Source organism: Tauraco erythrolophus, chromosome 28 (genome assembly GCF_009769465.1).
Source record: "Tauraco erythrolophus isolate bTauEry1 chromosome 28, bTauEry1.pri, whole genome shotgun sequence".
Taxonomy (NCBI): Eukaryota; Metazoa; Chordata; class Aves; order Musophagiformes; family Musophagidae; genus Tauraco; species Tauraco erythrolophus.
In genome coordinates this window covers 57,934-163,540 of record NC_141492.1, presented here as the reverse complement: position 1 = coordinate 163,540, position 105,607 = coordinate 57,934, and the positions used below count along the sequence as shown (strand labels likewise).

General features: G+C 46.1%; 5 protein-coding genes across 7 annotated transcripts; 2 read left to right on the top strand and 3 right to left on the bottom strand.

Annotated features, from left to right (window-relative positions):
* Positions 1 to 879: 879 nt before the first annotated feature.
* Positions 880 to 16,843, bottom strand: TMPRSS9 (transmembrane serine protease 9). Of its 3 annotated transcripts, none has more exons than XM_086627548.1 (19): positions 16,720 to 16,843; positions 15,691 to 15,818; positions 15,178 to 15,245; positions 14,595 to 14,773; positions 13,488 to 13,529; positions 12,770 to 12,883; positions 12,064 to 12,235; positions 11,578 to 11,852; positions 11,273 to 11,409; positions 9,479 to 9,800; positions 8,473 to 8,644; positions 5,546 to 5,817; positions 4,704 to 4,840; positions 3,798 to 4,158; positions 3,587 to 3,703; positions 2,797 to 2,968; positions 2,212 to 2,477; positions 1,542 to 1,678; positions 880 to 1,041 (listed from the first exon to the last, which is right to left on the bottom strand). In XM_086627548.1, exons 1-19 carry the CDS (start codon positions 16,841 to 16,843, stop codon positions 880 to 882), a joined length of 3,357 nt encoding a protein of 1,118 aa, XP_086483674.1. The 3 variants fall into 3 exon arrangements, with proteins under 3 accessions (XP_086483674.1, XP_086483675.1, XP_086483676.1); XM_086627549.1 differs by having other exon boundaries at positions 14,595 to 14,770; XM_086627550.1 differs by lacking the exon at positions 12,770 to 12,883.
* A 16,119-nt stretch (positions 16,844 to 32,962) lies between these two features.
* On the bottom strand, positions 32,963 to 72,995 carry SPPL2B (signal peptide peptidase like 2B). The gene is given in 18 exon segments (XM_086627486.1): positions 32,963 to 38,668; positions 42,420 to 42,707; positions 43,700 to 43,860; positions 46,146 to 46,223; positions 52,568 to 52,667; positions 54,129 to 54,191; positions 54,319 to 54,393; positions 55,199 to 55,280; positions 56,795 to 56,911; positions 57,068 to 57,164; positions 58,002 to 58,127; positions 58,130 to 58,143; positions 58,977 to 59,116; positions 59,482 to 59,572; positions 60,277 to 60,319; positions 60,322 to 60,454; positions 62,765 to 62,884; positions 72,939 to 72,995. Coding segments are annotated over 18 exon segments (1,836 nt in total). The 3' UTR covers positions 32,963 to 38,617.
* Positions 72,996 to 73,128: 133 nt separating this feature from the next.
* Positions 73,129 to 77,291, top strand: LSM7 (LSM7 homolog, U6 small nuclear RNA and mRNA degradation associated). The gene is made up of 4 exons (XM_086627797.1): positions 73,129 to 73,196; positions 73,451 to 73,541; positions 74,972 to 75,043; positions 76,193 to 77,291. The coding sequence occupies exons 1-4, from the start codon at positions 73,161 to 73,163 to the stop codon at positions 76,333 to 76,335; spliced, it is 342 nt and encodes a 113-aa protein (XP_086483923.1). The 5' UTR covers positions 73,129 to 73,160; the 3' UTR covers positions 76,336 to 77,291.
* Positions 77,292 to 79,284: 1,993 nt separating this feature from the next.
* On the top strand, positions 79,285 to 82,007 carry LOC104370446 (kelch-like protein 23). Its single transcript, XM_009983558.2, has 3 exons — positions 79,285 to 80,282; positions 80,995 to 81,406; positions 81,620 to 82,007. The coding sequence occupies exons 1-3, from the start codon at positions 79,361 to 79,363 to the stop codon at positions 81,930 to 81,932; spliced, it is 1,647 nt and encodes a 548-aa protein (XP_009981860.2). The 5' UTR covers positions 79,285 to 79,360; the 3' UTR covers positions 81,933 to 82,007.
* A 2,830-nt stretch (positions 82,008 to 84,837) lies between these two features.
* Positions 84,838 to 99,267, bottom strand: LOC104370385 (ceramide synthase 4). Its single transcript, XM_086627859.1, has 10 exons — positions 99,107 to 99,267; positions 96,925 to 97,048; positions 93,635 to 93,753; positions 92,498 to 92,555; positions 91,899 to 91,949; positions 91,052 to 91,144; positions 89,608 to 89,736; positions 89,215 to 89,311; positions 87,048 to 87,214; positions 84,838 to 84,978 (listed from the first exon to the last, which is right to left on the bottom strand). The coding sequence occupies exons 1-10, from the start codon at positions 99,265 to 99,267 to the stop codon at positions 84,838 to 84,840; spliced, it is 1,140 nt and encodes a 379-aa protein (XP_086483985.1).
* Between the last annotated feature and the right edge of the window lie 6,340 nt (positions 99,268 to 105,607).

The window sequence follows — 105,607 nt, the reverse complement described above, 5'->3', positions numbered from 1 at the left end:
CTAAGTCTGTCTTAAGACTTGATGTGTGAGCTCTGCAGCAGTTTTTTCTTGCGAGCAAAGGTGTCTGTGTGTCTTATGCTGGCTAGTGGGACCTGACTGACCGTGAAGGAGTTGTATCCTTCGGCTGCTATCTCAGCATTTTTAATTTTTCCCACCTGGCTTAACCAGAACAGTGGTCTGTGTGGCTGTGCCTTGATCTTTGTCAATTTAATGCCCTGTTCCCTTATGCAAAGGGAGTGGGCTGTGGAGGGGTGTGAGAAGCCTGTCCTGATTGTCTAATACATGAGGGCCTGTGCAGTCTTAAGTCCCAGTGTTTTAGTGCTGCCTTCTCTGTGATCAAATGATGAGCCAGGGGGTCATCACTGAGCTTACTAGTACCAAGCATTGATAGGAACAGTAGTGACCCTTTCCAAAAGTCAGTGCACAACATAAAAGCTCCATCAAGGCCATGATGTCTGAGGCTGCTGCAAGGATGTAACTCTGGGCTGGGGCAAAGTTCATTTGTTTCTTGGCTTGGCTTTGGGATGACAGCTCATAGACAGAGGTCAGCCAAACTACATGAATCTCTGGCAGATGTTTCTCCAACCCCTCCAACTTTTAATGCGTAGGATGTTTGTCCAAGTCTTAAGATGGGACAGGCTTCATTTATTTATAGAAAATGTCTAGAATTGTAGCTTTCTATGCAAAGCAGTTATCAAATGCCCTGGTGTCACAACTGCAGTGGGGCACACAACACTGGCATTTGCTGGATACCTGGCAGGCCATCTTCACCCCTTTGCAGCATCAAAAAAAAAAAAAGTACAATAGCCGAGGGGTTCGTGCATCCTCTGGCAGTTACTGCTCTTGTTCATTGCCTTCCCTGAGTGGCAAAATACAGCTTCAGAGCTTGAGGTTCTGTGCAATCCAGCCCTGGACAGCTGTGACTTTGGTGTAGACACCAGGGAAGAATGGCCTGCCACAGCCATAGCCCCAGCTTGTGATTCCTGCCAGAAACCACTTCCCTGAGGGTTCTTGACATGCCAGTGGCCCACCTGCGTCACCCTGCGGAGAGAGGAAAAGGATCCTGTATCAAGGGAAAAAGGCAGCCCAGCCCTGTCCCTCCGCTGCCAGCTGTGAGAAGTTCTTTCTCTCTGGGACATAGGAGCATTTGCTGTCCTGTTCCCCACCTCCCCAAGAGCCTGCTTCCAAGCTGGAGGACTGCTCAGTGATGTACTTGCATGCACAATCTGAGGTTGGGGTTCTGGAACATGGGAGAGTGTGTTTGGAGGCACAACAGGGTTGTGGAATGGGCTCCATGGTATCCCTGTGGTCTCTTCGCATTACCTCTCTGCATGTTTCCCTGACCTGTCACAGGCTGGTGGGGCAAGCGGAACGAGGCGTATGCAGAATGGACTTGGGTGATGGCAACAGCCAGTGGAGATGGCTGGACAGGCAGCTGAGCTAGGGGAGACAAGGCAAGGCCTTCCTGAGAGAACGTAGCCCGAGGACTTGGCACAGGTTTGCTCCGTCCCAGCTGCAGCATTTGCTGCTCTTGCACTCACTGAACAGCTGTCGACGGTGCCCTGTGGGAAACCGGCACACACCATCCTGCTGCTGATCTGGACAGGGTAGAACTTTTTGCAGGCCTGGTCTCCGATCATGTTCACTGCTGCTTTTTGCAGATGCTTTGACATGAGACCTGGGGAGACAAAAGTGTTGGTTAGCTTGCTGAGGCATGTGCGGAGCAGCAGCATGTGCAGGAACAGGGTCTCTGCGGCCTTTCTTGCTTGCCAAAGGGAGAGACCTGCTCTGGGAAAGTGAATCAAGTTCCTCCCCAGCAGAGCAAGCACAGGAAGGTCCTTTTTGGTGCGTAGTTTGTGAGGCAGTTTGGCTGACCAGGTAGAAATGGTGTCACGGTGGTCCTTGTACGGCAGCAGCACAGCTGGAGCAGCTGCTCCAGGGATGGGAGCACAGTGGCTGGATGGAGAAAGGAGAGGCTGCGGGAGGGCAGGAGTGTAACCAAACGGAGGAGTACAGTGCGTGGCGGCTGGGGAGGAGATTGCGGTGACACCAGGCCTTGCCCAGGGTGATACCCCTGCAGGGTCTGGCCTGGCATGGGAAGTGCTTGGGGCAGTGGAGTGGGAATCACAGATGTTTGGGCTTGCAGGGTAGGTGGCACTTAGCTTGGCCGTCAGGGATGTGAGGGAGCCCTCTCAGCCACTCAGCCAGTACCTCCTTCCTTCGTGGAGCCCCAGCCTGTGATGAAGCATCTGGATCCTTCATGGAAGATGTGTGAATTGTCTGGGAGACATATAGGTTTGATGGTGTTGCTGAACTTGACGGGCGTGTTCAGCTCCAACAGTGCCACGTCGTAGTCCAGGCTGTAGACGTTGTAAAAAGGATGCTTATAGATACGGAATATTTTCTCCATTTTGCCATCGATGCCACTCAGGAAGGGTGTTCCTAGAAAGGCCACCCACATTTTGGGGTCACTGTAACTGCAGAAAGACAACAAACCTGGCTGTTAGGAGCCTCACAAGGAGAGCTGTTCCTCCACTTGGGCTGGGATGCACTGTGGCCACACCTTGTGAGGCCGAGACTCGTGTCCCCACCACACTGTGGACATCCCCAGGCTTTGCTCTACTCATCCCTCTTCATGCTTACCTGTAGGGGCACACCTGTAATAGGGAGTATGTGCTTCCCGTGGGGCACAGCATCCCAGCTGTGCTGCTGGACTGCGAGGAAGGGGAGGGGCAGGTGGGCTGGCGGGAGTGAGGCCAGGAGCCAACTGGCTTCACTAGCCCATCTCAGACTTACATATCAAAGCAGTGAGCTGCAGAGAGAAGCCACCGGTCGGCAATGAGGACAGCCCCACACTTGTGCTCCTTCCGCTGAAGCCAGAGGCTGACTTGCCAGGGCCATTCTCCTCGAGCTGCAGTGCTGCCACCCACAATCTTGCTGAAGGCCAGGGCAGTTGTTAAGCCACAGTCTGGGACAGAAGAAGAGGCACCATGGCTTTGAAAGAGATCTGCCCTCCTTCCATAGCCTTTTCCATGGGGACACACACGTAGGGCAGCAGGGTGTGATGAATTTCATTCACCCATCTAAGGCAAGGTTTGGCAGACGGCAAGGTTTGGGAACTTTTTGTCACAAATCACACCTTCCAGGGATGTGGTATGTGAGGGGGGGACGTTTGGATGGACTGGCTGAGCTGTCACACAGAAAGGAACGTGCAGTCCAAGGAGTGGTCCCAGGAATGACAAGACATGTTCTAGGCTGCCGTGTTGTGCAGAGCTGTCTCGCCAGCGTGTACTGGCAAACTGAGTGGCCAGAGGGCCTGTGTGCTGGGACATGGGTTCTAATGGTTATCACGTAGGAGATAAGGCCACGTTCCCTGACAGAAAATCTGGACTCTGCTCATCCAGCTTTATGTTGTTATAGGCTCTGGCAGACCAAGTAGGTGCTGGACCGCCGGCGGCTGGCCCAGGCCCCCAGTTCACAATGTGGGTCTAGGACAGCCCATGTGAAGGCGGTGGGGTGCACTGGAGAGCCCGGGTGATGCAGAATGGGGCTGGGCACCAGTCGCGGGCTGCACAGCAGTACTCACCACAGTTGCGCTCATCAAAACCGTTGCTGCAGTCAACGATGCCATCACATTCAGGATTTTGTTTTCCAATGCAGACCTTGCTGGAACACTTGAAAGTCTGGCTGGTACAAGGCACCACTGGAAGGCAATAACCCGTGACCTGCTCAGTACCCCCTGTGCTGGGGCTGGAGGTCTGCTACCAACATGTCAATAAATCTGTCATCAGTTTTACCTGGGGTCCTGGTGGGCTTGGCAGGCTCAGTGGTTTTCAGAGCTGTGGAGGTTTCTTTCATGGCTGTGGTCATCTTCATCTCCAGGGTGGTTCTGTTGATTAGACTTGGAGCTGTTGTGCTGAGCTGGCGGGTGAGGATGGCTGCAGTAGAAGTTCTAGTGATGGCTGAACTGGAAGGGGTGCCTGAGCCAGGACTGGTCAACTGTGAGATGGTGTCCAGGATCCAGTCTTTGAGTTTGGTAATTCTGGAGTACACACCAGGTTTCATAGCCTGGGCACAACCAATTCCCCAACTGACGATGCCAGCCAGATAAAACACTCCTGGGGTCACCTCACAAGCCAAAGGTCCACCCGAATCTCCCTGAGGAAGAAGCAAGGCAATGGCTCAGCCCAGTCTCCCCAAGACAGGTCTTTATGGAGCTGCCCCTCAGCTACCCTGGGAGGACTTGGGTAGCCCCAAACTCTTGGTTCTCCAGCCCCGCAAGGCTGGCTGCTGCCATGCAGTGTGTGTGTGCGCGACACCTCAGTACGCAGAGGCTGCAGCTGGGGTCAGCGGCTCAACCTGGCTGCAGAGATAAAAGTGGCATTTGTTAGTAGCTCCTGACAGCACCTTCAGCCACCACCAGCTACCACCGTCTCACTGCAGCAGGAGGAGACTTGCTTCATCCAGGACTCCAGTCTGGGCGGACAGAGCGGTGAGTTAAGTCACGCTCAGCTCGATGGAGCTTTATTTACTTTTCTAAAGCTCCAAGGCAGTAGGCTGTTTTTTTTGAGCTAAGGTACGTGTGGATTACAGCCTGGCCATGGCAGCTCAGCAAGTATTTCCCAAGGATGTGCTGAGGCTGCTGAATTAGCCCAGTTTTCTGGAAAAATCCGCAGAGGAGCAGAGAAATCCCAGACTCTTACCTGGCATGAGTCTATCTTCCCCTCCAGGAAGCCAGCACAGATCATTTGGTCAGTGAGGGAGAAGTTGTAGAGGAAGTTGCAGGTCTTCTGGTCTATGATGTTCACGGAGGCTTTCTGCAGGATCTCAGGCTCGGTGACTGCATGAAAACCACAGGATTAGTAGTGCAGCAGAGGGAAGTGGGAACTAATGGCTTTTAGACTGACCCAACACGTATTTCAGGAAAACAGACTCTAATCCCACAGAGTTGGGTCCTATACGAGCTGCTCTCTCAGCAGCCCGAAAGCTCCTGGCTCACCCCCAGGTGTGGTTTCACACCTGCACAAAGGACACTGCACACAGGCAGCAAGTTTCTCTTTTCTCGACAACTTGTGGGCTCCTGGGCAACTGTTCGAGGGACAGTAAGGGCTCCCTTGGTAGTATGTGCTACCCTCAGGCTTTCTCCCCACAGAGATCTTTGCTTTTTCCAATTGCTTGGAACATCTTTGTGACTGAGTGTGGTTGCTGAGGCTGACACACTGTCCTGCCAGAGCTACCATGGGCCACCGAGGCAGTGCCCCGCTCTTGCTTAGTGTGGGAGAACTGCTGAGGAGGGCCCAGCAGGTTTCTCCTGGTTCCTGCCAAGCTGCTCTCTCAATTTTCTTGTTTGCTGGTGGCTCCTAAATAACTGCAGTTTAAGGGAGTGCTGTGTGCCCTTATGCTCGCTTATTCCTGTGTTTCTGTCAGTTCCTCACTGTCCCTGTTACTGTCTCCTGTCCTGTATGCTCCCAGGACTGTCTGGGTGGCAGTGGCACAGTCGGTCACTGCTCCAGAGCAAAGCAGCTGGTAGTGGATCACTGCTTACCATTCCCTTCTTGGAGGTTACCCCACCCAGAAATTATGCATTTCTTGCCAACAGGAAACTTCTGCACAGCAAGTGGGAGACAGATGGGCTGGATGTAGTTGTTGAAGACAAGAGGTCTTGCCAGCTCGAGTACAGCCACATCAAAGTCCAGAAGAACGGGGCTGAAGAGGGGATGCTGGATCACTCTTGTGACATTGACTTTCACTGCGTTCTCGTCTGTTCCATTTAGTGATGTTGTTCCCAGGTAGGCTTCGATCTCTTCTGGATTTGTCCTGCAAACACATCATCTTAAACACGTGCTCACACACATGCACCTAGCGTGATTTCTGACATTTAAATTGCAGACTGCTTTAAACGAGCAGTGTTTAAAACGAGCTTACTTTAAACCAAAGCAGAGCCCAGCACACAGAAGAGCAGCCCTGCTAAACGAGGCCCAAAGAACTTTTTCCAGCAGTGGCACTTGTTGGAAGTCTCCTGAAGAGCAGGTAAACATGTAGGAATCCTCTCCTCACCTCCAGAAATTTGTGCTTTTGGGAATGTTCTAACACACAGATGGTGTATATTCAGTAGGTCTTGATGGATTTTCTGGATTTTATTTGGATTTTTCTAGAATTGTGTTTTATTCCTTTTTTTTAATCCTATGTGAATTTTAAACATTCAGTTTAATGACATTTATGAAGAACTACTTCCTTTTGATTGTTTTCCACCTGCTTTTGGTGGTTGTTTCATATCTTAGAAAGATATCTGTACCCTTCGTGGTTGTATAGTCCCTATCACGCACTCCCTTCCTGCCCAGTTGCCTCATTTTTCCCAACTCTAGTCTGATCTATTTTGTGGTGCTATTCCACACTCAGCTCATCCTCGTGCCTTGAGTTAGCCTTTTTACAATGTTATTCTAGCTCTGCATGCGATGTCTGAGAAGCCAGTGTGCTGGGGATTACCAGCAACATACTGGTAATCTCAGTTGTTCTCTAATAATTACTGGCATTCACTTGCTCTTTGGTTGCCACTGCTTGTAGAACTACTGGTGTCATGGCAATATCCACAGTGTTTCTGAGCACTTTTTCTGGAAGGTGAAAGGTGATGGAGACCCATCATCATCAGACAGACAGCACTGCTTTTTTTGCTGTGCCTCACTTCACGCTTGCCTACCCTGCACTTCACTTGCTGCTTTATTGCCTAGGTATTTAATACATAAGGTTGTCTTGAAACTCTTCATAGTTAGTGCCCCACCTTTTCGGCCTTTAGGAATTTTTATTCTTGACAAACATTATCCTCTTGCTACTCATTTCTTTATCTGGATTTGTCCTGGTTTTGGCTGGGATGGGGTCAATTTTCTTAGTAGCTGGTATAGTGCTATGTTTTGGGATTTACTATGATACCAACACTGATGCTACACTGATGTTTTTAGTTGTTGCTTCCTGTGCTCTGCCAGGTTGTACGGGGTTTGTGTGGCGGGGTTTGGGCAGTGGGGAGACTCCTGTGAGAAGCTGCTAGAAGCCTCCCTGGCTCCCAGTCAGACCCGCCTCTGGCCCAGGCTGAGCCAGTTGGGGATGGTGGTAGCGCCTCTGTGATGACGTATTTAAGAAGGGGAAAAAAATACCTGCTGCAGAACCTGCACTGGAGAGAGATGGATCTGCAGACCTCGCCCCCAGCCTCCCACACGGGCGGCTGACTGTGCCCGGGGACACCAGGGATCATCGGGCTGGTCAGACTCGGCACAGCGGTGGGGAGAGAGGAGCAGATGTGAGAGAAACAGCTCTGCAGGCACCGAGGTCAGTGCAGATGGAGCGGGACGAGGCGTGCCGGAGCTGAGACTCCCCTGCAGCCCGTGGGACAAATGATGGAGCAGAGACCCACCCGCAGCCGCGGGAGAACCCCACGCTGGAGTGGGTGCCTGCACCTGAAGGTGGCTGTGACTCTATGGGACGCCTATGCTGGAGCAGTCTGTTCCTGAAAACCTGCACCCCACGGGAGGGACTCACACTGCAGCAGTTCCTGAAGGACTACAGCCCTTAGGAAAGGACTCACATTGGAGAAGTTTGTGAGGACTGTCTCCCATGGGAAGGGACCTGATGCTGGTGCAGGGAAGGGAAGAGCATGAGGAGTCCTCCCCCCGAGGAGGAAGGAGCAGCAGAAACATCATGAGACGAACTGACCACAACCCCCCATTCCCCATCCCCCTGCGCCGCTGTTGGGGAGGAGGTAGAGAAATTGGGAGCAAAGTTGAGTCCTGGGAAGAAAGGAGGGGGTGGGGGAAGGTGTTCTTAAGATTTGGTTTTATTTCTCATTATACTACTCTGATTTGATTGGTAACAAATTAAATTGATGTTTCCCCAAGTCGAGTCTGTTTTGCCTGTGACCATAATTGGTGAGTGATCCCTCCCTGTCCTTGTCTTGACCCATCAGCCTTTCGTTGTGTTTTCTCATCATCATCCCATGGGGATGAGCGAGCGAGTGGCTGCATGGTGCTTAGTTTTGGTTGGGGTTAAACTACGACAAGGTTATTCATAAACCTGGGCTTGGGCTCTGGCTGTTTAACAGAACTATGCAGGATTGAACTGACCATCTTCCCTTTAACAACTAACTACATGTCTCTATTTCCTATCTTACCGCCAATTTTTAATGTTAAATTTCTTGAAGAAACTCTCCTGTGGCTCCTGTCCTTTTCCACCCGTTAGACATGTCCTTGCTCCCTTCCCAGACTACCTTAACCTTTCCCTGCCTCATCCCAGCCTCCTCACAAAGCCCCTTTTACTGTGAATCTAGCTGTAACAAAAATTAATGTCCAGCGTGTGTTCTTGTTTCTCCCCAGTGACTCCAGTGCCACAGGTGTGGGTTTGCCTACAGGGCCATGTAGAGCTGCACGCTCTGTGCCGGTGGGCAGGTGAGCTGGAACCGCAGTGCTAGCAGGGATGGACTCTTACTCATTGAAGCAGTGAGCTGCTGACAGCAGCCAGCGGTCCCCAATTATGGTGGCTCCACAGAAATGCCTTGAGTCTTCTTTCAGGCTGACTTGCCAGGGGATCTCTCCTCTGGAAGCATCTGCTCCTCCCACGATCTTGCTGGATTTAGAGAACCCAGGTCGTCCTCCACACTCTGAACAAAAGCCAAAGCATGACTTATGAGTAGTCCTAGCAGAAGGCAAGTGAGAAGAGACTTCTGCTCTCTCTAACCAGTAAGTCTGAGCAGGGGCAGGTCAGGGCTGGTATGAGGCATCTGCCCAAGCTCTGCCTGCTGATCGTGGCTGATGGTGGCCGTGCACGGCCACACATGGGCTTTCATCTTAACGGCTATTCTGCATCTTGCTCTTGGCAAGTCCTGAATTCTGTGCCTTTCTGAAAGGCAGAGTAACCAGCAGCTCTGTGCCTCTTAGCCTTGTCTTTCCAGATAAAAAGTTAACCATAAATTTAGAAAAATACCCTACATCTATATCTCCATGCAGAGCTGCTGGGAGGGCTCCTTGGAGCTGACAGGTCATCCTATAGACACCTGCCCTCCATCCCTTCAGGGAGAAGACGTATGGCTGCTGTGAACTGCTGGGAGATCCTTAGGTGGTAAACAAAAGTTGAGTGGTGAACAGGTTAAACAGTGTTGGACACTGCTGTGTCTTAGTACCCTGTCCTGAGCCTGCTGGAGCAGTCAGTTACACAGACAGCAGACAAAATCACACATTCAGTTGCACAAGCAAAGAAGCCCATGAAACTCATCTGTGCAGGTACATAGTGACTTTGCCAAACTGCTCTGCGCTGAGCCAGGGCAAACAGATAGTGTCACTTGTGCCTGGCCCTTAGCACTTAGGCAAGGGTTGTGTGGTTCACCCTACTGAAGGTCATTTCAGCTCAGCGGAAGAATGAACCTGACGTTTGGACCTGTAACAGCCACTCTTCCTGCCAAGGTCCACCTACCCTGTGGGTAGGTGGGTGCTCATACCTTGTGGTCTTGATGCAGTCACTGGCTTGCTGGTGGCTGGGGCTGGTGGAGTGGTGGGGGTTGCTCCAGTGGTGGTGGTGGTGTTGAGTTCTTCAGAGCTGATCACATTACTATTAGTACTGGAGTGTATTAGCGGGATGGGACGGGCTATGGAGGTGGGGAAGGCAGAAATAGCATCCAAGATCCAGTCTCTGAGTTTGGTAACACGTGTGTAAACCCCAGGCCTCCTGGCTTCACCACATCCAATTCCCCAACTCACGATTCCCGCCAGGAAGAACTTGCCAGATGGTTCTTGGCAAACCAGAGGCCCACCAGAGTCACCCTGCAAGAGAAGCCAGATGGTGAGCTCTCCCTGGGGATGCTCCGAGCTCACCCAGGACTGTTTCTGTACCTGTCCCAGGTACAGCTCTATCCCAGCTCACCTCTACTTATTTGCTCCAGCCTAGTGATGAGTGAAGCATCTCTTGTTGTGGCCTTTGGGTGCTCCTCCGTGTGAGCACACTGTCCTGCTGTTAAGCAGTAGCCTTACGTCCCTGATATACCAGAAGAGCACAAGGACATCCTCCATAAAATCTATGATAAGCATATCTGCTAGTTTGGTCATTTGTTAAGCTGCTGCTTTTAAAGGTTAAGCCCAGCAGCCCCTGAACAGCCAGATGATGGGCGTTCATTGCACGATACGCAACCCAGGGAGATCATGCTAATCTTGGTGTGATGTTTTCTTAATTTGGCCTATGGTTCCCTGGTCAATTCTTTGGTATTGTGGGGCCACATGAGTGTCACCGATGTGGTGTCTGTGAAGCTGGCAGTGCCTTCTGGGGGCTGGGTTGCTCTAAGTGAGTAATGAATAACTGGATGGGTCACATTCATCATCCGACCTCGAATCTTCCATTCTTAGCCCCTTCTCTGGTGTTTGTGCTGCATTTGGTGCATAAACATGGAGCACTACCACTAGAGAAGTGCAGTTTTGCTCAGCTGGTGGCTGCAGGTATGAAGGGCCCTGCCAAACCTCAGGGACAGCCATGGAAATCACCATCCTCCTCTTACAACACACTCCTCCTCTCCACATGCATTGTGAAAGGCAGGATTTTCTCCAGCTGACCACTTGCAATTCCAGGCTGGATAAAGGCTAACTAAAAAAATCACCAAATTGTTCACCAAAAATTGTGTGTTTTAGTTTCCACTGCTGCCCTTTGCCATCTGGATTGTGTGTAGTGATAGGACATGGAGCAATGGCTTTAAACTGAAAGGGTAAGTTTCCATTAGATCCAAGAAATTTTTCCTCTGAGGGTGATGAGGCACTGGACCAGGTTGCCCAGAGAAGCTGTGGCTGCTCCATCCCTGGCAGTGTTCCAGGCCAGGTTGGATGAGGCTTTGGGCAACCTGGTGTAGTGGAAGGTGTCCCTGCCCATGGCAGGGGGTTGGAACTAGATGATCTTGAAGGTCTCTTCCAACCCAAACCATTCTGTGATTCAATGATTTTGATCTCAGGACCTGCCAGTACCTTGGTAACACCAGCCCTGATTACAGTTGAGGAAGTAGAGAGAAGTAGTTAAATAGCCAAAAGAGCCCCTTAAGCAGCAGTGCCCCTGCTCTAAGCACTAGAGAACATATCCTCATTTTTGTCTTCTGCAGTTCCTGATCCATGCTTGGGTTCAAGGCATGACCTCAAACCTTGGGCAGTAAACCTGACCATGGTGTCAGATCTTGCTTTTTGAAGTGCTGCTTGGTGCATACTGGGAGGGAAAAGACTCGTGGGGGGGCAGTGTGATGGCTTCCCGGGGCAAAGCTTACCTGGCAGGAGTCGATTTTCCCCTCCAAGTAGCCTGCACACAGCATCCTGTCTGTGAGGGCATGGCTGTAGAGGCTGGAGCACAGCTTCTGGTCCAGCAGCTCCACTGTGGCTTTCTGCAGGAACTCTGGTTTCACCACTAAATGAGAAAGAAGCAACCCTGAGCTCACTGCAAGGAGCCCCGCGTGGGACCAGCTGCCCATGTCACAGCCCACCCCGGCTGCCAGGGCATGGCCTGAGTTCCCTTCTCTGGTGCCTCCTTCCCCGCTCACACCCCGCCGTGCCTCCTCTGCCACGTTTTGCTTACTGAAATCCTCCCTGAGGTAGCCCCAGCCAGAGATAAGGCACTTCTTGCTGGTGGGGAAGTGGTGCCCAGCGTCTGGCAGGCACACGGGCTGGATGTACTTAGTGAAGGTCACCGGGCTCTTCAGCTCCAGCACAGCCACATCATAGTCTGCCGTGTCGGTGTTGTAGGAGGGGTGCAGAATGATCCGCGCGATGCCCATTTTCACGGCGCCGCGCTCCGAGCCTCTGAGGGAGGTGGTCCCTGTGTAAGCTGCCCACATGGCCGGGTCCTGAAACCTGCAAGAGAGCCGGGGCCAGGTGAGCCTGCAGCCACGGCATTGCCTGCAGAGCAGCTCATGGTGCTGCCTCCTGCCCACCCTGCCACCCGCGCCGGGACAGGAGCTCCCCGTAGCTTAGTCTGGAAAGGGAAGGAAACCAGGTGTAATGGGGCAGTGTGGGACAGTGGGAGCTTTTGGAAACGGGGCCAGCTAGCGTGGCGGGAGCTTACTCAGTGAAGCAGTGAGCGGCGGACACCAGCCACTTCTCCGTGAGGATTGCAGCACCACAGAAGTGCTCATTGCTCTCGCGCAGGCTGACTTGCCACGGGAACTCCCCTCTGGATGCCTCTGAGCCTCCAACTATCCTGGTGGCAGTCTGCATGGCAGGGCGGCTCCCGCAGTCTGCAAGGGAGGAGAGAGCCGGTGCATCAGGATCCTGCCGGCCGCATCCCAGCAAAGTCCTCCTGGGGCAAGTGGGAAAAGCTGCTTCGGCTTTGTGCGTGCTCCCGGCACATGCTCAAGCAGCAGGACATTGCCAGGGGTGTCGCAGGACAGACGTTAACCTGCAGGCTTGGAAAAAGGCACTGCAAAGCACCTGAAACTCTTCGAAAGCAAGAAATTCTGGAGAGAAAGCTCTTGGCTAGTTTCACAAGCTCAGCCACTGCCGCGTGATCTGCTCCCAGCAACTCATGGGCACATGGTGCTTGCCCAACAAGCCCGCTGAGCGGGAAGGTGCGCCCTGTCGTAACCCTTTGCAGCTGGTGGGGGGACCGAGGTGTTTCTGGGGTACAATGCGGACATCTGTTGGCCTGACGCGTTGCGCCGTGCCCTTGGCATGCTTCAGAGCCCAGCAGCCCAGTGGTGGTACAGCCCAGGGTCTGCAGCAGTGGGCTGTGGCCTGTCCCCACGTCCAGCAGACCACTGGAAGAGACTCACCACAGCCCCTTTCATCAGAGGCATCGGCGCAGTCTTTTTGTCCGTCGCATTCAGGGTTTTCCTTCCACACACATTGGGCATTGCGGCACGTGAACTCGTGTCCGGGGCAGCTCCCTGGGGACAGCGAGGCTCGAGTCACTCCTGCCTTCTGCAGCCCTCCCAGAACCGTCCCCAGCTTTCCCAGGGACAGCCACTGCAGCACCCTTGTCACGCTGTGCCCTGGCAGTGCCCAAGTCCCACGGGACGGGGCTGGGCGCGGAGCTGCAGTGCTTGTTGAGTGCGCAGGGGGCAGGGACGGGTGGCCCTGGACCACCGGATCATGAACAAGATGAGGCACAAATGCCTGTGGTATCTGCAGCCAGAGGTGGGGAGGGGCTGCGGTCAGGCTGCAGAGCGCAGTCGGGGGCGCTGACAGAGGGGAGATTTAGATTAGATCTAAGGAAGAAATTCTTCCCCGTGAGGGTGGTGAGGCACTGGCACAGGTTGCCCGGAGAAGCTGTGGCTGCCCCATCCCTGGCAGTGTTCAAGGCCAGGTCGGATGAGGCTTTGGGCAACCTGGTGTAGTGGAAGGTGTCCCTGCTCATGGCAGGGGGGTTGGAACTAGATGATCTTGAAGGTCCCTTCCAACCAACCCAACCCAACCCAACCCAATCCAACCCAACCCAACCCATTCCATGATTCTATGAGTCTACGGCTCTTCCCGTTGCCTGGCTCTTACCTGATTTCAGTCCAGGTCTGAGAGGAGAAACCTCACTGGGACCTGTGACAAAGTGGAAGAAATGGAGATCAGTGAGGGCATCCCAGTTGGGGCACAGAGCTGCGTGCTGGGCCGGGGCCAGTGCTGGCACAGGTTTTGCTTCGACTTTTCCTCCCACCTGGCAGTCACTTTCCCTGCTCCACGGCCAGCAGCGAGCTCCTGGCTCGGTTCCCTCCCAACGCCCATCCTGCGTGCTCCACCACAGGCACAGCGTGCAGTGGAGGAGCCGCCGTCTCTGGCCCCATGGGCTGTTGGGGCGATGCTGGGGGCTGCGGCACTGAGCTGCCACCCGGGAGCGGGCACCATGGCTGGAGCCACGTGGAGCTCGTGCCTAAAGCCAGGGGGTTCCTGGGCACCCTCTGGGCTGTACAGTGCTCCAAAGGTGCAGGGATGCTGCCCTGCACTGCAGGGAGTGCAGAGGAGCCCACACCCTCATGTTTTCCAGGGACATGGTTTTTTTAAATCCATGGAGAATTTCTAGTCAGGTGGTTTTAGAGAATAATTCAAATATGAGAAATATCTGCCTAAGCAGGAATTATTGCTAAACCTCCGAGGACTGCCTAAGGACTGCCGCACATTTGTAGGTACAGACAACCCAGTGATTGACCTCCTGAGGCTTGAGCTCTTGTCCCTCAGGCTGGTTCCAGGTGCTGCAGAAAAAGCCAAAGAAGCTGCAATTTATGCTTTAGGCTCTGTTGTTGCTGCAGGCGCCCAAAACTGCTCTTCAGAGCAGAGAGCAGCAGGAGAGCATTAGCGTTAGAGGGGGACCTGGAGACTCCCCACAAATGTGGAGCAACCACCAGGATCTAGGCATGGTTTTGCTGCTGTCTTGTGAAGCTGGTAGCACCAGTGAGCCAGGCTGAGCATCTTTCATTGGCACCTGGCAGCACTTCCATTTCTAACATTGCTGCTGGGCATGACACCTTGACTGGACATCCAGAGCTAAAGCCCAGCGGTAGTTTGGCCATCTGAGACAGTTTGTGGTTTTGCTAGTGTCACCTTTGGTGCCAGCAGCACCAGCACAGGGCACCTTGCTTTGGCTCCCTGGCAGTGGCAGGAGGAGCATACCTGCAAGAGCAGCTGCAGATATGGTCCCGTAGGCAGCCAGGGAGAGCCCCTGCTCATGCAGGGCAGCCGCCAGCCCGTGCCTGAGAGCCTCCTCCTCCACGGTCGAGCTCAGGGGCTGGGAATCCTGGAGGGCGAAGCGGAGGCGGAAACGGACGATGACGCTCGAGTTTCCATTCCTGCTGGAAGACAGAAAATTAATGGGTGCAGTGGCTCCACGGTCAGTAAAAGGGACAGGCTTTTCTTTTAGCTGCCTACAGGGAACTAGAGGGAAGCAAAACTAATTTTTAGTCATTTAAGGTGCAAGTTTCTCTGGAGATGTGCTCTGGGTTGAAATGGTCATTTGCATTTTTTTCTTTGGCCCAAAGTTCCACTTCAGTTGAACAAAGCCATTTTTCCTCTGCCTTTCTGACTGTATTTCCAAATAAAAGAACCCAGAGCAGTGGTGCGATCCCAGAAGAAAATCCAGCCCTGACCAAAAAGCAGTTTCTCTTTGTACTGATTTTGAACACTTTCTTGGTGGAGCTTCTCAGAATGCCCTAAAACATGAGCTGCACAGTCTGCAGAGAGAGCTGCCTACACTCACCTGTAGCCCAGGATGGTGCAACCGGTGCAGCTCCAGTCCAGCTGGGAGTCCTGGAAACTGGACAGAAACTGCAAAGCAAAGAATGATGGTCACACACTTACTGGTCAGGAGACCCCAGGTAGATGGGACTAGCTGTTGCCTGGGATTTTGCAAGGAGCTGGAGCTAGCTGAAGCATCCTATCTTGTCTCTGCAGGCAGCGGGAGCACCTGTGTCCAGCTCACATTTAACCCTTTTCCCACCCTGGCTCAGGGCACGAGGCAGCACCTCTCTTCTTTACGCCTTCCTACCACCTCTCTTTTGCAAGGAACAGAGCTGAGCGCACATTTCCCACTCCACAAATGTCTCTTAGGGCCCTGATGGGGCAGCTCAGCCTCACGGTGTGCCCTGTTGATGTTTAACAAATCTCTATTTTCCTCCTGCCCTTGACATCCAGATTCTGCTGAACGAGGACAGTTGAGCTGGGCCCTGGGGAACGGCCACCTTCTTTCCCTGGCAAACCCAGCTCAACTCACCAGCCTCTCGAGAGCAGGTGTCAGCACCCTGTAGTAGTCCGAGTTCTCCATCTGTAAGCTGCTGTTGAATGTGATTCCTTGCAGCTCCACGGTGTGCTCAAAGCTGGTCTCTCCTGCAGGATGACAGGCTGCCAGAGAGGGAAGGTGTCTATCAGAAGCATGAAGGACAGACGGAGGTTTGGGGCCATGGCTGGACCCAGCTTTCCTCGCTGTCCACTTTGGAACATGAGTCCCATCAAGTCCTTCACATCTCCCTGGTTTGAGCAGCTTGACTGTCCCTGACTCCCCCTGGCTACCTTGGGGATGCCCCATGGCCATGCTGGGCTACCAGCACACATGCAATAGGAGAATTTTGCACTGAACTACTTTTAACTTGAAAATGGTGGATTTTTGTCAAGCCTGACAAAAGTTCATGAACAGGTGGGTACAACCTGACAGTGCAATCCCAGATTGGCCCTGTCCTTGCAGGACCAGGCTGGAGAAAGTCATGCTGGGCACTGAAGCCAGCTTGGAAAGTGGTACTGTACTGTACCACAGTAGAGCTGTGCTGGTGGGATCTGTCAGTCGTGCCAGGCTGGGGTCCACATCAGGTGCTGGCCTGAGGTGGCATCGGGCCGTGGGGCACCAGAGGCAGCAGGGGGAAGGTGGGAGAGGCAAGGAGACAGTAGTCATGCTCTGGAGTGTGGGACAATAAAACAGGCAAGGGTCAGTGTGGCTGCAAGAGGCTGGGACAGGAGATGGCTGGGGCACCAAGGTAGAGCGACAGGAAATTTGGGAGTCACAGGGAGACATTTGAGGAGAGGAACAGAGCATACATGTCATGTGACACTGAAGATAAAGTGCTTTAAAGTCAGATATTCAGAACATTTGTTTCCCACCCTTGCAGTTTGTGTGTGTGTGTAGAGTTGATCGCATTTTGTCCTCAGCAGAAGACTTTTGAGAATTTTTGCTATGAGGACTGTGAGCTGTGCAGACCATTTCTTTTTTTGAGCAGATAAACTGAAAGAACATACCCAGCTACACACTCACCCAGCAGGATCCCCAGGTAGAGGGCTGTGACGCTGCCCACGACGGCAGCAGCAACGGCTACCTTCCAGCAGCTGGCCCTCAGTCCCCTTCTCTGTGTGCCTGGCACTGGCTTTATCTGGTCCATGCTTTCTGAGCAGCTCTACAGATGGTCTCTGTGATTAAAAGAAGAGGAGGAAAAGGACAAGACTGGGATGAAATGTGACATGCCAGCTATCAGTACCCCAGGAGCTCCAACCAGTGCATTATCACAAGGAGTAAAGGGATGGATACGCACTGCATCCCCTGAATGCGCCTCAGGCTGCAGTCAGGAGATTTTACTAATACATCCAGGTTGTAGGACCTGAACACATCAACCACGGTGGCCTCTCCCTGCCTAGTTCCCCTTCACTTTCTTCCCAGGAGGCCACCACTGAGCATGGTCATGTCCATTGTGAGTATGAACCAGCCTGACGCTCCATCTCTGTGCTCTGCATAGGCAGTTTTGGTGACGCAAGCTCTGGGTGAGCCCTGAACCAGTGTCCCAGCATCACAGGTCCTGCCTTGGGGTGTAACTAGGATAGCACATGGTATCTGCTCTTCAGCAGGCAGTCCCCAGGCTTGATTTAGCAGCAGGGTTTCAAGGTCCTGTGATGCCCAGGTGAACTGGTATGCCAGCTCATAGCAAGGGGTGAGTGTGGACCAGACTTGGCATCTTGGCTTGCTCCTTCTGCCTCAGAAATCACCCCTAGTAAAGATCCTAAAACCAGCCACTGTCACTAGCAACTGCTCTGGTGCCGCTCAGGAGTCATGGAGCTGCAGCAGCAGGTTAAGTTGGAAAGTACAACATTTAGCTCAAAGTAATCTTATAGCCTGCAAATACAAGACTAGACTGCAGTCACAGCCTTAAATATGAAACTCTGCAGTCTGAATAGAGAGCTATGGAGAGAGACCTGCCTGGGACTCTGGCGAGTAAATGTACCAAAGCCAACCGGTATTGAAAAACCTCAAGAATCTTTGGCTGCTTCTACTGGACCATCCTGACCTGGCTACTGAAATCCTGGCACTAGGCTACTTATGTCCCCAGCCTGGTATATGTTATGTGGATTAAAACTGGCCAAGTGATAAACCTCACCCTGTAGTTGTCTATGAGACAGGTTCCAGGGTGAGGTTTCATATATATCACAATGCTGTTCCATATTGTTGCAAGAATTGTGAAGGAAATATAAAATCACAGTTGGTAAATACAGTGGATGACAAAACTCACTTCAGAGAGCACCCAGTGCCTAGTAATGCAGGGCAATTAATAATGTGCTTTAATTACAGCTATGCTACTATCCTGATGAGCAGTTTCTCCTTCCCTGTGGTCAGCACTGGCACTGATGTTTCCAGTATTTTGCTTCAAGTGGTACAAACATCCTGCACAGGAACCAAAGCCCCTTCATGTGATCTTTCCTGCCTCCTGAGATCAACTCAGTGGCCTCTGCTGGACTTGTTCCATGATGTTAATGCTTTTCATGCACTGAAGCGGCTCAGATGGGATACAGTACTCCAAATGTGATGTCAAAAGTGCCAAAAATATGGCACTTATCTTGTTTTTTGTCTGCGCTCTTGCTAGTACAAGCCAGCCTGCGGTTGGCCTTCTTTTGCACATCATCAGCAACTGGATATTGGCAGGAATGAAACAGCCTGGGATATCCCGCTTTATCCACAGTCATGCCATCAGTCATACTTCAGCCATGTTAGTGTTTGCAAGTCCAACAAGACAAGAAGGGGCACTGATTTCCTCTCGCCCTAAAATATATTAAATTACTGGATTAATATTCCTCCCTCACAGGTAGGAAGAAGAAACACAACCCTTCCCTTCAGAATGGCACAAAAAAGTCTAAAGACAACGTGGTTGGTCAGAGTTGAAATACACAGAAGTCCATCCAGCCTTCTTGGCCAAAGGTCCAAAGCTCCTGAGCTTCAGCATGAATTTTTTGGGGACTCAATCTCTAGCTGCTGGAAAACTTCAGATTCACAGGTCACACCAGAAGAGTCTTGGCAAGGCAAAGTCATCTCTCAAACTTACTCTGCCTAGATATCAACATCTTCAAGAACATAAAACCCACTCAGCTTTTCCTTCCTCGGTCCCAAATTCTGCCCTGCTGAGGAACATCTCATCTGGTCACTTCTGCTCTGGCCACTTCCTGCCAGTTCAGAAGATGCTGTGAGTGGTGGGGCTGCCACAGCAGCTACTTACCGATGCCACAAATCAGGCTGTGGCTTCAGCCAAAAGGGAAGCTGCGGGGGAACAGCCTTTTCTAATGCAAATGCATCTGGCAGTGGAAGAGGGAGGGAAGAAAGGGACCCCGGACACAGGGAGCAGCCGCGCTCTTTCAGAAGAGCTTTTCAGTGTTTTCCAAGAAGCGTCAGCAGCTCTTTAAACTGAAGCTTCTAGATAAGAGATTTTAGAAGGTCACTTCTTTGTGAGGCAACAGACAGAGAGAAAGGAGAGAGGAAGGGAGAGTCTGTCCAAGATGCCTCTTTTTTTCTAACAGACCTCCAAATAATCTTTTCCAGCGTAACCAAGCCTGGCAGAGATAGGCCCCTGTGCTTTGCTAACGATATCTCCATTTGACAACTCTGCTCTGGCTAAGAGGAGACAGGTAGGAACCATTTTTTCCAGTGGTCCTTGTGACCTGAATACATACAGATGAGCCATCCCTCCTCCGCTCCTTAATAGGCTTTGGAGTCACCCGCTCCCTTGCACTATGCTCAACGTGCAAGCTCAAAAATCTAGTCCAGATATGCTGACCAGTGCAAACTGGTCTTACTACCAATGGACTTTAAAGGTAGGACAAACACATCTGAGAAAAAAAAAAAATGTCACAGACAAAACTGGCTATGGCCGGGTGCTACTTTAACAGTACAAGTTAGATTGAACTAATCTTGGCTGCATATAAAAAAAATCATACTACAATAAAAGGTACCCCAGACTCTAGAAAGAAGTTCATATTATGATTTCATTGGCATTTAAACCGGAAAAAAATAGACTGTTTAGAGACAGAGAAGCCTTCTACTTCCCAAAACAATCAAAACTTGTCTTCTTTACTCTCCCTTTTAGCATAAGGAAAGCTGATTTTCTTTTGCTGTGAGTAGTGTGAGTTAGGAAAAAAATAAAAAGACATGTAAACAGAAAGCTTATCTTGCAAGAGCAAAATAGAGATTGGAATTTTTTTTAGTGAAAGAAGATAAGGACCATCTATAAATACATAACGGAGAAGAGTAGCAAGGAGCTATATATGTTGAAAAACATCATTGCATAAAATCAGATGAGCAAAAAGTAAATTTTGTTGGTGGGGCAAAAATTAGAAGAGTATTAACAGTCAAAGGAGATTGAATTTCTTGTAGGAAAGTTGAGAAGAACAAGCACATTTATGGGTTTTTTTTGTCAGATTATATATAAATTGTGTGTGGTTATAAAATATGATGCCCCTGATAGCAGAGCTGGGGCAAACTCAGTGATCTAAGAGAGTCCTTCCAGTCCTGTGGAAGTGGGGCTTCTTCTCACTGCTCCATTTTAGCAGAGGAGGCATGCAAGGTGAGCTACAGAGGAGGTTAACAATAACTGCCCTGTGAAAATAACCATCTCTGGCTGTCCCTAAGGATCTGCTGAGATTCCTGGGAGATGGTCGCTACCTCTGCTTTTCTGCTTCTGGGCAGCTCAGGGTTTGTTTTCTCCACGGGAGTCTGGATTTTGCTCCAGGGCAGCCTTGAGTCATTCCATAGGATTTCCTTGGAAGATGTATTTTATTTCTCAACTGATTCAGACAGGGAAATTTCAAAATATAAACTGCTATGCTACAAATATCCATTTATACGTAATATTTCTTCTAGTTAGCCAGACTATCACTAGTACCTGCTCTTCTGGTCAAGGAGGACAGGGAAGTAGCACATCTGTGTGTGAGCACGTGTGTGTGTGAGCATGTGTGTGCACTTGTGCAGCGGGTTGGGGCACGTGGTGTGCAGGAGCAGTGAGGGGACACAGCCACAGCAGGGAGACCCCGGGTGTGCCCTGCGCTGGGCACAGATCGCAGCCTCCCTGTGCCGGCGTCTCGCTGTCATTCTGGTGAGCCCCGTGGCTCACTGCGAGTCTGGCCAGAGCACGCAACTTTCAGCACAAATTGTGGTGGCTCCTGGTTTTAGGTAGAAACTGGCTACTTGCTCCTGAGGTCCAAGTGAGACAGTGACCTCCAAGCACCGCGCCAACGGCTGCCCCCGAAGGGTTTGGGTTTTGTTCATTCACCTCCATGTTCCCCGGCCTCTTGTATTCCACTACTTGGTACTTCTCTTCCTTTGCCTCTGCTGTGTCTTTCTCTTCATGTTTTTACCTCCTGAGGCCTTTCCTTCTGCCTTCCCAGCCCTCTCCAGCTCTTCAGGCTTAGTCTCTCTCCCTGCAGAACAGGAGTGCTCACACCCCTGTCTCTGCACTGCTTTGCCTCCGGCTCCCTCCTGCTCTTCACCAGCTGCTTCCATTGAGGTCTCCAGCCCCGGGCAGCAGCCCTCCACCGTGAGGACAGGAGCCAAGCCTCTCCTCTATCTGCTGACCAGAGGAAAGAAACACAGGAAAGAAACAGCGGTACCCGTGTCTACAAAAGTCAACTTCATTTATAGATAACAAATGTGAGAAAACCCTGATGTCCCCAGATGGCAGAGTCCAGGCTGGTATGGAGCCTTTGTGCTGCATTTCTGTGTTCTAGCATGTTTGGATTGTTTTCTCCAACACTATGACTGTAAAGGGCAGCTGAAATGCTGCAACCATTTGAACAACAGTGTTAATAAAACATTTGCTTTGTCCCACAGTAAGTTGCTACCACTACAGGGTAGTCTGACTCAGCACAGCAATACTGTGTCTGCTGAGCCTTCAGCCATGAGGGTTGTAAAACTGTCTCGGGGTCTAAGGTCATGCCTGTAAGTCCTAACCCAGACAGAGCCTTTGCAAAATAACGGCACTGGTATGAAAAATACGCGACTTGCTGGAGGCAGACGACAAGATCAGCAGCAAATCCACCTGTGACCTCAGGCAGTAACGAGCATTTGGTAAGAGGTGAGTGAAAAACTAATGATTTTGTCATCGAGATAAGAGTTGTGGCATTTCAGAGGAGGAATACAGCAGAAGCAGAATCATCTTTCTCCAGAAGGAGAAAGCCCAAAATGAAACAGTAGACTCCAACGTGCCTCACTTGATGGGTTCACCATTCAAAATCAGAGGCGCCAGAACAACAAACCACATCTGTGCCACCAAACCACGAGCTTGAGAAGAAGAGAGAAGATGGTCACTTGTGGTAAGTGAAAGCAAGAGAGCGACCAGCGATGAAGAGCTGTGGGTGTGCAAACAGGTCTGCTGGCAGAGCCTGGTGGCGACAACAGCAAAACCCAAATATCGCAGTTAAAATGGGGTCAAGCCTTCTGATTTTTTCCTTACAGCTGGGAACTTAATTGTATGCAAATGACGCTCAGCAACTTGTGGCAGCAGCTATTGATAGAAGGTAGAATATTTTCCTGAGGGATTTATAACCAGAAGTACCTGTTGGATGGTGATACAGCGCCAGGACAAGCCAGTCTGGAGAGGCCAAGGACTGTCTGCCAGTTCCCCCGTATGGCTCGAGGGTGTCCAGGGCTGCACTGTGACTGGGGCTCCAGAGCAGGAAGAGAGTGTCGGAAGCTGTTGCTTCCTGATGAGCCTATATATCTTCCCTTAAATCTTCTGGCGAGATGATAATATGCCATGAAAAAAAGCCCATGCTGAAACAGCAGCCAGCTGGTAGAACACATAAAGAAAGGACAGAGCGGCTCGGCATCGTGCCAGCTGGAGCAGACAGTACCTTCATAAGCAAAGACAAACCGTCCACATGATCAGCAGTTGAGCCAGGTTTGGCTAACATGGCCTTTTTGTTTCACGTGGCATGAACATCTGCCACCAGACTGGTTCCTTGAACCTGTGTTTCTTTAATCCTTTTGCTTTACCCATCTCCAATTTCTATAACTGGACGTGTAGACCTGTGCATGTCTCCTGCCTCTCTGTAGGTTCATGTTTAGTGGGGTTGTGCTGTACCCTACTTCCAAACAGAGGGAAACACTGTCACGTAAGAGGCTGCAGACCCTGGGCTGAGACCTCTTCTCCATTGAGGTAAGCGAGCGAAGAGCCCCCAGCACTGGCAGCCTCCAGGCCGCAAGCAGCCTGCGAGTGAGCAGATCTGCTCGGGGTGTCACCAGTCCCCACCAGTCCCCACCGTTTGGTTTGGTAGCTGATCTGAAGGCCCCCTCGCTGGCAGCTCCCCTCCTGGAGGTGCACCTGGGTCAGCTGTAGCCCTGCTCTCAGCAAAGCCAACCACACTGTGCGGGCCTTGTTTATTGTCCCTCTTGGACCTCAAATGTCTCTCAATTTACAAGTAAGAAGATCCTCTCCCAGCCTGCCAGCTCTGCAGTCTCAGCTGGGACATGACAGACAGGCTGAGCTCCCCAGTGCTCGTATTATCACCGGTAACAAAGGCTCTGACATCATTTCCACCTTGGAGACACTCAGCCCTGAGCTCTCCCTTTGATAACAGAGTACCGGGCAAATTTGTACCTGCAATTACTTTTTAAACTTTTAGCCGTGGATTACGCAGTAAAATAAAGGCTGCCTTCCTCCCCCTGGCTGTGCTGACTTGACAGCTCAGTACAGATAGTAAATACTGAACACGCACGGGGAGCAGCCAGCAGGCAAGTGTCATTTTTGTCTAGTTACTTTTCACAATGGGAGCACTATATAATTTGACACTTTTCAGCTCATGAATGGCCAAGAAAAACTCAAATGCTTAACTCATGGAATTTCTTTTAGTGACAACCACCTTCCTCCCTTGGACTGTGTCTGGCCCAGTGCGAAGGCTGTGGGAGAAATCTTGATCCCAGTGAAGTTGGTGGACGTACTGGGACCAGAGGTTCTTGGAGGAACAGAGGCTAAAACAGATCTAGAATCATAGAATCATAGAATCATAGAATTTCTAGGTTGGAAAAGACCTTAGAGATCATCCAGTCCAACCGTCCCTAATCCCCCATTAAACCATGTCCCTAAGCAGTTCATATCTTCATTTTGAAGATCTTCACATTTAATTCTTTCTTGCCAGCTTACCTACATTAGAAGCAATGTGTATAATAATTTTTTTGTAGCTAGCTTCAGCCCTTATTACAGTTTGACAAGTAGGCATTAATGTCCATGGGCACAAAACCCCCATGCTAGCCTGAAACCATTCATCTGCAATGCAGGCTCCCTCAAAGGAAGAATTCACACAGAGAAACCAGCCAGTGATGAAAGGTTTCAGTCAGCAGGGAACTCACAGAGTCCGAGTCAATGGGATTTTTGTCATTGACTTCAGAGGCTGCAGAATGAAACTCCACACGTATTGATACAGGATAGTGTCATCGGCTAAACTCAAGCACTGAGGCTGTGTGACCACGTACAGCTTCGGTCGGCCCCTCCTGCCGTAGGAGACCGACCCCAAGTCCAGGCCACAGGACGCTGGTGCACATGGACTGCTCAAATCCTACACTGGCCTGTGCTGCCTTGCTGGGCACTTTCACCCACAGGGACCTCTGTAGAGCAGGATATTGGGAATATGCCTGAGCCCTGTGCAGGGCAGCCTCACAGCTGGAAGACAAGTGCGTGCAAAGCAGTGTGACCACACTCGCAAGCTCTTTCCTTCAACTATGGGAACAAAGCACCATCCAGCTGCACAATCATTTACTTGAGTACAAATGATGGTGATATTCCAAGCCCATGGAGGTTGCTACAAGATTTGTCCCATGCTGAGGTCAAAACTGCTCACAGCCCTGACTGTGTCACTAGCATATTTCATACAGCGATAACGTTGCTTATTTTAGTGTTTAGGTCTGCATTATTGCTAAAGCTGCACTTTTTATTTCCTGTGAAGTACCCTGAACTTTCTTTCTAGAATATGTGTAAGTCTTTACAGCTTTTAAATAATGCAGACCATTCTCTGTGTTTGGTTTCTAGAGTGTTAAAGAAACTAAGACGTTCCTCCTTAAACAGTACTTTCAGAGAAGAAGGTCTGGAGATCACTTTCCACCAAGGGTCATCCATTAGATCACACATTTGGTACACCTGAAGACATGCTGGTTAATAGCCAAAAGATGAAACGTCCTACAGAAATGTAACCTGTAGGACACAACTGCCAGAAGTGTCAAACTTCCACAGACGTTCAATGGGGAGTCCAATTCTGTGGCCAGTGTTGGTTCTTTTGGTCTGACCAGCAGAACAAATCCCCTCCAGCATCACTTGTGCAAAGTGCTCTCCACCTCCCCCGAATCATTTTAGAGTCACATGGAATCGAAAAACACTAAAAAGCACTCCGTGACTGCATAAAGAAAATAATTTAGACATCAGCGCCTAAAAGAGAAGCACTGAAATTATTTGCATCTACTACTTTAAACAAACGTTTCCCCTAACGGGCAACAAACTCGGAAAGGAGCAGATTCCCCAGAGCCGGCAGAGCGAGAGGGATTTCCCCGAGCACGGGGAGGAAATTCAGCGCGGAGGAGCAGGTTCCAACTCCCACTTGCCTGGAAACGCCCGAACGCAGCAAACCCGGCCGGCCGCTGCGGGAAGGCGAGGGGCAGCGATGGCCGGAGCCGCGATGGCCGGAGCAGCGGTGGCCGGAGCCGCGATGGCCGGAGCAGCGGTGGCCGGAGCAGCGGTGGCGGGAGCAGCGGTGGCCGGAGCCGCGGTGGCCGGAGCCGCGATGGCCGGAGCCGCGGTGGCCGGAGCAGCGGTGGCCGGAGCCGCGGTGGCCGGAGCAGCGGTGGCCGGAGCAGCGGTGGCCGGAGCAGCGGTGGCCGGAGGAGCGATGGCCGGAGCCGCGATGGCCGGAGGAGCGATGGCCGGAGCAGCGGTGGCCGGAGCCGCGATGGCCGGAGCCGACCCGGCCCCGGTGCGCGCGGCACGAAGCCCCCGCGGGCGGACTCGGCTCCCGTGGCGCGGCGGGCGCGTCTCTCCCCGCCCGAGCCGCAGAGCCCGGCACCCGGAGGGGCACGGAAGGGGCCGTGAAGCAGGAGCAGGAACTCACCGACTTTGCTTCTCGCGGTGCCACCAGGTGCTTTTCCCCAGAAACCTTCTGGCCCCGCAGCGGTGTCTGCTGCGCGCTCAGCTCCCCCCGCGCCTGCCCCCCGGCCGCGGGAGAGGCTGGAGAGGAGGGTGGGAGGCACACGGGGACTTTGCATACGGAGCTTAAAGGCACAGCCTGAGGAGCACGAACGATTCACCCTGAAAAGCTGTTTTTTTCTGCACTGGACTTTGGGTTTAAGCACTTTTTTTTTCTTTTCTTTTCTTTTTTTTTTTTTTTTTTTCCCCAGCTGCCTGCTTTGCAAGCTCGAGCAGAGATGCCCCAGCTTTGCTTCTCCCCAGCCCACAGCACAGTTTCGATCCCTTGAGCAGCGGTTCCCCAGCAGGACAGAACGCCGGACTGGTGCCTGAAGCGCTGGGGACTCATGCCAGCAGCGCTGAATTCGCCCCCTCACCAGAACTTGTCAGCCTCGCACCGAAAACCGCGTGGGTGATTGGTTAACAGGCACCGTCCCCCTCACACAGAAAACAGGACAGGGCAGCACTTCTACAGAAAACCACTCATCGCCTCGCTCGGACATCCGCAGCCCGTACGGGCCGTGCTCTGGTTTTCATCGTAGCGGTCACTGTGCAAGGAAAACGGCCCAGGACTGCCGCACGGGACGGGCAGGGATCTACCATCACACGCACCTACAGCAGAGGCCAAAACTGGACAGGCCTCCTTGTGCTGAAGTTGACGTCTGAGCCTACAAATGGCCTTTCTGCCATCTTGAAAAGACAAATACCACATGAAAAACGGAGAACTAGTTTTCCTTTAATCTGAATTTTTGCCTGCTGATTGACAGTCAGCTCTCACCTGATTGCCACTTCTGATCCTAAGTAGCTTCAAAATTAATAGCAAACATTAGCAGTTAGTGTGTTTAAAGAGCAAAGCAAGGAAAGAACATAAGATTTTTAAATTATAAAATGATCACAGAGACTTCCCTGAAGTTGGGTTTGATAGGAGCATATTCTTTCATTCCTGACACCTATTGTCTCATAGATCTCTCCAGACCAAGCTGCAACCACGGAAACCTGTTCTAGGTTTCCTCCTGAGCACCAATAATGACGACTTGGCTGGTGAAAATTCCTCCTGCAGGTTCATTGAACCAGGAAAATGCAGCAATCTCTGAATATAAACCCAATTGGCTGTAAGTGAGCCAGTGAATGCCACAAGCAGCCCCTGTCCTTACTGACAGACTGCATGTACTGTGCATGCATGCCCGTGAAAGAGCTGACCAGGAAACTGGCGTCCTCCTAAAAGTTCAGCAGGTAAAGATGAGCCCACATATATCTTTGTGGGACTGGAGAAGACAAAACTGCTTGATCAAACTCCAAAAGCCATAAGGAGAGGAGGGGTGATGTGACTGCAATAAGAGAAGAAACCAGCCAAATCTAGTAGGTTGATTTGTGGCAGAACAGGTTAGAAATGAGGAGTAGCAGTAGCAGGCTCTGTACTCACGCTGAAGGGGCTGGGAGCAAATGCAAGAACAACAGAAGAAATAATGCTTATACGTAACTGTATGAGCAAATTTGAGAAGAAAAACATTTTTTTCTATAAAAGCCAATTCTGCACTGAAGATTTTTATAAACATAGAAAAATGATGGCTATGTGGCTCTTTCCTGCTTGGAGTTTCTGCCTCTTTTTTTTTTTTTTCACAGAAATACTGAGTGAGTTGTTAACTTCTTATTTATGAAAGTAATTTGAACTTTGATGGAATTGTTTTCAGTGTATGGCAGCCACTGAACAGCTCTGCAAAGGCCACAGCATCGTGTCCCTTTGCTAACATCCAGCCTAGGTAAGGTATAAAATACATATACTCTTGATAAGGACTTCTGGAGCTCTCTAAACCAACTTCTCTCCTGAAATAGGACTATTGCCCTAATCACTGTGGGATACTGTGGATCTTTTTGTCACCTTTAAAGAGCTACTGCCTGTGGCTACCATGACAGTGATAAGGTAACAGAGTGCAGTGGGCAGGACAAAAGAAGCCTCTTGAAGATCAACAAGACTGAAAAATTCTGCCCCTGGGATGGATAAACCCCATGCCAGACAGTCCATGCAACGTCTTACTGCTCTCTGCTTATACTGGTCCATCCCCATGCTGGGAAGCACACAGATCTAGGAAGAGGCACCAGGCCAAGGATTCCTGCTCACATGGTGTTTCCTTGTATCCTTCAGGGAAAAGAGGATTTCCCCTGCCCCATTCAGAGGAAAACACGAAACATTTGAATGGCTGGACTATATGGCTATACACTAGCAGAGGATGCATACTTACTTGACCATGATGAGGCTACACACCATAAGAACATTTTGATAGATACCTGGGAAAGAACCATGGGAGGTCATTTGCCCTCCTAACTTTTTTTGCCTAAAGCATCTAGCTTTCTTTATGGAAACATTTTATGCAAGAACTTATTGGCATCACGGAGACATGGTGGGATCAATCCTATGACTGGAGTGTTGGAATGGAAGGACGCATGCTCTTTAGGAAGGACAGGCAGGGGAGATGAGGAGGAGGTGTCACCCTCTATGTCCATGACCAGCTGGAGTGCATGGAGCTGCACCCAGGGATGGATGAGGAGCTGACTGAGAGCTTATGGGTCAGGATTAGAGAGGGCAGGGACAGGGGACATAGTAGTAGGGGTCTGCTACAGACCACCTGACCAGGAGGACCGGGTGGTTGAGGCCCTCTACAGACAGATAGGAGCTGCCTCACGTTCACGAGCCCTGGTCCTCATGGGGGACTTCAGCCACCCCGATATCTGTTGGAGGGACAACACAGCAGGCCAGAAGCAATCCAGGAGGTTCCTGAAATGCATGGATGATAACTTCCTATTCCAAGTGACAGAGGAACCAACAAGGAGAGGCGCTTTGCTGGGCCTTGTTCTCACCAACAAGGAGGAGCGGGTGGGGACCACGACACTCAAGGACAGCTTTGGCTGCAGTGACCATGAAATGGTGGAGTTCAAGATTCTTAGGGAGGCCAGGAGGGTGCTCAGCAAGCTCACTACCCTGGATTTCAGGAGAGCAGACTTCTGCCTCTTCAGGGATCTTCTTGGTAGAGTACAATGGGATGATGCCCTGGAGGGAAGAGAGGCCCAAGAAAGCTGATTAATATTCAAGGATCACCTCCTCCAAGCTCAGGAGCGGTGTAAAGAACCTGAAGGTGGACAAGTCCATGGGACCTGATGAGATGCATCCGCGGGTCCTGAAGGAACTGGCAGATGAAGTTGCTAAGCCACTATCCATCATATTTCAGAAGTCGTGGCAATCTGGTGAAGTTCCCACTAACTGGAAAAGGGGAAACATAGCCCCCATCTTTAAAAAGGGAAAAAAAGAAGACCCAGGGAACTACAGGCCAGTCAGTCTCACCTCTGTGCCCGGCAAGATCATGGAGCAGATCCTCCTGGAAACTGTGCTAAGGCGTATGGAAAATCAGGAGGTGATTGGTGACCGCCAACATGGCTTCACTAAGGGCAAATCCTGCCTGAAAAATTTGGTGGCCTTCTATGATGAGGTTACAGCATTGATGGATAGGGGAAGAGCGACTGACATCGTCTACCTGGACTTGCCCAAAGCATTTGACACTGTCCCACATGGCATCCTTGTCTCTAAACTGGAGAGAAATGGTTTTGATGGATGGACCACTCGGTGGATAAGGAACTGGCTGGATGGTTGCACTCAAAGAGTTGTGGTCAACGGTTCAATGTCCAGGTGGAGACCAGTGACGAGTGGTGTTTCTCAAAGATCAGTACTGGGGCCAGTGCTGTTTAACATCTTTGTCGGCGACATGGACAGTGGGATCGAGTGCACCCTCAGCAAGTTTGCAGATGACACCAAGTTGTGTGGTGTGGTCCACAGGCTGGAGGGAAGGGATGCCATCCAGAGGGACCTTGACAGGCTGGAGAGGGGGGCCTGTGAGAACCTCATGAAGTTCAACAAGGCCAAGTGCAAGGTCCTGCACAGGGGTCAGGGCAATCCCAAGCACAAGTACAGGCTGAGCGGAGAATGGACTGAGAGCAGCCCTGAGGAGAAGGACTTGGGAGTGCTGCTTGATGAGAAGCTCAACATGAGCCGGCACCGTGCGCTGGCAGCCCAGAAAGCCACCCGTGTCCTGGGCTGCATCCAGAGCAGCGTGGGCAGCAGGGCGAGGGAGGGGATTCTGCCCCTCTACTTTGCTCTCATGAGACCCCACCTGGAACACTGCGTTCAGCTCTGGGGTCCCCAACATCAGAAGGACATGGAGCTGCTGGAGTGGGTCCAGAGGAGGAGCACGAAGATGGTCTGAGGACTGGAGCAGCTCTCCTATGGAGACAGGCTGAGAGAGTTGGGGCTGTTCAGCCTGGAGAAGAGAAGGCTCCGGGGTGATCTTATAGCAGCCTTCCAGTACCTAAAGGGGCTACAGGAAAGCTGGAGAGGGGCTTTTTACAAGGGCGTGTGGTGACAGGACACGGGGCAATGGCTTTAAACTGAAAGAGGGGAGATTTCGATTAGATCTAAGGAAGAAATTCTTCCCTCTGAGTGTGGTGAGTCACTGGACCAGGTTGCCCAGAAAGGTTGTGGCTGCCTCATCCCTGGAAGTGTTCAAGGCCAGGTTGGATGGGGCTTTGAGCAACCTGGTGTAGTGGAGGCGTCCTTGCCCTTGGCAGGGGGATTGGAACTGGATGATCTTTGAGGTCCCTTCCAACCCAAACCATTCTGATTCTAAGAACTAGCCACAGCTGTCACGGTCTGATGCATCAACCCAAAAACAAGATATAACAGTAGATTACTGCTTCTGCTCCACTGCAGTTAAGCAGTGAGACAAGTGAAAAAAGTAGTCCTTTAAAAATACCTGAGAAGATTGGAAGATTGCCCTGGGCTAAAGCCAGAGCTTGTTTTAGACTTGCTCAGGAGCACCTGCTGGGAACAGGACGATTCCTAGAAGCACTGGAGACCCATAGCACACCTCTTCCCCAAGCTGCATCTCTTTCCAAGGAACGCTTCTACTGAGAGCAGTCTGCAGAGGTGAGCTAGAGAGTCAAGTCTACCTTGGAGGTGATACTGAAGAGAAAGGATGTGGAGACTGACAAACCATGAATACGAGAATTGTATTTAAACAGAAAAACCTGAGATCAAAATTCAAAATACTGTATTTGCCTGAATACAGTTCCCACCAAAAAAAACCCAACCCACAGCAGATTCATACCTAATGTTATGCTTAAAGGCTAAAGAAGCTCAGAGCTTTTTATTTTCACTCATCATCACTATTTTTCTGTTCTGCCTCATAATACATAACAGCACTGGGCCTGCAAATGCTGGAGATCTGGGCTGCTGCAGTTCATCATAGTGAGGGAAAAGCTCTCTCTTATTTGCTGTGTATGATACACAATCTCCCTTCTAGAATAGAAAAAAAAAATATTTGGAGTATGTGGCAAGAGCCATGGAACTGCTTACAAGCAAGCTGTGAGTATGAAATCAAACATGTCTTTTAGCTGTGGTATAGCTGGGAATCAAGGTTGTCCCTGTGTGCACAGCCAGTGCAGCTAAGTCATCACGTCCCTCCCCACTTAATCATCTGCACAGGCAAGGTAATGAACTGATTTGAGACAGTGAATTGACCTGAAACTAGGCAATTCACTGAAGATCTTCACAAGAAAGTAGTTAAGCAATTGGTGCAGGAGCTCTCCAGGTGGGAATTTCAGTATGCCCTGAAGACAACCTTCAGGCAGCACCTGTGCATAGACCAATTTCCATGCTTAAACCAGCCATCATCCCAAGCAGAGAATCCAGCTTTTCCTTCCAGAGACTCCCCAAGGGGGTTCTTGCTGAAAAACTGAGCAAGTGGTACATAGATAAGATGCTTGTAGTCAACACTAACTGTTTCTGCAGATGCAGAAATGGTCACGTAGGAGAGATCTTCAGTAAATATGTAAGATAGTTGGGAAATACTTTGAATGTAATGAAGATAATCAATAGAGACGGATCATGCATGTGTGGTGCTGGTGCTAGAACTCTGGGCCAGCTCTTCTGTAAGAATTCAGCAGAACAACAGTTTAGTGTCTCACCTAACCCAGATGAAGACATCCTCCTGTTTGAATGACTTAATTCTTCTTTAGAGCATTACTGTGTGCCAAGACCAATAATTTAGGTTTGGTTTCGTTGTTTGGATTGTTTTTTGTTGTTGTGGTGGTGTGGGTTTTTTTTTTTTTTTAAAAAAAACCCAAATGTTCTGTCTCTATCTATGCAACAGATACAGTAATATAAAAGTCATACAACTTATTCCTTATGCTAGTAAACAGGTGTATGTTTAAATCTAGAATACTAGTTACTGTTTCAACTAATATAGGATGAGGTTTAAAATACCTTAGGGTGACCTTCGTGGCCAGACTGTATCTTAATATTTACTACCCTTTATTTAACACAAAACCAGTCTTTCTGGTTTTGAACCCTCTTTGTCTGAATGGAAGTAGCTGTCTCTTGATTCCCCAGCAACAGCCTGAAGAGAAAGGCTGTTTTGCTGCAATTTTTTTTTAAATTTATTTTTTAAGCCAGGTAACAGAAGAAATGTCTCAATTTTTTGTCTTCCTGGCTGTATTGCACATCTAAAAGTGAAATGCAGGGTATATTGAAAACCATGGGCACAAAAACTCAGAGTGGAAACGTATCTGTTTTCAGTTTTTACCATTCTCAGACACAGCCATGACTTGCCTTGTAATTCAGCAGACATTTACTATTCTTCAAAAAGAGTGACTTAGTAACCACCTTCTTTCCCAAGCAATAGCACTACAGCATGCAACAGACTAGTCAAAACTGATTGCATCAGTACAACGATCACACCAGGGTTATAAAAGTGGGGAAAAAAGATGACTTGCATGGACTGCTTGGGGATGTGAAACACTGTTTCGGGTATCCAGTCTGGCACATTAACAGAAAACTAGAAAAAGCCATGGGCCAGTTTCAAGAATTTTCCATGGAATCCAGCTCAAGACGGGCGCTGTGAGCGGCAGCCTTTTAAACCACAAAAGACACTCTATCACATCCTGGTACAAACAATAAAAAGTAGTAAATATCTGGATTTCAAATGTAAAGGTGATACAAAAATAGCAAAATTCGGTTCAAAAATTAAGTATCTTTATTTTACAGCTTTAGAAAACATTTACAGTTTTAAACTAGAACAGCCTAAAGGAAAGTAATTCCAGTGTTTTTTAAAAGCAAAACAGAAGAACACACACTGCAGTTTCAGTTGACCAGTCATTTTCAATTTTCTTTCACCATATCTACGTGTGCCTGAAATAGGCTTAATTACTCCATGGAAAGATCAATCTGCAGAAACCCCTGGGATATTTCTCATCTCTTGTCCTAAAATTCTGTTCCCCCCTACTGTTAATTTTGAAATAGGGTTTTTCCCATGTTACATCATAAAAGAAAGAAGCAAATCTACATTTGGTCACTGGAAATGCTATGTATTACAAGGTATTTACATATATAAAAATATATATATTATGATATGCTGTGCAATTGGATACAAGGCTGTAATTCAGTCAGAGGGAGGGCTGGTATCAAAACCATGAAGAGCTATACAGACACAGGGTGGAAAGAACCCACCCAGACTGAATTGAAAATCTGATGCACGTATTACACAGTAAGACCTACAGTTCTGGGAAAACAGAAACGTTTAACAAAAACATCTTTTGCTACTTAGAAATGACATTGCTTCTTCTCTTGGTCTTCACAATGGCTCTATCCCATTGTCAGCACAGTCAGATATTAGTAAGGTGACATGTTCAGTTCTTTGTTATTACTCGCAAACAGTAACAACAACAAAAAAATCTTAGTTGTACTGTAGATATAAGATACTTATATTGTAGAAAAAAAGTTACAAAATTTATCTATCCTTGTAGATACCATGCACCAATTTTGCAAGTCATCACCTAGCAAAGACTACTCCTTCTAGTGTGTGTGAAAGGAGACAGTTGCCCTCTTCACACAAGGGAGTCCACAACTGAGCAATCCAGTGAACTAAAACTATGAAACTAATATGCATAACGTATGTGATTATCTGACTGACAACTAAATGAGATGCAAGATAAAAATCAGGGAAGGATATTCATTTTATCAGCATCCCTGGCACAGCTGTTGATGACCGACTACATCCTTACAGAGAATTAAATCCCTCATTCTTTAAGTCCCATCTGCACTTCATTTCCACAGCTTCAGTTTGTTTCACAATAGTAGCCCCTATAGTAGTGCAGGAAAAATACCTGAACTGAGTTTTCACACCAGTCTTCCTACACTGGCCAACTCTCTCAGCTGGCTTTTTTTTTTTTCTTTTTTTTTTTTTTTAAATTAGGGGGGCAAACTGCACAGAAGATCTTAAAATAGCAAAAATGTATCATAGGTTTTGGATTGCAAGAAAATCCTTCCTTCAGCACTGTAAGAAACGAGCTTAAAAAGTTTGTTCCTCATGCATATATATGCAGTTACACATATGCATTCGCAAGCACGAAAAATAACAACCTTTAGAGTTTGCACTCTTCATAACACTAGCCTAGATACTATTATTTGAGCATTATTACAAAGTCCTTCCACAAAGACAAGGGATGTTTAAAACTGTTCTACTTACAATGTTACCTCCCAAGAGTAAACTTCCTCACTAAAAGCAGCTACTATCAACCATATAAGGGAGAAATTCTTCCCTCTGAGGGTGCTGAGGCACTGGCACAGGTTGCCCAGAGAAGCTGTGGCTGCCCCATCCCTGGCAGTGTTCAAGGCCAGGCTGGATGAGGCTTTGGGCAGCCTGGTGTAGTGGAGTCCATGCCCTTGGCAGGGGGTTGGAACTGGATGATCTTGAAGGTCCCTTCCAACCCAAACCATTCCGTGATTCTACGATCCAAGAAACTAGAATTAAGCAAACAGGTATCTTTCTCTCACCTCATAAATTCTCTTTATACTGCTCTAAATTTTCACCTCCAGCCTCCCACGTGATCCACGTACAAAGCACCACTAATTCAGTTCTAGTAAAGTAACACTAGCATCGTTCAAACCGCACTTGCACATTGCTAGGATATTACTAGGGCCTCAGCTCCTCCAGCACTGGGCTGGATGGAGAAACTGAAGGAACAGGGCCAAAACTGAGCAGACCATTGATGGTCAGGGCTGTAAATCTGCATTTTTTCTTTAAACAGTTGGGTTTTGCTTTCACATGTTGCCATGCTGAAAGTACTGGAGCTCATACTTTCTGTCAGTGACTTCCAGGATCAAAGACATTAATTTCTAGTGTTAAAATATGACACACTCCCCAGGATAAATGCAACACGTGCTCCAGGCATCAGGCCGGGCTATGGTCACCGATCCCCAGCTCTACGCTTTTCAGACAGTGCTAGGAGTGCACCAAGAAACCAAGATTTCTTTTTGCTCTCCCCCAGCCTGTGCTGGCTCTATAAAAGTTTGAGAATCAAAAGGTTGTTGGAGAGGACAAGTGACAAAGCGTAAGCTGAAGACAAACAGGCAATAGATGTTCACACCAGCACACACAGACCATTGCCATTAACTGGCAGAGGCAGATAAGGTTATGTCCCCACACAGGCCTACTGGCATGTTAGAGCCTGTGGTAACATCTGTGACACTTATTTTTTTGAGGTCTCCACTGTCAGCTAGGAAAAGAACAGATTCTGACCCAAACCGGATTGAACTACACTACTACAGGGTTTTTTTTTGTCAAACTAAACCTGAACCACTGTTTTGAAGTTTTTGTTCAACATGAACAGGAATATTCAGTCAGAGCAGAATGAAAAAAAACCTCAACCAACCAACTACTGGTTTCTTGCTGTGGAAAATGCATGTCAAGGATTGTGCTCCTCCCAGACATCACCAGCATCCTACCATTCCAGCCTTTTAAAGCTTGGATCCACAACGGCAAAGTGGCAGGTTTATGGCATTTTTCTGACTACAGCTACACCTTTAAGATGAAAAGAACTGTTTCTAGCCTTTACAAACTTTTGGTTTAAGGAAAAGGTTATTGTATTGGAAACTATCAGCTATGACTCTTGTGTACAATCCGATGCTGAAGGGCTGGTCTCCCGAAAGCACCACTGAACTAACTGCACAGACTGAACAGGATATTGCTGTTCATAAAGAGCATCACGCTCTCAGTACTGGAACTCTTGCCAGTGGTGTTTATCTGGTACTGCGGGGCACCCTGCTGCTCAACTCACTGTTTTTAGGAGCTATGATGAGCTTGTTTACTTTGAGACCATGTCTCTGCATAAATTCAGCTAATGTACGTTTACATTAAACACCAAAAGAAAGTTCCCGACATACAGTGCATGTGTGTCAGCCGTAAGCTGTTCTCAATCAAAAATTTCTAGCCTACAGATCATCTCAAATTTCTCAGAGATAAACACCTGGATGAAGTTTGCCATCTGGAGCTAAACTTGCAAGCGACCATGCAGGGAAGTATTGCAAGAAACTTGATAAACTGTAATGCTGCCTTCGGCTAAGGAAGGTGGCTCCAAATTATCCCAGAAGCATGTGCACTTGTAACCCTTGGCTACCAGCAGATCAACAACAGGACCAAGAGTTGCAATATTCCCAACAGCTGCTGGGAAAACAACCAAAACTGAATGACTACATCACACGAAGTCGAGTCCTCTACTAGTTCCTGAAATTACAGATGACTCTGTGCACAATATACTAGTTCCCAATTCAAGAAAATCCAATTAAAGCATGTTATTTATCATCTATCACTAACCTAGAGATGGCAAAACCTCATCTTTACTCCACATGATTTGAATATTTACCTGCAAAACTGGAAGAGGGAAAGGCAAAGGTGAAACACTCACAGAAAAGCCCATAATTGGTAAATGCAGAAGATACAGAGGATCAGTGAAGAGACAATTCTCTTGTGCCAGTGCTAAAGGAAGCATCCAGTAGCAGGCAAGGCTGTCCTGTTGTGAAAACATTCCAGAGTGCCAGAAACACTCAATGCATTCAACAAATTAAACACACTTAAAAAAAAATCTTATCTCAGTAGGAAGAGCACTGCATCTATTTAACATGTGCTTTGATGTGGTTTCTTTTCAGAGGATTTATCATCTTTAAATTAGCAAAACAAAACCACAAGTCTTTGTAATACACGATCTGAATTGTCAGTCAAAATGTTTGCAAAACTCCACTGCAGCACCCATAAGATACAAACTGACCCCTGTGTGAAAGTTCCTGATACGATGGCACTGAATTACAGAAAGCCCAACCTTCAGACTACTCCCGGACTAAAGTGGGCTTGTTCACTGCTCTCTACTGCAAGTGGCACGACACGGCTCTTGTCTACGTGGTTAAATTATTTACCCTCCAGATAAGATGAGCTCAGCAACAGTATGCATTGGAAACAGCCCTTCCCCACAGAGGTTTCAGATGCTTTCCATGGCTTACCACTCCAGATGTTGGCCATTCTTAGGGATTCTTCTACCACCAGCCCCAAAATTGCCTTACCGTAATTTAAGTCCATTAATTCTAATTTTGAAAAAGAAAAAATAATTTGTTTGCTTTTCCTACTTGCAATTGCATTTTGGATTTCTGGGTATTTATCATATATGTCCTTAGGTTTTCTATTTGGATTAGTAGTTTTGGACCTCACTGGAGTAAACTCTTCCACTGCCAGTCTTTTTCAGTGTCTCCTCATGCTTTCTGAGCCACCTTCACTTTGTTCTTATCTTTTCCCTCTCCTATCACCATTAGCAGAGAACCTAAATTGAAAACCACAGAAAAAAAGCACTTGTTAGTGTGATGCTGTGCTTCATGTCCTGCTGGCCAGCTGGGAAACCACACTCTAGATAAAATACCTAAAGATTAATCTTTCCTTGTTGCTGATGTTTTCTGGACCTCTGATCATAATTCCTCTTCTCTTCTGGACTCTCTAATAATAATGTCCTCATTTTCCTGAAGAGGCAGCCCCTACACAGACTTTATTTTAAAACATCAGAGATTGTACTCGTCATGGAAAAAGCCTTTGGACAAGTATTTGGATCCGGTACATCTATATTTCAAACACTTACTTGTGTCAATGTGGTGTGTGTCAAGCGTCAATATACACTAGTTGCACATTACTGCTCAGCCAGCTTATTTATCCATAATATACTACAAATAACGTGCCAAATGATGAAAGCATATGCAAAATACTCTGTTTTGTTAACTGATAAACAACAAAGCTGCCATTAAAAATTATTATTACAGGGCTTGACATCCTAAACAGCCAGTGTAGTGCAAGAAAACAGAAATATATGCACTACCCAACAATGAGGCTAAAGAGAAGGAAAGAAACAAAACTGCAGGATCTTGCACTAAAATAGCTGCATGTAAACATTTACTTCAAGGCAAGACTGTTACCAAACACCCAATATATGCCCTTTTTTTTTTTTTTTTTTTTTTTACCCAGTTCTACAAACTGTGGGGTGAGATGTCCAGGAGACACTGAGCATGTATGTGGACTCAAGTTCTGTGTTTTGAAAGAACTCACAAAGCAAGAACCTATAGGAGAACACGGTTTGTGGTTAAGTAGAAAACTTCCTTTAAATTCTCCAAGCATTCTGTTGCTCATCAGATACCAGAGCACAAAGTAAGAGCTGCAGGTAATGTAGCATCTCCCAAACGGTGTATTAATTCATTAAATTAATTAATTCTTAAAGCTCAAAATCATGTTATTTCAGTACTGTTTACTGACCAGTTTCTTTCTGGCTCCACAGTCAGTGCTCTTTCCCAGCACACTTAGAAGTCTACAGGCACTACCTTTGTAGTCATGGTAAGTTCTCAGTCTGAGCAATGCATCGTGGATGCAAACTCCAAATCTGAAAAACAGAAACGTGCAGGTCTTAAAAATGCTGTCAAGACTTGCAAAGCTTTTTAAAAAGACATACTGAGGGCTACTGTAAGGATAGGGTAGCTTCTGAAGGAAAAGCTTGACTGATATCTGAGATCAAAACATCACATAAAAAGTTCAAGAAATTTGGTTTGTTCAATATAAAAGAAGGAGGAAGAAATGAAACCAACACTTTTTTAAATGAAGCTTTCTATGTGACATGTTAATAAACACATTGGAAAATAGGCTGTGCTGCAGATATTCTGTCTTCTGGCATTTGTCCAAGTTTAGAGAAAACATTAAATATTTTCACAGGTATCACTCTTACATATATGGATGTACTTTTTTTAACTGACACTGGTAAAAATAGAATATTTTTTGATATATTTTTCTATTTTTTGTGTTGTTTTTTTTTTTTTTTAATATATTTAATTTAAACTGCTCTTCATTTGTGACAACAAAACAAAAAAAAATTCCCAAAATTAGAAGAGGGTTTGGGATACTTCTCCCTTACTTGTCACCCTTAGTAAATAAAGTCTTTCAGATTGCATTCTACCTCAGCTGCATTTGAGCAACCCTTCAGGAGGACACAGTCAAAACCAAACACTTGGTCCAACACACTGATATTTAGTAATTTCAGAGCTAGGAAAGAATCTGATCCTCACTATTGTGATGCAAAGTTTTTTGGGTTGTACCTTTAACTTTTTTTTTTTTTTTTAGTGGGGTTGGTTGTTGTTTTGGGGTTTTTGTTTGTTTTTTGACTAAAACAAATCCTGAACACATACAAGTTTTGAGAAATAAAATCCTTATTATTAAATTTTTTAGATAGTTAGCTAAAGGCTTAATAGCGAAAGATGTAAACAAGAAGCGCATCAACACTACTTTTAACGTTAACAGTACTTTCACTACTTTGAGCATCTTAACTCAAGTTTGGTGTGGGATGCATATCTGCAATCACAAAATAAAATCAGTCAGCCACACTGAACATTTTCCTATACAACATGAACTAAGCTGGTCAGAGAGGTTTTTGAAAGACAAAGCAGCACAGCCTTGGTTTTTGATGGAAATGATTGATCTGCCCAGGATCACGGTATGAACAGTCACAGCCAAACCAGGGTCACCTGATTCGTACAGTACTGGAATAGTCAAAGTATGTAACTTATTGCCAGTTTACATACTTTAGCTGGAGATATTGCATTGAGTAGCTATCGGTGTTTTTTTTTCCCCTCTCGCACTGATCTTTGTAGTTCGAAAAAACAAACAAACAAACAAAAAATACTAAAAGTCGCATTTAGAAATAGATGGAAAACTACAAACTTCAGATGAAGCACATGCTCCAAGCAGACCTATGCAGAATGCAATGTAAACAAAGCAACTGTTAAATGCCTACAAGTGAAATGTTATGAATTCTTCCATCTTAATTGAATTATAGACAATTTGAGAAATAAACTGTTTCTTCACCCACAACATATGAGAACAAATGTTAAAATACACTTTGAATGATGATAAAACTTAATGCTTCATCATCAGAAAGCTACTGGCTTTTAAGTATATAAAAAGCTATTCCAAATAACATCATGACTGAAAGATGATCAAGGCAAAAAAACATAGAACTTTAGTCAGTCTCCAAACTAATTTTCTTGCTATTTGCCAAGTTTGTTATTTAAACACAAGATTATATTCTTAATTTAAGATACATACTTATACAATGGCTTAAATTAAGGCATAATCCAGCTGGCTGAAGTTTTCAGTAAAATGTCTCTGTTGCTTTTTATGAGTAATAACTGGTTCAGATTCCTGCTGGCAAAAGTAACAGCCCATTAAAGGTGAGACTGAAAACCAGATCTCTAGTACTACTACCTTCCATTAGGGTGATTGGTAAATCAAATGCAGTACAGGCCTTTGGACTGAGGAAGCCTTTCAAAAAACTCACCATTGAATCAACTTGTCAGACAGGGCTTGAGGCTTTAAGCAGAACCTGGTAAAACTCTGAAGCCACAGTGTGGATTTACAGAAAGCCTTTCACATTCTAGAGAAAGGAAACTATCCACCCAACGTGAAACAGATAAAACCAGAAGTCATAATCCAAAAAGCACAGGGTAAACTTTTGGAAGACCTAGCCAGAAAGATAATGGCTGAAATTTAACAGACAGACACTAAAGAGAGCTCTTCAGAACCCAACTCAACACGCCAACTGGAGACTCTTAAATTAAAAGCAACGTGTCCCTACAACGATACTTTTGTAAACAACATTTCGGGCTCTCAAATACTCTGGAAAAAAATATTTCTTTCATGCAATCTGGAACAATATTCTAGGATCCTAGAACACTTCAATTTTCTATTTCAGTTTTAATATGGAGTGTTTGAGGCTCTCTGGGATTGCAATTTAAGTGTAGAACAGACACCGAATGTTCTTTGATGGAATAAGTAATATGCAAATCACATCATCCCTCTACGTGTACCAAAGTTGATATATAAAAGACTCTATGTTATACAGTAAACCATACAATTTCAGGAATATAAAGTAAGACCAGCTGCACCCCAAAAAGTATTAAATTCACAAATTTAGTCCTTCACAATGTCACATAGCAAGAGGTACAAAATAATAGGGTAGATCGCAGCCTCATTCCAGAGCCTGACAGGCCATGCTTTGGCTACTCTCGGGATGAAGACAAAACATGACTGAGGCAGTTGATCAGTCACTGAGCAGCAGGTAGCTTTAAATCACAACTGACTACAGCACCATATGTGCTCCCTCGGGAATGAAAACTCCTGATTATTTTCTTCGGAATTAGAAATCGCAATTATATTCTTCAAACAAATAACAAGTAGAAGCTGAAAACCCCAAACATATGAACTTTTACTGCTTTAACATTTTCCGATGAAAAATACTGCCTATTAAGCTTAGTATAGTGCTACTATCTATTTTCTTACCTATTTGGCTTGTATTTTATTTCTAAAACATTAAACATTATTAATATGCTTTTGCTTCCAGTGTTCTGAGACAAAAACTATTTATTTTCAGAGACAGCCCCTAGAGTTCATCTGAGTGCTTAGAAAGCTTACTGTAGCTCCATTCATCCTGCCTTTTAAACTACGCTCATAGCCAACCCAGGTACCAAGAAGTAAAAACAAAGACAAAAAAGTTAAGAGATGCATTTAATGCACCACGGTAGTATTAATCTTTTCAGAGGCTGGTAATTTAACCATTCTCTGCATTTCTTGAATGTCAGTTTATACTAAAGCATTGCCTTGAATCCATGGCTATGACAAATAGGGAAAAGTCAAGTAAAAGGTGACAATAGGGGAACTGCTAGAACAACTACCATGTTTCTCTCAGCTAAGCATTGTAGCAGACTTGTTCAATGCTTTTCCTCCATGGGAACCTACACTATGCTAAAGCAGCAAAACAGCCACATGAGCATAGAGTACTGAGTAAATAAAAACTCTTAATACTACCCTGGCACAATGAAAATGGAACAGTCAAAGGCATTCACTAACAAAATGTTCATTGTAATCCATACATCAGAACCTTTGTAGAGCACCATATTTCAAGAAAGATGTTTGAAGTGTATAGCTGTACCAAAGCTGGAGGCAGAACATTCGCCATTGGATTTGATGATCAGACTCCCAGTGAGGTTCATCAACGAATGCAAACACTACTAAACCAGTCCTAAGTACATACTGGTTTTTATATGGATATGTTTGTGAGGGAAAATAAGGAGTTCTTATCACATCACTTTTTCCAGCTGTTTTTGCTCTGCATTTAGCCATTTGCTTTCAAGGTCATCCTTATTCTGACCAGCTGGTTCCTCATTCTGTGCAAAAGAGACTCCTGACTGGTCTGTCTTTGTGTCGGTATCAGCCAGCTCCTCTGCAGCTGAGGTGGGGCCATGCAGCTCCTTCACATGGAGGGTAGTATTGGTCATTTGCTCTGTGTCTTGTTGAGAGGCTGGTATGTTGCTATCTTTGGGAAGCTCAGGGCAGTTGACAGGAGCTATCACCAAGGGAGGCTGAGGTAGGTCTTTCTGTAAATGGAAGATCACAGTCAGAACGCTGGGAAGCAAGAATTACTGTGTCCAGTTATCAGGAGTGATGGTCATACAAGATGAAGATTAAAGGTCCATCATCTCCATTATCATTCTCAAGTAGTGGACACATGCACATAGTTATCCTGTCTGTGTTTTATAGTACACACAAGAGGATTTTTCTTCCATAAATGTGTTTAATTACTTTCTGCTGATTTCATATGAGCTCTGCTGATTATGCACGAACAGGCAAACAGCACTTTGGCACTTTGTCATTCTCTGGTTTTGCCCACCTTTACTATCAGTGTACAACAAATGGCAGCTTTTCCATCGCGTTTCAGACGATCTCAAATATTTTTCCAACAATAAATTCAGTTTTGTAGAGGAAAGTTGTGAAGGTTATCGCAAATAGTTGAACAACAAAATAAAACTCACTGAGAGGAACCTCTCACTTGACAGATTTCCCCTTTGACTAATTATTCAAAAATCTATAACCATGCATCACCACAGAAATTATTCCTTTTGGAATCAAATTAATTTCACTTGTACCACAGTGAAACAAAGTGATAATTTACTCTATCGAACTAGATTTCTACCTTCATAAGCAGCAGGGTATGAAAAAATATGAAGAAAGATATTTCAAGGTATATTTTATGTAGTATTATAAAATATTGCATTTTTATATAACGTTTTAATATTTTACTACTAATAATACTAATAATTTCAATACAGATCAAACAGTAAAATCACGGCAGAATCAAGACAGATAGACAAGGTCTACTTTACCTTTCACTAGCCAGTCTAAAGTAGCCACAGTTATTAAAAAAGAAAACCTTAATGAGGCAAAAAATCACCTAAAAGCAAACAATCATGCAAAACAAAAATCTTTGTTTGTTTGATAATACTGCAATATTTTTACTCAACTTTAATTCTAGTTAGGTTTTTATAATATTAGTATTTCTTGAAGACACTCATATCAAACTGGTATTCACCGCAAAGCCGCTGCCTGTCCAGAACACTGCAAGCTCCCTTCTCCAAAGAGCCACAGCAAAGCTTGTGAGAAGAGTGCAGGGCACCAAGTAGAGGAGAGCGGGCTGGCCCATCTGCATCAATGCCAAGGCAACGAAGGTCACAAGAAGGCCTATGCCATAGGCTGGAAGGAAACAAAACCAGCAAAAAACAGTTATTCAGATACAGCTCTGCAAGAACAACTAAATAAATAGCTAGATGAGCATTCTAACAGGAACTTTTTTCAATACGTAAAACATCTCCAGAATTTTTTCAGGCCTCTTTAGACACAAGTATTATATACACAATGTAAACTTGGAATAGTGCTTTACTTCACAGAGATACTACAGTCTTTCTATTGACAGTAACATCTTGTCAAAGTAGTGTGATCAGCCTGGTCCATACTATGCAATTAAATAATTACCTTAAGCAGAGTGAGAAAGGGAAAATAAAGAAATGAAATATTATGCCTCATATTGTATTCATGAATTCAACAGATATAGACAATTATTTTGATCTTTTGACCATTATAACATGTGCTGCTTGTTTGGCTTGGCTTTAGCAGTTTCTTACTGTCCTGCAACACCACTTTAAAAAAAAAACACCAAACAAAAAAGTCATCTGTATGTTATAATTTGTTATTACTTTCTATTTAATTCAGCATATATTCTGCAAAAATAAAGTAGAACAGAAGCAGCTAGGATCTCACATTGTAATCCTTTTCAATTACATTTTCAGACCAATGAAGCAAAATTAAACTGGTTTTTCTTCAGGAATCAGATGATAAAAGACACTGAGGTGCTGGAGCACATCTAAAGAGCAATGAAGCTGGTGAACAAGTCATATGAGGAGCAGCTGAGGGAACTGGAGTTGTTCAGCCTGGAGAAAAGGAGGCTCAAGGGAGACCTTATCGCTCTCTACAACTACTGGAAAGGAGGTTGTAGTGAGGTGGCTGTCAGACTCTTTTCCCAAATGACAAGATGAGAGGAAACTGCATGTTACAGGCTGCCCAGGGAAGTGGTTGAGTCACTATCCCTGGAGGTATTTAATAAACAAGTAAATGTCATGTCATGCTTAGGGGCATGGTTTAGTGGTGGACTTGGTAGTACTAGGTTTACAGCTGGACTCCACGATCTTAAGGGTCTTTTCCAACCTAAATGATTCTATGATTAGAATACTCAATAACTTTTTACAGTTCTTCAGAAATGTGGTTTTTCAGTTGTTGGGGCTTTTGTTTGTTTGTTTGTTTTCGGCCACATTATGTTATTAGTGAGAGTTCCATGTATCTATTTGAAATATTTCTTCTTGTAACTTAAGTCCATTGCCTCACATCTTATCTCTGCACATATGTAGAAAAAGTCTGTCTTCTCTGCATCCTCACATTAGCTGTGGACAGCAGCAGAATCTCCTCTTTGCCTTCTCTTCTTTTAAAATCATGTATTCCAGCCCTCAGCTATACTGATGGCCTCCACTGGACTTACTCCAGTATGTCAACGCCTGTCTTGCACCAGGTTAAGAGTCTTAACTGCCATATTGTGGGAATAACACCTTCTTTCATACTGCAGACTCAATCTTGCTAGAACAGCCCTGTATATGGTTAGTTTTCATTGCTGCAATAGTACATTGCATCTATCGATACAACATTTTCCTACCAGTTTCTGTAAATTTATTTTGAAAGTACCAGGTAAGACAATATTTTCATTTAAGTATATACAGGAGGAAATTATTTAAGATTTAACATTGAAATAAAAGCATCTCTCTAACCCTGCTGTAAGTCTCCAAGAACCTTGCTATTTTTACAAAAGGATTTCTAAACCAGTTTTTTATGAAAATTTTTCATGACATTAACTGCAAGCATCTTAAGCCTTTGCTAGCAAGAAATACTTTCCACAAATCCAACAGAAATCTGTAAGATCCTATTCATCAGTTGTCTCTAAGTCCACAGCATGTAACTCTGTGGATTCCACAAACTGAAGAAGAAAACTAATTTAGAGGTGTTACAGCCATCACTATACGATTCGTTGCATCATAGGTCACGGACTTTTAGAATACACAAAAAGTTAGGAACAAAGTCAAGGATGATATCCCTGAACCTGAATTCTCATACGGAATGAGCTCAAAGATTCATGAATCGCAAAATCAGAATGAGTAGCTCAGCATATATAAAAATAGTGTAGATGTAAGGGTTATAGTGAGACAAACAAGAAGCTCCTCTTGCGCAGGGCAGAAAAAACAGCTCGGGAAAATGATATCAGATAACTTGGTGATGGAAGGTCTATCCTAGAAAGTACTTTGTTAAAATATTTCTATTTAATAATAAAAGGAGGAAAATAACAAAACGCCCAAACTATGTAAGATGAGATCAATGGTATGCTTTCGAAGGGAGCAGCCCCTGCAGGTATTGTTCCCAGGTGTCACTGCTGTACGTACCTATTGTGCAGGCTACAAAATACACCCTGGACGACTGCACCTGAATATCAAACCTATGGCAATAGGCTACCAGTAAGCCTAGGGAAGGAAAGAACAATTATAACGTGCTTTCGACCCATTCACACATTAAGATACACAAAAACACCAAATTATCTAGGAAGTTCTAAGATTCCCACCCCTCACCCCCAACAGTTGGGCACCCTGGTATTTAAGTACTATGACAGCATGTCCTGGTTTTGACTGGGATGGAGTTAGTTTTTCTTTTTAGCAGCTAGAAGAGCTCTGTGTTTTGGTGTTAGTCTGGGATTCATTGTAAGAATGTTGATAGCACACTGATGTTTGTAGTTGGTACCGAGACATCCGGGACCTTTCAGCTTGCCGTGGTTTTGCCGGGGGGCAGGAGCATCAGAGGCTGGGGGGGCATCGCCGGGACAAAGGGTCCACAACTCCCTCTACAATTTGAACTTAGACTTGGGATTGAGGGCCAAATGGGCCAAGGGAGTATTCCATGTCATGCAACGTCATGCCCAGTATATAAAGCAGGGTTGACTGGGAAGAGGAGCTTTTGCTCTCCCGGGAACTCTTCCGAGGGCTCTCTCAGACTCTCGGAGTGCTCTCTCTCTCTCTCTCACGTTCTTTTTTCAGGCCTCTGGCTCATCTGGGACTGTGGTGTTGGGACATATCCGTTTCAGGATCACTTGCTGCGATGGGACAGGCGTCGGTCACTTGTTTGTATATATTATCATCATTATACATATATATTAATATTTCATTATTACTTTTTATTTTATATTATTATGAAATTGGTCTTATCTCAACCCATGAGTCTCCTTTCCTTAACCCTTTTAATTCTTTTCCCCATTTCCTGGGCCGGGGGAGGGTGAGCGAGGGGCTGTGTGGCCTTGAGTTGCCAGATGGGCTAAACCACAACACAGCATCATTCAGGAAGCTGCACAACTTACAAAACAGTGAAATGACAACACAGGCCCAGTATAACAGGTGCACTCCAATAACAAAGTTAACACCTACAAATACGCAGATCCTACATACAAAACATCATGCCATCCCTATTAAACAGTTGCAAAAATACAGTGTTCACAACAAGAATACGGGTAAATTCATCCCTCTCAGCTCCTAGTAAAGGCAATAGAAATTCAAGGCTAATGACTACACCTATTATGGCTTGGGGGGGGGACGGGGGACAACAGACAGGGATGACAGCTCATGTTTCTCAAAATACAAGAAAATAAACAAATGATTTCTCAGAAGAAACCTGAAAGCCAGAAGATACATACTTGTTTTCACCTGCAGCGGTGTCAGGCATACTTCTACATAGAATGATAGAATGGTTTGATTTGGAAGTGACCTTAAAGTTCACCTAGTTCCAATTCTGCTGCCACAGGCAGGGACACCTTCCACTAGACCAGGTTGCTCAAAGTCCCATCCAACCTGGCCTTGAACACTGCCAGGGATGGGGCAGCCACAGGTTCTCTGGGCAACCTGGTCCAGTGCCTCACCACCCTCAGTGTAAAAAATTTCTTCCTTAGCTCTGATCAAAATCTCCCCTCTTTCAGTTTAAAGTCATTGCCCCGTGTCCTGTCACTACACGTCTGTGTCCGAAGCCCCTCTCCAGCTTTCTTGTAGCCCCTTCAGGCTCCTTGCACACCTGCTCCTTGCCCACCTGCCTTCCCAGGTACCTCTGCACGACAGGTATCAGGCTCTGGATGTGGAAGGCCCGTTGATGGATGGTGTGGATGACGGTCCATCTACACCAGAGGTGTTGCCAGGATCGGAAAGGCCCACCCCCTATATCATGACCACCTCCATGAGGTTCTAGTTGTACGCGACTCCATTCTGAGGGGAACAGAGGGTCCAATCTGCCAGACAGATCCTTCTCTTAGGAAGTCTGCTGCCTTCCTGATGCCCGGGTTAAGGACATCACTAGGAAACTCCTCAGCCTGGTACGGCCCTTAGACTATTACGTGCTACTGCTCTTCCCTGTGGGTAGTGATGAAGCTTCAACACATAGTCCAAGGGCGATCAAAAGAGACTCCAGGGCCCTGGAATGGCTGGTAAGTGATCTGGAGCACAGGTTATCTTTTCCTCTCTCCTTCCAGTCCCGGGCAGCGACATTGGAAGAAAGAGACATGCCCAGTCTATTCATACATGGCTCCGCAGCTGGTGTCATCACCACAGTTTGGGGTTTTTGGATAATGGGATGGCCTACATGGCACCAGATGGGATTCACTTTTCTCAAAGGCGAATGAGGGTCTGTGCACATCAGCTAACGGGGCTGGTTGACAGGGCTTTCAACTAGATTTGAAGGGAGAGGGGATAATATTAAGCTTGATCAAGACAAGCTGAGAGCACCTGAAGAGTAGCAGAAAGGAATTCCAGACATTCCAGCCAGAAAGTCAGATCCAACTGGGAGCCCAACATAAATGCCTCTATGCAAACACACATAGCATAGGGAATAAGCAAGAGGAGTTAGAGGTGTGTGCACGCCTGCGGGGCTGTGATCTTATTGGCATCACGGAGACATGGTGGGATCAATCCTATGACTGGAGTGTTGGAATGGAAGGACGCATGCTCTTTAGGAAGGACAGGCAGGGGAGATGAGGAGGAGGTGTCACCCTCTATGTCCATGACCAGCTGGAGTGCATGGAGCTACACCCAGGGATGGATGAGGAGCTGACTGAGAGCTTATGGGTCAGGATTAGAGAGGGCAGGGACAGGGGACATAGTAGTGAAGGTCTGCTACAAGCCACCTGACCAGGAAGACCAAGTGGATGAGGCCCTCTAGAGACAGATAGGAGCAGCCTCATGTTCACGAGCCCTGGTCCTCATGGGGGACTTCAGCCACCCCGATATCTGTTGGAGGAACAACACAGCAGGCCAGAAGCAATCCAGGAGGTTCCTGAAATGCATGGATGATAACTTCCTATTCCAAGTGACAGAGGAACCAACAAGAAGAGGTGCTATGCTGGACCTTGTTCTCACCAACAAAGAAGGGCTGGTGGGGAATCTGAAGTTCAAGGACAGCCTTGGCTGTGGAGTTCAAGATCCTTAGGGTGGCAAGGAGAGTGCTCACCAAGCTCACTACCATGGATTCCAGGAGAGCAGACTTCAACCTCTTCAGAGATCTGCTTGGTAGAGTACCATGGGAGAAAGCCTTGGAGGGAAGAGGGGCCCAAGAAAGCTGTTGAATCATTAAGGATCCTCCAAGCTCCGGAGTGGTGCCTCCCAGCAATGAGGAAGTTGAGCAAAAACACCAGGAGGCCTGCATGGATGAACATGGAGCTCCTAGATGAAATCAAACACAAAAAGGAAGCCTAAAGAGAGTGGAAGCAAGGACAGGTAGCCTGGGAAGAACAAAGAGAAATTGTCCAAACAGCCAGAGATCAGGTTAAGAAAGCTAAAGCCCTGATAAAGTTAAATCTAGCCAGGGACATCAAGGGCAACAAGAAAAACTTCTCTAGGTACATCAGTGATAAAAGGAGAACTAGGAAAATGCGGGCCCTCTCCAGAAGTAAACGGGAGACCAGGTTACCCAGAATATGGAAAAAGCTGAGGTTCTCAATGACTTCTTTGCCTCAGTCTTCACTGGCAAGAGCTCCAGCTGCACAGCCCAAGTCACAGAAGACAAAGGCAGGGACTGGGAGAACGAAGAACTGCTCACTGAAGGAGAAGATCAGGTTCAAGACCATATAAGGAGCATGAAGATGCACAAGCCCACGGGATCTAATGAGATGCATCCGAGGGACCTGACAGAACTGGCAGATGAAGTTGCTAAGCCACTGTGCATTGTATTTGAGAATTTGTGGCAGTCCGGTGAAGTTCCCATCGACTGGAAAAGGGGAAACATAGCCCCCATCTTTAAAAAGGGAAAAAAAGAAGACCCAGGGAACTACAGGCCAGTCAGTCTCACCACTGTGCCCGGCAAGATCATGGAGCAGATCCTCCTGGAAACTATGCTAAGGCGTATGGAAAATCAGGAGGTGATTGGTGACAGCCAACATGGCTTAACTAAGGGCAAATCCTGCCTGAAAAATTTGGTGGCCTTCTATGATGAGGTTACAGCATGGATGGATAGAGGAAGAGCAACTGACATCGTCTACCTGGACTTGCCCAAAGCATTTGACACTGTCCCACATGACATCCTTGTCTCTAAACTGGAGAGAAATGGTTTTGATGGATGGACCACTCGGTGGATAAGGAACTGGCTGGATGGTCACACTCAAAGAGTTGTGGTCAACGGTTCAATGTCCAGGTGGAGACCAGTGACGAGTGGTGTTTCTCAAAGATCAGTACTGGGGCCAGTGCTGTTGAACATCTTTGTCAGCGACATGGACAGTGGGATCGAGTGCACCCTCAGCAAGTTTGCAGATGACACCAAGTTGTGTGGTGTGGTCCACAGGCTGGAGGGAAGGGATGCCATCCAGAGGGACCTTGACAGGCTGGAGAGGGGGGCCTGTGAGAACCTCATGAAGTTCAACAAGGCCAAGTGCAAGGTCCTGCAGGTGGGTCGGGGCAATCCCAAGCACAAGTACAGGCTGAGCGGAGAATGGACTGAGAGCAGCCCTGAGGAGGACTTGGGAGTGCTGCTTGATGAGAAGCTCAACATGAGCCGGCACCGTGCGCTGGCAGCCCAGAAAGCCACCCGTGTCCTGGGCTGCATCCAGAGCAGCGTGGGCAGCAGGGCAAGGAGGGGGATTCTGCCCCTCTACTTTGCTCTCATGAGACTCCACCTGGAACACTGCGTTCAGCTCTGGGGTCCCCAACATCAGAAGGACATGGAGCTGCTGGAGCGGGTCCAGAGGAGGCCACGAAGATGATCTGAGGACTGGAGCAGCTCTCCTATGGAGACAGGCTGAGAGAGTTGGGGCTGTTCAGCCTGGAGACGAGAAGGCTCCAGGAAGACCTTCCAGCAGCCTTCCAGTAACTAAAGGGGCTACAGGAAAGCTGGGGAGCGGCTTTTTACAAGGGCGTGTAGTGACAGGACACGGGGCGATGGCTTTAAACTGAAAGAGGGGAGATTTCGATTATACATCTGTCCTGGTTTTAGGTGGGACAGAGTCAGCTCTTCTTCTTAGCAGCTAGAAGAGCTCCGTGTTTTGGTTTTACTCAGAGGCTCGCTCTGAGAAGAACGCTGATAGTGCACTGATGTTTATAGTTGGCACTCAGGTCTCGAGGACTTTTTCAGCTTGCTGGGTTCTTGCCCGTGTGCAGGAGCACAACAGGATAGGGGGGAGCATGGCCGGGACAAGGGGCCCACGACTCCCCTTATGATTTGTACTTGGACTTAAGATTGAGGCCAAACTGGCCAATTAGTATTCCATATCATGGAGCGTCATGCCCAGTATAAAAGTGAGGGTCAGCTGGAAAGAAGGGCTTTTGCCCTTCCGGGACTCTCACTTTCGGGCTCTCAGAGTGTTTTCTCTCTCTCGCTCTCGCTCTCTGTCTCGGAGCCTCCCATTCATCCGGGATCGCGGTATCGGGTTTTATCTATTTTGGGATTGCAGCTTCGTAACAAGACGGGCCTCGGTCAAGGGGTGCTGAGCAATTACACCGTACATCACTCGTTTGCATATGTTTATCCTTGTACATATCTGTATATATATAGATTGGTAGCAGTAGTAGTAAATTGTTCTTATCTCAACCCATGGGTCTCTTTTCTTTTTCCTCTTTGATTCTCTCCCTCATCCCTGGGGTGGGGGAGGGTGAGAGGGGACTGTGTAGGGTATAGTTGCTGGAGCAGCCTAACCCACCACAACATAGGGAAGAATTTTTTTACAATGACGGTGGTGAGGCACTGGAATAGGTTTCCCACAGAAGCTGTGGCTGCCCCATCCCTGGAAGTGTTCAAGGCCAGGTTGGATGAGGCTTTGAGCAACCTGGTGTAGTGGAAGGTGTCCCTGCTCATGGCAGGGGGGTTGGAACTAAATGATCTTTAAGGTCACTTCCAATACAAACCATGCTATGATTTTATGATTCTAAAGTCAAATTTGAGAGAAAGTGGAGTAGAAACACTGGATGTTGCGTGACTCGACAAAATTAGGAAGTTTTGAGTGGTCAGCTAAGCATGTACTCAAATCATGTGCAAATGGACAAATATTTTCCTCTATCAGCACACTATTAAAGATGTTTTATACTATAAAATTAGTTGCTAAATCAGCTCTTGAGATATCTCTACATTTCTTGACATCACTGCATGTGAAACTAAACCATAAGATTAATGTGTATTTAATTTCTTATGGAAAAAGTGAATAATGCAGAAAAAAAGAACATAAAAGACATACTTAAAAATATATCAAATCTATAGAAGTCAAAGCAAACTTCCCACTTGAAGCAGAAGTACTATAGGAATAAACTAATAGGACAGTGCAACAATTAAAATTCTTAACACGCTAAACAAGAAATACCTGGAACTAAAATGTCTCCAAATCCTAGGAGTGAAAAAGGCCTGTCACACAGAGCCAAGGGTGAGGAGTTCAGTCGTGGAACCTTCAGGACCATTGGGAGCTTGGGATGAGAGAGACATATGCCTTATGAAAAGCTGTTTTCTCTACATACTGACACCATCTCCCAGAACTTGTTCCTGTTGTACTGAAACTGCAGACTTCAAATAGAGCAAATGTTCAGGTTGGTTTTCTTTCACATTATAGATCCTTATGTTTAAATGTTTTATTAATATTACTGACAACTAACAAAATGTATTTAAGATAGGAATGATGAAACACTTGCTAAAAACCAACAGCCAAGACAATTCCACAGGACAGACATCTGAAAACATTATTCATTTCAAAGTCCTCATGTGCAATAGGGTATCAACTCTGCTTTAACTGCAGGAATGTAAAAAATCTAGGTAAGTTGCCACACGCATATGAAAACCATTTCATTCCACTGCTTGCAATAAAAGTCTTGAAAGAGTAAAGACTTGAATAATTTTAAAAAGTCATTTTTCAAATCACTTTAAAGACTTTTTTTTCTTCAAGTGTTTCTATTCATTATGTAATTTGCAATGTTGAGGCACAGTATGGCAAGGTTCACTGCAAAAATGTATTCTCTTCAATACAGTACATTAAAGAAACTTTATTTTCTTTTCTCATGTTAGTGCCAGAATAATTTTATCTACTTATACCATCATTATTGTTTTATACAATTCATTCTGGGCATAAAACAGACTACAGGGTACTAAGAGAGTAAAAGAGACAAGAAAGTAAGAAGTTAAAGAAATTAGTATAGATTGATCCACTCATAGTTCACCCTGCAAAAACTGTTTTCTTTGCTATTTTCACATGTGACTATTACATTCATTGCTGAAAAGAGAACCAACATCCTTAAATTAACAAAATTGGTTTTCCTACAGATTCATTTCTTATTTGTTTTGCACACTGTATTTTACTATCTCCTACATGTCACATACTTTCCTCCCCAAGTCAGCCACATGTTGCACAGCTCCATGCACACAGCTTGCTGCTGGCAAACAGTACAGAACGACCAAATACTGACTTCTGTTTTCTTTCTGCCTCCAATTCTGTTTCTCTCCTTTGCCTATAGCCTCAGCTTTTAAAGAATAAATTGCATCAAGCAATTATGAAAACAAGGGAAGAGGGGGAAGAGACAGACTGATCATGTAAGTTTTATCTCTCTAGGTAAAAATGGATATGCTTCTTTAGTGGTAACTTGTATTTATAAATGTGACCCAGTGATTTTGTGAAGCTGAGCTAACCAGCTTCCTTATACTGAAACCCTTTTAAAGCAAGATAAAGGAAGAGCAAAGCTGTTGTGACAAACCACTAAAAGTCTGCTTTGCCCCCTATGTTTGGTGTAGATTTCCAGAGAGCTCAGGAGTGCTCATTTCCACATTAAATTATTTTCAGACTGGCATCTCCATTTCAGCTTTGCAGTCTTTGAATTTTAGAGAAGTTGAAAGTGCAATAGCTGGAAGTCAGTGCCCTATTTTCAGGCTACATACAGTACCTTTTCATGAGTGGCAGAATCAGATGGGCCTGCAGCCACCTCCACCATTATACTCTCCCCAGTCTAAAGAAAAACCAAGAAAATTGCAAATCAGGACGTTACTCAGCAGGTCTGGGATCATTTAGGAACACACAGAGAAACATGTCATTTTTGCTTTGTGAGCAGCAGGCACTAGAAATACTTTACTTACCTTTGTTAGAAAAGGTGTGATAAATACGAAGAACACATCATACACAAAGAGAACCAGGAGGAGCAAGGTACAACCCTGAAGGAAGAGACAAGATACTTGGTATTTACATACTGTGCATTAGGAAATACTGAAGAATTAATAATTACCAACTTAAGACTATTCAAGGCAAAAGCTAGCAAGGACTAAAACAAATCATCCATATATTTTTCTTCCTTCCTAAATATTTCAGATGGAGGAATTAGGTCTTGCATGCACCATATAGAAGAAAGTAATTCTTAGATACAAAATTACATGTTACTCCCTTAAATTCTTTAACATGTAAAATCTGGAAATGGAGACATTTCAATTTGTTAGGAAATATTAAGAAGTTTTTAATTTCCTCTGGAAGATGCTAGGCATAGCTTGAAACAGTATCCACATTACTTTGGCCAACCTGTACAGGGAAACAAATTTATAGGTGACGGTAACTTGAAGCAGAGTTTGAATAGCTGCCTAAGGGGCAATTAAATGACTAATACTGATTTTTATCTTAGGACACTAAGTAAATTCCGGAAGATTTGAAAAAACACCAGAATGATGCATCAATTCTGTGTCAAATTTGGGGATAAAACACACCCCACAAAAACACAAACCCAAAAAACCCCACAAGTGAGTGTATGGTGTGTGATTTACTAGTCAACACTCTACAGAACTTTAAGTTACCAAACACCAGACATAACAATCACAGGCCACTTGCTGGTCGACATTATACTCATTACATCACACTTTTCCAAGCTACATATGAACGGAAGTGCATTTCCAAGCCCATGTACTCTATAAAGTGGCTCCTCTGTTCAACTATACACAGGCAAACATCTTTTTACATCTGTAACTTTCATACCTTAAACGTAGGCAGGCGAATTGTTTTCAACATGTAAAGACAGAAAGCGATTCCTAAAGCATCTTGCAGAACCCAGGCCCACCTAAAGAAAGAGGAAAGTAATATTTTTGCAGGAAACACTAGAAAAGCCAGACCAAGCCCTGTCCTCACTAAGGACCTGCTTGGGACAAAAACTTTAATAAAAGTACTTGCTTGAAATAAACATTGTTGTCAGCAGGAATTTGCAAATGGGAAGTTGTGGTTGATCAACCTGATAACGTTCTACAACAAAATGACTGGTTTGGTAGATGAGAGAAGAGCAGTGGGGATTACTGTCTACCTAGACTTCAGTAAGGCTTTCCACTGAGAATCTCCAATAAGATCCTCATAGAGAAACTGATGAAGTATAGGCTGGATGATGAGACAGTGAGGTGGATTGAAAACCGGCTGAAGGAGGTCAGTGGGTACCAAATAGGAAGTGCTGGGATGCTTTGGCCTATGTATATATGTACACCCGTGTGTGCTAACGTAAGCTTATAGTTGAGGCTGTTTCTTGATTGTGTTTTGCAAGTTATGTATAGAACTACCAAGGCTCTTTGCTTTCTTTATTCTCGATTGCTAGGATCAAAGAGGAGTAGGATATGAGAGTAGGAAACACCAAGGTTTCCCTAAAATGGCTAAAGTCTAGATGCAGATGAGAGACTACGCTGCTGTGATCAATACCTGAGCACTTACTGATGGAGCTTTGTGCAGGAGACACTCAGGGACCTTCAGCTTTGAGGCAGAAAATAGATTTTCTAGTCCTAAACATCCCAAGCTGGAATAGCTTTATAGTACTTGTGTACTCAGCCTGACACTTATTTCTCTAAAAGGTGTTTCACAGTTGATGCTTCCTGGATTTATGAGTTCTGTCAGAGAATGATCCACAGCCTTAACACAGAAAATAGAGTGTCCCCCCAAAGGCAGTAACAGGCATTCAAGGCACAAGCAAGACATCTTTGGTACCATCAGTAGATATACACGATAGCATTTCAGTTCCAACACAGAATCCCTGATGGAGAGACTAAGATGATGAACAAATCATGTACATATGGGAACTTGAAGCACCCGGGAGTTAGGTAAGGGGTTAAAAAAACCCCAACAAATCACTCTAACAAAAGTGGTAAGAACACGTTATAATTAGGTACTGCAGCAATACTGGACATAGAGAATTATTACTCATACCAGACAGTTGAAAGAAACTAAAGATCTGACAATCTTCACAGCTCTTATTCTCTCTGAGCAAATGCACATGCAGACCATCACTTGAAGAAAAAACTCAGACAACTTGTGTCCAACTTTTCATACCACTTCTCAAAAGCCGTCTTAAGTCAAAGAGATCAGAACACGGACTGGAACTCAGAGAAACTCAAGCTTAACAAAAGACAGTTTCCTGTAACTTAACCAACAAGATAAATACGAAGTACATCAGGAAAAACTAATAATTCTGCCCAAGTCTCTGGCTTCTTTCTTGTCACTCCTAAACTCTGGGTAAGTTTAGGCTTTCTATGGATGTCAGTTACTCATACTCTAAAGCATACTATAATTTCTAGTACAGAAACTAAAATACACACTTACTGATCTTCGTTTCTGAAGATTCCCCAGACTACGCTGACAGAGATGCAAAACACTGCCAACAGCAACATCCGGACCTGTGGACGCTTGTGAAAATAAGGCAAGTTGTTGTCTGGGATTCTGAAATGAAACACACCATAGCTACAGTTGTTTACATAGTTAACCCTCCTCCTTTATCAACATTCTGAAGCACAAAACGACCTTGTAAATCCCACACTCACCCAACATTACAAAAAACTAATTTTGCCTATTAAAAGTTCGGAAGTTGTCACATACCTACACTTTCCCAAGGGGAATCTTCTTACAAAGGGAGACAGGCAACTGTAAAGACCAATTGAGGCAGCCAGGCAGAATATTCCTATGATAACATAGACTGAGAAAGAAAAAGTAGTAAGTCCAAGTGCTGAATAAAGAACAGACACTCAAAAAGCCTGAATGAGAAATAAAGCTTACATTTCACCAGTGAAAGTTAAATTCAGAGACTTCAAATGATTGTTAATTAGATTTATGCTCTTAAGTATCTAATTCTAGCTCATTTTACTCAGGTGTACTTTATGCAATAGCTACATCAATAAACCAAACCTCTGTGTTAATATTCTTAAAGTCATTAAATCATAAGCCTACAAGGTAATTTACGGTGAAGTATTTATCTTCTCATTACGAGTATACGTGAGCATTATAAGAGAACTCTAAAAACCACTCAGCAGCAAAATGAATTAACACAGATGGGATGCATTTTCATAACTTCCTCAGAAGTATGAGGATGGAGGTTCCGGTGCATTAGGTTCTCATGTCTTTTTGTCAATCAGTTTGATTAGTGATCAGTAGAAAACTTACCACCTTTACAAAGGTAAAAAAATTGATCCTGGATCTCATAACTTAGCTTAAAATTGAACAATAACAAAAAGACAAGTATGGTTTGAGAACACCTTTGACAAAAATAAAAGGAGGAAGATGTTAAGCCTGTATCTACCTAATAGCTTTAACGTTGGAAAAAAGCTCCTATGATCATCTAATCCAACCTGACTAAAAGTAGGTATAGAAATCTACTCAGTGGGTTTTTTTAATAGGGTTTTAAACCATATTGGGATGAAGAAACATGCAGACAGACAGCTGTTTCATAATTATTTTCACAGTAAAAATGTCCTTTAAAAGATGGCAGCCTTGTGGCATTGAAGATGCATCAATATAAATACAACTTTAAGAGTACCTAAGTGGTCATAGAAGAAATAAAGGAGGACCAGCATTGAGCAGCACATCACTACAAACACACAGATCATTATTGGAGTCACATCAACTGTTTCATCATCATGTTTCTCTGCCCCATCATCGCGTTGTGCTTCATGTACCGCCTGAAAGAGTAACATGGCTACAATCAGTCCCATTCCTTCTGCAACAAAATATAAAAGGGCACTGTATCTTCAGCAAGAACTACGTCAGGTTGGAAAACATGACACGACACCAATGCTTGCGCTGACTTCCACTCAAGTCAGGGGAATTCCACATTTTACATGGATGTATGAACACCAAATATAACACAATGCATAAAACAGTAATTGCAGCATTAGTTTATCAAAAGTACTATTTTTCATTCACTAAGAACTCAACAGAATCCTGAAAATTACCATAGAATAATTTGCTGAATTCAGTCAGGTTGCACATATAAGTAAATGTTAGAATAAATGAGCAGAAATTAGAAATAAACAGATGACCTCCTCACCCAACTCCTCTTATTGGAAAAAAGTAACCATAAAATTTCAATTAAAGATTCACAATAACACAGTATAGGTTAGGCATCTAACTCAGTTGTTTTGCACTATACTAGTGAAAACATATTTTTTTTTTTTACAAAGATTTTTATGGTGAGCTTTTGCAAAAGCCCAAATAGGAAGCCTATTACTATCCGATTTTCCTTCTGAGCTTTTCAAATGTTTGGCTTTTTGACAAGGCAGAATACTAGGACACTTATATGTGAATTATACTCTAATAATTTCATACCGTGACAAGCCAATACAAGGCTCAGGGCCTTTCAAATATCACATCAGCATTTTCCCATTCTGGTTATACACACAGTCTCCAAACCTCATTAGCAGAGCTCCCCGGGGATGTTTAGATAAACATCATATTTTTTTTTTTTTCTGTGAGAAATATAAGAACACTGACATACTACATTCCAGTTACTCACTTTTTCACATCTCTGCTTCCTGCCCAGTAGCCTCCAATCGCAACAGTCCCCACAGCCATGACAAATATAATCACCATGTTATAGTCCAGCACAGGCTCATTTGGTGCATACATTGCCCCTTTCACTGAGCTGCCGAAACTCTGCGGAGGTAAGTACAAGTTATGAAGAACTTCCAAAAAGCTGCCTTAGCAAAGGGTCAGTTATTCAGTTTTCACTGATCAACCTCAGAATCAAGCTTTATTGTAAATACTTAAGAGCAATCTGTTTTCTCTACTGTGATATTTATTTCCAGCACTAGGTTCCATTTTGATTTTGTTCTGAAGATTAAAAATAACCTCCCAAGAGATTTACGGGTTTTTTTTTTAAAAAAAAACAAAACATAATAATGCAATCTGCATGAGTATAGCTATCTATAGATTCAAAGCTCTTAAGACTTCAAATACTGTTGAGTAATGACTCATTTAAATGAGATAACATAAATCAGAGCATTTAGTATTGAGTTTACCTTGCCAATATCTAACATATCAGTATAGCTGAGCAGAGCCACAGGAATATCAATCTCTTCATATTGGCTCCTGTTACCCCCAGGAGGAACCTGAAAGACAGTTCAGACCAGGCAAGAATATACACATTTCTGCAAATACTTCTACTACTTCAAAAGGGTTAAAGTTGCAAGTTCTGTTTCTGTTAATTCAGAAAATATTCTACAAAGGAACAGCAAAACGACAGTAAAAACTCAAAGTCAAAATGTATGCCTGTTTCCAGTAAAACCAAGTCATTAAAGACTGTAACAGCAAAATGCAGCAACCAGACTTCAAGCAGTACCTTTTGCACATAAGGGTCATGGTTTTATGATGGAGGTGTGACTCTAGCATTGACTACAGTATTCAAAACTACTAATTTCACAAAATTTCCACTAGTGATGCTCCAGCTGAATCTAAAGCACTACCTTCACTGTGCTTTAGATCTCATTGAAGGTAGAAGTATGAGTGCAGAAACCAACCTCCTCCTCCAACTCCACTATTTCATGACGTAAGAATAATTCTGAGCCCTTGACCCCAATGTTACACGGGATCTATGCAGCACACTTCCTACTTAAATGAGCACCTCCTCTTGTTTCATTAATTCTTCCTTCAGATGTATTATTTCCACACATAGCTAAGCCATGTACGTACAGACATTAACACACACACATATTATTTATCTTAAAGAGAAGCATCAAATACCAGCAATGAGCAGTGAAAACAAGACATCTAACATCAGAGGAGTATCGGCAATATAGAAAGACAAAGACTTACCAGTCCTCTCTCTACTAACAATCAGCAGCCCACGAGCTCCATTATCTGAGCAAGCCTCACTTTCTCATAGAAGTGCAATTCCCTCGCATCACATGGGGATTGATTATTAATCCCCATCAGGTACATCAGAAGGAGAACCACCAAAACCGATGCTGTCTGATCCTGCAGTTGCAAGAGTGACTGAAAAGAAATAAACTAGTTAAATACATAAATATAAAATAAAATTATAAAAGAAGTCCAGAGCAGAAATGACAGAGTTTCTAAAGGGTAATTTAGAACTTTCAAGTAATGCAGTGATAGAGTATTCTCAGACGAACTTGAAAGCTGAAACAGTGCTGCCCTCTCTATTTTGTAGTGTCCTGTCTTGCTTCACCTTATTGTACAGAATTCTGCTGGTAATTTCAGTTATGATCTGCACTTGCATTTGTTTTCTTCAGCACTGTTGCTGTCCTGATGCACACATCCAGGATGTAGGAGGAGTATAGCCAAGTGTTATAATTGCTAGGGTGGCACAGCGTGGCAGGCAGCGATGATGTAGGGTATGAACAGAGAGAAACAAAGCTAGGGTAAAGTACAAAAGCACAGGCAACAAAAAACCAACCATTTTTAAATCAACCATATCCAGTTAGCTGAGATTTTGGATGCTAAGCACCTGGTTCTGGATTCTAAGCTGGTTCTCTCACTGCTTGTGATTCAGAGATGTTGCAGGCCTGCCCCAATTCCTTAGTTTTGGCCCTCCTCAGACCAAAGACATCTACTCTGCTATGTTTACACACCAACGGCACAAAGACACTCCAGGTTTTAGAAACAACACCAACACAAATTGTTCCTTGCAAAACCTTACCAACAACAAGCACCTTTGCCTAGTTCTATCTGTGTGTCATCTGACAAATGCAATTATCTACCAAATAATTGATTCCTGGTGTGAGCTGTGCTAACAGAAGGGGGATACAGCCCCACTCTTGCTAGGAGTTGAGCTGTTAGGTTTGAGAAGTGTCAGGGTAAAGTTTTAACCTGAAAAGCTGACACATGTAACACTTTGGATTAGAAATCCACAGGTACATGGTACAACACCAAATATCTGTGTAACTGACTCTACCACTTCAAGAGGGAAGGGTAGGGGTCAAGCTGTCAGTAGCTCCAAGCTTATTCAGAAAACTGCTTTCTCCAGCCTGGCTCCTACTTCAGAGACAGTAAAATGTCTCTACGCACACCTCCTGGTTGCCCAGGTTTCAGGAAAGCTTCTCAGCTATCACAACACAAATGCAGAGTGAGCTCAGGCTGGTGCCCTGCATCACCTCTGTACTGCTGGAGTACTGGAGGGAAGGAGAAGGAGGGAGAATCTGAAAGAAGGCAAAGGCAGAGTGAAAGCTGAGGAAGGAAACAGGGCCGGGAGGGATATAGCATAGACAAACCAAGTGCTCTGTGAAGGCAGATCATAACCTGCTGAGTGCTTCTGTCAGTGCAAGCTATTCTGGACTACACCAGCTTCTGCAGAGCTACTGAAACGTATCTCCAGGGAATTTTTGAGACTAGTTGAAACAAGATGTCTACAGTACAGTCCCCAGCACTCACAAATTCTAGAGTCTAGAATGCTGGAGACTGTGGAAAGTCTGTCTGGATCCAGCCTGGATCTAAGCCTCTCAGACCAGCTCCATGCACTTCTGTGTTCCTACTGCTGAAGCTGAAGGAAAGGGCTACAGCACCTACATGTGCTGGTTGCATCACACAGAGTCAGATCCAGTGCAAGAGTTTGTTAGCTGGGTCTACAGCAGACAAAGGGCCGCTGCAGCATCTGAGCTATCTGTGTATCTAGGGAGTAACCTGCAGTTGCAATAAACCCATCATGGGAAGGAAGACTTCATTATACATTGATAAGGAACATTATAATTCTGTGTAGATTAAGGAATATAATGAATAAAATGAACAGAGTATCAGTCAACTACTCCACATCTTCCCCAATCAGTAGGATCATCCGAAGTGTATTTGTCAATTCCATCATACAGTGACAGTAACTTTTTCTCACAGAACAGAGCTTGTGTCAGCTCATACGGCTTTAGACAGCAAAAGCTTGACAAAGTTTATGACTACTTATTCTTACACTTGACAGAACTATGAACCACTGAGAAAGCACTAAAGGTCTCAGTTGTGTATATTAGCAAGGCCACGTGGTCTCTTTTTGTATCATACGACATTACAAAAACTCTTTTCCACCACAAGTAAGTACCATTTTCATTTTACTGATCATGTTGTGCAAAATGAATATTTTTGTTTTGAATCAGAAATAGTCATTACCTCTGCATGCTGCTGGAAGAAAATATTGCTATCATAGCACTGCCCACAGTTGATCTTAGAGATAAAATATTTTCTAAGCAGAGCAACAAAGTAGCTGCTTTAAATTCTATGAATCCAAGTTAAAAATTCGAAGTTTCCCTGTAACAAAGGCATTTTTTAATACATTCTTCTATCATTGCTTAGCTAGGTACTTACAGCTTTACTCAGATCATGTGGCAAATGGGCCCACTGAGAGTTGAAAAGGATACAGTAGTCTTTTCCTTTGCTGCTCCCCTTCTCTGAAAGGACATGTACCATCCCATACTCGCAGTACACCTGAAAATGTAACAAAACTTCACTACGTGAATTTTAGGTCACATGAAATAGCAGAAGTGATGGGCGTAACTTGTTGTTGACTAGCCTGTTTTGCATTTAAAAAAACCCAAAAGATTCTACAAAGTTTCAGTGTCTGTACAGAGAGTACAGTGAATCGGTCATATTTCCATCATGCCTCAAAGACTTCAGATACATTAAGCAGATTCTTCCCTCCAAAGCAACCGGTCAAAGAATGAAATAGAACCTCACTGAGTGTTACTAGATGTGGCTGGTGCATGTAAGCATATAACAGAGCAACAGAAAGAGGCTGGACTACTGCAGAACAGATGAGAGAGCTACAATAAGAGGCCTGGCCCCAACCAATTCCCAAAGTACAGCCTGAAGTAATGATCAATTCCACATTCACACTGCTCCAATACTTAGCCTTGGACTCCTTTGCTGTAGGTCTGGCAAGACCCCATAGCATCATCAGGTGTCCTTTTAAGTCCTAGGTGGCACACGTAGATCTTCAGACTACATACTGCACGTACTTTTCACTGCTTCAATGACCAGCAGTCACCCCTGTCATAACTCCAATAATATTTGCTATGAGTCGTGAAGATTATGCACTGAGGAGTTGTAATTACAGACCCTGTACTGCGTCTGGCTAGGATGGAGTTAATTTTCTTCATCACAGCTGGTATGGTGCTGTGGTTTAGATTTTGACCAAAACAACATTGGCTTTTGGTTTCTTTCTTTCTTTCTTCTTCTCCTCCTTTGCTTATTAAACAATTTTTATCTCAACCACAATTTTTCTGGCTTTTACTCTTCTTTTCTTCTTCCCTGTCTCACAGGGGTGGGAGAGGAAGCAATGTGGGCAGCTGTATAATGCTTAGCTGCCTGCCAGCATTAACTCACCAGGTCACCGGCAGAACGTGACAGCTTCACTCCTGTTGTTTACAGCTAAAATCCCTTACACTCAAATAATGAATCATGAGCTTCGGGCCACCTTTAACTTGACATTCAGCCTCTGGAACAGAGCAGAGTTGCAGTGGAAGGACCATCTGAACTCTGCACCTAAGCAAAGCCCAGGCTGCAGCCCTGAGCTGAAGAACTAGGAACACTAAACCCAAGCTGTGTGAGCACCTCACACACAGCTCATCACAGACTGGGTTTCAAACACAACCTTGTCTGACCCACTCTTCACTCAAAGCTCTCTCAAAAACTATTACAAACTCCTCAAAAAGGCACAAAAACCATTCGAATGACTCCACACAAAGCCTGAGTCTTCCCCTAACCAAGGTATGCTTGTGGTGTAAGTTATATCCAGCTGATATGCAGCCTGGCTTCAGGCTGGAGCTACATCAGCCTTCGCAGCAGCGGCTCCACACTGGGAGCAGCCATGCTAGCAAGAGCAATCCTAGTCGGCTTAATCATGGAAATATCACAGCTCTCCTGAAGAACTCCAGGAAATTAAAGCAACAGAATCCAGATCCTGTAGGAATTTGGAGACAGAGAACAAGGACTGCAGACAAAAAAAAAAGATTAGTAAATGCAGCAAATACATCAGTTAAGGCATCTCCTCAAAAAGGGCGCGAAGGAGGATCCGGGGAACTACAGGCCTGTCAGTCTGACCTCGGTGACGGGGCAAAGTCATGGAACAGGTTATATTGAGTGCTATTAATGAGCACATACAGGTAACCGGGTGATCAGGCCCAGTCAACATGGGTTTATGAAAGGCAGGTCTTGCCAATCAAACCTGATCACCTTCTATGACAGGGTGACCCGCCTGGTTGACGAGGGAAGGGCTGTGGATGTAGTTTTTCCTGGACCTCAGTAAAGCCTTTGATACAGTTTCTCATAGTGTTCTGGTGGAGAAACTGGTAACTGCTGGCCTGGATAGGCACACCCTCCTTTGGGTTTAAAAACTGGCTGGATGGCCGGGCCCAAAGAGTGGTGGTAAATGGGGCTAAATCCGGCTGGAGGCCGGTCACCAGTGGGGTTCCCCAGTGCTCAGTGCTGGGTCCGGTTCTGTTTAACATCTTTATCAATGACCTGGATGAGGGGATTGAATGTACCCTCAGTAAGTTTGCGGACGACACCAAGCTGGGAGGCTGTGTCGATCTGCTCGAGGGTAGGGAGGCCCTTCAGAGGATTTGAACAGACTGGATCGTTGGGCTGAGGCCAATGGCATGAGCTTTATAAGGCCAAGTGCAGAGTCCTTCACTTGGGGTATAAAAACCCCAAGCATCGCTATAGGCTCGGGGAGGAGTGGCTGGAGAGCTGCCTGGCGGAGAAGGACCTGGGGGTGTTGGTTGACTACCGGCTTGATATGAGCCAGCAGTGTGCCCAGGTGGCCAAAAAGGCCAATGGGATACTGGCGTGTATCAAGAATAGTGTGACCAGCAGGAGCAGGGAAGTGATCCTGCCCCTGTACTCGGCACTGGTGAGGCCGCACCTGGAATATTGTGTCCAGTTTTGGGCCCCTCGCTTTCAGAGAGATATTGAGCTCCTGGAGCGGGTCCAAAGAAGGGCAACTAAACTGGTCAAGGGGCTGGAAAATAAAACTTATGAGGAGCAGCTGAGGGAGTTGGGGCTGTTTAGCCTGGAGAAGAGGAGGCTGAGGGGAGACCTGATTACGGCCTATAAATACTTGAGAAGGGATGGTGGGGAGGTGGGGGAAGGGCTCTTTACATTAGTGACGGGTGATAGAACAAGAGGAAATGGGCATAAGCTTAGTCAGGGGAGATTCAGGTTGGATGTTAGGAAGTATTTCTTCTCTGAAAGGGTTGTCATTGTCAGCCACTGGAATAGGCTGCCCAGGGAGGTGGTTGAGTCCCCATCCCTGTGGATGGGTTTAAGAATAGGGTGGATGAGCTACTTGAGAATATGGTTTAATGGGGATTAGGGACGGTTGGACTCGATGATCTCTAAGGTCTTTTCCAACCTAGAAATCTATGAATCTATGAATCTACTTGGACTGTTTATTCAGCTAAGCTCCTAACTAGCAAGAAATGTTCCTTTTAACACAAATATTTTCAGCTTCCCATCCTTGCAAAATAATACATAGCAAACATTGTAATTTCTTTGTTATTTTGGTTATGTCAGATTGTATCAGGCCATTTTCCAGCAAAATTGAAAGACCATGGGGCTAGCATAGGGTACCTGGTCATCACAAGCAGGTACCAGCAAACACTTCCTCATGACAGAGTTATTCACCCATTCTTATTCTTCATAATAAATTCTGTTCTTTGAAATGTTTCCTCCCTCCTTCCCTTCCCTGCAAATAGTGACACAATTTTGTGAGAACCAGATACGTTCTGCATCTTCCACCCAAAAAGCTAAACCAAAAACACAAGACCATACATAGAACCCGCAAAGTAAATATTTTTGTGGAGGTGATGCAGTTGTCTGCTTGTACACGAAGTCCTAGTAGGTATTTACCCAGGCAACCAGAAATCAGGAAGACAAAGCAACCGTGGATGTTCCACCCTACCACTAGTAGATCGCTTTATTCTCATATTTATTCTCATTCTTTAGTTAGTGGTCGCTTCATTCTCATATTAACGGAGCCAAAATAATTGCAAACCCTCCCCACCCTCAGAAATTGTTGAAGAAACCCAAAACTATACCATGAGGTCTACTGTAACTGTTCTTGCAGTCTAAGGGCTCTGATACAAACCCTCCCTGGCATTTCTAACTGGCAATGGGTACCTCACGCTGCTCACGCTCTGACAACAGGGTCTCTTCCTGCTGGAATGAGAAGGCATGAAGAATTAATTTTAACATCATTCAAGTCACCATTAAGTTCTACGGGACACTTCTGTGCTCTTTAGGGCAGCAACAATGGGCTTGCAGGCACGTCTGGGAGTAGTGCCGGCACCATCTCCACTAATTGTAAAAGAATAACTTTAAGAACTGTTTTCCTTCATGCAAAACACTGAACACCCAGCTCCTTGGTACCAAGACTGCTCATGTGCATTCTGCAACCTGTCTGGGCAGGTTTGAAATGCCACCACATTAAGAATTCAATAAGATTAAGATCTGGACCATTGCACAGTTCCTGTAGAAAGCTTTAAATTCTCAAGATTAAAAAAAAAAATAAGTGTTCAGACATGCAAGAAACACTCAGAAGCAGGACAAAACCTAACTTTTTTTTTTTTTTAATTCAATTATACAAATCCAGACCAGTCTTGCTGATCTTTAATTACTGCTTCAGAGTCTCACAGTCATCTTGCAGAGCAACTTCAATGTTTCAGTAGTGCTGTTTGGTAACAGAGTATAAAAAGGCAATGCTCAGAGCAAATGCAAATTCTAACTGTACTTTTATGAGCTATCACATAGTCAGGAAAAACTGACCACATATTCAATGTAGCATTCTCAAAACACTATTTTAGCCCAGTGATTTGGGAATCCAGTGCTTAGGAACACCAAACATTGTTAATGTAACTGGATTCTTCCTATTATCATTTCTGTGTTCCAAGAGCATTTGCTTCCTACTGTAAGGGGAAGTTTCTCCATTTTATTGGCATTTTCAACTGAGAACTCTCAATAATCCTTACTAGAACTTAGCACTTTGAGATTTGTTTTTAAAAAAATAATACCTGAAACACATACAATAACTGACCTGGCTCTCACCTTAACTAGTCACACGTTTTGTTTCTGGTGGAACGCTGTCTATTCCTGAGTAACCCCAGGACACAGGATGAGTAGAGAACATCAGTTCACCACTACAACCAGCAGCAGGTCCAGAAAAAAAACAAACCCCAACTCCAAAAAATCCCAAACCAACCAAACAAGAAAGCCCCTATCTAATCATCTTATCTTTCTGCTATCCCCATCCATGTCCTACTGTGCTCTACGCATGCACAGACCCAACTCCTCTCTTCCCTTTCTTCCTTGTCTTTCTCCTGTCCAGCACTCTTAACCAAAACTGAGGTCATTGACTGAAGACAGAATTAATTGCTCTATTGCTCAGATTTAGTCTTCCCCAAGCAAACCACTTTGTGCCTACCAGAACTGATGAAACCTTGTTCTGGAGAGAAACACAAGATAATATCCCTAACCATCGCTGCTACTGAATTAGAAGGCTGTGACAGACTACTCTGTCAACATCTAGTTGAACATTCATAAGCTAAACACACTAATGATTTGATAATTATACAGTTACACTTACAAATACATCTTACACATTTGTTTTCAGGTAGCAGTTGAGAAAAAGATGCTAAAGATGACTCGAGGCAGTAGCAAAGTTGTGTCTTAACATGCTCATTCAAAAATCCACTAAAGAATCAATCGTTCTCATTTCTCTCTCTTTATTTCAAACTCCACTGCACAGAAGTTACTCTGCACCCATAGGAGATGCTCAGGCTAAAAAGATGCTTTTTGGAACACTTCAAAGAATCACCCTTTAAATATAAAAAATCTCCACACTGCCTGGAGGATAAACTATGCTATTCTACTGCAAGATGTCAGTAAAGCAGTAAAGAAACATCATCCTAAAACTATACAGGAGGTAAAGATTTTTATATTTAGCTCTTTATATGTAATGGTCTTCAACAACTCATGCAGCAACTTTTTCCTTTTCTAACATTAGTGTTGATTAAGTGCTCTAAAATCTATTATATTTGTCCTGAAGGGTGCTGGGCATGGCAGGTTACACTTTATTTCAGTGCAGATCAAAGCCACTTGAGCAAAAAGGCAAGCTTACAAGACACAGCTACTTGTGAGGAAGAGAGACGCTATTGTGCATACGTGGTGTTTAGCAAAAAACTCCCAATTATTTGTCATGGTGAACTTTTTAACTCATATCTCAGCTATTCAACCATAGCACCTAAAACCCTTTCACAAAAGGAAGAAGTATTGAAAAATGGTCCATTATATTATCTTAGATTTTACTTTCAAGAGTAACAAGCCAGAGACCCAAATACAGACCAGAAAAAAGTGTTTCCTGCTTATGTTACAGGATCTGACTGGGCTTAAAAAAAAAACATCAAGTAGCTCAGTTCTGAATATAATGTGTACAACTGCCTCCCAAATCCTCAGGCAGCACTGCAGGAACAAGCTACCTGTAACTGAAGAGCTTGATGTATCTGAGAAACAATCAATCTGTACAGTTAAAAGTTTTACAACTGAAGATATAAGCTACACATCCAAGAAACTAAGTGTAGGATGTGTTGCTACATTTCCATTTAGCTAACATTACGGAACTCAGTAGTAATCCCCAGAAGGGCGCACTGAAAACAGTAATTCACAATTATGCTTTCTGAGTGACTTAATGGATGTACTTTACAGAAATATTGAGGGAGAGAAAGGTTCCTCATGTGAAGTGCTCAAAACATTTTTGAAGCTATGTGTTATTGTGTGCCAAAAGCCAAGTAAAAATCAAGGATGAGAAGAATTAAAGGGAACATGGGCAGGGCTAAGAGCAGAAGAGGGTGTATGGAGTTTCAGACGTCCATGGAGAACAGAGCCCATGGAGAACATGGATTAACAGACATTATTACAAAGCAATTATCACTTAGCATCAAAGCATAGTTCTGAAGCCTGTTAACAGCACTACAAGTTTGTTCTCATCTTGCCACAGGCATCAGTGTTTCTTGTTTCAGTACTACAGAGCTTTGATGCTTCCAGTTTTGTTTTTATTTATGTCAACTGGGTATCAGACAACAAAAGCGAGTTCGAAGCAGTGCAGCTGATATGCTGGGATGGTGGCAACATTTATGACAGTTCTTAGTTCCCAGAGATCACTCCACAGCCTAGATTAACTCAGGAGAAAATGTGATCTCCCATGCAGATCTTACACAATGTTCCCACTGCCCCCAAGGGCTCTTTTCCAAGTGTTTAGATATCAAGTCCAGCCTTTTTCAAACACTGACAGAAAAACAACAGCTGTTGTGACAATAAGGTGTTTTCTGATACTTGCTTCTTGCAGTACACACAATTTACAACAAGCTCCAACAGGAATGGACTTCCTAGTCTCAAAGAGCAGAACTACCTTCTCCCAGTTAAGCAGGAAATCACCTGTTTTCCCTATATGAATAAGGAGAGGGTATTTGTGTTTAAACCTCGTTACCCATCAGGCATCCACATTCACCAACAGTGCCATACCACAATCAAGACCTCTGCAAAGCTGGGGATCTAGAATCAGAGCTTTATGAAGATTGTTGTGTAATTAACACCAAGCTAAGTGTTTTATATAAAGCTGCAAAACAAGAAGGTCTCATGCAAAGAAGTATAAGGTCCGAGGGCACAACTTCACAGGCAGCTGAGCCAGTCTAACAGTGGCATCAGAAGAGCACACCTTTGTGTTTGCTCTGAACCTCATCAGAGCCTTCCATGGTTTACTTTATACATTAAAAGCACAGAACGCCCACAGGTTTTGCTAAGTGAGTGGTTTTTGTCATGTGGTGAATTAATGCAGCTCAGAGACAAGCACTGTGGCTTGCGAGTTAAATGATGGAAGGTAGAGAGGAGGAATTCAGTTCACTCGTATTCCAAGAAACCGCAAGGCGAGTGACAGAGCCAAGCTAGTGGCTCATTCTTGTTTGTCCTGCCCTGCCTCTGTCCCTAACATCACTTGGATGCTCCATACACTTTTTCCATTTTCATTAGCTCTATCAGCTGATTTGGTCACCTGAATCTCAGACCTGTGTTCCTTGAAGGAGCAATGAACGAACTCTGCCCACGCTTACAGTGTGTATCACGCAAGACACAGCAGAGATCCCAAGAGCTGGCGTGCACTCTTTCCCATGAACTGCACCCATCAATGTGGAGACCATCAACAGCAGACGGCAAATTTGCACACAAAGAAACCACTCCTTCAACAAGCACTGGACAGTGCAGAGAGTTTCATATTCACAATGCAACGATTCCAGGAGACTAAATTGTCAACCACCACCTTAATCAAGAATTTCAGACAGTCTTTTCTACTCTTTGGACCTACATCACAGAGTGCTCCGATTTCAAATACAGAAACCATCACTTCAGTTCAATATTCTGCTGAAAACTGGTATAGTGACCACCAGCTAGATCCAACATACTCGTTGCAGATCATGTTGCTATCTTCTTCACTAGTCCAAGGCTCATGTGTATCTGTTATTGTTACAGGACAACTAAGAGGTAGCAATGCCATGAAGGAATGCGTAGAATGAGAGGAAAGTTAAATGAAAAGCAAGGACTCAGATACCAAAGCAAGACTTAAGTGCAAACTGTACTTGGATCTATAAGATCACACCTCTCTTCAGGTGTTCCCGGGTGAGGACCCAGATTTGGGAGAGCCATGCTTCACTAGCCAAGCTGTTCCTTCTCCCTATACAAATCAGAGTTTAAAAGCAAATGTGGACACCATCTGTCCCTGCCCAGGGAAAAAAAAATAATAATCCTGTTATCCTATCTCAAGGAGCAAGACAAAGACATATTCCAAACATGACCAACAGCACTAAGACAAGAGTAAACCACTGATAATGAGTAACTGCTGATGCACAGCAAATGCACACAACAGCTCATTGTGAGAGCTGTCAGCTTTGTCCCCCAGAATAACCCTGTCCATCAGTCACTGGTGTGCCACAGTAGTACGAGTGCATCAGAGCACCCCTCTCTGCCTCAGCTGAGGATGATGTGCTACCTAAAACCACACCGATGAGCGCAAATACAAGAGGTGTAGCATTGCAAAATATGAGGTATTCAAACAAATTTTAGATGAGCCAGCTTGGCTAACAGAAACATATTAGCAGCACACAGTAGATTCACTTTTTGCTGCTGCAGCCTGTTTCAGCACTCTGGCCAGCCTGCTCAAAGCTTGCTCACACTATTCCACTGCACGAACGTACTAAATGACTTGCTTACAAAAAGGAAACGTGCTGCAATGCATGGAGCTGAAGCCAAGACCTCTAAGTATCCACGAGCGGACTATCTCACCTGCTACCTTTCTACACTGATGTGCTCAGCTTTTCCAGACTGATGGATTGAACTTGATCCACACCAGTCCTTAACCCATTTTTGCATCTTATTAACTTGCGGGGCCTATGCTGGCTCTACCAGTCCACTTGAAGCATTAACAGAGATGCCAAAACGTACAGGACATGTGGGGAATAAGGAAGGGATGATGCAGAAATAAAAAAAGAAGCAGCAACCAAACCATATCACTGGCAAGGAATCAGTAAGGAGACAGGTATGCAAGTCAGAAAAATTACACTGTCATGTTAAGATGTTACACCAACAACACCCAAAAAGATGTAGTATCCTCCAAACTACCTAAAATAAACAGTTAATAACTTTAGATGACACTGGAACATTTTCAGACACAAAAAGCCTGAACTTAAAATACAAAAGCTACGTACCATGCCATGCGATACGCAAAAGCCTACTGTCCTGTATCAGGATTACATGCCTAGTTTGTCACACCCTTACCGTTTATTCCACAGAATTTGTCAGCGCTGCAAGGAATGAGAATGCGAGCCTCAAGACAGGCCATGGGGTCAGGTTTAGCAGAAATCCCTTTTCTCTTTCTGCTAGCTGCTTTTTCAGGAGTCTGCCAGTCGGGACGGACCCACAGCCCGGAGCCGTCCCTGCCGCGCCGATCCAGCCCCCGCCCCCACGCCGGCCCGCGCGCCATTCCCGCAGGACCGCCCGGAGAAGGCGCCCGGCCCGACAGGGATCCGGTGTCTGAAGAACCGCGCGGACCGCGCTGTCACCTCCGGAAAGGACAGAATCCAGCCCAAACCCGGCCGGCCCCGAGCACACACACACAGGCGATGCCAAACCGAGAAGGACGCGCAGCGCAGCAGCGGGGCGCAGCCCGAGCAGGAACGACACCGTCTGTCCTCCCGACAGGGCGGGCCGCGGCCGGGCCACCGACAGCCCGCGGCGAGCCCGCCTCCCGCACGGCGGCCGCGGCACCCGCTACCGCCGCCTCGCTATACCGTTCCAGGCGGCTCTCGGACCGCGGCGCACCGTCCGGCCGACACCACCAGCGCCACAGGGCACGCCGGGGCGCCGGGCCGGCACCCGGCTCCGCCCGGCCGCTGCCCCATCCCGCAGGGAAGGAGCCGCCGGGGGACGCGCAGCCGCTCACCTGCGGCAGCAGATGCAGCAGCAGCCAGACGCGGAGCCGGGCCCGCCGCGCCGCCATACCGGGCCCGCCGCGCCGCCACCCGCTTCGCTTCCGGCCGGGCCAGGCCAGGCCCCTTCCGCCCCGGGGGAACCCGCGCCCCGCCCCGGAAGTACCGCCCCGCGCGCGTGAGCCGCCTAAGGGCTTCGCCGGGGCGGGACGTCACTTCTGGCAGCGGCGAATGAAATGGCGAGCGGCGGCGGCGGCGCGGGCAAGATGGCGGTGAGGCGCGGGGCTTCCGCGGGCGCGCGGCCGTGCGTGAGGAGGCGATCGCGGCCGCCCGGGGAGGGCCGGGCCGGGGGGCGCGGTGGCGGCCGGGCCGGTCCCGGTCCCGGTGCCGGTGGCGGTTCCGCTGTCTCTGTGCCCCGCGGCCGCGGCGCGAACGGCGCGGTGGCACAAAGCGCCGTGTGTGCGCGGGGGCAGGGCCGGGTGGCGGGAGCGCTCCGTGCCGCGCCGACTGCCTCTGCTCCCCCCAGGACAAGGAGAAGAAGAAGAAGGAGAGTATCCTGGATCTCTCCAAGTACATCGACAAAACGATCCGAGTGAAATTCCAGGGCGGGAGAGAAGGTGAGCGGCGCGCGGGGCAGGGCGCGTGCACGCCGCGGCTCGGTGCTTTTCCTCCTCGCGCGCGCGCTGCGGCCACGGCGCTTCCCGGGAACGCTGCTGAGCAGCCGGTCCGCTCGCGTGTCGCGCGTTGCTGTGCCGGGGTGACCCTCCCCTCCTTTAGCTTTTCCATCCGTCCCCTGGCCGCAATTCAATTAATCTTTGTTTCGTCCGTGCGCTTGTCTTCCGTCTTCCTCGGTTAATTGTCTTCAGCCGGTTGGTGCCCGTCGCTGTGTTGTCGCATCGCAGGGGGCACTTGGAGCAGCAACGAAACGTGTATGGGTGTTGCAGTTACCCCCGTCGCCCCTTTTCGCAGCGAGTGGTACGGACTGGAGTTCGCAGATTGCTTTGATAGATTTCACCGTGTCTTCATCGCTTTCTGGGCTCTTATGTCCTTCCTTCCCCCCTTACCTGCTCCCGTGCCGTACCCACGGCCGGCCCGCTGCAGCTGGCAGTGCCACCTGCACACCAGGTGACATTTAACAGTGGGCTGCGTGGGAGATGCTCGGCAGAAGCTTGTACAAAGCAAATGCAATTTGCTTTTAAAAATCTCTTTTAAAGCTCTGCTGGCGTGTGATGCTTACAAGGTTTTGGAAGTTACTCGGTCTCCTTCTTACAGGGTTTGGGTTTTGTTTGGTTTTGTTTTTCAGTAGTTTTGGGGCAGTTGACAATTCCACTGAATCTATTGGTTTAGATTTTCTTCTCAAAGAATTCATACCAAGTTCCTTTATGATCTTCGTAGAACACCTGGGATTGTAAGAGTCTCTTCTTTGATTTGGGCTGTTAGCAAGGATAGTGATGCTGTAATCAACAAGTATTTTTTGAACTGGGAGATCATTCTGTGTAGTCTTGGGATTTATTTAGTCTTCTGTTTTAGGACAAAGCATTTGTCTGCAGTGCATTCCTATGAAGGCAGTGCTTATGCTAAAGAGATTATGGCCCAGGAGGGCACCTGGAAGATGGATTTTCTGAGGAAAACACTTCAAAATGTTACAGTCTTGCCTCATATTTTGCCATACCCCTTCATCAATTGCTTTTGGGGTTGGTTTGGTTGGGTTTTGTTAGTGTGGGTTTTTTTATTTGGTGTGACTTGTGTTCATTTGTTATGCGGCAGTATTCTTAAAATGCCCCTGAAATGGGCTGAAAACAAAAACGTTAGTTTCTTCAGAGTGTTTTGAAGAATTGGTTGAAAAATTTGTAAGTTTCAATTGGTACAACACAAACCGGGTTCTCATGCATTTGCACTTTGATAAAGATTTGTTTAATATCTCTGATCTCATTTGCTTGAAGGAGGGAACGGAGCTGGAGAACAGGATGTGTCCCTCCCGCAGTCTTGTGTTGCTGTATCCTTGGGTTTGGTCTGTAATCATTGTTTTGTGTGTGCTCTTCAATAGCGAGTGGTGTCCTGAAAGGATTTGACCCTCTTCTGAACCTTGTGCTTGATGGTACCATTGAATACATGCGAGGTAAGTAATATGCTGTCTGTGTAAAGCTTCCCCCCCTCCAGAAAAAAAAAAAATTTCTTAACAGAAATCATACAGCACTGTGAGTGAATAACCAGAAACTGCAGGTAGACATCATCCAAACTGAGACGTGTTTGTGATAACTAAGTTGTAAAGAAAAGGGGTAAAATAGCAGAAGTTAGATTAAGCATGTTCCCTGTTTTAGAACGTTCCTGGTGGTCCTTGCTGGAGCTCCTCCATAACTCATTCAGTGCTCTTCTCCTCTAGAGCTCGAATGAAGTAGTGTGTCTCCCTGCAGATAAGTCAGTTGCCTTCGGCTTTGTTCGTACCGCTGGCTCAGCGAGAGCTGGTATCTCGCTGTCTTAACCTCTCCTGTAAATGCCATCTTTGCATTTCTGTGGACGTAAAGCCTTCTATAGCTTACAGCTAACAGAGCTGTAGGGTTTTTTCTTATTATTTGTTTCTTTTTAACATCCAAGGATAAGTACTCCCATTTCCCTTTTTTCTCTCTGGAACAAAATTTATCATGCGATAGAACAGCACTTTTGAAGAGCATTCTCTTGCCTGCTTATGAGGAAGCACCTAAGGCTTTGATTTTGCTCTTAGAAGGGAGTTTTAAAAGATGAGCATAGTGCATTTTTATGAAATATATTGGCATCTCGAGGAGGGTAGAATTGGCTGTTACTGTCTTAAGTGTTTGTCTCCATCCACAGCCTTGTTTGGCTTGGTCTGAGAATGGACCGGTGCATTCTGAAGTCAAGGTCTTTCTCTGATTCACGTTGGTCCCAAAATGTTTGTCTATAATGGCATTTGAAAGGAGATCAGGAGTTTTTTTACATACTTGTATGTATGTTTTTGGTTGGATAAATGAAGGGGCCTTTGAATTCCTTGGAAGATATATGTGCTGCTTTGCATACAGAGCAAAGTTCTTCATTGCTTACTGTGGCATGTGCTACTTTGACAAATTAGTAAATCAGTAGTGTCTTGGAAGACATCAGATATTACTTCTGTATCACTTTCATAGTCCATACGTTCAATAAAACAATGCAGAGACGCATGGAAAAACCCTGTATGTCTGTGCCTTTTGAAGCTGGTGGAATTTGGTTTCTTTTCCTTTTGTTGCCATTCTAACTGTGGATTTCTGCTTTTCAGATCCAGATGATCAATACAAATTAACAGAAGACACACGTCAGCTGGGACTTGTGGTTTGCAGAGGGACTTCTGTGGTTCTCATTTGTCCACAGGATGGAATGGAAGCTATTCCAAACCCTTTCATTCAGCAGCAAGATGGCTAATGCTTTCTTTTGATTGTCCCTGAAGACTTCAAGGGTGCAAATCATCTGAGAAGATTATCAGTGTGTGAGAAGCTTCCTGTTTTGGGGGAGGAGATTGAGTGTGTATTTGTTAGTGTGAGAGAACAGTCAACTTTTGTTTTTGTGGCTTTTCGTAAATGATGAGAGGATTGGGCATGGTGTGTAAGAAGTAAGTTCTGATTTTTTTTTTTTAATTTCCTTTTTCACACCAAATAAATGTGTAACTACATCGTTTAGAGCTGACAAGAGAGAATATATTGTCATGGAGTTGTCTGAGACCCTCTTCATCTTGAGAGTTTTGAAACAACCACGCAAAATTAGTAAAGAATGCCCTGAATATTGGTTATATTATTTACGTTTTTAAATACATTTAAAATGTATTTGATCTAAAGCCTAAATACATTAGAACACGTTTTCCTTCCTCTTAGATGTCAGTACTCAGCTGGGAAGCATTGTGTTGTAGTTTTCCTGCTGTTCAGTCTCTTTTGCCTGTTTGGTCCAGTGCATGCAGGAAAATTACTTTCCTTGTATAGTACCTTGTCATCACCTTTACGAGCTACGTAGCTAAGAAGATCTTTTCTAGCACTTGTTCCAGATCTTGTGGACTCTGATCTGTGTATGAGAAGGCTCCTGCATTTCTACAGACCAACTTCTAGGATGATTCTTGGCTGAGTGACATGAACTTTACAGAAGTATCTATTCTATACTTGGAATTTTAGGGGAGGAATATCTAAGATCCTAATGTTCGATCGTAGGCAGTGTCTGGAAATACTGCATATTTTTATATTGTAGCTATCCACTTGTGGTTCTGCTTGTTATAACTTGATTTGTAAGTAAACATTTTTTATTTCTTTTATACTGCAGAAATACCAAGATTTGAGTAGCTTTGAGTGAATAAATACAAATTAATCTGTTCATAAAATGTCTGGTTTTTAGTCTGAAAGAGTGCTCTGCAGCTGACATTGCAGTTCTCCACAGCTGTAAATCTAAATGAAATTTGTTCAGCAGTTGGATAAACACAGCAAAATTGAGAGGGACCAAATCAGAAGCTGTGCTCTACTCTTAAGACAGGAAATTGATGAGAAATGACTGAGAGCATTTGGTCCCCTTCCTGCGGACTCGTGCATTTCTGTTAGGCATTTTAAAGACTATCTTTAAGTGGATCTTACATATCCACATATATAGTAGTGGATATGTGCCTGTAGGCTTCTGCCACCTGCTTTTCCAGAGGCCCCTTTATGAGGAGGCTGTGACGGAGTAAATTGTTTTGGTGGCAGCAGCAGTCTTGTTCCTAGAGGTTGTTAAGAAAACATGCCAGGGACAGGTTGTATTGGCTGTTCTTTTTGGTAACAGCACCGTACTCCCATCTGTAGCCTTTCCTGGGTCAGCTCTGAAATGGATGGGGACTTGAAGTAAGTAAATTCTAGCTCAGTGTATCTGCCTTTTCCAGAAGGCTGTGAAACTAGACACCAGTTGTCTTGTGTGGCATATTGCCTGTGTGCTGGTTTTTAATCTCCCAGGAGTTCATTCTTTGAGCGCTTCACAGAGCAATCTGTAGAGTCATGCTCCTTCCAGTATAATTTTTTTTTTCTAACACTCCAAATCTTGTTCTTCATGCAATTGCACAATTCAAAAGAGGCTCCTTAGAGTGTTTGGAGCAGAATTTGCTCACCTTCAGCCTGAGTAGAGACTTGAACTGTCCCTTAGGTGGGAGTGATTGCTGGTTGTCGATGCCAATAACATGCTGCACCATCTCTGCACTCTGTTTTCTGAGTGTAGCGTCAGAAACAGACCTGTTGAAGCACTTTTAAGTGGATTCCAGGCTGTAGATGCAGAGGGTACAGAGAGACCTGCCTCAAGTCCTGTGTCAAGTGCATAAACTGGAGAGGGGTGTGTTTCCAGCATTTCCTGCTCAGTCTTCATTGCAGGATATGTGGCTTTCTGCAACCCAGAAGTCTTTCCTGCAGTAAAGACTGGGTTGTATTTGGAGGTCAAGTACCTGAAAATAAGAATATGAAAATAATAACTAAATTTTAAATGTGTGTATACTTTTCTATTGGTTTTATTCCTAAATGTGACTCTATAAAACCATTTGTAACAGCAGTTTTGCAGAAGCTTCTTCTGGAAACGCAGGAGGGAACTTCCGGGGTAAAAAAGGTGCTCTTGATCCAGATAGCACTATTTGACTTGCTGAACTCCACCGAGAAATGGGACTGCGTCTTGCTGGAATGGGCTATTTGGGATATGGGGCACTAGTTCGAGTTCACTATGCAAATTTCTCCACTTAATAGCTTGGTCAAACACTTTGGAAAAATTCACTGTGTGGAATCAGTGAGCTGTTGCTTGTACTATGGCTGTATTTAGTGCGTTGAGATTGAGGATGACCAAATATGTGCAGCCATCTGGGTTTGAATGGGGGCTTATTTCTTCCCCCCCATCTCTTTACTAAAGTATAAAGTTAAATATATACTAAATACTGCAAGCAAACTGGAATTTGATACTGAACTTGAACTGATGAAGGATGGGGCTTTGGGGAAACCAGTGTTTTTTCCCAGGAGTTCTCAAGCTTTCCTATATTTTTGATTTGCAGAAGTGAAAAGTATTGTACTGGGTACTTTTTTACAAATGGGCTCAGTGTTATTCTACAGCTTCTTGGTGTTTAGTCAGTGCTTAGGAAGGTTTTGGTTGATTCTCCTCTTTCCTTCTCGTAGTCCAGGCTCTTTGCTTGGCTAACTGCCCCCCTAATTTCATGTGGTCTTACCTGGCTAAGGTAGATGCCAATTAAATCTGTGGGTTTTTTGGTTGTACAGCTCTCCTGCTATTGCTGCTCTGAAAGTTGCAGAAAACACTGAAGAGCAAAGCAGGAGGGTAGAAAGCATACTCTATTTTTAGGACAAGATTGGCTTATCTTGTATTTATCCTAGGGGGATAATGTTTCCAGAGACCTCACATGAGTAAAGGCTGCATAAGGGCTGAGTTAATTTTAACTGCCTGACAGTCAACAAGCATGGAGCCTGCACAAGAACCAGAGGAGCTGGGACCTCAGACAGAAATGGTTGCAGACACAATTCTTGAGGTTGGAGAGAGACTCTTTCAGGTCAGCCGTAGGGTACTTTCAGTACACAGTCGTTATTTTGAAGCCATGTTTTTTGGGGGGGCAAGAGAGAGCTCTGAACACCACATAGTGATAAGAGGGATTGATGCAGTGTCTTTTCAGGCACTACTTGAGTTCACTCGCACAGCCCAAGTGCTTATAGGTGAAGAAAACGTGACCAGCTTACTGGAAACTGCTGACTTTTTCCAGTTTGACAAGGTGAAACTGTTGTGTGAGAAATTTCTGGAGAGAAAGCTGCATGTTTCCAACTGCCTCGGCCTGATGACCTACTCACAGCACTTTGCCTTCATAGAACTGTATGTGCCTGCTATGAATGTGGCTCTCACTCACTGGGGGGATGTGATGTGCCAGGAAGAATTTAAGGCGCTGCCCAAGGAAATGCTGATGCAGCTCCTGAAAAGTGATGACCTCTTTGTTTCGCGAGAAGATGTGGTTTTTGACAGTATTATGAGGTGGATAATGGAGGACCCAGCAGCAAGAGAGGAAGACTTTCTGGATTTGGTGGGCGAAGTCAGGGTCACTTTTCTGAGTTTGTCCTTCTTTGATATCTTGGTGAAACGCAGCAAGCGCCTTGGAGAGACAGATACCTTTTCCAGGCTAATAAAGAAGTTAGACAGCTGTCCTCCACCCAGCTGGCAAAATACAGAACTGTGTCCTTATGCTGGTCGGAGCTATGACACCTTATATGTGCTGGGAGGAAAGCATGACAAGGAACAGCAAGAACTATTTCTCTTTCAGCCTAAAACAGGGACCTGGCAGGCTTGTTCTCCACTGCAGCGCAGGAACCTCACCCAGTATGCAGTAGCAGCAGTAGGTAACTTGGAAGTGGAACCGAGCGAACGCAAACAGAGGTTGAGGCTTAGAGACTGAAGTGCAAGGAGTCAACTGCTTCTGTAAAACTGTGGTGTTCAGTGTTGCTGAAGCCTCGTTCATGTTTGTTTTCATACTTGTTCAAAGAATGCTTTTGTTTTCCTTCGTGCTGGGAATGTCAGACAAGGCTGTATCTCTCTTTTCATGTAAGAGAAACTATTGGACTCCTTACGTTAGCGTTGTCTGAAGCGAGTCTAATGACTTCGCTTTAAGCAGCATATTTTTTTGGCCTTCTCTTTCATGGTGGTTTTGACAAATGGTGACTTTTGGTTTATAGTTGCTGTTAAGTTAAACTTACTCATGGATCTTGTGAAATCTTCATGCTTGGAGGTTTTCAAGACAGCTCAGTACCATGGCTTCCCTTATCTAGTGCTGGTGGTAGGGTCATTTCAAGTGGGAGTTTGGACATGAGATCCCCAGAGGTTCTTTCCATAACTGTTCAAGAGCGGGAGCAGACTTGGAAGAACTTACTGCATTCTGTAGGCCCAGCATATCTGTGCAGATGAGCAATCAAATACTGCAAACCGATAGAGCAGTGATTTTCTCTGCTCATCTTGCTCCTCATCGGTATAGCCCAGGGAGGAACAAGAACCCGAGTTCTCAGGAGCAATTTTCAGCCATCATGTAACTGATACTTTTCTCTGCTGTCTTTCCAGGGAGCTTCCTTTTTGTGACAGGAGGATATTTCCGGGATGAGTTTGTGTGGTATAGTGTGGATTGGGTGCTTATCTACAATTGCTTGGGCAATAGCTGGCAGGAAGGGCCTGCCATGAAGAAGTCCCGCAATAGCCATTGTGCAGTAGGAGTAGGGCTCTACCTGTATGTGCTTGGAGGGAGCACAGATGAAGGGATAGTCTCAGCAGTGGAGCGCCTGGCTTTAATGGAGTCAGAGTGGGAAAGCATGAGTCCAATGGTTCAGCCTGTGGAGAGAGGAGATGCTGTCAGTGTGGGAACCAAGATCTACGTGGTCTGTGGCCTGGATGAAAATGGACATGTGTATGATGGAGTGCAAAGACTGAACACAGAGACGGACAGCTGGGATGTCATCTCATTCTCCCCGCTTCCAAGGTAAGAAATAACATTCTGGGATCTGGCAGGAGAAGAAAGGTTCTAGTGTTGGTCCTGCTCCAAGAAGAGGTTGGACTGGAGAAATCCAGAAGTCCTGTCCCACCAACACTTCCGTGATTCTGTTTAAACAGGACTCTTGATATGAGGACCAAGGTCACACTGAGTATTTTAAGGGCCAGATCTTTCTATTGATTCTGTTTCCTTCCCTCCCAGGTACGACCTCTGCATCACATCACTGAATGGTGCTCTGTACACCATAGGAGGGGGAGCTTTTCGATTTGATGTGGAGACAGATGAATGGACCCAGGTGGATGAGGAATGCTTGGCCCAGAAGTTCTTCATGGGATGCAGCACTGTGAATGGACGAATTTATCTCCTTGGACAGAGGAAGGGAAACAGTGCCCTTCCTGTTGTAGTACTCTTTGATCCTTACATTGATATGTGCCAGGTCATAGATAACAAACTTCCTTGTCCCCTTCCTATTCATGGATGTGTCTCTGTGCGAAGATTTGGTACATGGGCATGAGCGATGCCAGATCCAGCATAACCAAAAAGAAAAAAAATCATGTGCTTTACAGCTGATGGGAGTTAGATTGCATCAAGTTTGGTTCTGTGAAACCTTTTAATTTTGAAATAGATATGTTCCTTTGTAACTTTGTCTATTTTTTTTCTACCTGGCAAATGAACTCTTAAGCAAAAGGCAGTGGAGCCTTTGTGTCTACACAGAGGTTGCAGGTCATTAGTGGAAACAGTGGTCAGCATTGTTATGGTACATAGACTCCTCAGGGTTGATGCTAAATAAAGAACTGCTCTGACCTTTAACCTCTGTGGCTTTCAGTCCTTTGAGCAGCTGGGAGAGACAGGAAAGTCATTGCATCAGTGTTAGAAAATATTGTAAGAGTAAAATAATAAATCAAATGCATGTCAAGGGAGTCTCCAGCAACCAACCAAGCACTGCAGTCGAGCCATACCCAGTATCAGTATCATTTTAGCCTGAAATAAGCAAGTTTCCCAGGTTACATACTTATGGTTAAAATTACCTTTGTTCCAGGCTGGAGAGCACCACAGAAGGAGGGAGGCTATTCTGGATTTATGCATTCAGGTATGTGATGATAACTGTTTGCAAACTGGGGCACTTAAGAGTCTTGCTTCAATTTCTTTAGTCCCGTTTGGGTTCATTGCTGTACAGATGCAGAATAAAAGTCCCCATCTCGGAGCACTGAAACAAAGGTGCATGGAGCAGGGACCTGTGCGTAGCCTTAATTAAAGACTGTGTGTGAGGAAGAGAGTTTGATGGGCAGGACTGTGGACTTAGCACAGCAGAAGGGAATAGATCTCCAAGGGCACTCAGGCCTCCCAAGGATGGAGCAGCTGAGAGAACGGCTGCCACAAGAGTCCGCTTGACTGGATGGGAAGGGGAGAGTGCAGCAGCACCAACCTGCGAGGCTGTACTACAACGTTGCTGTCATTATGTTAGCAGTCTGTTCTTTGATGTGACACAGCAACAGTGAAAGGAACATGTATTTAAGAGAGTTCCTGAGCTGAATGATTATCATCTCGAGAGAATGGGTGAGGCCTTAAAACCCAAGAGGTGTTGGTGAAAAGCAACCCTGCTGCTGTGAGAACTGCGTCAGGATCGCAGCAGCTACTCTGCTCAGGCCTGCAAATGTGGAGCCCTCTCAGTCCAGACTGGCTTCCACTCCTTGACTTCTAGTCCATCCATCAGCCTCCAGCCAGGCTGTGGCATTGCCATCTCCATGGGCTGAGAGCAAAGCTGGCTCTTCCCCCCGTGATGAGGCGGGCAGCAGTGAAAGGCTGGGTCTGTTCTTCAGGTCTGATGGCCAGCTGCACTCTTGTGCCCTGGTGGCTGCATAAATCTATGTAAAAGCTGAGATTCCCATGTATCACTGGGGTTTTAAAAGAAAGCATCATCCTTGGACAGACAGAGTAAAATAATTCCTGGGCAAATCCTTACACCAGGTATCCTAATGAAGGGTTTTGCACTCCCAGCAAAGCGCAGCTAGTTGGGGCTGGGTGACATCCTTCTCGAGGCTGGTGTCCCACAGAGAGGGGTGGCTGCTGTTCAGCATTGCTTGCTGCAGATCCGAATGGCAGAATCCTTCAGGGGAATGCTGGCCGAGATCCTTCTGCCTTTCTCTCACACATCTTTCCTGACTTTATTTATATTTTGCCTTGCATAGGTCAGATGTGGGAGATAGACTGTGGCTCTTCACAGCAGTGTGTCCTAGTTACTGTTCTCCACCTCTTTGCATTTCTCAGTTTCCCCAAGTATTTGTGTAAAATATGTCAGACACCTTGGAAGCATACTGAAAACCTGAGTAGAAAACATTTTAAAGACAGTGTTTGCAGGTTTCTGTATGTTGTTTATAGACATAGATAAATCTACATATATATATATATCTCCTCTGCATTTTCTGAGCCTTTTTGAGTTAGCAATGATGTCGGACCTCCAGTAAGTTTCTAAGAAGATTTTCCTACTGACGTAAGATCTGATATCCTAAGAAACTTCTGCATCCTGCAAAATCTAGGTAAAACAGACTCTTTGGCTTAGGTATAATTCATTTTTACATTGAATTTAAGTTTTATGTTCTACTATAAATTCTGAAAATGACATCAGATACAATATATTACAAGGTGAAAAGTCATCCAACCCCCCATTAAAATGTTGGTATTGTAACATTCTTATTTTCCAATTTTGAAAATGACACCAATAAAATGAATAATATCCCTAGGGAAAGTTTTAATTTAGACTAAACTATAATTTCTGGTGGAAAAGTGTGCATTTGGAAGAGTTTCAGTTGCTTTCAATTTTAGGAGCCTTCTCCCTGAGCAGACATTCAGTTAGCAAAATCTTTTCGACACGTGAGCTATTTTGTGTAATTCATACACCAAATACAGCTTCAATCAGTTGGCCAGGCCTCATTTGCAGAAATGGTTTATCCTTCCCCAAAGCCTGACCGTTTTATACTATACAGCTGAAAACTTACTTGCCACTTAAGCTAGTGTCTGTCACATGCAAGTCCTTTCACAAGGCGGCTGAGAACGACTGCCAGTGAGTCGTTCTGAAACTGCAAGCCAGTTCAGTCTTCAGCAGTTGCAATTCATGATCTCATGAACCTTTGGGAAGGTTTTGAGATAGCCACAGTTAGGTGTCATAACTACAGTAGCTTGTTCAACCCCTCTTGTTCTGTTTACGAGGAGACTTTGGCTGGTAGACCTTTTTTTCCTGGATAAATGATCATAGAGTAGTAGTAAAAGAATGGTCCCAACAGGAGAAATAAAGAAAGCAGCTCCTGAAGTGACTTAACTGCCTGTAAACACTACGATGATATTCCAATTTGTTTGGATGACGCCTCAGGCAGACTACTGTGAAGCCATCTGTGAGCCTGTCTGACCTCATCCCCCAGGTCCTATTCAGCCTCCCCACTTTTAGGAGCCTGCCCAGCTCTTAGTGTTTCGCAGTGAGACCTGCGTTGCTCTTTGTTCTTTTCCAGATCCTCTGCTTCACTCCTGTCGCTTTCCTCGGTGTCACTTCGGGCATCTTTTCCTTTCTGTGGGAAAGACAGACAACTTGGATGAGCTGCTAACCCTTTATGATGGGACATATTAAAGGAGACTAGTCCTGTTTTCATTCACAGCACTGGTGTGTTAACCTGACAGCTAAAATAAAAATAACAGGCATGATCATGTCCTTAAACAGTGTTGCACTTATCCCTGCACTGGGAGGGTGACTTAAACTGTGTGGATGCCAGGTGCCCAACAAAGCTGCTCCATCAATCCCCTCTCCAGCTGGACAGGGGAGAGAAATACAGCGAAAGGCTCGTGGGTTGAGATAACGACACTCGGCAATTCTGTCACAGGCAAAACAAACTTGACTTGAGGAAATCAGTTTAATGAAATCAGAGTAGGATAATGAGAAATAAAAACTAAAGCTTAAAATGCCTTCCCCCCACCCCTCCCTTCTTCCCAGGCTTATCTTCACTCCCAATTTCTCTACCTTACACTCCACAGTGGCGTGAGGGGACGGGGAATGGGGCTTCTGGTCAGTTAATCACATGTTGTTTCTGTTGCTCCTTCCTTCTCAGGGAGGATTCCTCACACTCTTTCTCTGCTCCAACATGGAGTCCCACCCGTGGGAGACAGTCCTCCACGAACCTCTCCACTATGGGTCTTTTCCATGGGGTGCAGTCCATCAGGAACAGACTGCTCCAGTGTGGGTCCCCCATGGGGACACAGATCCTGCCAAAAGACCTGCTCCAGCGGGGGCTCCTCTCTCCATGGGGTCACAGGTCATGCCAGGAGCCTGCTCCAGCACAGGCTCTCCATGAGGCCACAGCCTTCTTTGGACACATCCATCTGCTCTGGCATGGGGTCCTCCACAGGCTGCAGGAGGATACCCTGCCTCACTATAGTCTTCACTGTGGGCTGCAGGGGAATCTACTCTGGAGTCTGGAGCATCTCCTCCCCTTGTTTACTGACCTTGGTGTCTGCAGGGTTGTTTCTCACATATTCTCACTACTCTCTCTGGCTGCAATTGCCATTGCAGAGTTTTCTTCCCGTCTCTAAATATGTTGTCACAGAAGTGATGATGAGCTCAGCCTTGGCCAGCAGCAGGTCTATCTTGGAGCTCGCTGGCATTGGCTCTATCAGACATAGGGAAAGCTGCTAGCAGCTTCTCACAGAAGCCACTCTTAGCAGACCCCCTGCTACCAAAACCTTGCCGTGCAAACCCAATGCAAACTGCCAGAGGTTGACTTTATGGTTTCACCTAACTTTTGAACTCTTTTTTTTTGTCATTCTAATAACATTCTTGTAATGTGACTTTCTGAAAATAAGTCAGTATTTATTCTACATATAGTTATTCTGCATATTTTCCTGTCCAGTTTATTACTGTCAAAGGTCTGAAAGTCAACATGTGTTTGTCCAGTGACCATATTGACTGGTCTCATTTTGCAATCATCTACAAACTTGATGAGAGTATGCGCCATCATTTCCTCCAGAAAAACTGTTTTTTTTCCTCTTAATGTAGCTTCAATGAAGGGGTAGGTCTAGGTAAGCTGAAGGCATAACACCAACACTGTGGGGTGGTTTTTTTTTTCTGGCCACAGATCCCCAAAGCCTTCACAAATCTACTCAAAGGCTACCAAGATGCCACCTGCTTACGTTTGCAAGGCAGGCCAGGGAACAGGCCTCTCTGATGACAATGTTTCTTCCAGTGATCCCTATACAAACTCTGGCATGCACCAAAAGCCTGTGGAACGCACGCAAAACTAACAAGTCCAAATACACAGTGTGCTATCTACCATGTTTACCTGATTGCTCCTTCCTTACTCCACTTTGGACATACCAACAGGTTCCTATTCTCCCAAACTGCACACTGAGCAGCTGTTACGCAGTGAGGAGAAAGGACCATGGATGGCTTCCATGACATTAAGACGCAGCTGCAAACTAGAAGTGAGCTGCTGCTCTGATCTTTGTGAGCAAAGGTATTCACACAACTTGCAACACGTAAATTCAGCTCTCAGGCCATTTGTAGGGCAGTCTCATTCCCCCTCCCCTTCCCTGCAGGGGTCACCTTGGAGCTCATGGTCTCTCAGAGAAGAGAAAGATTTTTTCATACCGCACCACGGAGGATGACACTGGAGATCATCTGGATGATTAGATAGGACCAGAAAATGTGTAACAACTGCAGGATCATCAGGAAAATGTTTATCAGACAGCTAATGAGGAACAACTGAAATTTGGTCACAAAGTAATAGTATGTGCTGTGGGAAAGAGAGAGAGAGACAAATCAGAAGACACAAGACTAAAGCAGGCTGAGTACCTTCACACTTACAAGGGTCAAATGTCTTTCTGGGCAACTACTTGGCTCATCTGTCCCCAGGGCAGAGCTGAGCTGTGCTAGGACTGCACCATCAGGCTCCATTCTCTGCCCAGCTCTTGCAAAGCATTTCCCAGGTCCCAGAGGACCTGCACAAACTCTGTATAAAATCACCAGCACCGTGATAGTCTTTACAGACATGCTGGTTATCGGAAACTTGCAATGCTTCCCAGAAGAAGCAGAAGCTGGCAGAATTTCTCCTAAAATAAGTCTGGAGAGGCAGGGTGAACAAAAATTAAACTGTAAGGAGACCTGGCCACTAACACTTAAATGAAAAAATTATAAATTAATTTTTTAACTGAAGTTAGGGAACAGTTGAGCAGGGCATTATTTTTGGCAGAAGTCACAGAACTCCGTATCATCAGTGACAGGGGCAGAAAGGAGGCAAGCACTGGTTTGCAAATGGAGAGCAGATAGAACGGAGAGCAGTTCAACACAGGAGGGAAATGACGAACTAGCACGTGTCCTCCTCTGCGAGTTATCTCAGACATGAAATCTAAGACATATTGGAAGCTGGGAAACTGTTGGACATAGTGTGTGTTTGTTCTGCTTCTTGCTGCTGCTGCAGGCAGGTAGATGGACCCTTGGTTTGACCTGGGACATCTGTTATCTTCTTTGTCCTTATGTTACAATACAGCAGGTTGAGATACTGGGGCTTGACTTTTTTGTGTTGGAGACAACTGAAGTCATGGTTATTCTAGTTTCTTTCTCAGGAGAGTTGCCTCAAGCTTTTATTGCTAAGGGAGCCATTTCACCACCAGAATCTGGGACTTGTTATGCAAAGTCAGCCTCACAGGCGTCCAAACTAAATAGCAGCAGAACCAAAATTCAAAACTCAGCATCTTCAGTACTGGTATGGAGCCAGGGCAGGAACAGAGGACAGCAATGCAGACTTGTCCCTATGTGTGTATAACATGTCCCATTTTAAAAATTCTTCTGTGTGTAATAAATGAAATGTTTGGTTTTGAAAGAAAACAGAAACTTTAGACTATAATGCAAGTGTTGTGGAATGAGTTTCTGAGATGGCAACTGGCATCAGCTTTTCCAGGTGTCTTGGCAGTGGTAAAGAAAGGGGGACAATTTCAGCATAGTTAGAGGCTGGCAGTATGTCAGAGGTGTGTAGGCAAAAGCTATTCTCAAAGGCTGGTGCCTGTGTGTGGCTTCTGGAGGTATCATTGCTGATACCCTTCCAGCATGTCGAGTATCCTACCTCCTGAATCCTTAGCTTGTACTCATGATTTTCTTTTTTTTTTTCCCCCTAATAATGGTGAGTCACTTTAAATTACCACACCATTATTTCTATATTAATTTTATCTTAATAGAGCTTTAAGCAGGCTTTTCTTAGTCTGCTAAGAAATTCTTGGGAAATTCTAACCAGTACAGTTTGTAACTTCTTTGTCTTGTGGGAACCAGTGTTTGCAATAGAAGGAGGCCACTTCCTACACACTGGAAGAGTCAAACCAGGTCTTGAGCAGGAGTAGAGGAGAAAGATTACTCTCAGACTGTGGTGAGGATGGCTTTAGGAGGATCGAGAAAGACAGTCCCAAAACATTCCCAGTGCCACCATAACTCATGAGAAGTCAGCAGCTGATGTAAGCATCTCATCACAGCATGAGAGACAGCCCCAGGTGAGAGACAATCCCTGCCAAGAGAGACAGTAAGAGCATGGGAACAGAGAGGTAGCGCTGTGGCTCTAGAGTAATTAATATAGTCAATTAATTAATTAATATAGTTCAAATCTTGTTTTTTTTCCTTGGACTCCAGTTGGATTAATCTTTGAGCTTACCTGTAGTGTCTTGTTCCCTGCCTTTCCTCCCCTCAGCATGGAGACTCATCTCTCCAGAAGCTCAAATAGTGCATAATACCCATGTTCGGAGAACATGAAAACATAACTCACATTAACGGGAAATGACAAGCCGGGAGATGATGAAAACCACAGCGAAAACAATAAAGACTGCTTCGCAGAGCCGCTTCCATTTCATGTAATGGAGCATCTTAGCAAGCTGCAGAGAGAAAAATTGCCATATGTCTCGCACGCCTGTGCTCTCCTTGTAGGGGGCTGAGGGATTTCTTATGTCCTGCAAGGGCTAGCAGGCTCATGGGGATGTCGCCCAGTCCTGTTTGCTTTTCCCCAAGAGCAGTAAATCTGACACTTCCCAAATGTGCTGGCACTATAGCACAGGTGTCTATAGTGTGTCTACATTGTGTCCACTGGTGTCATGCGCAGTCAGGCACATGGTTCCCAGTGCTACCTACAGACACAAGCACAGATCGGCGTTTCTGGGTGAGGGCAACTCACCTCTAAAATATGATCAGAAGCATCATGGACCAGCATGACTATCATCCCAAACCGTATAAGATTGGCACAGTAGGAGACAAAGATCAGAGTGATGGTGGCAATGTGGTGGATGATCTGTTCCTTAAAGTCCTGGTGTGAGAAGAGAGATTGTGTGTCAGTCTTGCCTTGACCTGGCAGCACCTGTTCCTGGATGGTGCTGCCTCACTGAGGCACGTCAAACACCTCCACGAAGCAACAGTGCTCCCCACTGTGCTACAGCTCTCTGAGGTCCTGCATAATCCCAAGAAGAACAGACATCTTTATGCCCAGTTTATGGAAACCCCGATAAATACCAGTGGGGTACACATGGGTGCAAATGTGCTAGAAGACAGATTTTATAAATTTCCCATGAATCAACCAGCCCTTACAAGGTTCCTTTCTTAACATCCCATATTTTCCTCCCAGACCCCTCCACTGTGTATTGAAGAGCTTTTTGTAATGACAGATTGCCCTTGGCCTGGGGCAGGTCCTATCCACTGGCCATAACAGAGGCAGCTCTTCAACCTCCCTGTGCTGCCCACGGAGAGTGAACAACAGAGATGGGCTGGAGATACTGCAGATGGGGAATATGCCTTCTTCCATGCCTCAAGTAAAGAGAGGACCTTGCTACATGGTTCATGCCTGCATGGACAAATCTGTATGTGCAAAATGGCAATGCTTTCGGGTATGAGAAGATGACTCCTGAGTGCTCTGTGAAGGGATTGGGAAGGGCGGCTCTGGCTCTGGCCCAGGGAGGATCACTGCCAGGCAGTGGGTTCCTGCTTCTTCTGGGAAGACTATCGCAGTATTGGTAATTTTAATACAGAGTTTCTGTAGACCCTCCAGAACCTGGGACATGCTTTGCGAGAGCCAGGCAGACCCAGGCAGACCCCATCTCTGGGGAAAAGCATCAAGTCTCTGAAGGTGTGATCATCAAATTAAAAAATCAAATGAAGCTCAGGTTGAAACTCAGCTTGCACAATTGAACTGCAGAGCTCTGTGCAGTCTCCACTGCAAGGACGATGCAAGGGATGCTTGGTGGATGCTGGGTCTGTGGGTCCCAGAAGGTCACCTCATCCCATGCTGCAAAAGCCATATGTGCGTCTACAGTACCCTCATTACAACAGCACATCAGGACACAGGCCTCTGGTTGAGGCAGCATGATGCCGTGTTCACCCAGCAGCTGGTCAGCCCCCAGCGCTTCCCCAGCCCAGCAGGCAGGAAGACCATGCTGCACACAACTGGGACTCAGTGCAAGGTGCGATGGTGGGATATGAGAGCTGTGGGGAGCTCATGTGCTCAGGGGTCTTCACAGCAGCATGTGTGCCGTGTTCTTTGCACCCCCAGGGAGCTGGCAGCAGGAGAGGAGACCCTCCTGGCGGGACTGACCAAGCCAGCAGGTTGCAGTTGTGCTGCTGTCACTCACCTTCCTCTTCACATCGAAGGGCAGAGTGGCCACCAGCGAGCAGTAGAAGGAGAGCTCCAGCAGGTAGAACCAGCCCAATGCAGGCAGGAGAGGCTGCAAGACAAGCGACAGGCAGCATGACACCTGTGCCTAGCCCTGGGGGACAGGAGAGGAGAAAGGTCTTTCCAGGCAAAGCCTCTTCATTCAACCCACGTTTGGGACAAGAGGGCTTGGTCACGCCTAAATTTTCATGTTCCCTGTGACTGAACCATTTGCTGATGCACTGTCAAGCCTGGTCCAAAGCCAGGACCAGCCCTGGTCAGTCTGCAGAGGGATAGAGGAGCTGGGGTCTCCCCTCTGCAGAGTGTCGGACACCTCTCATCTCTATCCCTTCTTCAAGAGGTCAAGGGACGTCCTGACCACCTGGGCCCTTTTGTGGCCACACACATGGAGTTGCCTCAAGCCAGGCTTGGGTTACAGAGGAAATCATAGAGAAGAGGTGCCTGTTCAGTGCAGAGACTCTCCATCTGCTGTCACATGGAGCACCTATGAGGAGCTTGTCAAGAAGACAGAGCCAAGCTGTTTGCCATGGTGCGATGATGAGAGACAGCAGGTGTAAGTTGAAACAAGAGAGGTGGATGCAAGGAGAAACTTTTTCATCATAAGGGCAGTCAGACAGTGGAGTAGATTGCTCAGAGACATAGTGCTGTCTCCATCCTTGAAGGTTTTCAAAAGTAGACTGGAGAAAGCCCTGGGTAACCTGATCTGATCTTGCAGCTGAGTGCTGCGAGAAGGAGGTTAGACAAGAGACCTCCTGGTCTCCCTTCCAATATGCGTTATCCTGTAATTCCATATACTTGCTGCTCACCTGTTGTGGAAATCTCAGCCAGCACACAGTGTGGTCCCAAAACCAGGGCTTCTGTGCAGAGAGAAGGCAGCAATAAGAACCCATAGCCTTTTAATGACACATAATGACCATGTGAAGAAGTACTTCAAGAAGTCAGTGTGCCCCCACTAGATCCAATCTCCCCTTGAGCTTTGGAAGTGGTTGGCAAAATACACTTGTCATTAGTGAATGCACAGGATGTAGTAACACCAAGGACCTCAGTATGCAGTGGGCAGCAGCCACAGCCAGGACAGGGTCTGCTGTTGGCTGAGATGCAAGGGCTGTGTGCGTGTATCAGTGGGGAATCACTTACATAATGACCTAAGACAAGGAGAAAACCATCACTGACGTCTAGCCAGGTCCACCCAGGGAAAAGGGGACTGTTCTGCTGGATCAGGATTGGTGATGGTTCTGCTCCATGCCCCTTGATTTGTCCTTGTTTGGCTTTGGATACAGTCATGGCCACACAGGATCTTCAGGTGGGCTCTTTGAAATGGCCCAGGGCCATCAGCCTCATTTGCCATGAATGAAGAACCCTTGAAAGGTGTTGCTCCACAGCATCACCCTGCTCATATACTTACATCATACAGAAGAGCCAGCCCAGAGAAGAATGAGGTGAAATAGAATGTAAATCTCCAGCTAAAACAGAAAAACCAAAGAATTAAGGCTCCCTCCAGAGCTGGAATAGCTCTCTAGGCTGTGCCTAGGATGCTGCAAAGCTCACAGAGGAACCTGTGCTTGTTTGGACAGGGGTTTACAAAACCTCAGCCCTGTTCGCACATGCACCCATGTGCTGTTAAGGCAACAGGGTATCCACAGCCCACCCAGGCTCTGCTGTGGTCCATACGGTGACCAAATTCCTGGTGTGCTCCATCAGCATTAAACAGGATGCAGCATGACTACCAAGATGCCTCTACCTCTCTCCTTGTGTTACGTGGGTGTTTGCAGATCACCTATGCAAATGCTTCTAAACCACAGCCTGTGGAAGGCGCCTAATTTTTCCCAGTGATGGCACAGGAGTACTGGGGGTTTTATCAGTTTCCTCAGAAATGCTGTAATATGGAGGAGCGAACAAGCTTTCAGGAGGAGAATGTTTTTTAAAAAGCACAATAACAGGACTCAAGCACTGAATAATTTGTGTTTTCAGAGAGGGAGAGAGGGTAGATCTTGTACCTGATGGGGGTCTCATTCTGACTCCATGTATTACTGAGATATACAGGAAGATTTCATACGAGAGAGCAAATAGCTTGAGGAAAAGGAATGCTACGAAGATCTCTGTGCTTTCTGGTGTTTTTCAGTTTTTACCTACCTCTGTTCATGGCTTGCACTGCCTACTAACTGCACTTCATGGATTTATTTTATGCTCAACAATCCATGCTGAGAATATTTTAAAATTTTATTTTGTATCAAGTTCATCTTGAAAAGAAGTTTCACGCATTTTGCAACACATTGCTGCTCAAAATCCCTCCAGCAACTTTAACTTTCTAAAGTTAAAGTGGAAAGACGGATGCAGCTGGCAGCGCTGCATGGTGGCTCTGTCGCCAGAGCGGGCGGTGGTGAGACCCAGCCTCATGGTACAAAGTTTCCTCTCACAGCCACAGCTGGCAGCGGGCTCCTCTGGGAGTGTGTCTGGGGCTAAGGACAGGGCAAGGGATGGGGATGGCGTGCAGACCTTGCTGGAGGGCTCCATCACCAAAAGCCTCTGCTGGCCCACCTACCTGGCCTCACAGAACTTCTTCATCAGCCTGGGCCGGTCCTGGGCCCGCCGGTGCCGAAACCAGGTCTCCACCTTTTTGACCGGCAGGTCACTTTGCTTGGCCAGTGAAATCAGGTCTCCCTAGAAAATGGAGCAGAAAGCAGGAGTGAGCCTTCCTCAGACTGTCTGTCCCTGTGCGGGTGGCAGAGCTGTGCTCCTGCGGGCTGCCTCTGCTGCTGTGGGCCACGCTTCTCCAATGATCATCTTTCTTTGGAAAAAAATCATATCAGCTCTATTTGCATTTGTGGACTCCCAATTAATTTTGGCCATTTAAAAACTCCAATTCGGCCATATCTAAATGCAGGTTCAGAAATAAGCACAGGCTCTCCCTGGTAAAATTTTGCCAGCTGTACACAATGGTATTCAATGTCTTTGTTAAGTCTAAATACATTTTTTTTCCCACCTCTGATACAATTTTGACTGATAATTATCAGCTACAGACAGCAAACTTGAAGATAAAAGAAGTTTTAGCTCGTGATGATAAAGACACAAGCACGTAGTTCATGCAGTAATGTCAGAAAAAACATCCAACTCTTGGAGCAACTGCACATTTAGTGGCCTTCTACGACAAAGCTACAGCACTGGTTGATGTGGGTAAAGCAACGGATGTCGTTTTCCTGGACTTGTGCAAGGTGTTTGACACTGTCCCACATGACATCCTTGTCTCTAAAATGGAGAGACACGGATTTGACAGATGGACCACTCAGTGGATAAAGAACTGGCTGGATGGTCGCACTCAAAGAGTTGTGGTCAATGGTGCGATGTCTACATGGAGACCAGTGTCACGCGGTGTCCCTCAGGGGTCTGTTCTGGGTCCAGTGCTGTTCAACATCTTTGTCAGCGACATGGATGACGGCATTGAGTGCACCCTCAGTAAGTTTGCCGATGACACCAAGCTGTGTGGTGCCGTGGACTCACTTGAGGGAAAAGATGCCATCCAGAGGGACCTTGATAGGCTTGAGAAATGGGCCAGTGCCGACTGCATGAGCTTCAACAAGTCAAAATGCAAGGTCCTTCACCTGGGTCAGGCCAGTCCTAGGCACAAATACAAACTGGGCACAGAGTGGTTTGAGAGTAGCCCTGAAGAGAAGGATTTGGGGGTGTTTATAGATGAGAAGCTCAACATGAGCCAGCAGTGCGCTCATGCGGCCCAGAAGGCCAACCACATCCTGGGATGTATCAAGAGAAGCGTGGTCAGCAGGTCAAGAGAGGTGATTCTCCCCCTCTACTCTGCTCTTGTGAGACCCCACCTCGAATACTGCGCCCAGTTCTGGTGTCCCCACCATAAGAGAGACACAGATCTGTTGGAGCATGTTCAGAGGAGGGCCACAAAGATGATCCAGGGGCTGGAGCACCTCTGCTACGAGGACAGGTTGTGGGAGCTGGGATTGTTCAGCCTAGAAAAGAGAAGACTTCAGGGGGACCCAAGAGCTTCCTTCCAATACCTGAAGGGAACTTACAGGAAGGCTGGGGAGGGACTTTTTACAAGAGTGTCCACTGATAGGACAAGGGGAAATGGTTTAAGTTGAAGGAGAACAGATTTAGATTAGATCTTAGGAAGAAATTCTTCAGTAACGAGGGCGGTGAGACTTTGGAATAAATTGCCCAGAGAAGTTGTGGATGCCCCCTCTCTGAAGGTGTTCAAGGCCAGGTTGGACAGAGCCTTGAGTAGCCTGATCTAGTTGAGAGGCGTCCCTGCCCATGACAGGGAGGTTGGATTAGATGATCTCTAAGGTCCCTTCCAGCCTCTGCCATTCTACGATTCTGTGATTCTATGATTCACAGGCTAAAAAAGCAGGATTTCCAACATGCTCTATGCATGAATTCCAAATAAACCTACCTAGCCTTAAGATTTATAGACTGTGATTAAAATGAAGGTAAAGATGAACTCATGAGTATTTTTTAATTAATCTGACAAAGCTTCATAGAAATTTAAGTCAAAAAATTATTTTTAAAATCCATGCATCAATATGAGTCATGATCTAGGCCTAAAGAGTAGTGGTGAATGGAGTTAGACCCCAGTTGGTGGCTGGTCACAAGTGGTGTTCCCCAGGGCTCAGTACCGGGGCCAATTCTCTTTAATATCTTCATCAATGACCTGGATGAGGGGATGGAGTGCACCCTCAGTAAGTTTGCAGATGACACCAAGCTGGGTGGGAGCGTTGATCTGCTGGAGGGTAGGAAGGCTCTACAGAGGGATCTGGACAGGCTGGGTCGATGGGCTGAGGCTAACTGTACAAGATTCAACAAGGCTAAGTGTCGAGCCCTGCAGCTGGATCATAACAACACCATGCAACCTACAAGCTTGGGGAAGAGTGGCTGGAAAGCTGCCTGGGGGAAAAAGACCTGGGGGTGTTGGTCAACAGCCAACTGAACATGGGCCAGCAGTGTGCCCAGGTGGCCAACAGCATCCTGGCTTGTAGCAGAAATAGTGTGGCCAGCAGGACTGGGGCAGTGATCGTGCCCCATACTCAGCACTGGTGAGGCCACACCTCGAATCCCTTGTTCAGTTTTGGGCCCCTCACTACAAGAAGGACATTGAGGTGCTGGAGTGTGCCCAAAGAAGAGCAATGAAGCTTGTAAAGGGTCTGGAGCACAAGTCTTATGAGGAGCGGCTGAGGGAACTGGAATTGTTCAGCCTGGAGAAAAGGAGGCTCAGGGGAGACCTGAGCTCTCTATAACTACCTGAAAGGAGATTGTAACAAGGTGAGTGTCAATCTCTTCTCCCAAGTAAAAAGCGATAGGACAAGACAAAACGGCCTCAAGTTGCACCAAGGGAGGTTTAGCTTGGGTATTAGGAAAAATTTCTTCACTGAAAGGGTTGTCAAGCACTGGAACAGGCTGCCCAGGGAAGTGGTGGAGTCACCATCTCTGGAGGTATTTAAAAGATGTGTAGATGTGGTGGGACCTGGTTTAATGGGGGCCTTCACAGTAGGTTAACAGTTGGACTCAATGATCTTAAGGGCCTTTTCCATCCTAAATGATGCTATGATTCTGAAGGACTTGTAGCTCTGCTGAAAATAAGAAGCCTTATCGATAGACCCCCAAAGGATGTCAGGGATGCTGGGACTACAGCTGTTGAACATGTTGGAAGATGCTGAAATATCTGCTTATATATATTCTTCCCTGGAAGAGTGGTTGGCAGTAACTGCCTTGCCTGCGAGGCTGGTTTGGTCAGGCTGGAGTATCTGGACAGAGAGAAGGTGTTGCTTACCTGGCCTTTTGAAACACTGGGACACAGGGGACACTCACCTCCTTTGGGGTCCTGCCCCAGCGAATGTAGAAGTCTTCCAATGTGGCATTGGGCTGAACTTTGGGCCTCAGCTTGTCACTCACACCCAACCTCCTTCCCAAGGGCAGAGCTACGGATCTGTAAGAGGAAAGAGAGTTCAGCCAGGAGAGGACGTGTGTGTCTGCGCTGTAAGCCAGGGTCAGCCACCAGTACAATCCTGCCAGCGCCATAGCCTGTGCATGGAGGCACCACACCGGGGGCCCAGCACCGCCCTGGGTGCTCACACCCCCAGCCCAGCCCTGCCCCGCTACACGCACACCCCAAGGGACTCCAGGGGCACCTATGAAGCCCAGCGCGTCTGTCAGGTCAATGCTCTTTCGAGAGAGAGACGCAATTGCACCAAAGCAAATGCAGGATGTGCAGTGGAGACAACAACAACAAAGCAAACAATAATTAATTCTTCTGCCGAGGCCTTGAGAAGCCTTGCATTTCTCTGTGTTGGAATGCATGCTGCTCCCCTTTACAGCATTCCCAAGCAGCCCAGACCGTGCCATGAAACCAGCCTGCAAGTGTGCTGAGTGTCCCATGCGCTCTGTGCCCAGGGCACCTGACCACTGGCTGTGGTGGGAGCCAAGGACAGAGCACATGGGGATACACTGGTTCCTGCAGGAAACACTACCTTTGCAGGAAACCCCAGCAAGGCTCTACTGGGACACAATGTTTTCTAAAGTCTTGTTGTTTCTGGGAAGCCAGGCAAGTGCAACAGCTTTGAGGGAACACCTGATGACCCTGGAGTTAATTCTGGCCCTTCCTACAGCCCCCGTCTGCCACATCTTCTCACACGGCCTCTAGGCCACCAGAGAAAGACCACATCCCACCTGAGGGCAGGTTTGCCGAGGTTTTGCCAAGCCTCGCTGCTTTGCTAGCACGCTGCCCTGCTGCAACTGGTCAGCTCCCCGAGTTCCTGTGCGTGAGGGCTGGTCTGTACCTCCCCGACTGTGAGTGTCTCTGCTCCTGGAAAAGGGGCCCAAGTCCAATCTGAATCCACCTCCTGTGCTGAGCTATGTGGACCTGTCTAGTTTCCATATGAGTCCTTGGGAGATGCTGGTCAGTCCTCAGGGTCCCCTGGAAGCACCATTTCTCTCAGGCAGGTGCCCACAGCGAGGGCATGGGGGTGCATCATCCCTGATCGAACCGGGGATCACTGGTGCCAGGAGGAGAGAGCAGGCAGAGCTGGGGCAAGGAGGAGTGGTGTGAGCAAAGCAGTCCCATGAGCTTCAGGAGCCATGATAATTTGTTGGAGTGGGTCCAGAGGAGCCCACGAAGATGATCTGAGGGCTGGAGCACCTCTGCTATGGAGGACAGGCTGAGAGAGTTGGGGCTGTTCAGCCTGGAGAAGAGAAGGCTCTGGGGAGACCTTCCAGCAGCCTTCCAGTACCTGAAGGGCCTACAGGAAAGCTGGAGAGGGGCTTTGGACAAGGGCGGTGTAGCAATAGGACAAGGGGCAATGGCTTTGAACTGAAAGAGGGGAGATTTAGATTAGATCTAAGACATGTTTTACACTGAGGGTGGGTGAGGCACTGGCACAGGTTGCCCAGAGAAGCTGTGGCTGCCCCATCCCTGGAGGTGTTCAAGGCCAGGTTGGATGAGGCTTTGAGCAACCTGGTGTAGTGGAGGGTGTCCCTGCCCATGTCAGGGAGGTTGGAACTAGATGGTCTTTAAGGCCCTTCCAACCCAAACCATTCTATGATTTTGTGAACCCCTCCTTCTGCTTCAGATACTGAGAGTGAGGGGCGCACAAAGCACCTTCGGGCGCCCTCTAGGATCAGGCTGAACCCTGGCTCAGCTTGGGGACTCCCAACACTGGTGTATCCAGCAAATTCCTTATCTGTGCTGCAATCTCCCACTGGACTCTCTCCAGAGGGACCCTCCCCCACAGTTGAGGTGTGACTAATTGTCCTTTTCACACCCTGTTGATACAGGTTATGTTACCGGTACAGGAGAGAGGGAGGGCAGAGCAAAGAGCTGCCACACATATACCATATGCCACAAAAAGCAGAGAGATTTCAGTATTCTTGGGGACAATCCCCTGTCCACTTTGTAGCAGTCAGGAAGCAGGTAAGGATTAGTCTGGTGCAACCCTGTGAGGACACTGGGCAACCAGCACAGGAGGAAACCAGATTTGCTGCACTCACCTTTCAAAAAATGCATCGGACAACGAGCAACAGCAGGGCACCAGGGATGCAGAGCAAGAGGTCCTGAGGCTGTGGGTAGTGTATGTCTGCAGACTCCTTCATGTCTTCCCAGGTAGCTCCAGGTGGCAGCCAGTATTCATGGTGCCAGAACCCTTCTGACACTCCCATCCTGGTCAAGATTTTGGGCACAGAAATCAGAGGCTCTGGGATTTCAGCAAGCAGCTAGCAGCAAGGCATAAAACTCACTCCAAAATTGGACTCTCAGCTCAACAGCTTGTCATTCATGCTCCCCCACCTCTCCCCCAATCCCACGAATATGACTTCAGACTAGTTGAAATAGCATTACTTGTTCTGACCTGCCCATGAGCTTGGAGGTGGGGTAAGAAGTCTAGTACATGAAAGTAATTTAGTGGGTGTCAAGGACGTGACTAACCTCAATTACACTCTGCCTGCACAGGTGACTGAAGTCCCTACCTGGTGACAATAATAGCAGGGGCTTCTCTACCACCCCCTCTTTCTACCAGCCTTTTCCTTCCCAGGCTGCAAAGCCCTCACCTATTAATCAGCTCTGACACCTGCCAGAGGGTGTGGGTGGAGGTTCTCAGTGAGACTGGCCACAGCTATTAAGATCTTCTGGCACCCTCAGGGTCCTAACTGTCTCAGTTTTGGTTCCTCCATCTCGACCTAGCAACATCCCATATCCTATTTGCATTTTGAACCATCATGTATTGAGCACCAAGTTGATATACTGCTCCCCCAGAACTATTCTGAAGTGCTAATGCTCAGTCCAGCCACTTCAGGAGACTTTCTCATGTGCACCATAATGTCTCCTCCATATTCACTTCACTTGTGTTTTATCGCCTCAGTACTGTAAACCCTTCTGCAACTGCTGCAGTCAGTCCACATCACCATCATGAGTAACTTCATTGTCAGCCGATTTTGCCCTCTGCCTTTCCCTACCACTTTTTGGGGCACCTGCAACCAATACAGAGCTGTAAAAAATTCCTGTGGTCTCTCATGGTAACCTCCAGTGGATTTAAGTCTGTGTTGAGGAACCTCTTTGAGTGCCTTTGCAAAGCGGAGTAGGTAGCAGGTTCTCTCCTCTGCCTGTGGTCACTGACTCTTTGGGATAGCTCCAGCGGTGAGACGCATTTCTTTGTATTAAACTCATGGGGACTCTTTCCTATATTATGTTCATCTGTGTTTCCACAAATTTCATAATTATTATGCTTTCTACTGGTCTGATCAGTCTGGATGTCAGATCACCAATGGCTGTATCTCCTTACATTCCCACTTGGAACCTTCTTAAATTTTTCTGATAATGAGATGATCTGAAACAAAAAATCACATTCCACAGTTGGTAGAAGGTTTAACTCCTCTAGTACAAGTTTCCTCTTGACACTTGAGTGAATGCCACCCAGTTTTAAAGGTTTGCTATATAACATGTTCTCACCCATCAGCTTGAGATGGATCTCTTGTGATGTAGCCTCAGCAAGATGTCAGGTACTGGGCCCTCTCTGAGCTTCCAAGCAGGGAAGTCACACAGGCGGCGCATTGAATTTTTTGGCTCTAGCCTGATCTTGTCTCGGTGTTCTTGCTGTATGTCTCGATTATCTCTGACTCCTGCAGCCTTTCCAATGTTTCACAGATTGGTATTGCCTTTCAAGTTGTTCTCAAGATGTTTCCTGCCTGCTTTATTGTATGTTCACATCAACCTGTCAAAGTTACAGATCCTTTCACTTTCCTTGTTTAGACGTGACTTCAGCTTTTTGAACAATGCTGTTAGCGACGCCCTTACCTGCAGGCACTGTGTGCGAATTGAGAAAAGCAATGTCTTTCAGAGTGTAGCCATCCAAGCAAAGGTTCCCTTGGGCATACATGTCTAAATGAAAAACATGGTGGAGGTTCCCAAGTGTGTGCACGGGGAAGGGAATAACTGTGCAGAACGGCTCTTAAAACAAGATCGAAACCAACACTAGATGTCCATGACTACTGGAGTCAGAAGATTCATGTCAGCCATAATTTTGGGCTAGGATGGCCAGATGCCTCCCTGGGGGCTGTGCTTTGCAAGTGCTTGACTCGCACCACACAGCAGCCTGGGAGCACTAGTAATTGTTTTCATCATAACTAGTAAATGTTTTCTCGTAGCTCACCTCATCTCCCACGGTTGCTTGATTACATTATGTGATGCATGCACGGTTGTGATGCATGTGTCCGCTGTGTACACGGGCTAATAAAGACACAGGGGAAATAGATTCAGATTCTGCTGTGGTGCCCAGTGCTCCATCTGCTCTGCTGGGCTTCCAGCAGACAAGTGACAGTCTTACTGCAGGTTTTCAACACAAGCTTCTCTGTGCTGGGGGCTGTGATGCCCCTAGCATGGAGGAAGTGGAGGGGGCTGATACACTAAATTCATAAATACTATCATAGCACTCACAAGCTTCCCAGCTGGAGAGATGTAAAAAGAGAAGGTGGAGCAATGTGGGGAGGAAGCTGATTACACACAGAGCTTCTTTAAGCCTTAGCAAGTTGATGGCAAAGAAAACAAATTCTGCAGTTGATCTGCGCCAGTGACTTGTCACTGTCATGCTGAGTTCCTCAGCTCAAAGCAGCACTCAGTCAAGTCCAACAGCTCTCCTGGATCCTTGATGTATCCTTTCACAAGACCAATTTGCCTCTAATGTGCTTATCTCGATCTTCAGGGGACAACAACGCCCTGAGGATGAAATTCGACAGGCGTTAACATTTGTCTGCACTGGCTCCACAGTGCATTGTGCAGTCTCTGGGAAGCATTCTGCTCCTCAGGTAAGAGGTGGTGTGATATTTACAATAGGCATCTTTCCTAGCCTTCTAAAACTTCATGAAAAAGAAAATACATTAATTTTTCTCCTCCTGTCCTTGCGAGTCCAATTGGACTTGCCACTGCCCTGGCAGTACCAAGTAACCTGGCCTGCTCCTAGGTCTGGCGCACCATGGGGAATAAGCAAGAGGAGTTAGAGGTGTGTGCGCACAACTGTTGGGATATGATCGTATTGGCATTGCAGAGACATGGTGGGATGAATCCTATGACTGCAGTGTCAGAATAGAAGGGTACAGGCTCTTTAGGAAGGATGGGCAGGGGAGAAGAGGAGGAGGGGTTGCCCTCTGTGTGAAAGACCAGCTGGAGTGCATGGAGCTGCACCTGGGGACGAATGAGGTCCCAACTGAGAGCTTACGGGTTAGGATTAAAGGGGAGAACAGGGACAGGGGACATAGTAGTAGGGGTCTGCTACAGACCACCTGACCAGGAGGACTGGGTGGATGAGGCCCTCTACAGACAGATAGGAGCTGCCTCAACATTTACGAGCCCTGGTCCTCATGGGGGACTTCACCCACTCCCATATCTGTTGGAAGGACAACACAGCAGGGCATAGGCAATCCAGGAGGTTCCTGGAATGCATGGATGATAACTTCCTTCTCCAAGTAGTAGAGGAACCAAAAAGGAGAGGTGCTTTGCTGGATCTTGTTCTCACCAACAAAGAAGGGCTGGTGGGGAACGTGACGCTCAAGGACAGCCTTGGCTGCAGTGATCGTGAAATGGTGGAATTAAAGATACTAAGGGAAGCAAGGAGGGTGGACAGCAAGCTCACTACCCTGGATTTCAGGAGAGCAGACTTTGGCCTCTTCAGGGATCTCCTTGCTAGAGTACAATGGGATGAAGCCCTAGAGGGAAGAGGGGCCCAAGAAAGCTGGTTAATATTCAAGGATCACCTCCTCCAAGCTCAGGAGCAGTGCATCCCAACAAAGAGAAAGTCAGGTAGGAACACCAGGAGGCCTGCATGGATGAACAAGGAGCTCTTGGACCAACTCGGGCACAAAAACAAGGCCTATAGGGGATGGAAGCAAGGACAGGTGGTCTGGGAAGAATACAGAGAAATTGTCCGAGGAACCAGAGATCAGGTTAGGAAAGCTAAAGCTAGAGTTAGGTACTCTAGTAACAGGCTGTACTCAAGTACAGGCTGGGTGGAGAATGGATTGGGAGCAGCCCTGAGGAGAAGGACTTGGGAGTGCTGGTGGATGAGAAGCTCAACATGAGCCGGCACCGTGCGCTGGCAGCTCAGAAAGCAAATCGTATCCTGGGCTGCATCAAAAGAAGCGTGGCCAGCAGGTTGAGGATGGTGATTCTGCCCTACTCAGCTCTCGTGAGACCCCACCTAGAATACTGTGTTCAGCTCTGGTGTCCCCAACACAAGAAGGACATGGAGCTACTGGAGCGAGTCCAAAGGAGGCCATGAAGATGATCCAAGGGCTGGAGCATCTCTGCTATGAAGACAGGCTGAGAGAGTTGGGGCTGTTCAGCCTGGAGAAGAGAAGGCTCCGGGGTGATCTTATAGCAGCTTTCCAGTACCTAAAGGGGGCCTACAGGAAAGCTGGAGAGGGACTTTTTACAAGGGCGTGTACTGATAGGACAAGGGGCAATGGATTTAAACTGAAAGAGGGCAGATTTAGATAGATCTAAGGAAGAAATTTTTACATTGAGAGTGGTGAGGCACTGGCACAGGTTGCCCAGAGAAGTTGTGGATGCCCCATCCCTGGAAGTGTTCAAGGCCAGGTTGGATGAGGCTTTGGGCAACCTGGTGTAGTGGAGGATTTCTCTGCCCATGGCAGGGAGGTTGGAACTAGATGATCTTTAAAGGTCCCTTCCGACCTAACCATTCTATGATTCTATGATTCTATAATCCAGAGTGTCCCTTGCTCCAGGGCCAAATGCAGCTTTACCTAGCAGGAGATAAATCAGACAGCTGCAGTTCTCACTAGCATGGCCCAGCATGGCTGCATGTCCTGGGTATGTAACACCCTCTCCACGCATGCTGCATGTGTATCGACCTTGGCAACCGCACCCACACATATCTCCCTCATCACACATCCACCCACAAGGTGCAACTAGCCAGGTTACCTCTTGGTAGTTGAAGTAGCAGAAAAGAGCCCAGACAATCAAACCTTTCAAAAGTAATTTATAAAGAACATTTACATTCAGTAGTACAAAATAATATATAACCATCCCTTCTGGACACACCACCTGCAGAGGAGTGGCAAGATTGTAGGCTCAGATTAAGAAACATGACAGTATACAGAACGTATTTGAACTTCAAGTTAGCTTAAGGTTTCAGAGACAAACTATCTTCAGCAGATACAAATTTAAATGACTATGCAGGAATAGATGCTCTCCTCCCAGAGCGTGATACTGCCCTGGAATCACCTGTGCTGGAACCACTTTTACCCCTCTGAAATTATGCAATGTATTTTGACTGAAACCTAAGATGAGCACATACAAGACCAGATCAAAGCTCTCAGTCACATCTCAGGTGAACTGAGCGGATTGCTCAAAAACTCTCCTGTCCTTCTATGCTGTCACTTGTCTTTTAATTTTAAACATGTGCACCACATCCTCAAATCTGGCATTTCCTTGGTCCATGTCCCCCCAAGTTGGCATTAGCCCTCACTGGGCACACATAGGGAAGTGTCCGCATGGCCTTGGCAGTCTAAGTCCCTGCACTCTAAATTACAGTGAATCTGTGATACTTTGGTTTCATAGATTAATTGATCTATAAAACAGAAACCAATGTCATACTAATTTAACTCTTTCAAGGGGTTACAGAATCCAAGTCTAAGACTACACAGGATATAAGATACAGGACATCTAAACAAACTGAATCAGAACCGCATCATGACTTCACAGACTACTGCTTTAAACTTGCTATTCTTGATACATCTAGGCAAAGGCCCGAGAGTTAGAAGGCCATGTTAAAGCATTGTTCCATAAGGTTCAGCAGATCTTCTCCAGATCCTTTTTTTCTCTAAGGACTAGGGTAAATGTATTCCCTTCTTGCCACAAGCTGACTCTGTAAACATTTCCCACTGTGCCAATCACACCAGGTAAAAACATGAGCACTTAATCAGTGTTGTCTTCTAGAACATCTAGTTTCTTGTCACCTCCCTTCTTCTGACTGCGTTCCTTCTAAGATAGGCTTAAAGGATTTATTTGACGGTTGAGACACAGCTGCCTGGATTTTCCAGCTCTTCCAACTATGATTTGGGTGGGTACTCTCTCCAGTCGGGCTTTGGAGTTCCCACCTTTGTGGCAATAAAGCTGACAACAGAAGGGACTGAGATCCATACCATTACAAAACAGGTCATATGGCATACAGCAGCATTTCCTTTGAGAAGAAAATGTTTTCTCCTATGTCTTTCAAGCTTTCATTCCACTATGCTCAGTTCTAATTTTCTGAGTGCGCATGGGGCACTTGTCTTCTCAAAAGAGGTGTCCCCATATTAAGATTTAGAGTCTCACACTACTTGTCAGCCATAATTATCAGTGGCAATGGGCCTGAGCCTCCAGAGGCTGATCAAGGCTAAACAGATTCTGACCAAACAACATCAGGTGGTTAAGACTTGACATTGCCAGAGTTTATCCACTTTTTTTTTTCTTAAAGCATTTTTAAGATTAACACATTTAACAACAACTATG

Coding starts and splice junctions, on each gene's coding strand:
- TMPRSS9 (XM_086627548.1), bottom strand. CDS start 16,843: ATGGACCAGATAAAGCCAGTGCCAGGCACACAGAGAAGGGGACTGAGG. Junction 4,159..4,703: donor GGAAGATAGACTCATGCCAG/GTAAGAGTCTGG, acceptor CTTCTTCCTCAG/GGAGATTCGGGTGGACCTTT. Junction 2,478..2,796: donor GCAGCTCACTGCTTTGATAT/GTAAGTCTGAGA, acceptor GTCTTTCTGCAG/TTACAGTGACCCCAAAATGT.
- LSM7 (XM_086627797.1), top strand. CDS start 73,161: ATGGCGAGCGGCGGCGGCGGCGCGGGCAAGATGGCG. Junction 73,197..73,450: donor GCGGCGCGGGCAAGATGGCG/GTGAGGCGCGGG, acceptor TGCTCCCCCCAG/GACAAGGAGAAGAAGAAGAA. Junction 75,044..76,192: donor TACCATTGAATACATGCGAG/GTAAGTAATATG, acceptor TCTGCTTTTCAG/ATCCAGATGATCAATACAAA.
- LOC104370446 (XM_009983558.2), top strand. CDS start 79,361: ATGGAGCCTGCACAAGAACCAGAGGAGCTGGGACCTCAGACAGAAATG. Junction 80,283..80,994: donor GTATGCAGTAGCAGCAGTAG/GTAACTTGGAAG, acceptor CTGTCTTTCCAG/GGAGCTTCCTTTTTGTGACA. Junction 81,407..81,619: donor TCATTCTCCCCGCTTCCAAG/GTAAGAAATAAC, acceptor CTTCCCTCCCAG/GTACGACCTCTGCATCACAT.
- LOC104370385 (XM_086627859.1), bottom strand. CDS start 99,267: ATGGGAGTGTCAGAAGGGTTCTGGCACCATGAATACTGGCTGCCACCT. Junction 91,950..92,497: donor GGCTGGCTCTTCTGTATGAT/GTAAGTATATGA, acceptor CTCTCTGCACAG/AAGCCCTGGTTTTGGGACCA. Junction 84,979..87,047: donor GTGTCATCCTCCGTGGTGCG/GTATGAAAAAAT, acceptor TCTTTCCCACAG/AAAGGAAAAGATGCCCGAAG.